The sequence below is a fragment of the Epinephelus lanceolatus genome, chromosome 7 (genome assembly GCF_041903045.1).
Source record: "Epinephelus lanceolatus isolate andai-2023 chromosome 7, ASM4190304v1, whole genome shotgun sequence".
Taxonomy (NCBI): domain Eukaryota; kingdom Metazoa; phylum Chordata; class Actinopteri; order Perciformes; family Serranidae; genus Epinephelus; species Epinephelus lanceolatus.
Genome location: NC_135740.1, coordinates 36,966,349 through 37,082,014, shown reverse-complemented (window position 1 = coordinate 37,082,014; position 115,666 = coordinate 36,966,349). Strand labels below are relative to the sequence as shown.

Here is a 115,666-nt window from a genome sequence, read left to right as displayed (position 1 = left end):
CGAGATGCCAGGGAACTGATGTTAGAAGCCGAGGATGCCTAAAATGCCCTCAGAAAGTGTTTCACCATCTGCTGATTTTTCCTATCGGCATCTTGGTACCCACAGTGTGAAGGAAGCTATAGTGGCAAAGGCGTGGGGATGCAGCAGGGGGAAGGGGGGTCAGCATCTTGTTGGAAGCACAGACAGGAACACGACTAGCCATTGGAGGTATTGTGAGTCTTTGTAAGCTAAGGATTCCCCTAGAAAAAAAAACCCCTCCCCCCATTGCCCCACAGCAAATCTCCCACCCCTATTAACAAAGCCACGGTAACCTAGTGTGTGGCCGTGCTATTCAAGCCAAGGGTGTGGCACCTTGTGTATATGTGTGTGTCGGCATGCGCACAGACGTGTGAAAAGTCATGTGCAGGTCAGATTCTAATATCCATATGTATTTATTCAGTAACCACTAATGAACTGCTTTTATTCATTTACATATTTTCAATTTAGTTGCAATGCATTAGTCACCAGCAAGCGGCTGGTCCCTGTTGTTGTTCATTTTCAAAATCCCAAGAGACTAAATCTAATTAAGTGCAAATTAGTATTTTTTTTATGTGCCACATGCAAACAATACCACTTAAACAAATATTAAAACATTATTCATTAGATTGGAGCTCAATTCAGCCTGACAGACCTCATTTTATCGCTGCTATTTACAGTTTGTGTAAAATAAGTATTTAGATCAGAAGTGTTCAATCAAAACTGAAACAGTACCAAAACAACACACGGGGCTTGTAATTAAGTTTCTATTTCGTAATTAATAACTGGCACGGGAAAAATAAACAACTGAATCTGTAAGCCAAACACATTTCAGCAATCTGAATTTATTAGGTTCCGAAGCAGAAGAATGGTGAAGCTTATATGCCTCTGTACAGTAAAAGCAAAGTGACCACAATGCCCTTAAAATGCTAGAAAACAGCATCACTGTCCCTCTGTTAGTATTACACTCACACTAGAATGGGCAATGGCAACAGAAAGGTATGTTTGAGTAAAAAACAACACAATGCAAAGGCACAATGTTTTTGGTGTCAAAAGCAAGAAAGAAAATGTCCTACATGCTCCCCACTATTTACTATTTACAGTGCTTTCAACACTCACGAGAGTTTATTTTGTGATCTAGTTGGTTGTTTTTCAAAATCCTATAGTATAATGATCCACTAAAAAACAATTAAAATGCACAAAAACATATTTAGCTAATATTAATGTTTTACTTTACGCAAAGTCTGCATTCATACCAAGACACAAGGTTACATGTGTGTAGATGGGAAAGTACCAGAAGTAAACGAGTTGCCAATACTGCAATGGGCGCACGTTTGAATGCAAGCTGTCCTACAAAGTGCGTAATTTTCTACTTTTACCTGAGCTTTCTGTGTAATATTACTTCTGACAACATTGGGAAAAACCTGTGCAGTTCTCAGTTTCTCCAACAGTAGTGGCAAACCTCAAATTTGGGAAAAACAAAAAATACAACAAGTATCGTCAGCTAAGTTAGCAGTACTTAGCTAATGTAGCTAGTATTAGTAGGGTAATCTTACTGTCTAGGGGCTGCAGTGTTCCTTATGAATAAAAACTATGTTATCTAACTATGGTGTTATAAAATATAATGTTAGTTGCTCTAACTAGGGCAGAGACCACAAAGTAAACATCCTTCGGTCAACATCACAAACAGAACACATAAAATTGTCCGTTGTTTCCGTTTAATGAGCATTACAGTAACTCTCAGCTGCCGTCATGATTGCTCATTTCATGTAAAACACAAACAGAACACGAGGATGTTCCCGTAAAAGCCTTCAATTTTAATCAATTCTAAATACTCATCTGTTTATCATCTACACTAACCATTTAAGTTACTATGACCAACCACAGACACATTTAGCTGAAAGCCACCAGTTAACACGATCGTTAAACCGAATTACTGGCAGCTCTATGTTTCGTAGGAGTGGGTTTTTTTTTTTTAAACCATGGAAAGCTAAATTGTTATTTGGCAGAGAGTCATTAATGTCTACATGTTGCACCAAAGTTTGCCACTAATCATCTGGGGTAATTTAGAGAATCAGGTACATTTAATGCTGTAACTGTCAGCAGGCAGTACCAGACACTGCTGCTTGCCACCGCTGTGACGGCAGAACACATAAAGCAGTAGCAGGGTTTGTATACATGGAGACTGATATTGATTGATATAAAACACCTACCAAACAGTTAATCTATACCAGGAAAGCTGACCTCAGTAATTAAAGACTAAGCATACTCAAAGGTCACACTCACAGTGAGTATTTGTCATGTTCTTAGCCGATATCAACACCAAACACTACGACAGAATGAGACAGAGAACTCAATCAAAGCTTAGTTAGTCTTGCAGCAACTGGAAACATTTACTCTGATTCCCCCAAAACTGTGTGGGCAGGTGTCCTGAATTCTGTCTGATAAAATTATCTGTTAAAGAGTTTTGTGCCCAGAGCCTGTTTTGCTATAAGTTCAATAAATATACAACTTAGGGGTCTAGTGTGGAGGATTTAGGGGGATATATTGCCAGAAATGGAATATAATATTGATAACTATGTTTCATAAGTGATCACTTAATCACTTGAAAATAAGAACTGTTGTGTTTTCGTTGCCTTTGAATAAGCCGTTTATATTTACATAGGGAGCTATGTTTGACCACCATGTTTCTACAGTCGCCCAGAACAGACAAACCAAACACTGGCTCTAGATAGGGTCATTCATGTTTTCATGTCAGCCACAGTAGTTAGCAGCCCCCTTAACAAGTGTGTCAGAAAAACACAGGTATTTTTTTTTTTTTACCTGAAACTGCTGAAACATGATCACACAGAAAGCATTTTAGCAGCTGGAGGCGGCTTTTTGTAATTGTTTTTAATGAGAATGAAGCTTTTTGCTCGCTGTTTTTGCGCTGCTACACACCTCGTGTTTCTGTGCTCTAGATGTCTGCCATTTTTGCTGGAGCTCTGAACTTGGAAAGGAAAAGCACCCCACGTCTTTTCTGCTTTTTTCCCATTGTCCAATTGGATGATTTTAGAGGTGGGCCTTCTGTGGTGGTCACAACAACAAGTTTACAGTTGGTAAGCAATGTAGGGGGAAGCTGATGGTACTACCCGTGATCCCCCCTCTTTTTGGGGTCTCATGTACCCACACAGATCTCCATATCCTTGTGTCTAACAAACTATTTACTGACAGCCTCTCAACCTCGGAACTAGGTTGGAACTAGGAACTAGACACTATTTACTTTGAAATAAATAAAAGAAAAAAAAGTAACAGTAGATTGATTACATGGGAAGGTTAGGGTAAGGATGTGATGAGGTGGTTGCCTGGCAACAATAAAAGGCGCAGCAAGCATTTTTTACCAGTGCCATTTAATTTTTTGAAAAAGACAATGCAGTGCACCTTGCGTTTTGAAACCTGCGAAACCCTTTCTGTGTGATCAGTGCCTTCATCAGTGTTTTTACTCGTCTGAATTACCAGGTTCATGTGTTTTGGAGAGGAAGAAACCTATGTGGATAATTCAGTTTTCATTAGTGTATAATTACCTGAAACTAATCATAGTGTTTTTGCTATCTTTCAATGAGCTGTTTATATCTGCATACAGAGTAGGTCCAGTCTGCCAGGTTGTTCTACAGCAGCCCAGAATGGACAAACTAAACACTGGCTCTAGATCGGTCTTTCCTGTTTTCACGTTGGCCACTGTAGTTCTCCTGCACACTTGGTACAGGGGATGAAGTTTCAGATGGTTGTAATCTGCAACTCTTACCAGTACATGCCACTAAATCTTACACACTAGAACTTGAAGTATTTTTTTTACTTTGGGTTGACCAAAGCAAACAGCGCACGAAAGGTGCACATTAGAGGGTGACACGGGAGTGGATTTTCAGTCCCGTCCCATCCCACTCCCACAAAAATAATCCCATCCCGTCCCAATCCCATGAAAAAGGAAAAAAAAAAATGCCGTCCCGTCCCAATCCCACAAGAATGACTCCCGTCCCATCCCACTCCCGTGTTGTGTTTCAGTTACAGTAAAAATAAAAAAATAAAAAAATAAAAATATATATATATATATATATATATATATATATATATATATATATATATATATATACATATATATATATATATATATATAGTACATGGATCACACACACATTATTTTAACATTCACTCCACCTTGAAGCTGTTCAGAATGACAAACACATTTGATTTCTGATGTGGTCAGACAACACGTCATAAGAACCAGTTCTGAGAGAGAAAAATGTAGTTAAAGTATTGCAGTAGAAGCAGTGTTTGGTTCCTCTGACTGATATTATTATATATGGCATCATTAGATTATTAATACTGAAGCATCAGTGTTAGAGCAGCATGTTACTGTTGTAGCAGGTGTGCAGTTAAGTTGGTCGTATTCGCTCTTTTTGTTGAGATGGTTTTAGAACAAACCCGGCACACCGGCTCGTCCAAATTACTGGGCTATGGCATTTGGTTTAGGAATAAGTTCCAGGGGCCATGGCATTTGGTTTAGGAACAAGTTCCATGTCTTTCTCTTACACTCAACTCTCTGTTTTCTTCTCCGCCTCGTCTCCCCCTCACGAAGATCGCACTGTGTGTGTAGCCCATAGCCCCGCCTCCCCCACAGAGACAAAGACACTCGATGACAAGAGCTTTCCCTCCATTCATTATGCTAATGAACCAACTCACCTGGCTGCCAGAACGCTCTTGTTGTCCAGTCTCTTTGGTGGAGAGAGACAAAGAAAACAAACACGCATGAATATGGCAATTAATCCCTTTTAATTTACCGTGCAATTAACCGACTTATCGCATATCGTGACAGGCCTAATTATGATTCCCAGTCCTGCCCGCTGCCGTTGACTTTTTTTCCCATCCCGCCCCAATCACGTGAAGAATAGTGAAACTGATTCCCATCCCGTGGGAATCCCACGGGAATCACGTGACCCGTGGGACTCCCAAAAAAATGTCAGCCTCTAGTGCACATATGACTGTGACTCCAATTTTTGTTATGTTTTTGACATGTTGCAGCATGGCACAGGATGGAAAAGCAGCAGATAGTCTCCTAATGAGTCCAGTCGGCTTGATCTGGAACAAAGTGGTGGACCCAGCAAACTGACCATCGATCAGACATTGCCATCTCCCCAGCCATGCAGCTAGCATGGCTAATAAAAAGCCAAAGTACTAAATGAAAATAACAAAGGTTAGGTACTTAGTGACCACAGGAGGCTAGACCAGTTGGTTGGACAATATGCAACATAAGGCTAATTGAATTATTAATTAAAGATGCTGCATTAAGCAATGACATTAATAAAGCATTACATTTTAACGTCAATAAATCATTACGTTAATTTTGAAACATTAGCATAATTACTATGAACAAAGGCTAGAATCAAGATGATGGTGAAGTTCCTCTAAAAGGCCTACGAATTAAGCTGTTAAAGTTCCTTTAATCAGGATGAACATACTGTTGGCCAAGACTGAGAAAAAGATAAATTTCAGTACCAGCAGTAAGGCTACAGATTGCCACCATCCATTACCGTATTTGACAATTAGGGTCTGATAGGTCAAACCATTACTCTAAAAGCAATTCCCATCCATTCAAACGGGTCTTTCCATGCACCAATCCCCTGCCTGTAATATTTACAATCCTTTAAAGTCAATGTGTTTACTTATATCGTTCTCAGAACTCTTTACTGGCCTCCTTCTTGACTGCTCTCCAGTTCTTTGCTGCAGCAGAAGCTCAATTTCCCCACAGGGATCATTAAAGTTTCATCTAATCCACCTGTCTGATCATCCATCCATACACCCATCTGTCCGTACACTTCAAGTCAAGTCAGATTCTATTTATGCAGCACATTTCATCCCATAGCAGCTCAATGATCTCTCAGCTATTCTTCTGTGCCTCCCATCCCTCCATCCACCCATCAATTTGTCAATATATCTGTTACGTTGTTTGTTGGTCTTTGGCCTTGGGCTTTATCTGTGTAACGTATTAGCCACCTTGTATGAGCTCACCCTGTCCACTTTGTTGATACAGCAATAAAGTATTGAGTCTTGAATCTTTACTAGTTATGTTTCCATTGCATTAAATTATGATTTAGGCATTTTAGATACTACTGACATTTTGCTTTAGTTGTAATGCTGCCTTGTGGTTTTCTTCTCAAGACATTTGCACAACCTTCCTAGATACACAGCATTATATTAGTGATGAAATTTACTAACATGGAAGTTTTCTTGTGCAGTGTAAAAACATTTTCAAGCATTAAACTGAAGAATGAATGCATATTAACACCCAAAATTTAGTTTTGGAGAATTAGAAAAGCAACAAATCATTGTCTGTCCAAAGACTTTCATAAAACCATGAGCTGCAAAAACTCAACCCAGAGCAGACCACATAATCCCAGAGTTTAAATCTCAAAATCACCAAAAGTGGGCAAAATCTTGCTTATGCAGTGTCTGCCTACACAAACATCAATGACACCTCCTTGGTGATCGTATAATTGAATCTGTATGACTAATAAGATTAGGAGAATCCCATTTTGAAATCAGATGTCCCCCTCCCTCCCTTATTTAAGGAGAGGTTGAGTTAATGCAGTAGAGTCACAGCCGCAAGGGGGGCGATGGGCTTTACCATTCTGTCCGAGAGTGAGGGGTGTTTAGGGTTGGCCCGGAATTAATGGTGACCCACATTTATGAGTACTCTTGTCTAAACATGGGACAGTCAGACGGTCTAGAATCACTGCTCAGTCTCTATTCCTATGGTGCGTTCTGTTTTAATTCTGCTTTTTTCACACACCTGCCTCTTCAGCTGCATACCCCCCATTACATATGCGCTTTCCTGCCTTCCATTGAGACCACCCTCTGCTCCATCCACACCCCCTCTACTCCTCTCCTCCTCCTCCTCCTCCTCCTCCTCCTCCTCCTCCACCAGGGACCAAGGAGGTTTTCAGCACTTGCCACGGCAGCTCGCGATGGACAGCACCACAAAGACTCAGTGATCCCTCACATCGCCCAGACGCTTGACAGAAACCACAGCTGACAGGCAATCTCAGCAGTCAGTAGGGGCATCTAGAGAAAGTGGAAGAGTGAGACAGAGAGAGAGAAAGAAAGAAAAGAAAGCGCAACTGCTTGGTGGACTACCCCTTAAAAATAACTAAGGTTTTGAATCTGCCCAAACAGGTATTTTCTTTTACATATCTCTTGTTGCTCTAAAAAGAGAATCTGCACAATGGAAGAAGACATGGATGAGGGACAGACCCAGAAAGGTAAGAAAGTGTTTCTTTGCATGTTTGGGGGAGATTTCCTTAAGTAAACCTGACATGGGTGTTTTGTCAGCGTGCCAGCGGTGCCTCTGCAGAGACAATTGCACAAATGTTAGCCTTTCCCTTCATGAATAGGAGAGCAGCTGTTTGCGGTAATTCCTTTGTCCATTGAGTGTCAGCACTCCACTGAAGAGTGCACGTCTATATGTGCTGTTTGGGTAGTCAGAGGGGTGTGAACCGCCTCGGCGAGGGATGGACCCTCTTTGTTTGCTTGATAAGGCTTTCATGCCTGTCGTGATGGCTGAGAGGGGAAACACGGAGAGTGAAGAAACAAACCCAAGCTTCTACATTCATTAATCCGTCAGCTTTGAGGTTGTCTTTTGTGTCCAAATACCCAGACGTTGTATGTTGCAGCAGTGTTTTGCGACATTCAGTGTGGATTTGATGCAGGAGCAGGGGTTTTCTTTCCTTCGTTTAAGAGGGGCAGTGTTTGCTTTGTGCAAAGTGGAATTGCTATTTATACTTCACACACACCCCCTCCACCACCACCACCTTTTCTCTGCATGAATGATTCAGTGTATAGTTGGAAGCCACAAAGGCAAGACAGAGAGGGGATATTTTTGTTTACAAGTGGACTGCAACATTTTGAATAAAGATGTTGCTTCTAAAGCTACCTTAAAGTGAAACATGGGCAGACAGGATGCTGTTGTCATGCACTGTGGAACACACCTTTGTCTCTGCCTCCCTTGTCTCACCCCCTCTCAGATTTACTTCATGTGACAGGCATGGCTTCATATGTTTGTGTTTCTCTTCCCCCTCCCGCCTCTCCTCCCCGCAACCTAGTGCTCCTCACAGGCACACACATGAGCTGAAACAGTTGCCATGGTAGTGGCCAAGTGTAGTCATTATCTATTCTCTCTTCACCCACTCCTGCTGATGACATTTCAGTAACACAGGAATAGTTCACTGTGTCTGAGAGTGTGGGAGGAAGAGACACAGAAAGAGGTACAGAGGAAGAGTGACAGAAATTGAGTGGAAGAAGATCAAGTCAAGGGAAGAGAGACTGTGAAAGTGCAAGAAAGAGAAAGTGAGAGGTTTTGAAGACTATAACAAGCATCTACAACAGAGAGAGAATAATGCCTGACTACATGTAATGCACATCCAGTAGCTATGGAGAGACTCTGTTTGGCTCCCTGTTGATTAAAGGGCTTGGCAAGACTGCTGCAAGATCATTAATGAGGGCGCTGTTTCCATGACAATTTGTAATGTTTGGCATATGCACCACCAACCTTACAGATTTTGATCTGATACTTGTTGGTCGCCATTACTAGGTGTGTACTCGGGCATTGCTGTTCAGAAAGCAAAATCTGTCAGCCTTGGCCACTAACACAAATGCTCACCCAACTGAAAGATGCAGCCATGCAAGCTGTGCATGCATTTCTCTATGCCATGTCCATTCATTTGGGCCAGGTTTGTAAAGAGTTAGTGCACACTCATATACTGCAAGTCCTGTTAGCCTACATTTGGCTCCGAATATTCAATATATTCTAAAATGTTCAAATGGAGGGCTATAGATTTATTTTTGTTTTTAAGTGCAGTCAGAGTTGATCAGCATGAGCCATTTCACAGATGCAGAAGAAAAACGTCAAATTTTGTATTTATTTATTTTGGACAGGTGACGTAATTGTTTTTCGGTCACTTGATAAACTTTCATGGTTAGAGTGGGTTTGAGTTTAAACTCAAGCAGCAGGGAAAAGAGGTTCAGGCTAAAATGCTAGATACATTAAGAAAAAAAATCTGTACAGGATACAGGATAGGTCTCTGAATAGTGCTGCAAACATTCCCTCCATTCAAAGCATTTGTTGAAAAGTAAAAGACCAACCTGTTACCTCAAAAGCCAACATTTAATCTGGTCCAGCCACCTGACAAATGTATGCAGCCACATACAGCCCTATGGCCACCAGGTGACATGCCGCCATGAATCACTGCTCAGATGTCACTACAAACACAAGGAAAATTTTGATTTCTTTCTTTAAGCATTTGACTCGAAAGACTTGCTTCAACTTTTTTAGCATAACTTAGATGTGACCACAACAGACCAGAGGTGTGGACTCAAGTCACAGGAGTTGGACTCAAGTCACAAATTTAATCACTCAGACTCAACTTGACAAAATCAAAAAAGAACTGCGACTACACTCTGACTTTAACACCAATGACCCATGACTTCACTTGGACTTGAGTTTTTTTGACAACTTGATACTTTCCCCCAAAACCAAAGTTTTTAAAAAAAAAAAAAAAAAGAAAAAGAAAATGATAAGGGTATTCATTCCCAGCAAGTCGACTATTAATTCCTGAGATAAACTTATTTTGAACCAATCCAACAGCATCCAATCTACTTTCATGAGAGAACCATAAAGAACTAATATTAAGTTACTGAGCACCATTTGGAAAAAATGATACTAAAGATAATTTCGTTCACATACAAAAAACTAAGCAGTGGACACCAAAAAAACAAACTGCAGTATACAACACATGCCGGTCTAAATAAAAGACAAAGACGCAACAACTTCAAACTTCATTGGACATTTGAAGTTGAACAAAGAACGGTAAATCAGGCCTAATACTGACATAGTTATCGAGCTAATGCTGAGCTAAAAGGGAACCCTAATTTCTGTAAATTTAATCCTGGTATTACATTATGACTTGTTTTAGACTTGAAACTCAAAGTTTAGGACTTGGGATTTGACAAAGGACAAGCCTGTCTTGACTTGGGATTTGAGTGCAAAGACCTAAGACTTACTTGTGACTTGCAAAACAGTGACTTGGTCCCACCTATGTAACAGACTGCAGGTTAGCCACAACGATTTTAAGCACTTGTAGATTAACGTAGTGTAGATAGAGTTTGCTAACAAACATCTTGAGAGTGCAATTGCACCAATTCAAAGTTGTGTTTAAGCCCTCTAAAAGCTGAGGCCTTACTACAAGTACAGTAGATGACAAGGTGAGATACAGATTCCACTTTCTAACTAGTTATGCTTCATAGGTTAATCCACAGTTCCCTAAATAACAGTTATTTAACTCCACTTTACAGTCTAATGTGTAGGATTTGGTGGCATCTAGTGGTAAGATTTCAGACTGCAACCAACTGAAACTTATCCTGTGTGACAAGGAGGAGACCTACAGTGGGGCGAAAACGCAAATGGTCCTACTCTGTGGTAAAGGAACAGCTCTGTATGAACATATGAACAGCTAGTTCTGAGGTAATGAAAAGACAACAATTCTTAGTTACAGGTGCTTATTCACTTATGAAAAACAGAGTTATAGATATTATGCACCCCCCTAAATCCTACACACTGGACCTAAACAGGAGTACTAACACAAAAAAAAAGTACTTTGGTACAAGTAGTTGCCAAATCGATCTCACAAGATTTTACTGGCTTTGAAAGGTTGTGTATACTTTCCCTGTGGCTGAAAAATGAGTGCTATCAGGAGATTTAAAGACAGCTCCCCATTTATTACAAGGCTATAAAACAATCACAGAACAACATTACAGGAGATTTATTGGCTGCTAAAGCGTGGTAGAATTTAAGATAGATATGTTAGAACAAGGTAGCAGGGCTCACTGGTCACCTAACCATGTGGGACTTGACAACTGTCAGCTCCTTTTCTGGTTACAGAAGACAACAGATGATTGAAATGATTGCTCTGATGAAGCGTGATGAACAATAAAGCCGCCCTGTCAGGTTTTGTTCCTTGTCACTTTGATTCCATGCCTATCATTCTGTGAATATCTGTAACTGTTTGTGAGAGTCACTGCTCATTTTCAGCAGAGGTGTAAGCTGCAATCAGAATCTGAGGCTCTACATTCACACATTATAACACACAGGATAATAAATAGGTGAAGAAAGAAAGAATGAAACAAATAATATACTGTCATGGCATGAAAAAGTCAGACTGGCTTGTGTTGCTGTGATGCTGGCCCAGAGCAAGCTAGAGTCCATCAATTAGGAGGCTGGGCAGAAACACTGAACATTGAAGAAACAAACATTGCCCACAGCAAAAGGTCTCTAAAACACAAGCACTACAACAATATTTCTGTTCAGCCATGACAATTTTAAAAGCTTATGAATGTCACGCAAGATTGTTTACCCATGAGAGGACACTCTGCATTGACATTTATAGGGGCTTTTATTGCCAACCGTATACTGTGTTAACTATCTATTAAAAATTGATGTCACTCTTAAAAGACAATTGAACATTTTAATGATAAAAATCCAACTGAATAAACTGCAAATAGTTACTTCCACCATGGAAAAGGTGTAGGTGTCAATGAGTGCGCTCGCAGCACGCTAATGCCCTTCTGTCTTCCTCTTCTAAGGCTGCAAATCTCAGATTATGAGTCAGATGCACCAGGTGGGCCCTGCTCACTTTCAGCTGCTAGCCAAATGTAGCAGTGCACACCATGTGCCACAGGGGCCCATCAGCAATGGGGAGCAAACCAACGCCCTACAGTTGAAAATGTGAACACAGACCTGAAACGACTGAAGTTTTGCAGAGAAGTTGTGCAAATGAGCGTGGATAATTCTTTTTAAGAATTAACCAAAAAATATTCTGGGGACAGTTCACACTGGTGTTGTTAATTGTCGCTGGGTGGAAAAACTGAGAAAGCCACACCTGTTAGCATTTCCTGAGCCAAGAATCTACTCTGTGAGACACCACTTGTCCTTCTGTTTGATCAGGATACTAACTTGGCAAGATGGAACATGATGAGAATCTCATTGATATTTTTTGTACTGTCAATCTACATAAAACTCAGCAGAATTTGTCAGATAACATGACATGAAGACAGCAGATACAAAACACAACAATAAGGCTGAAGTTTTGCTGTATAATTTCATGGTTTGCTGAGTTACATGCACTTAAAATTAAAAGCTCCCATGATAAATATCAAGTTTGTACTGAAGTTAAGGCCTGGTGTATTCACAAGTAGGGTCAGACACTAAGAACTGGCCCCAAAATTTCAATTACAAAAGAATGATTAAGCAATACCTGCGTATCGTTTCCCAAACAACTACATAATACCGCTCTTCATGACTACATGACGCGGCACAAAGTGATATATTTTGGTTTGGTTTTGTTAGAGAGTTAAGAGTTGCAAACACATAAAGCCGTGCGCCAGGGACCGCGGGTTTTCTTTCTGCTCTGATCACCAACACCTGTTTGCTGTCAGTGCAGGCACATCTCTCTCTCCCTCAACCACACACTCGCAACACACACATGCACTGAGCTATACACTCATAACACCAGTTTTTATTCTCAACCCATTAAGATTTTTAAAGCACTGGCCCAATCGGGCAACTGGCTGATTGTACTTACTGACCCAACATGTTGGATTTATTTAAAACAGCAACCACATTTAACAGTGTTAAATTGGTGTCCAAGTTCCATAACCTGTATGAAGTGAAATGTGAATATAAATTGTGTCAGTTTTTATGAACAAGTTTTGATGGGTGATATTTGGTGAAATAATTATGTGACCTGTTTTGAACCCGCCCCTCAAAGAATCAGAATTGATAATCATTAAGAGCTAGAATTGATAAGCAAAGTCGTTAATATCCAAATGATACCCAACCCTATTCACAAGAGACTGCTTTACATAAATATGGATAGATCATGGATATATGAAGAGAACTGGATACAGCCAAAAAAGATTGACTTCCAAGGTATAAAATTACCTAGATCGTCTCTATCATTGGGCTCATAGTGCAGGTACACTACAGACTTGGCGGCTGAGAGGTTAACCTCTGATTTAACCCTCCACTGACTTGAGGGGGATAAAATTAGTTAACTGTGTGGCTTGTCTAGACTTTTGAAATGTTAGAAGATCCATTGGATCAAATCCTGATTGTAAAATGAGTCATTTCACGGTGATTGTGTCTGACTTACAGATGTCTCTTTTTAATGTAAGTCTATGGAGAAAAGGCTTTTTGGGAATGATGGCATCACATGATGGACCTGGAAGTTGTAGATACAGTTTGGCTACTATTGGCTTCAAAGTCTGGTACACTTCCATGGGACCTGAGTTTGGTCAGTATACATGACCACAATTATTTACTCATCACCATAGTGTGTTTACATGGCATACAATTGTTTGTTTGTTTTACGATATGATTTATTTGTAATACATTCATGACTATATTCCTTCATTGCTAAGCAGTTGCTCTCCTGTCATCCAGTGGGGTTATTCATCTCGCCTTACAGCTTCTATACCACTCTGACATAATAACTTCACCTCAGAGCACAGCATCAGCGCTCAGTGAGTTTGGGCTATGCTGCAGTACATAAAGTTTCTCCTCCTCTGTCTCTCCCTCCCTCTCTCGCTCATTGTTCTGTATCTTAACCTGCCCCGACCCAGAAGAAGTCATGGGAGTTCCATCAATTGTTCTGAAATTTGTTGAAGCTATTACTGGAGAACTTTTGAGGGTTTTCTCATTGTTCAGGCAGGAATGACTCACAAGTGTAGATTTTGAGATACAGGGTAGCAGGTGTTCAAAACATAATTTTGACACCACTCCTAATGTGCCTCACTTGGTTTTTGCAATGATAGTATCTTAAAATCATAATATGAGTGCAGCTACAACACAATAGTGAGTTTATATTGTGTTATTTTAATTCTACAATATATATAGTTATTTATACTGTATGTTAAGTGTGTTTCATGCTGGTTAAGCCAATAAAAGGTTTTCGTTATTGTTTGGGCTTATTTCAAAGATACAATGACATTTAAAATATAATTAAAGTTAGTACACCTCGATCAAGCTGAAATATTTAGGTAATTCAAGGTAGAGTGCATTTGGAGACAAATATAAAATTAAATGCAACTGTACAGATTGATGTCACATTCATTTACACACTGCAGACAGGCTTTTATTATGTTCTATTGTTTGAAGGCCGTGACTTAAATCCCTGCACCCCTTGGTGCCTGCTGCCTATAATGTTGATGATCAAGACATTTAAGCTGATTTCACCCATCTGCACGCCTAAAACGTACAAATTGAAAGTAAAAGAACAACCCTTGTCTCTTCCCCTGAGTTTCTGACATTTGCTCCTCAGTTTCTGGACTGAACTCGGCACATACAAAAGACCTGTCCCTGCTCGGCAGTCACGCAGTTATGTTCAGCCTCTTCTATCTCTCAGCGAAAAAGAAAGAGAGGAAATCAGTGGTTGGGCTTTTGGACCTGGCCTGTAACGTCCCTTTTTTGCCCAGAGGGGTTATCTGCGTAATGTGTCTCAGTCACTATTGTCCCACTGAATTTGTTGACATACAGTAAGTGGGTCATGGCTCTGAAGTACCCGGTCTATTCTCAGATTTTGCGCTGCGGTTGACATGGCAACCATACTGGTTGATTAAACATGCGCAGAGGAGATGGGGGCGTGCGGGAGCTGAAAAAAAAAACCTGCTCGCTTCAGGGGAAGGGGGGCTGCGCATTAAATATAGGAAAGCAACGAGACATGTATTCACCCATTACTCTCAGACTGACACAGACACACCATCCCCCCTCTGAGATCTCTCTCTCCAGGACCGGGCTCACTGCCACCCCACCCCCATACAAAACTCCTCTGGTAACAAGGAACTAATAACTGCTAGTTGAATGCGCAAAACTGGAGTCTGATTAGATGTCTTGCGGTGTGAGCGAAGTCGACATGCGCCAGACATAGAATTAGATTTTCTTTCCCGTCACCCCCTTTATGCATTTTCCTTCATTTCCTCCTCTAACACAGCATCTTATTAATTTTCTCTATGGCTTTAACTGCATAAAAAGTGAGGCCTGTATTCTTTAAAAAGAAAAGATCAATGCACCAACAAAGACACAAAATCATTACAGACCGGTATCATTTATAAAACAGAAGTTATTTAGAATCAACCTAATATTACTTTGGTGTGGAAACAGCACTTTTGCGATTTAATTGTCTAGCAATATTTCAGTCAAACTAGCAAAGTAAAAAAATGTCTAAAGGATAAGACAGCCATAAATATATAGTGGGATGACAAGGGGACAGTTTGCAGCTTTGTTTAATACCAGTGCATCTTACTGTAACCTTAAAAGAGAGCTTTCTCATATAAAAAAACTGCAGCTGACTTCAACATGAACTCGAATCTGCCAGTTTGAAAACCCAGAGTTTGACAGTTTATTCCAGTGCAAACATATTTTCTCTGCGATCCTGGCAGGGCAGGCGTTTACAGCCCATGGTGTAAACATTGCCTGTCAGTTTCACTTTCTCTCTCTGTCTCTCTCATCTCGATCGTTGATGAGGGGTTGATTGAGGCTTCAACAAATTACTGATAGGCCAAAAAGTTTGGCGTCAATTTAAGTTTAAAGTTTAGAGGGTTATTTTCTGAAACAGACACACACAGACACACATATCTTAGCTGAACTCGCTTGATCATGCTGCTGCTACTAAGAGTATGGAATAATAGGCATGCGTATTGTACATGTTTGAAAAGCAACTCAGGAGAAAAGACAGAATGAGTCTCCACCACTGAACATGAATAATGGCTGAAGAGAGTGCAATTAGGCACTATAGAATTAAGCCTACATGCAGAGAAATTATGCTGTCAGCTTGATGGAAGGGTCAGTGAGTAAAATGAAAATGGAATATTGGAATTATTTGAGGTAAATCTGAGAGATCTTTTGTGGGTCTTGAACATTTTATAGATACACTATGCAGAATTTACCTTCAAAAATAGTGTATAGACTGATATAGAAGTAATCACTCTCAATCATGATTTATGACCCACTAGAAGTATGTGGCAGTGTATTTTTCTGCAGAGACTCTGCCCTGCGTCTTTATTTTCTAAGAATGTTCATGGGTGTGTATTCCACTGATTTGAGGGTCAGGTGGGGCTTGATAAAAAAACAAACAGCAGCAAACAGGTGCCAGACAGTGTGCAGCAGGCATCATCACAGACACAGCCTCGAGAAAAACGCAAATACTGTGAGATGAAGTGCAAAACTCAAGTGAATCTGGGGTTGGCTTTTACTTTCACTTTCACTTTCGCTGAAGTGTGTTCACAACAATCCCGCAAAGTATACCTTTAATTATGCTTGTGTCAAAGACATGTAAACAGATCCTGTAACAGATAACAGATGAAAATGTAAGGTAAAAAAGAAACCCATAAACAAGTTACTCAGTATATTGACTGCTTCAATCACTATGCACAAGACCTGCTGTGAGTTGGTAATTAAAAAAAAAAAAAATATATAATACAAATCTAAGCATGTGGCAACTGATGGACTTTAGTGTAAAGAGGATAAAAAGTATTGCAAAACATATTGCAATAGTATAATTATCAATATGAATGAATGTCATCAAGTCATTAAAAAGGGCAGCATAGCCCTCATTAATTAACCCCAACTGTGTCCCGGATGTCAGAGTCACGTTTCTTTGCAGGACGTCATTTCGCTCTAAGTGTTATTTAAGGATATAACCTCATCCCTCATGGGAATGTTGACTGGGTCAGTAAGAGTGTCTGAGTGTTTGTGTGTGTGTGTCCCTTTTGCCTGTCGGATATGACACTGACAGATGGAGGAGAAGTAGGAGGTGGGAGGGGCCTTGGGAGGGGGTCATCCTTTCTCTTTGTATTAGGAAGATGCCTTCTGTTGATTGGACCTCAGTGTTTGGGGTCATGTAGGCTTCACTTTTTTTTTTTTTTTGGAAACGGGGGCTTTTTTGTGTGGAGGATAAAATATCTAAAACCCAGCCGTCTCCTGAAATCCCGTCTCTTTGTTCAGAATTCATGAGACTAATCCTCGTGTTGCCAGATTTCCAATTTTGGCAAGTGTTGTTTATTTGATTAACACTCAGAGGAAAGAATGTCCTTAGTTGTTCCATCTCTTTTTGAGACACAAAGGGAGCTAAAAGCAATTAAATCTGAGTGTAACTTCAAAATAATTGTCTATTTTTAAGAGTCATCAACCTTCACTTCTGTCAGGAGAGCCTCCAGACTATAATAATGTAAATATGCATTTTGCCTGTTCTGCTATGAAAGCAATACCTTGCCAAAATACTGTAATAGCTCCATATTGTCCTGTTTGACCAATACCAAGTCAACAGCACACATAAGATTCTTCATTCGCCATTTAAATAAGCTTAGCCAAAGTCAATTAGTCCAGACTTGACATGCTGTTGGTCCGCACTTCAAAAGACAAGCGCTACGACACCTGTGAGCACGATCAATTCAAATACTTGCGGCTTCTCATCAAGCAGGGGATCTTTTATTTTCATCGCAGGTAATGGGCTAAGCAGAAAGCATGAATAATGAATGTGAGAGGCTTGTGCTCTGCTGCACTGTGCCGCTTCTAAATTATGGATCAAGCAGCCAGTAGCTCTCAGAGTCAGTTCGCACCACCACTTGCCATTTTTCACCAGCTCTATGTGCAGTCAGTAAAGATCAATGAAGAGTTACAGAGAGGAAATGAGGGGATGTGCTGGTATGAGAGGAGGGTTTTTTTGCCTAATGCAGTGTAGCAGCCAGTCAAACACTGTGTCATAGAAACAGCCATAAAGCAATCATAGCGTGGTCCAGTCATAGCTTCAAACACTTTTTTGGAAAACATGCGAGAATGCAAAACTAAAAGCAGTCTTAACTGAATGTTACATTAACACCCACTCTAGTCTCCATATGTTTTCCTTTTAGATCATGAAGCAATATAAACTATTCACTTTTAATTTTAAACTGCATTTGCCATGGTCATTTTAATTTACCCTTTCCTAATACACCTGTCTTTACTGGATCCGAGGAGTTTCTGTCCACAAAATTAAAAGCAGTCAATCAATACAACATCACTCTTGTTACATCCACTCACTAATGCTCCCATCCTACTCTGCAACTCCATCTTCAACAGTTTCCATGGAAACAACACTTCCTTTCAGTCAAGTCGAAAGACGACTTATTTTGTTGTAGCTCGCAGTCTATTAGAATGCCAACCAGCCACCAGGTCTGTTAATTGTGTCTGTAATAAGCAGTAATGACACCGGACTATTGATGTGAGTGCCGCTGTTGTAAATCGGGGAAAAGTTAAATGTATTTAAAATTAAGAGCAGCGAGACGCCAGCTACGGTTTGTTTAATCCGTCTGCAGATATGTAAATAATGCAGAAGTAATAAACCTTGATTGAGGCCATGACATAAATCATTTATATTACTGCTCATCTCCCTTCGTGTAGAGCACAGGCCCCAAACAGCTACAGTACAGCGCCAAATTTAACCAGCATGTCTCAAAGGTGGGTGAAAGTAAACATGAGTGTTCTCTAAAAATGTCTGCTCACCATGCAAGGCTGTAGTAACTGCTTCTACTCCAGCTGATTTCTGTAAGACTTTTTTTAAATAGTGTAAATAGGTTCATTTTGTCTACTCAAATTAGATTCAGTGTAAAAAGGTTTCTTTTTTCAGACAATGAGTTTTTAAGGAGATGTAGTTTACCTTGATATATTTCGACTGTCACTGCAGTCTTCTTCAGAAGCGTCATCTGACGTGCGTCATGACGTGTCTTTATTAGCTGGTAGTATCCCGGAGGATACTACCAGCTAATAAAGAACACCGGGCGGCGGGGGGCGTAACCAGCCTGGCAATCCGATTTGCCAGGCTGGTCACACCTCCGGGATACTACCAGCTAATAAAGACACGTCATGACACACGTCAGATGACGCTTCTGAAGAAGACTGCAGTGACAGTCGAAACATGTCAAGGTAAACTACATCTCCTTAAAAACTCATTGTCTGAAAAAAGAAACCTTTCTACACTTTTTTTAAATCTTGAGCTTGAACTTTTATCTTACTTCAGCGAAAAAATAAAGAAATACAGAAAGTAATTGGATAGTATTACAGTAAATAGTGCTGTTTTAGAGAGTTTGAAGTTGGTGGTGGTTTTGCTCACATGTAACATACTTGTATGATATGACACATATGACATCAAAAATAACACTGCAAATCTACAGTGTTTAATCATCCTAATAGTGCACTTGTCTGTTTTGCTCAGTGTTTATATGACTAGACAGTTTGATCTTTTACACTCACTTAAACAGGCACACTGACCCAGAGCATGGAGGGTAAATGGGACTGCTCACTCTCATCTTGCATCAATAAATCCTGTCACTGTCTGCTCCCTGAAACGATAAGGTAACTCGAGATAAAGAGTCTGAGGGGAGGGGTGGTGACAGAATCACTTTCACTCCTAGACACACTGAAGAAATGGCTATTGGTACTGTAGCATGTATTTATGGCTACAGTCATTTAATGCAACATGTTTACTTTCTTATTTCCATGCATAAGTGGCCAAATATAGTTGATCTGATACCTTTTAATGCAGGCATACTTTTAACTGTAGCTTCAACGGACCAGAATGCAATGCATAAGAGTGCATTTTGAATAAAGACAATAATAGACACTCATCACCCACTGCTGCATGACACTTGCACACAATTTACATAAATCAACCTGTGATTAAAATCAACAAATTCACACTGTTTATGGGAGCTGTCCAAGGCAAGCTGAGGGCACTTTAGGACATCAAACTTAATGACAAAATAAATATGCCACGAATTATCTGAAACTAATAATCTTAACGGGGGAATCAGGGTCAAAAATAGCACCCACCACACACCAAATGCAGGTAAATTGTTGGCAGTAGAAGGTAAAATCCAAACAGCAACCTCCAGAACTGAAAATGAAGCCAATGCAGAAGTGCCAAAAGCTGCAGTTTCTTGAGTGTCCACTTGGGGCTGGCTCCAGAAGCAAGTCAAACCCCACAGACTCCCACTTTAAAATGCCCAACTTTACAGCAGAAATAAACATGTTTACAGCCTGGTACAAAAACGGATTTGGTCTCTTTAGCTAATATCGACATTTGTGACAACTGTATGGGGAGTGAATGTTTATATAACTCATCCATTTACATTTCATTGCGGGTTAAAGTTACACATATTTAAAGGGCGTCGCCACCTGAGTGTCAGGCTGTCTGCCAGGATTCACCACACTCTAAGTCAGATCCACCCCTCACTCCTCCACAGCTACGACCTCTCATCCAAACATGGTCACTTCTGGCTTCAAATGCCCAACTTGAGGCTTCGATAAGGGAGTCCACAAACCAATGAGTGACGCTATGCTAGCTACATCCATTATTTTATACAAACTATTGTGAAATCGCCAGCCAATCCACAACTTTGGCAGAGAGGAAAAACGCCCTACAGAAGGTTAGCGTAGCAGTGGACAAAGCTACATATTTGAAAGTCACTCACAACTGCTACTGGGTTTGACTGACAGTCGAAGTTCACCAAATTCTAACCAGTAACCATCAATAAAAGTCGCACTGTTCCTGTATCATCTTCATGAGTTTTCTCACATGTCAATCCTGTGTGAAGAAAGAGCTCAGTGCATAGCAAGTGCGTGGTCAAGCGAGATGATCAAGTGACAGTGGATGAGCTGATAGCTCCCCTGTGCTTCCGACCACAGATGACAATTTAAAAGCAGCAGCGTGTAATATATCTTGCCATGCTAAATATTCTCTGTATGACCTGAAATGTGCTGATAGTATATTTTTGCACATGGCCAGGCGCATGCATGTACAGAACCCTTCCATGCCTAGTGTAATTCAAACACTGGAATTTATCATGCATGTAATATTCAATATGTACATACTGCATGTCAAACACTGAATGACATCATTCTTCAAGTTAAACGATGTTTGAATGATTAAATGTTATGAGTGCAAATACTGAAAAATGAAATTCCAGAGTGGCACACGAAGAAAAAAATCCTTGCCTGCCATGTTAGCAGGTAGGGAATAAAGTTAATTTGGATTCCTATTTTCCGTTTTAACCACCAAAACTACACTATCAACTGGACTCTAACTGTAGATTCAAAGTTGTTTCACCACTCATCCAAGAGGCGGGACCAGTTTTACTGGCAGACAGGCAGCCCCAGCCATTTAAACCTACCGCAGGTTGACAGAGTCACATGAATTGAGGTGTGAATTGGTGTGAAAGTGCCTGGGAGTGGATGTCAGATGGCACTGTCAGTACCTGATAGTCTAAAAGGCACCAAAGGTGAGGCGTCTCCTGAATTTCATGTCCCTTGCCAGCTAATGTCCCTTCCCCCTGAGCTGGGAGAGAAGGTGTGATGGAGAAATACCAAGGCAGTGATGACACCGGATTGTTGTAAACAGCTAACAGGTGCTGTCACAGCAACCCTGCCCTGTTCCTCTAGATGAAAACCTACAGAAAACCCGCCTCACCAGACAAGTACCTCCTGTTTAACAATGCACTCTGTCATAAATTGGGCATGTTCCCATCTAAGTGAACATGCACAAACAGAGACTAGAAACAGGGAATCGAAGCACAAATAATCTAAATCGTGATTATTTCAGCTGAGGTCTTTATATGTATGTAGCTGACCTGGGTGGATTTTAATTGCAAAAAGCTGCAGATGCTATTGGGAAACACCACATATATTCTCAGCAAACCTTTCCTGGACAAAAGAGGTTCAAAATAAAGGAGAATAGACTTTCTACAGTCTAACACTGGATTACATCAGCATGGATGCAGAAAATCTAGGCAAGCCTGGGCGAGGGTCGGAGCTGCACCAAGCGTCTGAGTGCTCGGCACAGCCCAGCAGGCGGACCAGCTACTTGGTATTCCGCTCAGGTTTCGATCAGAGTCAGGAGCAGAGAGTTGGGGAGGAGGACAAGGAGGAAGAGGAGGAGGGATATTTGCTCAGGCTCCTGCTTCGTAACACAGGTGAAGACAGCGAGATAACCACAAAAGAGACACTGCTAAAAACATCCTTGATGAACGATCCTGGAATCTCTTCATCATCTCTACAACTGAGAATGAAAACTGACTGAGCTGTCATGGAGTCTCTTTTCTGAGGCGAGTGCGGCCGTGTGAATGCAGATGAATTGAATCACGGGCCACGATAGTGATGTAACTGATCAAGAGGAATTTTCCTTTTCCATGAACACAGAATTACATTTGTGCATTTCACACGTGTGTATTGATTTGGACTTCAGACAGTTATGCATATTTACAGAGCTGCTCTCCATTGTGGTACAGCTTTAAATGAAGAGTTACAAATCGATTCAGAGGGGGCTGGGCTCTGTGGATACTGTGTCAGTGTGGTTAATATACTGCAATGCACTGCAAGACCCTATGAAGTCTGGTTTTGTTCTGTGCTTCCACAGGAAATAAACTCCACTTCTGCTATTGTTACTCTGAGAAATGGCAGACTCAGTACCTAAAAACACACTAATACACAAGCACAGAGGGGAGAGCCTCATAAATCTAAGCAATTCATACAGACACACTCGCATGCACAAGTATTTACAGACTCAGCTTCTCTGTGAGCAATCTGTGCGACAGGAGATTGAAGTTGGAGCCGAGCAGCGATTACTCACCTTAAGGGCCCCAGGGGACAGGAAGCCGGGCAAAGAAGAATGGGGTTAAAGGTCAGGATCACTATGTAAAGCTCAGGCTGAGTTTTTAGTGCTGAATGAAATGTCAGCATCCTCTGTAGGGCTGGGTAACTGACAGAACGAATATGCTGCACAAAACAAGAATACGGGGAAAATGTGAGGCCAGATCGCTGCATAGATAAAGTGAAAGTGGCTGTTAAATATCGCCATTTTGTGGCTTTAAATGCTAGAGTCTGCAGTCCAGCTGTGTCACGTTATTGTATTTTGTTCATGCACGCATGCAGGGCTGCCCCCCAACTGTGGTTTGAATGTTTGAGGTTTCCAAAACTTAAAAAGCAGGACAGTGTGTTCGCCCATCTGCAAAGTTAAGCTGAATTATTCAAAATTTAACAAAAGAGTAAGAACCCTGTCTTACTTTGTGTCACAGTGCACCTTGCAGAAATTTCCACCCATCCTGGATTTTCTGTGACAAGTCCTTTTCTGTCTTTGTTGACTAATAGTTGATTACTTTTAATCTCTTTGTGTCTTTAGGATGCCTTGAATGCTGCATCAAATGCCTGGGTGGGATCCCATACCCATCTCTTATAGCCACCATCTTGCTGTACGCGGGCGTGGCTCTGTTCTGCGGCTGCGGACATGAGGCCCTGTCCGGCACCGTCACCATCCTCCAGAACTACTTTGAGGTGGTGCGGAGCCCTGTGGATGCACTGGACGTCTTCACCATGTGAGTGATTAAAGGGTTACTTAATGTTAAAGGAACATTACTGACCCTAAAGAATTGGCAATGTGCATAGCCACAAGGGAAAAATTAATATGTGCTCTTTTACGCATCCTGCATTTTTCACACTGCATTTAATTAATCAGATTTTTTGCTTTAGAACAATACAGCATCTATATTATCTACAGTACAGGCCAAAAGTTTGGACACACCTTCTCATTCAATGTGTTTTCTTTATTTTCATGACTATTTACATTGTAGATTCTCACTGAAGGCATCAAAACTATGAATGAACACATGTGGAGTTATGTACTTAACAAAAAAAGGTGAAATAACTGAAAACATGTTTTATATTCTAGTTTCTTCAAAATAGCCACCCTTTGCTCTGATTACTGCTTTGCACACTCTTGGCATTCTCTCCATGAGCTTCAAGAGGTAGTCACCTGAAATGGTTTTCCAACAGTCTTGAAGGAGTTCCCAGAGGTGTTTAGCACTTGTTGGCCCCTTTGCCTTCACTCTGCGGTCGAGCTCACCCCAAACCATCTCGATTGGGTTCAGGTCCGGTGACTGTGGAGGCCAGGTCATCTGCCGCAGCACTCCATCACTCTCCTTCTTGGTCAAATAGCCCTTACACAGCCTGGAGGTGTGTTTGGGGTCATTGTCCTGTTGAAAAATAAATGATCGTCCAACTAAACGCAAACCGGATGGGATGGCATGTCGCTGCAGGATGCTGTGGTAGCCATGCTGGTTCAGTGTGCCTTCAATTTTGAATAAATCCCCAACAGTGTCACCAGCAAAACACCCCCACACCATCACACCTCCTCCTCCATGCTTCACAGTGGGAACCAGGCATGTGGAATCCATCCGTTCACCTTTTCTGCGTCTCACAAAGACACGGCGGTTGGAACCAAAGATCTCAAATTTGGACTCATCAGACCAAAGCACAGATTTCCACTGGTCTAATGTCCATTCCTTGTGTTTCTTGGCCCAAACAAATCTCTTCTGCTTGTTGCCTCTCCTTAGCAGTGGTTTCCTAGCAGCTATTTGACCATGAAGGCCTGATTCGCACAGTCTCCTCTTAACAGTTGTTCTAGAGATGGGTCTGCCTCTAGAACTCTGTGTGGCATTCATCTGGTCTCTGATCTGAGCTGCTGTTAACTTGCGATTTCTGAGGCTGGTGACTCGGATGAACTTATCCTCAGAAGCAGAGGTGACTCTTGGTCTTCCTTTCCTGGGTCGGTCCTCATGTGTGCCAGTTTCGTTGTAGCGCTTGATGGTTTTTGCGACTCCACTTGGGGACACATTTAAAATTTTTGCAATTTTCCGGACTGACTGACCTTCATTTCTTAAAGGAATGATGGCCACTCGTTTTTCTTTAGTTAGCTGATTGGTTCTTGCCATAATATGAATTTTAACAGTTGTCCAATAGGGCTGTCGGCTGTGTATTAACCTGACTTCTGCACAACACAACTGATGGTCCCAACCCCATTGATAAAGCAAGAAATTCCACTAATTAACCCTGATAAGGCACACCTGTGAAGTGGAAACCATTTCAGGTGACTACCTCTTGAAGCTCATGGAGAGAATGCCAAGAGTGTGCAAAGCAGTAATCAGAGCAAAGGGTGGCTATTTTGAAGAAACTAGAATATAAAACATGTTTTCAGTTATTTCACCTTTTTTTGTTAAGTACATAACTCCACATGTGTTCATTCATAGTTTTGATGCCTTCAGTGAGAATCTACAATGTAAATAGTCATGAAAATAAAGAAAACGCATTGAATGAGAAGGTGTGTCCAAACTTTTGGCCTGTACTGTATGTCACTAAAGCAAAAGGAGAGAATAAATCTCACTGTCTTGTGTCAATTTCACCTAAAGACTTGTTATTTTAGAGAACAAAGTGTAACATTGTGTTGTCATGGATGTTTTCAGTGGTTCTCTATTCGTTCTCCAGGATTGACATTATCAAGTATGTGATCTACGGCATCGCTTCAGCCTTCTTCGTCTATGGCATCCTGCTGATGGTGGAGGGCTTCTTCACCAGTGGAGCCATTAAAGACCTGTATGGAGACTTCAAGATCACCACCTGTGGACGCTGCGTCAGCGCTTGGGTAGGACTCACATTCTAGTGCATATAAAAAGTCAAATTTAGCTTATATTTTAGTTGCTCCACTTCAAGGAATCACTTGGTAATCAAACAGTGTAAATATCAGGGAGTATCCTCGAAGGCTGAGTCAGCTTCTATGAGTCTTTTTTCAATCATATTGGCAATCACTGCTTATGCTATGCATCCAGCTCTTGGTGTTAACAAATAACTTTATCCCAACATGGTCAGATGTTTTCAACAGAAAGTACAGCAACATGCATCAGATTTTTTATACCCGCTACAGTCATCTTTAATGGGTTACGTCAAATGTTAATTCAATATCATGGATTATTACTTCAGCTAATTACAAGTCATTTTTGTAAGTTGAACATGTAGGAATTGAGAAAGCATGACAAATCAGTAGAAGTGTACAAAGACTCAATTATCTGTCTCTTTAGCTCTATTTGGACAGGATTAGTTTAACGTGGAGACGTGGAGTAAAGTAATTATTACCAGGGATTTTAGTCCCGTCCGAACGTGCCATGTCTGTAATCATTACAGATGTCAGTAAAAATTACAGCGACTTTTACCTTCTGTTAAACGGTCCGGAGAAAACACCTTGGGTAATATTAATCCTGTGCGAATGCGATCCTCTGTAAAAATGTATGTAAATATTTCGTCACGTCCTGTTTACAACCATTTTTCCGCGTTTACAACTAGTTTTCCGCGTTTTTTTTTCAATGATGGAGGCGCTTGAAGAAGCATTCAGTGTTGTCGGCAGTCGTGATAGTGGACATTCTTCTAATGATCGCATAGCCCTATGTGGGAGACCAATCAAAAAGGTTGAGAAGAAAGCACTTTTCAGAGCCACGAGACTTGTGGTTTTGTTAGGTAGGCCTAATATAAATCCATATTGCTAACCGTTGTGTACACACAATCCTGATCATGGTCAATATTTCATATTGGGCGAATCATTAATTATTATCCTTCAGCTGATGCTTACAGGAAGCAACGTAGCACGCACATGCCGACAGGGAGGTGACGCCAGGACGCAAACCGAGTTACCACTCCTGTCTCTGGTAGAATTACAGAGATTTCTTGTCCCGTGCGAATCGGACATTTATATTACAGACATCCTGTGGTAAAATGACATTAGTCCACATCCCTATGTAAAACTAATCCCGTCTGAATAGTACTTTTGTCTGTTCTATCAGCAAAATTATCTGTCTACATCTTCAGATAGAAGACAAGAAGTGGGCATGGTCTTTACCAAGTCCTGTTAAATTGGGCAAATGCTGTATTTTCTAACATAACTTTCATGGGTAATGCATTTATTGTGCCTTCAAAGCATCAAAATTAGTTAATACTGGCATATAATTATTTATAAAACATATGTCCACATCCTCATACTGTAGCCTACTTCTACTTGATGCTGCGTTTGCATTCATTTATATTCTGACTGAGTTATGGAGAAAAATGAACAGAGACTACAGATAAAAATTACAGGTTTTACGCTTCATTTTTAAGTATAGGCTGCAGGGCTTTGAAAGAAATCCAACTGCCACACCAAGGTTTTGTTTTCAGCCATTCCTGAGTTTCCCTGAGTGATAGCCGAGAACTATGAGGTGCGCCATGGGTCAACACAGGTGCGGCGTCCAGTAGGGTTCGAGAAAACTTACAGACAATATCACAAGTTTGGGCGGGCAGGTCATAAAGTGACAAAGCAGCGTTCCAAGTTATTGGTAATTTACAGGAACACTGCAGCATAGTGCACCTGCCACCTTTTTTTCCCCCCCCAAATGATAATGAGCAACTTCAGGTATAATTAATATCTGTTTCCACCACATTATCTGTGCTTTCTCAAATAATGTATTCAGTCACTTCCCTTAAAATCTGGCAGCGACACATACAGTAATGCCTCTGTGCACTAATAGATTTCTCAATTTCCATGCAGCTGTGTAGATTCTCTCAAGAAATAAATTCCTAATAGCGTAAGTGTCACATCTGAAGTGCTCTAAAATACATTAAAAACATTTATCAAAATTATTTTATCACAGCCTTCTGCCGTAACAATAAAAAATTAGGAACACTCTCACACGAAGCATATCAGAGGGCCTGCAGCAATCCTAACAAGATTATCTCTGGGATATAATTGTTTAGCAAATCTGAAGCTCCACAGGGAGGCAAAGGAAATGAGCTGTGTTGTGGTATTTGTGGTCACTGGGGTCATTAAGTTTGTATGTAATAACCTTGTGCCCATGGAAATCTCCAAACCAAAATAAGAGTGGTTGCTAGAAATGATTAAGCGGTGGCTTGGGAGCACCTTAAGGGTCGCGCAGTCACACTAGACAATTTGTATCCCTCAAGACCCAGATGTCCTTCCATAATGCCCTCTAACATAACCCAAAATCATTCTAGTAGTGTTTCAGGATGCAGAAAACATCACTGACATAATTTAACTTGAAAATAGAGAAAGTCAGTCTTACATAAATCACATTACAACTGCTAATGGACACAGTACCTAAATGTGATCTGTGTTCCTCTGTTGCAGTTCATCATGCTGACATACATCTTCATGCTGGCTTGGCTCGGAGTGACTGCTTTCACCTCCCTCCCCGTCTTTATTTATTTCAACATCTGGAATATTTGCCAAAATGCTACCATACTGGAGGGGGCCACACTCTGCCTGGACCCACGCCAGTATGGTAAGAATTAATATTCTGTGTCCTCGCTGCCAAACACTTCTCTCTTCTATGCTGTACTGTCTCAGTTGCTTCTGTTCTCTTGGCTTCATGGTAAGGTTGCTCTTTCCTGACTCATCAAGCAAACTATAAAGTTTATTGAACAAGCATAGTAGTATAAAAAAATTGTTTCTTTATATTCTGTGAGCATAAGGCTGCTATTAAAGTTATGGATATGTGATGGTGAGTAGAATTATACTTTGGAAAATAACAGAACACATTTACTACACAGGAATCTAAATATCTGGGATAACTGTCACACCTAATTTATTTTATTAAATATTTCTGCATATAAGGGAATTAATCATATTAAATAAGCCACTTCTGAGATAAAATACGTGACCCAGTTTGCAGGTGATGTTATCTTCTTTTCTTTTCTTTTTTTTTTTTTTTTTTTTTTTTTTAACATATACAATATATTAGACCCACTTCTACTCCTCAAATTACTGTCCTGAAAAACTTTAATGATCAGTAATAACGTTATGTTAAGCTGGGATAAAGGTCCATCATATAAGTAGCTTATATGACTGCCTCATTATTTTTAATTAGTGCCACATCTTTCACTCCATTAGCCACCAGCGGCCACGAATACCGCCTCTGTGTCAACAATCATTTCAGCTGCCACCATCATATTAGAGGCCTACGCTTTGCTCGTGTGTGACGTTGTGTGTATCAAGTCTTAAGTCTTAAATTGTACATATGAATACTTTTTTGCACTCTGTCGTTGTGTGTTTTTTGTCTACATTTTGTAGCACACAAGTTTCCAGAACATGCTTTATTCATTTTTTACTTGTATTACTTGTATTTCAGGTATTGTGCCAATTGCTGAGGCCAAAACAGTGTGTGCTGGATCAGAGAAATTCTACAAGATGTGTGAATCCAACGAGGTAAGGTGAAAGCAATATCCAAGTATCAAGCTATGTTACTAATTACTATGAATTACACATAATTTTGCTCATAAATTCACGATAAATATGTTTTAATCATATACAAATGAGATACATGATTATGAAAAGTTTGCCAGTTTGAATGCCAACAAAGGAACAGTTGGAAGTGTCACTGAAAAGATCTCAGGCCGCTCACTACGAGCCAAAATATAAACCAAACACATACATCACTTAAACCACAAAACTACTGCCTAGCTTCCCTTGAGCAGGGCACACTTCTCAGCTGCTATGGTTGAGCTGCTCAGATGCAGATAGTAACAAACATTAGATGACCAGAGGGCTGTAAATAAGGTTTCCCTGACAGCCTATAGTGTGAATGAACATACTGTGGTTACTCACAGTAACACATGCATTACTCATGTAAATAAAAGTCTGAGTAACACCATAGACTGTATGTAAAGATGGAGGACAAGACAGCTTCTCAAAAGTGAAGCCAAAACATCTTTATCGCCCCCTGATGGCTGGCTGCAGTATAAGTTAAATGAAAGTTTCCCAAAGATGGCTTTTGCCATTTTTGGTCGTTCTTATAATGCTGATGTTTAAGTGTTCATTTTGCTGATAAGTTTGGCTTTAATTTGTTACCTAATGCTATAAAAAAAAGTGGTGTGATGTCATGATTGATAACTGTGAATGTCAATCAGTGTGCTTGCAATCAATGGCGCTGCTCATGAATGGGTCTGACGGGTGTATACATGGGCGGGAACTCAATAACAGATCTCCACGCACTGTTAGCCACTGCACAGACTGTGGCATCAAATGATGTCACCAGCACAAGATGGCAGCACCCATATCCAGGATATTTTGGCTTCATTTTTGTACAGTGGGAGGAAGAGGAAATGTGTTTTCATCATATACAGTCACTTAGTAACACCATGTCAACAGAATCTACACTGACTGTAAAAACCAACAATATTGCTCAGACTCTAAAGCCACCTGACACCACAACACTCTACATCTGACTGAAACATTTCACAAATACAAAATGATAAAGTAGTTCATCATCATGTGGGTTTATGGATGTAAAAAAGTGCATTTTCAAGCAGGATGTTGATTGGCGGAGACGTCCACCACACCTTGAAGAGTAAAATGTGATGTGATATGTTTTTATTACAGCTGGATATGACGTTCCACCTGTTCATCTGTGCCCTCGCTGGAGCAGGAGCTGCTGTTATTGCCATGGTGAGACACAAATAAAACTTCTCTCTTAAGGGATGGAAAATAAATAAATAACTCTAAACATGACTTAAAATCTTTCAAATGGACCACAATACAGAAAAAAACATTTGTGTGTTTTTAAATGCAGATGCGTAAGATGGGACTTAGTCTGGAAGGTTTTTTTTTTTTTCTTTTTAATTAATGCAGCATCTTACATTCTTCATGAAGGGACAAATTTTGCTTTGGCGTCGGCAAATAATTTCTGCAATGGTAGGAGATCATCAGTTTTTAAGTTAAACATAATAGTGGGAGACACTGTGGAAACAGCTGTGCTTTGTTGGGGCTGGTTTCTAGCTATCCTGTGTTGAGTGTTTGCCTGTGAGAGGATGGCTATAGATGGGAGAGAAGGCATTTTGGCGCAGTGAAAAAGACAGGGTTTGTCTCCCTCCCTCTTTCGGAGGCGCCAGGCATGTCATGCTGTTGTCATGGAAACAGGGAGAAGAAAGGCTCTGAGATTGTTGCAAACATCACTCAGTAATTTGTGAGGAGCCATTTTCTGAGAAACACTGTTTGCTATTGCTAGTGTTTGCTATTCAGGGATGATGCTGCAAATTGTGGATGGGCTCTTTCCCCCCCTACACTCTGATGGCGGCGAAAAATCATCACAGCAGATACAACTGATGTATCCCCCATAATGAGCTGCCCTCAAAACAGCTTCAAAGCCAAAAACAATTAGTGCAATAAAAAAAAATCATCAAAATTAGTCACTTAATGAGTCTTTCTACATATCAGAAACAACGAGCAGAGCAGCTATGAAACTGTCATTCCTTGTGGAAAGACAAGCTCAGTCATTAAAGCACAATACATTCATTATAGTCTCAGCTGCCATGGTAACGCAGGTCCAAGAAAACATTTATCATTATGCTGCCACCTGCTGGATTAATGGAAATGTCATCCTTAATGTAAAGGGCCAGTCTCCCCAAATAAGCTTTACAAGTCTATTCATTGCATTAGGAGTCAGGAGTGTCAAACTGATTTGAGTTCATGAGCCACAAACAGCCCAAATTTATCTCAAGTGGGCCAGACCAGTATAAATTCTTCAGGGATTTTTGCATTTAATCAATAGGACAGTTGTTTTAGCACGAAAGGAGGAAAAAGAGGGGGGACAATGTGCAGCACAGGGCTGCAGGCCAGAATCGAACCCGCAGCTGCCGCAGCAATGACGAAGCCCCAATGTTCAATATCTTTAAATATGGCCACAGTAAGTATTCACTGTATGCTGGTCAGGGTGGAAAAGCCTCTGAAGCAGTATTTCACGTGAAGAAGTTACTCACTATTTAACTTGCTCCTAACACCTGACACCTGGCACCTTATAACCTTCACCAGTGCATCAACAGTAGGTGTGCAGAGTCTTCAGCAGGCCGACTTGTAGGGCTGCACGATAAGGAGAAAAAAATATCATATTGCAATTATTTTTGAGAGACGATTTTGATACAGGTCCCGATTTTAGTTGGAATGGTAGTTTTTGCAATGTGATTATCTGATGGGGTCTGTACCAAACTAGCACGCTCCTTACGTCTGGATAATTTTCCACATCTCACTTTCCACTTTTCCACGCTCCTTACATCTTTATAATTTTCCACATCTCACAGATCCACTACTTGATGGTGCTTTCTGCCAACTGGGCCTACGTGAAAGACGCCTGCCGGATGCAGAAGTACGAGGACATCAAGTCAAAGGAGGAGCAGGAACTTCACGACATCCACTCCACTCGCTCCAAGGAGCGTCTCAACGCCTACACATAAAGACCAGCGTGAGGCCTGGCCCTGCCACTCCGGCCTCTCTCCCTCTCTCTCTCTTCTGTCTTTCTATCTGTCTCTCTACCATCCCCTCCCGAGGGGGGGCGGATGGCGCCTAGGGCCCTCGCCACTGCTGATGTCACTGGTGCGTCATATGACAATGTGGTCTGGGGAGGGGGGACGTCACACAAACCTCCTCAGTCACAAACAGCATTTCAGATGAAAAAAAAAGCCCCTTTACCTCTCTCATGGATGGTGTTATGATTCTCATTATGGCAGTTATATTATTCTTGATACAAGTCGTTTAGTGCTGACAGTAGTTCTAGTGTAGTCGGTAGAATCAGAAGTAGCAGTAGTATTTCAGTTTTGTTTTTTTTTCTTTGAATAATTTGCGTATAGTTGTTTTATTTTTCTTATTTTTTTATTTGATGCGACGTGTCATTTTGCTCTCGTGCATAATTTATTTTTGCTGATTTCTGAGGGGGTCAACAGGGGCTTAAAAAGGGTTTTCAAGCACATTTCTCATGTCGTGTGTCTGGAGATTTCATGTTCAAAAACTATGTACTGTATGTGAACAGGTGGTTAGTTTTGAAAATATTTTAAATCTCACACAATGCAACCATGACGCATTAGAAGCCTTTGTCATACCAGTATTCCCAGGGATTAAAACCGCTTTCACATGAAAGTAATTCAATCTGTTTTTCTATTTGAAGTTATACGAAGCAAGACGACACACTAATAAATACCAAATCATTAGAGTTAATCAAATATTTGCTAGATGTGCCAAGCCTGTTAAACAGGAAACAATGACTTTGATGGATATCAAAGATGAGTCAATTAAAGATAAATCGTGGGTTATTTTATGATCATCTTGCCAATTACATGTATTTTAGGACTGTGAATGATTCCATTGTTTTTGAATCATGAGCCACAAAAAGCACATGCAAACATGCTTTCATAACCCCTTTTTTAATTTCTTAAAAGTGAAACTTTATAAATACTAAACTCCTGTTTTTTGCAGAACTCTGCACTGTATATACTGATATATCAAAGCATACCTATATGTTAAGCACTGACATTTAAGGACAGTTCATGTGAGAATAAGAAGAGGTCACCATGGGTCGATCCACTCTGCATCTTATCTGTCCTGACCGAAAAGAAACCCTGACAGTTGTTGGTGTAATGGCACTCCTTGGTGAATTATCAGATGTGAGAAAAGTGTGTGTCACAGTAATTTTGTTCATGACAGTAACTGTATTGCTTACACATCCTGATGCCATACCACATTAAAAGGTGGCCTGTCAGCTCATTGCCTGGCAAAATTTGTTTTTTGTCAGTGTTCCTAAAAGCTAGTTTCATGCACTTATTTGACCATTTCTGTGCTCTCTCTAGATGTAAGCGCATTGGTGTTCAACTCAAAGTTGGATAACTGTACTGTTAGTAAAGACTGTGAATTTAGATGTTTTTCGTGGCATGGACATGCATTAATATAGTCTTATTGACTCAAAAGTTACTTTATTTCACTTCTTTATTTTTACACTGTTGACTGTCTTGCTGGATCAACCCTCTGTTTATATGTGCAGTAACTAAACCTCCCACGCTTACCGCGTTATGCTACTGATATTAGAGACTGTAGTCTTTGAGTTGTGTCTATTTAGTTTGTGATGAGCTCTCAACCATGTCTTAAAACTAATACTTGTACCAACATTGCTTACTCTGTAATGATCTGAAAAGATGCTTTCAGCTTTCTCCTCGTACTAGTCTTTTGTACTTTCACTACGAATGCTTAGTAGCAGGCTTTAAATTGAATATGTTTTGTACATTCATGTGCCAACAGCTTGAAGTGGCTTATTTGACCTGTATGATCAAATTTGCTTGCATTAATAAAATTCACTTGTGTACTTGTTAATAAATACTTTGTGTGTCTTGTGTCCATTTTGTTCTGATGTTCAGATTAAAATCATTTTGTTGTCATGCTGGTAGTAATACAGGATCTGTAATAGCCACCACATGGGGTAATATAATCACTGTGTATGTTTACATGCACACTAATATTTCCATCATATTTCAATTATGACAATATTGCAAATTCAGTACAGGTCATGTAAACAGTGTAGGCATTATTACGAATGAAGCATTTTCTGATGAAGACGTGGGTTATGTTGATATTATTCAGGTTTTATTAGCATACTTTGGGTATGTATACAGCACGTACACAGGCATCTTGTCTGTTTATAGTGTGTTGTCATGGATACACTGTGCCTAAAACAACTCACCAACAGTTTGTAAGGCTGGGGTGGAGATGCATGCCCAAAAGAAAAGCTTTTTGGATATGCGCAAATATTGTAACACCGACATTTTCAAGAAGGTGGTTGAAGCCATTAAAGATGGAGGCTGCATTTGCACGATTGAACAAGTCCGCCACGGGTAGGAAACTTTGAAAAAATCCCAGCGCAAGCAACAGCCGTTTTACTTTTACATATTTCACCATTATAAATGACATGTCAGGGCACGTTAATCTGAGTATGCACAGCTGCATGTAAACCAAGACTTTAGTGGAATAATCATTTTTGGTTTTGTAGGAATGTTGTCTTTTTCTCAATCGGGGCAAAAACTGAAATGCATGTAAACGTAGTCACTGTTATTAACTGTCAGGTAAAGTCGTAAAAGATGGTCAGGCAGGATTAGTTTGTCGAGACATTTACTACCAGTTTAGGAGAGGAAGGAAACTGATGTCTATCACAAGGAAATACACAACCTCACACCACTAGATGTCTCCCTTTCCTCTCTGCCATTCAAAATAAAGAGTTGACAGCCAAAAATTAAAGCTTCATAGTATTACATCTGCATGAGTAAGATTATAAGGCACTCTCAAACTCTTCTATATAATTTATATCAATACAGAAAGTACATGGTTATTGACCTGATACAGTATATGTGAAGGATAATTTTCACTTTTAAGACATGAAGTTCCAAACTATTAATGAAATATGTTTTGTACTGCGGTGACAAAGTCGGTGAGGGTTAAAGGATCAATAGAGGAACATATAGAAGCAGAAAAAGTCTATGTTGACTATAGGGCTATACACAGTGTACTATACGTCCTTCCGTCAACACTGCACAATATCTAAAAAATGACGATGATGAATTTGGTTTTGGGGATGTAGATACTAAATTTCTACCAATATGTAGCAAAGACCACAGAAAATAAATGAAGATAAGAGACAAAATCAAAATGCGTTTGTAAAGTCACACAATTGGTTTCAGTTAAAATATAAATGATGGAAATGATGTCATTGGAGGATTGTTTATAACTAGAGAGGCTTGCTCTGCCTTTCAGTTTAAATGCATTTAAAGCTTTACGGTATTGTTCAGCTGTGAGAAACGTGCTATAATGTGAGTAAATTTTATCAACTTAACAAATGCTAGGTAAAAAATGCTAAAACACATACTGACACATTGAAATCAAACCTTTAAAAACAGGAGCAAAAGCTGTGCGTGCCCACGCTAAACCAACATGTGCACAGAAATTATGAAAGAGATACACATCTGTGGACCTGTCATCAGCAGGCGGGTTGACTTTGGCCCCCTATCCTAAGCCGCTGGTCCACCCAGTCAGGTAATAAATCACATCCAAGATTACAGCTTGCACCTTAGTGCCAGACAGAACTCACTTACACATCTTACATATGGCCTGCAGCTCAATAATACATTTAAAGAGGACCAATTATGCTTATTTTCAGGTTCATACTTGAACAAGTGTTATACTTAATAACACTTGTATTCACCTTCTGAGGGCTGCCTCTATCATATTTAAAACCCATTTTAAATAAAAACCCGCCCACTTACATGTGATGAAAGCAGGCTGGCAGACATCACGCCCCATGATTGGCTGCCAGCCTGCTGCTGTGGCACGTAACAGGTCGGGTGCTGGCTCAAAGAGGCATCTGTAGCTGGGCTTCTGTGAAACAGCACAGCTTGAGTTCATCAGTGGCTTTGAACACCACCCCTGCCAAAAAACACTGAGGAACTCTATCCCCTCTCATCCTTGTCCTTAGAGGCAGGCTGTTAATTTTAATACCCCTTGAACTCCTTTAGGTCTTATTTACATGTGTATGCCTCCTCTATGGTTTTCTGTTTTTACTAATAGTCACGTTGCTACAGGCTTTAAAGGGAAATTTCGCTGGGTTTCAACCAGCTCCGTCACAGCAGTGTGGCTCTCCAAGCTCAGATGCGGCTAGGAGCTAGCAACTTCGTGGCAACACGTGGGAATCCAAACACCGCTCATCAGCACACACTGCACATACTGCAATGACAGAGTTGGCTGAAAATCTGAAGTTTCCCTTAAACTTATATTGCTATTTTCCATTATGTCTGGCAGGCCGCTTTCAACATGTGGAAGTGGGCATGTTTTCATCCAAGTGGGTTAGAAAAATTATAGAAGGGAGAGGGCTCCATGTTAGCATCTCTCTCTTTAAGCCGTCTAAAAAGGGCCTGTCTGCTCTAATTGGTCAGCACTTCTGGGTCTTCTGGGTCTTCTGCATCTCTGCGCTGACATTGCAGGCATAGAGTGACTGCAATGGGGCATGGCTGCACTTTCTACTGTAAAAAAACAACCACCTACAAACGCTTCTAAACACAAGTGGATATGTGTTAGAAGGATCCAAAATCAGGGAGAAATATTAAAAAGTGGCAATCAAGAATATATGTTTCCCTGGCGTTAGCATGTAGCTTCATGTAGCGGTGTACTTGCAGTAGTGTGTCTGGAGCAGATGAACATACATAAGCATTCAATGCAATCTGACGTCATCTTGTTGCCAAAGTAGAAAAAATTAGTATTCAGAATAGTTTAAAGCCTGAGGTATTTGCTCACAGGGATTACTTTCACATACATTGACCCCATTATTTGAAACTTTGGCCAAGTTGAAAAAGAACACCTGAAATTTTAACATTACAAATAAATACATGATAGAAAATAAGGAAAAGCATAAAAGGTCCCTTTGAGGATTGTCTTGAAAGTCAATGCAAAAAATAAAACACCTAAAATCTTCAATCAAAGCTTTGTTGTATTATGAAGAAATGATGACTGGATTTAATTAAAACAGCTAGTCCAAGCTGTACATAGCGTGACATTAAATGTGTTCCAGTCCAGTGGGTCTTAAAATTATTTTGACAGGTGGGTGCATGTTAAATATAAAGGAGCTATGGTCAGGTTGGGAACTGAATGGATTAACAAAGGCGTGGCTTGATCACCTGACGGGAAACCTCTCCAGAATGAGCTGATTAGCGCCATGTCCAAAGGACTGGTCCTACCCTGTCGCCTAGCTTGCGTGACCCATGGAAACCCAAGAAATCCTCCACTAATCCACCCCTCCCCCTCCCCCACACAGTCAATCTGACAGGTGACCTGTACTGTAATTAGATCCTCCGCCCGTGTACCATTGTCTCCTATGGACTTTGAAGCTCTTTTCATTATTCTCCATTTGTTTTTGTGAGGAATAATTCTTCCGGCTCCCAATGAGTTCGGATGTCTTTTTTCCCGATCTCTTCTCAGTGTGAGCACTGTGGGTGCATTCGGTGAAACCATGCGTCGACTTCTCTACGTGCATGTATTCCTATGCTGCCTCGGTATGGCTCATCCCTTCTGTCCATCCCAGTGCACCTGTGTCTTCCATGGACGTACCGATGGAACAGGAACCAGGTAAATTGTACTTTAATTGTGCTCTCATTTACACACACTGGCTGTCGTGTGGTAATTTGGAAAATTAAAACGAAAGACAATTTTTTCATTTGTAGAAAAAAACAGAAGTTTGCCTGATTAGGTCACCTTCTCTATACCTTCACTTCCAAAGTAATACATTATAAATAAAATATTACTTTTGAACTAAGTTTGTTAAACATTTTTTAGACAGTTATTTAACAATGATGACCCAGTTGAACGAGCACAACCTTAAGTAAGACTGTACTCAGTCCGCCTGGCGCTTGATCCGTGTTAAATCGACGGAAAGTAAAGACGACATACTTAACAAGTTATATTTACATGATGAGTGAGGAGTACAAAGCTAAACGACCTTTTCCGTTTCCATTGGTGTGTATAAAACACTTTTTGGATGTGACCCCATTTGGATGAGCAACATTTAGCTAAAATTCAGAGCCATTGCAGTGTAGCTTTGAATGAAAGTCTATAGGCAGCATTAATACAGGTAAATATTTCAAAATGCACCAGGGTACTGAACTGTATTGACATAACGTACGTTCACAATCCATTTATCCCTGAGAAAGACCTAATGACCACCTGCATAATTAGTCCTATTACTCTGAACCTTATGCAGCAATACCCCCTCTCCTTGCGGTCAAATTTAGGGGACAAAGAAAGGAAATGTTAGTCCATTGTGTTGATGAGTCTGACATAAGGAGAGAAAATGCTTAATAGAAGCATATAAACAAATACTATTTCAAAGATGTTGGGCTGGTGTGGTTTCTATAATGGATTTTTCACTTGAAGTTTGGTCTGACGGCTGTAAAACAGTGAAAAGATGACTGGCAGTTGTGATATGACTGAAGATGACATCATACAGGTATAATGGCACGTGTCCTGGCACAGGACTATTGACACTATCATCATAGCTGCTAAAAGTAATAGCTAGTAATCATGCAATGCTAATTACACTCTTTTTTATTGAGAGCTATTAAATTAAATGATTCCCCTTTATATCAGTATTTATCTGCGACTATAATTGATTCTAGATATTCCACCCACTGCAGTCAAAGTCAGTCCACATGATTGCTCACCATGGATGATGATAGTGATTAGCTGACCTTGCCATCTGGGAAGTGCCCTTTAGATGGACTGCAGTCATGTCAGGAAAAAGCATCCCACATCACAACAGAGAGAGTCTTGATGGATGAATAAATGAATGGCTAGATAGTAGAATTTATTGAAATGCTCATCTGCTGTTTCATTGGAAAATAGGTTAAAGTGTTACAGTTACCCCTTGAAAATGAAGTTTTGTTATCTGGCCATACATAGAATATGTTCAAACCATTTAACTCCTGTGTTTTTCATTCTCAGATCTGTACTCTGCAATGATCCAGACATGTCGGACATCCCTGTTAACGTCCCTGTGGATACGGTCAAGCTTCGCATTGAGAAAACCATGGTACGGCGAATCCCAACGGAAGCTTTTTACTATCTGGTGGAGCTACGGTATCTGTGGATTACTTACAATTCCATAAGCTCAGTGGATACAGCAGGTTTCTACAACCTCAAAGTGCTCCATGAGCTGAGGCTGGATGGAAATATGATCTCCGTGTTCCCTTGGGAGTCTCTGAGAGAGATGCCAAGTCTGAAGACCCTGGATCTTCACAACAACAGAATCACTAATGTTCCCTCTGAGGCCATACCCTACTTCCTCAACATTACCTACCTGGATCTATCCAGCAACAAGTTGGCAACCCTGCCTTCTGATCTCATGGATCTCTGGCCCCCCTTCAATGGAGCACCCATCTTCACTAATGCCTCCCAGAAAGTTGTGTTAGGTAAGGTTAAAAAGGCTGTGTCCGGCTTAGTTATAGAGGATTTTAGGGCCAGGGCAGGATACTTTTGGGGTTGTTTGTAATTACCTCAGGAACTTTATTCCATCACCTTAGTCTAGCCAGACTTGTTCTGACTGACTCCGACCTGCCCTGGTAGTGACTGCCAGGACACAATCAAATTAACTTGTTCTAAGTAGGGGCAGAGTTGACGTTTATTGTACGCTATCAAGTTATTGTCCTAATTAAGTGCTCAATAGTTACCACACTAACTCTAGGCGATCCAAGCCAGGGTCAAGTTCAGAACAAATTAGAAACGATTAGAAACCTGTATAGCAAGTACACTGTGTTATAAGCCACCATGCAATGTAGTTAACTTATACAGTAGAACACAGATATATATTCTTCAAGCTAGTCAATGGAAAACATTACATTTTAAAACACCCCAAACTCCAATATCCAGTGTCATAGTTCTCTCTAGCTCACTTCAATCGCAGTGCCATGATTACACTTTTGCTAGTTGTCCTTTTAATGGCATTTTGATAACCAAGGTGGTCATAAACTGGAATGTATGATATCTACAGTATGACAAACAAAAGGCAAGACCGTTTTATGAAAAACATGCAATGCTCATCATGAAAAGGGCTTGCTCTTTAGTGCATAAGTACTGTTAAGAGTATAAGAAACAAGAATAATGATGCTTTAGATGAAAGTGCACAAAATACAGTATTTGCCAGCTTATCACCGCCGAATTTTGACTTTAAAATATTAACTTTCTGTGCATTCCTAAATACTGTTGTGATGATTTAAGGAGCAGATTTACTTCATTTTGGGCTGTAAAAGTAATCGTACAATGCTCAAAAATGAGCGACACATGTTTAAGTCTGAAGAAAAACCTGCTTGTAACTCCATGTTTGTACGCACATGATGGCTGCCTCACATATCCTGTTTCCGTTTGGAGTGTTTATTGTGCTCATCTACAGAATTTAATGCAAAACGCACATGAACAGTAGGGGCAGTATGAAAAACATTCTCGCCATCATCACAACATGCCTGATGAACAATATGGTAACCTCCTCAAGTGTTGCCATGTTTATTGTTTACATCACGCAGAGAAGTTCTTTACGGTCTGAGTTCTCTGATGTGTCAACTAACGGAATCCTCCAGTTATCACACGTAATAAATAGGCAAGTTTATGAACAAATCAGTTCTTGACACAGCCGGTTGTCTTCGCAACTGTGGGGTTTAAAAGCAACTATGTCTGCGGCTTAAAGGTTTAGTCCAAAATAAGTGTTACAGGGTTTCTATATTTCAGTTGAGTTAATTAGTATTCCTCTCCTGAGGGGATTGCAGGCATCTGATGTTGTAGTGTAGTACTCCCTACTTGTGTGTGTCCAAAGCTTGGGCAATTATAAGCAAATATGTTGGTATATCTGTACAATATAAGGGCTTCTGAACAAGCTGATAGATTAGGAGGTGCAACAACTGCCAGAAACAATTTGTTTGTTTTAAGGTATGAGAACAGGATTTGGGCATTTGTTACTGAAATATTTTTGTTCTAATGGCCACTTGACACTGTCCTCCATTGCTGACAAATAGCCAAGGGAGGGGCACGGAGGGGGAAAAATGCAGATGGGAATTCCAGAGAGGGCTGGAAAATTCAAAAATCAGAGCACATAATTAGAGAAGTCAATTTCTTCATGGCTAATCTTTGACACTTCCCTGCTTTGGAGACAATATAGAGTATACTGTGGCGTAAACAAAACATCTGTGGTCCTATTGGAATATGTTAATCATTTAAATGCATTTTTGGTGTTTCCTGTCATATTCTTATTAAACACCATCTTTTTGTTACATTATCTATGTCCTCTGACTTGCATGTAACTGAATGTGAGCAGGTAATTTTCTTATAGATTCCATCTTTCTAGAATACAAGCCTGGATGTTTGTTCACTGTATCTGTGTTGCATGGACAGTGGGAGGGATATTCTTAATAGGCTGTATGAGGGCAAGCTAGCTTATCCGTGCTGAAAGAGCCGCCTGTGTGCTCTGGTGTACCTAAAGGAGAAACGGGATTAGGCTGCAGGGGGGAAAAAAACAAAACAGTCCATGCACAAACAGACGACAGTGTCTTTTACGTATCCTAAAAACTTTAGCTGTTAGTATTATAAAAGAGGTATGCTCACATTTCTGATTTTGAAATAGTACTTTAATTATGATTATTTTAAAAATCTAGGATGTTAAAATATGGATTTAAATCTGAATTTCAAAGACAATTTAAGACATGGATTATAAAGTGCTGAAGTTGCCTGTGTTTTTTTGACATTTATGCTAACAAAAAGGCAAATAGAAAGAGTGCGTTTCCAGAAAACTGAAGTGAGGCCACAGCCAGCTTAGGTGCTCTGCCAGTGTTAAGACAAACTAATCTGGTTAAAGGGCTTTAATACGCACCTGCACATGTGCTTACCTATTGTGTGAAGCAGGTGTTTACAGCAATTTGAAAGGGAGTGTATATAGATTACAACCAGTTCATTGATACAGCCCTTGAATTAAATTTTCATTATGCCTGAAAAAATTGTGAAATTTCTGTGAAGAAAAAGAAGAAAAGGCTAAATTTACAGGTGGTTGATAAATATGGTCTCTTTGCGTCTACCACGCAACCTAATGGTACCCACTATTTGTACCTAATGGTGATTAACTCACCTCAGAATATATATCATTAGCCGTTAAAAAAACAACAACAACAAAAAATTACTTGGGTTTTTTTCGTGCCCTGCATATGTTTTTGCAATTTAGAACCTTTCTTTTTATTCTAGTTTGCTATGCTATCATAAAGTCATACATCCATGGGAAAAAAGCAACACTTGCAACACATCAAAGCTGCCTTAAATATTGTAATCCATACTTAAAGTTTTTTTTAATAGGTTCAGCACCTTAATATTTCTTACGGAGTTCTGATAAAAACTGACTAAAAGTCAAGTGCAAATTTGTTCACTGTTACATTGCCATCTGTGTCCTCTATTCTTTCCATTATGATCAACAAAAATGCTTTAAGGTAATATAGCACTTAAATGGATGGTGTTAGACACTTCAATGCTATAAAACAGCAATCAATGAAGTTAATGTCTTATTTTTTGTCCTCAGGCCTCCAAGATAACCCCTGGTTCTGTGACTGTAAAATCTCCAAGCTTATCGAGCTTTCCAAAATGACTGGCACACCAGTCGTTTTGATGGACCTGTTCATGACCTGCAGCGGACCAGAGAATCTGGCCGGTGTCCTTTTTCAGCGTGCTGAACTTGACAACTGTGTAAAACCGTCAGTCATGACTTCAGCAACGAAGATCACATCTCCTTTGGGCAGTAATGTTCTCCTGCGATGTGATGCCACAGGGTTTCCAACACCAACTCTGTCCTGGGCTAAGTCAGATGGCTCAGTAGTCAACAATACAGGTACAGTATGCAGGCTTTTTAAAGCTCAAGCATTTTAAAAAAGGAAAAACAGTGCTTACAACACTTAAAACACGGACAGACAAAGTGAAGAACTCTGATCATCCTGTTAACAATGCCATGTTCTGCTGAGAAATCTTTGGTCCTAGCATACACGTGGATGCCACTTGACACCCACCACCCATGTAAAAAACGTTGTAAATCACGCTTCCTAATGGCAGAAACCTCCCCAGCAGGACAATGTGGCCTGCCACACCACATAAACTGCTCAGGAATATTCCGAGGAACGTGCCAAAGAGCACGAGGCATCGCCCTGGCCATCAAATTCCCCAGATCCCAATCTAATTGAGCATCTGTGGGACATGCCAGTGCCCCACCTCATAACCCACAGGACTCACAGGATTTGCCGCCAACATTCCTGTGAGAGACACCACAGGATGTCCCCCAGAGGTCCTGTGTCCATGCTTCAACATGTCAGCGCCAAGTCTGATTCAAGGAGGCCCCACTTTGGATCAGGGATATCTCTGGGGTGCCAGTATATCCCATGCATGCTCTATCGGATTAGGATTTGAGGAATATGGAGGCTAGGTCGACACCTTGTGCTCTTTGTCATGTTCCTCAGGCTATTCCTGAGCTGTTTTTGTGGTGTGGCATGCTGCATTGTCCTGCTGGGGGGGCCATTGCCACTGGGGAATGCTGTTGCCATGAGGGGGTGCACTCAGTCTGCAAAGGTGTTTGGGTGGTTGGAATGTGTCAAGTGGCGTTCACATGAATGCCAGGACCAAAGGTTTTCCAGCAGAACAATGTTAATCACTTCACCCACCAGTGTTTTTAATGTATTGGCTGATCGGTGTTTACCTTTTAGTTGCCTTTTTACTGTGTTCATTGCCTGGGGTGTAGGGAGCATTAAAGGCTTGTGGTACTGGTGCCACAAAGTCATAATCCACTGGAACACATGCAAAGCAGTTCAAGACTTGATTAGACTTGATCCATCTTGACTTTTGTGTTTTCATTCCACTCTATAGTCCAGGAGTCACCTGGAGAGGGCATCAGATGGTCCATCATGAGCTTGCATGGAATATTGTTGAAAGACGCCGGGAACTACAGTTGTAAAGCGAAGAATGTTGCTGGCAACGCAGATGCCACCATTTCTGTCACGGTTGCTGGTGCCTTCAGTACCACCATCCCTCCACTGAGGCCCAGCATCAATACTGAACCAACCAGCCAAGATACAACATTTATTCCCCCGACGGACACTCCCAACTCACCCTCCGTCACGTCCACGGTTCTTCCAAGAACATCGACAACTGCTGTCCCTAAGAAGCCAAAAACTACCACCAGCAGCAGTTTACAAAAAGGCTCTTTCAAGCTAACAAAAACCCAGCAAGGAGGTAATGGGAGGAAGCTTGCAGCAGATGAAAAGAGCAAGAAAAGTGATGGATCAAAGTCCGTCAAAGACCTTAAGATTGTAGAGGAAACATCTGACACTGCAGTGTTGCTCTGGACAGCAGATGGATTACCAAATGATGCCCCACTAACAGTTGTATATTCACCCTATGATGAGGATGACATCAAAAGGACAGTGGAGACTAATGCTGGCAGTGGGAAAGTCCTTTTAGAGGGACTGTCATCTGGAATGAGGTACTCAGTTTGCCTCATAGCAAAAGGTAGTGCTGCTGGAAAAGATCCTTGCATTGACTTCTACACATTGGACAATGTAGAGGATGGTGGGCAGAACCAGCTTTTCATGATCATAAGTGGCATTGCCTGTGCTTTGGTTTTGTCCCTTATTGCACTGTTGCTCTACAAGATTCTTGCTTTGTTCTGCAAGGGACGCAGCTCAGCTTTAGATGAAGAGGAGCTTGAAAAAGACAGTTATGTCAAGTTTGAAACTATTTCAATGAAACAAAGGACCTTGAACTCTCATCCAACTGAGCTTTGGGCAAGGAGACCGACTCATGAATCAGAGCGAATGCTACTATGCTCCAGGTCTAGCATCGACTCCCAGATGACCTATAAGAGTGACAGTTCCCGGTCTGAATATCTGTGCTGACGCCAGGAGTCCATGGCGAATGTCCAAACGCCATGCTAATAATCCATCACATGAAATACTCTTTATATGCCTTTTATGACACTGATAAACTATTAACTGAAATCATTTATAAATCTTTATAAATATATTATCATTTGTTTCACACAGTGGGGCTGTAAAGAAATTATCAGCTGTATTTATATTCATTCTTTTTTTTCAATTAACTATTAATCTATAAAGATTTATAATGATTTAGAAAAGTGTAGTCAGCAGTCCCTGGAGGTTGTTTGGATGTTCAAAGAGCCTATGTCAAAGCCCAGTCAGATCAGTCAATGACTGTCTGATTACATTATCCATGTCCTTATTTATTATGGAGCCTTATATTTGATGAAGACGTTTGAATGGTTGTCACTACAGCATGGCACCTTTGATGGACTTACAAGGTATAAATAGCACCATACAAAGAGCCTGTCCGTTAGCTGTGTGTGGCATTTTATGTCACACCCAATGCCAAATTTGAAGTGTCAGATACGATTATCATGCGGTGGTGTCAACACAGACCCATTATTCACTTCCCATCACATGTACAACATTACTTTTACTTTATTAAGCATCGAGCTGATTGCTGCCTTAATGGACAAGAAAGTATGGTCTGTGTGTTTGATAGAATATATGTGTCTTGTCTGATAAACCTTGCCAGTTTCTATGTCTTTATGTGTACGTTTGTCTATAAATGAGGTTGTACCTTGTTTTTAATAAACTAAAAAATGTTGAATTCTATTTGCATTGTGCTATCAGTAAATATGTGCATGTAAAATAGGTCTCACATAAAATCAAGGGCAAAGGTTTCACACATGAAACGGGGTGTTAGGGGGTCCTCTGCCAGAAAATTCCGAGCATCAAACATATTCTTGCTCTCTGGTAGAATTTTATACATTGATTTCTATATTGAAGGAGACATGTCTTCCAGAGCGCCACTTACGACATTACTTTAACTCTCTTACTTACCAGCAATCTCCTAATGCCATCAATATGCATACATTTTCATAGAATAACACATTTCAATAAATAATTCTCAGATGTCAAAACCACCACCAAAAACACTAACCCTCTTTGGCATCATAGAATTTTTTTTAGATTTAAAATCTATGTTTTTCTGCATTTTTATTTGCAGAATTTTAGTTGCTCTACCATTCTCTCTTAACTTTCCGTCAGCAACAGATTTTGTGCACTTTCGACTTCACCAAGTGAAAGAAAATCCCAGAGTTACAATGCAAACTGTTCTCTGTGTACTGTATGCAGTAGAACCCTCATCATACTACCCTCATCGTATACAATCTTTGTGCATATGTCTGTGTGTAATGCTGGGCGACACGTAAACAAGGAGGGGGAAAACATGTATATTATCCATTATGAAACACAATACTTCATATAGAAGCAAATATAAACATACACAGACTTATCACATCTCAGTTATGAACCAGAGCAGACATGCTCATCCTGAAAATCAATGGGTCACAGTTGTCACGCTCTCTGAACATCTGAACAGGCGCTGCCTTAAATCCCGCTAAGATGATAGGTGGATCTGGAAAACTGTTCCCATGGATACCTCCATGCCACCAGCTGTATGAGTGTGCAGCACTAAGTAATCTCTTATACCAGCTGTGTTGTTATCATGGCAACATCCAGGCTGTTTTAACAAACACAATGAATGGATGGTGGACAAGAGTTAGGCTTTTAATGATGGATAAACTATGAATGAATAGAATGACAGGAAGAGCAGACAGAACAACAGATCAATAAACAGACAATACAATCCGTTTCATTAACTGTGAAACAGTTGCCACTGCGCTGTGGTTCATGAGAGCAAATCCAGACAGGGTGACTGGAAGTGAGATACTTCAATTCTCTAGAGGCTTTACAGTCATACCACAAATCTCCTGGCAAACATGACTTGGCATCATTATAGCAGTCAAGTGGAAAATTGGCCACATGTAAATAGTGTCAGAATATATCACAACAAGGCTAGAAAAAGACTGTTGTGGTTGTTGAGTCATTTTGTAACATAAGAGATAAATGAGTCTAATGTTGGAAGCAGATTTGCTCCAACGTGTTGGTGTGAAACAATAAGCTTATTCTTAAGACTTACAGCCAGAGGTCAAGCACAAAGCCACTGCAGCGTGATTAGTCAGTGCAGTCAATCTAAACCCTGCAATCCATTAACTTCTCACTCATTCAAATTACAGCAAACATTATGGAGCACCTAATGTTGTATTTGCAAAGTCTATTAACCTTGTTTTTGTTGATGCTAAACATGGCAAAATTATCCAAATCAACAGCAAAATATTGCAGACAGACAGTATATTATTTACTGAAATTAAAAAACAAATTAGAGTATGACAAACTTATAAAGCTACAGTAGGTAACTTTAAGTTTTCGTTATTAACTGTCACTATATTATGAAAGCAGAACATGAGACAAAAAAATCAGTGGGAAAAATCATGTTCTTCTACCTCCTCTTAGTGTTCATAACGGCATTTGCAAGAATCACAAAAACAACCATTCAATCATGTAAATGAACTGCAAACTTCAAACTTGGAAGCACTAATCAAACATGAATAAAGATTCTGTAACTGTATTACCTAGTTTTCAGAAACATATTCTTGTGTACTGTTAATGCTGCGTTTACATGGAATTAGTAGATGGCAAACTGGGTATCATTTTAGTGGAGTAAAGCAAGTCAGTAAAATTGGGTGAGGCCGGCAGAGAGTACCAACGATGGCAACAGTAGACGGCACTGCTGTCCAAAGTTAAAATATTTTAACTTATTTCCATTCTCTGAAATCTAACAGGGTGTCTCACGCATTCATTTATTTATGGCAGCCCCCCATGATTAGAACATTCCCGCCTATATTTTGATTTTCTATTTTGGAGCTGGACCATTAGGAGCACTGATGGAATAAGCATATCATTTGGTTTTCCTTTACTTCACACAGGTGCAGTTAAAGGTAACTTAACCCTTCATAGTGCTGGGTCTAAGAGTTTGCTTTCACAAACAAACAGCTGCTCCTCTCATCTATCAATCTGATCACATCAACTCTGATTGACTGATCAACTGTCCACAGTCCACCCCCTGGCTCAAAACACCCCAAATTGCTGCTAAGGGGAAAAAAAGGAGTTCTGCCTGTGCTGCATTCACAAAGGTGCAAAAACCTCAGAATTTAGATAAGAGACACAGACTGATACACAAGGACAAACAGGTGAAGATAAAAAGCGAGCAGCAAAATAACAACCCAGAACCCCCGTTCCTATCCTATGTCCTCCGTTTCTATAACATTTGAGTTGAGAAATAGGCAACGCAGTTACAGAATCTTGATTCATATTTGATCAGCACTGCCGAGTTTGACCGCAGTTCATAAGCAGTGACTGACATGATTGACAGCTGCTCTATCTGAAAATGGCCTGTAATTGGCCAGAGTCTGAAAACAGAGCCAAGCAGAGGTGCAGACGTCTAGTGTAGTTTCAGGCCAGGTTTATTATGGGATTTTTGCCCAATGACACCAAAATTACACTGCTTACCCAAGGTTCAAGCAGCTAATATGAACCAAACACATTTGTACATCAATAAAAGTATTAACATATATATTATTTAATATGTATTCCTACATATTTTAGGCAGCAGGAAAGATAGTATGAGTGATGACTTGTCAGGTATGCAATTTCAGCATGATGTTACTGAAATCAAGACTTTAACAGTCTAAAATGCTTTGTGTTGTAACTGCTTTAAAGTGACTCACCCAGCTGTAATCCTGGACTAAAACTATTTCTTCTACAAAAGCGATGACATGAGGTGGCATTTAATACGTCAGCAGCATCTACACTCTCGCTGTTTCCTGGATACGCGCTCTACCTGATGATTCAAACCCATGCGTGATCGTCATTCAGCGCACCAGTCACCTGAAGTGAAATTACAGACATTAGCATTTCCATTGTTATCTCACAGGGGTGAAATCATGGGAAAAGGTCAGTGCCCTTGAGACGGCTAACATTAATCTGGAGACAAGGCAACTTTCTCACCCGTGTAAATCTTCTATTGCTGCTCTACAAGGTTACTGTTGACGTTGTTGCTGACAATATCCTAGTCATGAAGGGTATGAATAGAGTTTTTGGTTCCTGGGGTCTGTTAGTTGTTCTCCTGGGTAAAATCAGGACAAACAATTTAGGGATAATCTGCTCCACTCCTCCTTCGTTCTCTATAAATTACTCATTCTACCGATTCCCCCGCGGGAGCCAGATGAACATCAACAGAAGACAGTCTGACACTGACTTGTCATTCACACACAGGACACAAAACAGTGCGTCTATTGTGTGTGTGGCATGTGTAAATTATACTCGTACTGTAAGTGTATGCCATTTATGGATGTCATAGCTTGAAAAAAAGTACCAATGGTCAATTGTATTCCCTAATGAACAAATAAATGAATATTTTAGGGTTGTGTTCAGTCTAATAGCCTTATATGCAACATCCGTCTCCCAGTGTCTCTCTCCCAGACACAAAAACTCTGTCTCAGACAGACGCATCCATCCACATTCAGAAAGGACATGGGTCAGGGGGTGGGGTGAGGCTAAGATGTTGTTATTATGTGGGACCTTTCTTCAGCCCTGCCTCATTTCTTGCATATTCTACATTCTGCTTGAGACACTGACTGCAGCCTAAAGAAGATCTTGCTCCAATGCTGGACTAGCATGTGCAAAATTTACCACAGGGGTGTCAGGAATTTCAATCTTTGCTTCCAAAACAGACGGGCAGCCTGGGGGCCAAAGTGGGGAGTGAGCAGAATCCCAAAAACCTTTCTTTTTTTTTTGGCCAAACACTGCCCTGGCAGTATTACCCCTTTTCTTCTGAGTACTCCATCCTTTCATTGGGGTTTTACATCTCTCTTTAGCACAACATCTTCTGGTATGTAAAGCTGTCTCTTGAAGTTGAAGCCTTGGACAAGGATGCCAACAGTTCATAAAGAAATACTGCTTAATTTGGGGGAATTCTTGTGTGCCAGTGCTAATAGTGGGAATGCCTGAGAAAAAGTGAACAAGTGCAACTCCCGTGGCAGGGACGGAGTGCAGGATTATGTTGGCTGCAACGATCACAGCAGCGTTGATCTATTTTATGGTGCAAAGCTCTGGAGCCTTGGCCCTCGGCACAGCATGTTGGGATGAACGCCTGTCACGAGCAGGGAGAAACAACAGCTGTGTGGGTGAGTCTGGTTGACACCTTTCCTACCTAGACTGACATTCCAAATTCATGGTATTGATGGATGTGATGTTTAAAGTACTGCAGATAACTGGATACTCACTGTACAAGAGGTATTTTTGTCCTTAATTCATGTGTCAGAGGTTTACACATATTTTTGTAGATTGTACTTAGCAAAGGAAGTAGTTTAGATGACAATCCTATCTTCTGGTTATAGTTGGTACTTTTGATGAACTGTTACGTAATATGACATTATCAAAGGACAAACAAAACTACTTTCATAGGGTACAAATAAATAATGGTAAAACATAGTGATGCTCAACATATGGCTAAATATTATGATGTATACAAATGCAGAGCACAGCATGTGTCCTGATGTACAGTCACAGAAATGTGTGTTTGTTCACAGCAGTGTTTAATTTTGATCAGTAATCTTTGTCAATTTAAGTGGATTAGTAAAACTTTCAGTTTATGGGAATCTAATTTATTTAACAATACACTTTTGCTTCAATGATGCAAAAATCTATTATTTTCTTAGTTACTAAACATCCCATTCTGCTGCAAACGTTCCCCACACCAACCAGGATGTGCACTAAAACAGACTTTATACTATAAACTATTATCACATCAACTGCATAGCTACTATTCTGCCTTGGGCTGGTGCTTAGTAATTAAAACAAAACAGCAATCAAGTGAAATAAAACAGAACAAGTTGCACACACAAGGAGTATTTCATCTAAAGTAACAGCAGAGGGACAGAAGGTAAAAGTCAGCCCCTCCACAGTTTGTGTGGCAAAGTGAACTTGGCTAAGCAGACAATACAATGCACTGTGGCAGAGGTACGGTGAACTGGCCTTAGCATGAGTGGGTGTATCTCAGACTGAGCACAAGTTTTTTGTGGGATGCCACAAGGACATCAGTTGAAGCTTACAGATGGTGATCACTAATGTCCAAAATCTTGTTGGAATGGCCACTGTCATGCCAGATTGGCAGAGTTTAGCTTTACTTCATCATGAACGGCAATAGTAAGATGATTTTCTACTACCAATGGAGAAATTCTTCTCGCTATTCTCTGTCCTCCACGACGAGGTCAAAGGTCATGTTCACCTCCAGAACATCTTCCTTTGAGTTAGTTTAGTTTCTTCTCCAATCTAGCAGGGTGAATACTTTAAGGCTCCAGACATGCAAACTTTATGTGAAAGGCAGTATCACAATTTACTAAAATATTAAAATTTAAATAAGAAAATGAATTCTGGCAGCCAGAAGCAGCATACAGTGTTGCTTCAACAGTATGATGGCTGTCCCTACACACCAAGAATGAGATGACAAAACATATTTTTGCTCCTAATGTATTTGTCCTACTAAAGCCTGTTTAGAGTCACTAGAGATACATAAATTAGTTGGCCATACCCCAAAGGTTGTGCAAGATCTTAGGCCTTGTTCAGACTGCCAGCCTGAATCTGTTTTTTGTTTGTTTGTTTGTTTTTGTCACATCCAAATTGTATGCAAATTAATTTTAGAAAGTATGAAGAGCAGAAGAAAAAAAAATATATATCACATTAATTGTGATTTTTGCAAATCAGATCCAAACCACATCTGGAGGTGGTTTAAAATGTGATTCCAACTGGATTTCTACAGATGACATCTCAGAGCTCTGGCTGCTCAATGCAGATTTCAAAGTGTCTTTTGTGTCACTCACAACATGACACACAAGCCCCTTTTACACTGCCAGATTTTCTGCGAATGTTGGTCCGTTTTGCCGGCAAGCTGCTAGCGTTTAGACACACAGAGCCAGATTGGCGAGTTGATCCAAGATGCCCAATTTTTCGCCACGTAGGGTAGACATATTGGCAGAACCTTTTTGGTTTAAACAGAACGAGGCGGCCTTCTGCAACGGGAGGGGCTGTTGATGACTTGTGGGAGGAGCTGTTGATGACGCCACACGTGCAACCCACTGGCAGTGGATAAACAGGAAACAGCTGATAGCAGGAATTAGCAAGCAGCTAGTAGCAAGAGGGAAACGCAAAACTGCCAGACACTGTAAAGATGAGCAACTAGGGAGACAAAGAATTGCACACCCTCCTTGTCCTCGCAAATGAAGAGGCCAATCAGATGACGGGGACGGTGAAGGACGGACCAGCCGCAGCTTCCCTCCCACGTCACTGTTTACGTCACGCGTTGAGCTACACCTTTTGTTACTTACTCACGCCCCCCATTGCCCCAAAAAGACACATTCTGTATAAACAAAAGTAGGTAGGCGGCATTTTGCTGCACTCACCGATTTTGCTTTTATACCGCCAATGCTGAAAGAAGATTGTTTGGGCTTTACTGCAGATTTGCACAATTCCTGTTTAAAAAGGGCTACTGAGGCAACATCAAATCAAAGTGACAAAAGTGCTAAGTGGAATCCAAACTACTACTACTAACAGAGTGCTATGGATGAGTCCTGCACCATGTCTTGATTATTTGAAGGGCATTATGATGGAGCCTCATTTCTCATGCTTCCACACTGGAAAGCCATGTCACCAGCGTAGCTACGTAGTAACTGACGCCTATGTCATTACCAAAGCAAACAATGCAGATATGTTGGTGACTCAAAGTCCAGTCTGATCATCTGCACATAACAGTGCAGACAGTCTGACTTAAAGATCTGATTTGATAAAACAATTTGGTTTGCCTTCAGTCTGTACAAAGCCTTAGAGGCCAAGTACTGTAAGCTGCGTTAAATGACATTACACTTCACATCCAGCTATAGAAACTGAACATTTTACTCCCAATGTTTTCGGGCCTGTGCAATATACCATTATAAAAAAAGATTATATCCAAATGTAATTTCATACAGTAATATCATCATAAAGCACGACTTTTTGTTGTTGTCTCAGTGGAGAAATCATATATAGACACAATAACCACATGGTGGGTCCATTGTTGGCTATCTCAATGAATGAAACACGTGGTAGTCACAATACTTCAACACAAACAAGCCTGTAAATCCAACACTACCATAGAGCAGTCCTGCTCAATAATTTATAACATTGTCTAGACAGCCAAATACAACAACATGTCAAAAGGTCAAAAAGGTATATATGCAAGGCTGGTAACAGTATGATGAAATCTCAAACAAATTATGTCTCATGGTACACACTGTAATATGACCCAATCAATGCTGTCGATATGCAAGGGTTTAAAGGGAAATTTCGGTTTATTTCAACCTGTCTCCTATCGTCCTAAATTTGTTTCAAGTGACTAGTTACATAAAAATAATAGTTAGCATGTTAGCCGTTAGCCTAGATACAGCCGGGGCGCATAGTAGCGTCAGACCTGTTAAAACTTAAGTGAACGGGCAACCTTCAAGTGCAAAGTTAGTCCACTAAACAAGCTTTTTTTCCACAAAGACCGCCTCATATTGTTAGGATAAATGTCAGAGAACATATATTTACGTTTACATGTAAACATGTTGTCTTACCTTACCGGTGTGGTGCCATGTTTATTTACCATTTAGCCCTGCTTTCCAAAGTGTGGCTGAAATATCTCGAGAACAAGCAGCGATCTCATACCGTGCCTGAAATCTCGCGAGAACAAGCAGCAACAGCTTGAAGGCAGAACCCGACAGTAGCCTGAAAAGTTCATTCATTTATTTTAAGAAAGATTTATAGAATAATGGCTGACTTTTTGCCAGACTTCGACTTTGTGGAGGAGGAATTTGATTTTGGAGAGTTTGATGGCCGCCCTTATTTATTTGAGCCAGAATACACTGACGAAGAGCTTTGTGAAACTGAAGAACGGAGGAGGAGAGAGAGAGAGAGAGGCGCTACAGGTAGAGGACGAGAGAGGAGGAATGGCTGCTGCAAGGCTGCATAGCTCTGGAGATTGGTGGTGTACCTGTGGATGCTGTGCCCCAATGCCCACAGAAGAGGAATGCCTCTGTTGCAAGGAATGGGACCAGTTGCAACCTTATTTTCAAGGTCTGGATGTGACCGAGGACGAGACACCTCCACCTGGAGTAGTATCCAGCTGGGCTTTATCTAGAGCTCGCAAGATATATTTCGGCCTTTAACAATTAATCCACAGCTCAAATACTCAAATAAGCAACACAAAGTGTCTGGTCAAGCAATACTTTTTTTTTAAATAATGTAAAATACTGAAAAGAAAAAAAAAATAGTTTGAAGGTACCTCTTTTCCCATAAGCATCCAATGCACTGAGCTTACTAGGTCAAGAATCATGCTGACCACCATGTGAACTTGTCAATTAATGATTCATCAGGATGCCTCCTAGCAACTCAGCACCAGCAGCCATCTTGAGGATCTCAGGCCAGACCTTTCATTATGTTGTTTGTCTGGTGTTTCTCATTGTTTTCCTCATTCCACAGAGTTAAGGCTGGTATCCATGGTTGCACATGACAGTGTAATTACCATGATAGACCAGAGCACCTTCTATCAATAGTCATCCAGACAGCAGACATAGATTTGGCTTCCTCTTATAAACCAGTCTGTCAAAGGTTCAATGGGCTCTGGTATAAACCAAATCTATGTATTATGAAATCTGTTTCCAACAGCAGACATGTTGAAGGACATCAACTCATTCTGTTTACAAAATAAGACATTTTTCCACTTTTTTGATACTAAGAGCGGTTTATCAAGAACTTAGTGTAGAAATGTTGTGTACTAAAGTAAAACCTGTGAGATAAAATAACCTTTAACTTAATTCACTGCTAACTGCTGTCAGAATCAGACAAGAGCAATATATTACTGAGGGAAAATGCTTTATCCAGAAGCAGCTGAGTCTGCCTTGAACTTGACCCCATTACAGCTATGAATAGGCTTTTTAATGAGATAATTTGACAAATTCAACGACAACTGCAGCTTAACACAACGAGGGAAGAAGCAGCTATTGTTAAATGCTGCCATGGTTACGTACCTGTCTCTAGGATTCATTTAGTTAAACTCAGAACAAGTGTCAGGGACAGAAGTTTTCACATGCGTACCCTGCACCTTCTTAAATGAATCAATATACTGGTGTAAAGCTGTCAGTACAGACAAAATCTCCTCTGAGTTTTACTAATATTTAGAGCTGCAAGGTTTAGCTGATTTATCTGTTTGTTTAATAATCTTGATAATCAGTTCATCATTTCAGTAATTTTCAAGCAAATATGTGAAATATTTGTCTGGTTTTAGCTTCTTTGTCTACAAATATGGGGCTTTGGAATGACCTGTGCTCTGTGTTTTATGGCCTTAAAAGAATGAAATTTATGAGATTCATCAAAGGTGTGTGATATCATTTTGCTTAGCTTCACAGCCCTTCCTGATTTTCGGCCATGGTAAAGCCATTCATCGGATGGACCTCAATGGGAAGAACCACAGGCGGCTTGTGGCTGGGGTGGGAAGCTCAATCCTGCTCGACTTTAATTTCGGAGAGGAGAGTGTTTACTGGGCTGACAGACACACCGGGGTCATCTACAAAGCATCAGTGAGAGGAGCACACAGACAGGTGATTACGTAACCACTGTTATGTTGTAAAAACCTTTCAGTTCCTCTTGAGGAATGTTTTTAAATTGTTAGTCATCTGACAAAATCTCAAGTTTTTCTTAAGCTTCAACAATTACACATTGGTCACAGGTTTGATTACGAAAATTTGAATCTGAATGTTTGTTCTCCAGAAACTGTACTCGTCTGACAAACATATCTCGGGCCTCGCAGTGGACTGGATTTGGAACCGTGTTTACTGGACAAGTGGAGAAAAGGGAAAAATCAAGACAATGGATATAAATGGGAAAAATGAAAGGACACTTTTAAGACACTTAAACCAACCAAGTTTGATAAACGTTGACCCCAATAACAGGTAATATTATTGCAATGTACTTTTATGTTTGTCATGATGGCATTTTTTTTTCATATAGACAGATCGAGAGAGAATGATTCCTATTGAGCTCCTCACACAGTTCAGATTGTGTGTTACTTAAACGTTTTATCTCCCTCCATCAAGCATGGCTGGCACTAAGGTGCAAAATGACAGACTGACTTTCACATACCACTAATCTCTGCGGTCAAAGACAGTTTCATTTTTACCAGCCCACATACTGCCTGTCATTTAATAACATTTAGATCGAGTAGACTGACAGGTGGATATGCAAAAGTGAATAATGGCAGCGAGGGATTTATATTAACATTTTGGAACATTTCTCATGATGATAATAAAAAGCCAAGAACATGTTTTCACTCACATTTTACCTGTTTTGTCATAAATGTCTGTGGGGTGTCTTACAATTTATTCAACATTACTATAATATTACTATGAGGTAAAGAGTTTATCTGGAGGCATTCATATTTGCATTCATATACGAAAACAAACAATGACACTGGTAAAACCATCCAACTGAAGTGGCATAGTTTTGTAAGTTAAAAATATTTTTAAAATTTAGGAATAATTCTTTGAAAGGCCATTCCTCAGTTTAACACCAATATTTTGCAGGTTTCTTTTTTGGCTGTCTGGTGGGATAACTCCGAGTATCCAGCGGTCTGATGTGACAGGACAGATGAAAACAACACTTATCAAAACAGCAGAACAACTGGAAGCGCTGTCGATTGACAGAGTAGACAAACGACTCTTCTGGGTTCAGTTTGGTCTGCAAGGAGAAAGTGCCATCGGCTCTTGTGATTACAACGGAAACGTCCTGCACATCATAGATCACCCCTTTCGGTGAGCATATTGTGGTATTCCAGTTACTTGTTTATCTGTTTGTCTTTGTTAGCAATTTTAGCAAACTGGAATAAAACACTTTGTTTTTGTCTCCTTCGGTCAGCTCTCATTCACTGGGGATATCACTTTTTCGGGAGCACTTGTACTACACTGATGCTGCATCTCGGGTTATCAAAGAAGTAAACAAGTACACTGGTGGAGAGCCAATAAATGTTAACAAAAAACAAATGGCAAAACCTGCGGTCACTATCAAAGTGGTACATCCCCTCAACCAGCCAATGGCAGACTCCCAGTCGACATTTCCAGGTTACAGCTAAACTTTGACCTTTGATAGATCTACTGTGTAGCATTTCCCTATTGTATTACTTGCATTTGCATTTTTTTTTTAAGATATGTTTAGTAACATATAACTGTTAACCCTTTCAAACAGGTTGTGACGAACAGAGTGGAAACTGTGTGAATGTGTGTTCCAACCTAGCCGAGCAAGGGACTTGCCGGTGCAGTGAAGGCTTTGCTCTCAGTAAGCAAGGCACTTATTGTGAAGGTTGGTATCTAGGCCATTAAATCAATACTTTGAAGAAGTTTTATTGCCTGAAAATATTTTTAGCTCTGTTAGTTTAGAACTTAAAAACTTGTGATACACAAAAGAGGGGCCACGCATACAAGATATAATATAAATAAACTATGGCAATGCATTTAAATAAGACGGTCTACTAAAATAACATAAAAGGGTTACATCACTATGTTTGTCTGTGTGTGCCTTAGACGTAAACGAATGTGCCCATTGGAACCACGGCTGCTCTCTTGGTTGTGAAAACATCCCAGGCTCCTATTTCTGCACCTGCCCTAAAGGATATGCCCTCCTACCGGACAGGAAGATGTGTGGAGGTACAGTGGGAATATGTGTGATGTTGATCATCTAACCAAATACACTTCTGGATGACATTGACACTACCAGTAAAACGAGGTCAATTCTTGATTGGTGAAAATTGGCATTTACGTAGTATTCAATGTAATACAAAGCCTTAGTTTTGCTCTTTATGTGAAGCTATTCAAAATGTAGTGACATTTGCACTTTGTTTTGGTCAGTATAATGAATGCAGCTCTGGTGTCAGATTGGACCCTCTTCTTTTTGTGGTGCCATGAAAGGTGGCATTTGTCCCCCAGACACTACTTTGACCCCACAGAGCCAATAAAAAGGCTGGGTCATGTGCTAGACATACTAGACTAGACATATGTGGGCTGCCAGTTGTGTGTTAACTTACTTGGGTCAAAACACTGACACTTTGTCACTAGAGGTCTAGTCGTGCTGACACTGAGGGGCTGTGGATGGTAGCAGGGATAAAAGTTATTTTTAATTATTTCTTTTTTTTTTTTTTAGGATTAGACCAATTTATTTGTTGGCCGCTGTCCGATTTTGAGTAAAAGGCAGCAGTTTTCGGGTGCTAAAACAGCGCTAAATGGGTTGCAGCAGTATATGGCTTCACAGTTTACCAGGGTATAAAAATAAATGGTCATCACCATGAACATTTGCTTATCCACTGAGACAAATTTTTTTTAATTATAATAAAGATTTTGTTTCACCAAAAAAAAAAAAACTTCTGTTGATATTTCCTTAAGGGTCACTATAACTGATAACAATTCTTATTGTGTAATTATGTTAACTGTGATACTGTGATATATTCTGAGATGGTTATAATACCATTAAAACCTCATACTGCTGCAACCCTACAGCTAATCTAAACATGCTGTTCTTGTGTTGTTTGGGGACATTTTGTTTGTTCTACTAATTCAGGTATTCCATATTGCTTTTCTATCTCTATTTGTGTGTTTGGTCATCCCTCTCTGCCATAATGCAGGTCTGTTGTCTGCCAGGGTAACAACAGATTCATATTTAGTGAACAAATACCTCAGACAATCTAATGCTTTGGCACAAACATATGCACTGCAGTCATTAAATAATGTATAGAAAGTTAATTTTTAGTTAAATGAACTTATAAAACCAATTTATTTTGTCAAGGATTTGGTGACATTATTTTTTGTTGTTTATTTTTTACAGTTTTTTGGCTATCTAGTTTAACCCTGAAAGCATAGTATCACAGTCATTAACTTGACAACATATTAAAATACATTACGGACACATTCGAATCTCTTCTCTTCTAGTCTCACAGCTATGAGGCCAAGAGAACAGGGAGGGTTCAGAGACACAATGAGATTAGATGACGAGGTGACATTTGCAATAGGGAACATATCTGGTCAGCAGCTTTGTCCGTCTAAGCTGTTTAGCAGACAAACTTTGCCAAGGTCCAGAAGAAAACAAACATGGAGCCAAGTGGCAGGCCAGACAATGGCCACTACAACAGAGATTACATGGAGGAGGATGCAGCCGTATTGCTTGCGTCTCTTATTTTTGATTCTATAAAAATATACAAAAATAAAAAATAAAAAAAAAACCTTCTTTCTGCTTATTTGCTTATAATGTATTCTCATATTAATGTTCAAAGTTCAGTATCTAGATGGTGTTAGACACAATTATTTTACTTAATCAAAAAATACTATATCAAGGTGTGAAAAGCAGGCTAGAGCAAAAATTTTATCCATTACCAGCAGACAGAAATTACCAGTCAGAGACACAGCAACAGATACTGTAACTATTTCACATCAGATTCATATCTGTATGGCCTGCCTCAGTATACCGAGCCCATATTCACAGGTACAGGACATACCACACTCCTGTGAGCTAACATCACATCATCCTCACTGTGTGCAGTCTTTGACTGCATTCTCTTCACACTTTCACCTGTTTCGATAGGGTCAGGGCTGACTTCATAAGGGGATTTTACTAAGAAGCTTGTTATCCATCTGACGGTTAGATTCTACAACCTGCTGAGCTCCAAAATAACCTGGAAAATTCCTGTAAAATGTAACATCCCTTTGATCTTGTCGATATGGCCCTAAGTGAACAGTTGTATAATATCAAGTTCTGTTTCAAGATACACATTTTCTTTCCACAATCAGAGATCGTACCCTGTGAAAGCAATATGACCAAGTGCGGCCACGGATGCCTGACAACAGAGGAGGGTGCTGTCTGTGTGTGTCCTGAAGGATCTTTACTGCAGGAGGATGGACAAGCCTGCACTGGTATGGACTATGTCACAGTTTATCCGCCACTTATTCTGAAGCTAAAATTGACAGAATATTAGGGAATTTTTTGCAATTCTTGGTTAAATAGCCAGTTTTCATTGATTTAGCACTTTCCCATATAGTCCAGGGTACAGTGACAGCTAGCTAACAGCTAGCTAACAGACAGTGGATCCTCTGCTCTGAGCACCCTTAGAGGACACAAAAATTGAATGTTGTTGGTTCTATATCCTGGAGTGAAGTTATTGCATAAGGCATACAGTAAATTATTTTTAAATAACATACACTACGAATAATTGAGATTTTGCAATGCAATGTCAGAAAAAAGACAATTCCTAAAATCCTACTTCCCATGTCAGCATTTAAGACTTTTTAAATATTAAATCAAGACATTTTAGTACCTATTTATTTATTTATTTATTTATCAGTATAATAACCTCAATGGTTTTTAAGACTTTAAGTATCTGCAGGAACCCTAGATAAACTGGGGAACATAACAGATAATGACACTCACCTAGTATTTCTAGTTAATGTTAAATATCTTGCTAATGAGGATTGGATCAAAGTGGTCAAACTGAGGTCAGATGGATCAACAGCCTGAGAGCCCAGCAGCACAGTAACCAGGTGGCTTTGCACTACTGCTCAGTAGATTGTGATCACTGAAGTGATGGAATCAACTTAGATTAAGATGTCATTCATGAAGGCTGAGGTTTTATGAGAGGTTTTAAATTGTCTGCCCAGAGAATTTGGGTTCTTAAAATAGGTATTCAAGACTGGCACTGTGGAGGGCTCCCTGGTATATAACTTGCTCATATGTAATCCATCTTTCCCCTACAACTAGTTCTTGTATTTAGCCTTACTACATAAGAATGAAAAACTAGGAATAGGAAAGAGAACTTGCCTATACTACATAAAATGTCATCCTCCTAGTAATAAGATATACACAAAGGGATTAAATCAATATGCTGTATGAGTCCTGTTAGAAAATGTGATCCCTATGTGAAGAACACAAGTCTATCTGTGGAAGTATGTGTAACACAGTTTGTCTCCGATGCAGGCTGTTTGTCTGCAGACAGAGGGGGTTGCAGCCAGCTCTGTACTTCTGTCACCCCTAGTAGGTGGCAGTGTGGTTGTCTGCCTGGCTACCAGCTCCACCAGGATGGCAAGCGCTGCGTTGCCTCTGGTGAGTCATACTATGGCAAAGCAGTCAGCTGAGGCGGATAAGCCCACACAGATAAACACTCTCTGCATAATCTTAGGGTGTATTTCAGTGTTTATCTCCCACAAACACATTCTGTAATTTAAATTAGATATAAATAACAGGATAAAATGCAAATTACAGGTTTAGTGGCTTCACATTTACTACATGACATCTGATTATAAAATCATGTCTTTTTATTCTTCAGGACCACCACCTTATCTACTAGTTGCCAATCTAGTGGATGTACGACAAATTAATCCTGACGGCACTGGGGATCAAACACTTGTGGAGGAGCCCAAAGGAACAATCATAGCTTTGGACTATGACCCCGTCCAGAAAAAAGTAAGATGAAAACTGCTTTCATCTTTTATTGCTTTTTTGTTTTAGATTTTTTTCAAAAGAAGCAATAGTAGTAGAGTATGTACGATAAGACCCTAAGGTGTCATGAGTCCTCTGGAGTAACAGAATTTAGGAGGACCAAACTGAGGTTTTGATGCAGACATCCAGGGACACCTAGTGGACAGACACTGTAATATGTCGACCTGTAGGGTTGAACAGTGTTTAATGAAATTCTTGAACATACTGAATGTTTTACTGCTCATCTGTTTTACGTACTGAAAGCATTTTGTCATGTGTTTTTATTTATGCATTTTGAAGGCATACTTTGCCAGTACAAGCCAGAAGACAATTGGGCGGGTTGATCTGAACAATGGGTCAAGAGATGTTCTTGTCTCTGATGGTTTGGGCTCTCCAGAAGGACTGGTGATTGACTGGGTCCACCGCAAGATGTACTGGACAGATAAAAGGTGTGTGGTGTTTGCATAGTGTAGATGTTGAGGATTATTCATGAGAAGATTGCTTCATTAGGTGCTGAAGAGTCTTACCTGACCATCTGTGTATTGAACATTTGCTTTTCAGTGTTTTTATGTGCTTGTTCCTAGCTTTGGATACTTAGTCATATCACTTTTATTAATCTTAAACAAACAAATAAACAAAGGCTGCAATTTTTGTGCACCATCAATTCACACCCTCTAAAAGGGCTTGTTTGCCAGTGACGGGCTCGGATATTATATATTATATATAAAAGTATATAAGTGTCTGAAAACATTATGGATACCTCTTTGTTTAACCAGAAACAGCCTCAAAATCGCTATCACCAAACCTACCACACTCCATTTAAATATATAGTAATTTAAGCATGTATAGAGACAGCATATTTATTCATCTTTGACTGAATTGAGGGTTTTTTTAACTAACCTTTTCTCAGCCAAAGCTGGTGATTGTTAGAACAGTGGAGAAATGATCCAAGGCGGTTTTGTAAGTTATATTTTGTTTCTGTCGACTTTGAAGGAAGTGTGTTTTATGATGATTAAAATGAGCATTTATTTAAATGGAGTCTGGTGGGCAAATTCTGGGCTATTTCTGGTAAAAACAAAAAGGTTCTTATTGTTTAACACAGAGTCAACCTCTGTAAGGATCCTTTCAATGATGTTTTCAGACATCTATAATAACAAAATAGCAAAAACAAGCAGTTTCAGTGGGCAGTGACAGTGTGCAGTTGGCCATTTAAGTTACATTGCAGCCTGTCTAGCTCAATACTGGACCAATTTCAAAAATTGTTGTTCCCATTAGTCACTTAGACACAAGAACAAGGGAAAACAGGGTTTAGGCTGAGAAATACTGAAGTTGCCCTTTAGGTGACGTTTTAACTGTCTTTTGTTAGAGTTGGTTTATTTAGTATATTCACTGTCTAAATCACAGTTAAGTTGCAAAATATCATCAGAATTGATATGGTTACTGTTTTCTGTTTTATACTTCTGTATACTTTTGTCCTCCAGCCAGTCAACTGTTGACTGCAGCACCTTAGTTGGACTGAACCGAGAAACCATTGTGAGCAAAGGGCTGGAAAAGCCAAGAGGAATCGCAGTCCATCCTTTGGCAAAGTGAGTGTGGCTGTGCACATGTGATAGCTTCAGAAATTATAACTACAAACTAACCGCCACTCACCTAGAGGGATTTAATCTGACATCAATAAACAGCATATGACGTGACAGCTGGAGGTTCTGGTGGATGAATAAGTCTTTGCCTAATTTAAGATGCTCTTTTTACTTTTTGAGGAAGTTGTTCTGGACTGATATTGGGGCCCAGCCTGTTGTGGAGAGTGCCTCTCTGGAAGGGAAAGACCGTGCTGTCATTGCAAGCACTAACCTTGTATCTCCGAGCGGCCTGACGATTGATTTCACAGAGGATCGTCTGTTCTGGTGCGATCAGAGGAGGGGCGTGGTAGAGACTGCTGCTCTGGATGGTTCAGGTCGACAGGTCCTGTTAGAGAACCAAGTAGGTGAGGCTTGTGTAACACATATACACACACATATACAAGTGCACTGTATTGACAAGTTGGATTATAATACTGTAATTTAAAACAAACTGAAGTTAAGATGTCCTACAACAGCCATAATGCTATCATTTAAATATGTTTTAATCCCTCTTTAACCAGTGATCTTGTAAGCAAAGTACCTCGTTAGGGAATATATACATAAGATAGATACAATAGTCCTCACCTTGAACTAATTCATAAACTCAGTGCTTCTTTCCCTCTACTCTGATTCCTCCAGGTCGACCTTTTGACCTCGCAGTATTTGAGGACACGTTGTGGATATCTGATTGGGAGCACCAGCAGCTGAGGAGCGTACACAAGCGGACTGGGAAAAAACTGCAACGTATCCATGGCAACATGGTCCAACCAGCATCCATTGTGGTGGTTCATCCCCTTGCTAAGCCAGGTAGAGAGAGACAACAGGGACTCGTTTTAGGCATTAATATGTTCAGAAATTACACACTAAGGTTTAAAAAAAAAGGAGTAAATGCAGCACAAGAAGGATTACAAAATGATCTCAAGTTGAAAGATTGTGTATTGAAAACACACTGGCTGAACAAAATATGCACATTTGTGGAAGGCCAATTTTGAAATAAAGCTGTAAAGCTTTTCAGATAAATGCACGGATAAGTCTAGGCCAGCAACAACGTAACAAGCCATCCCATTTTGCAACCTCATCTTTAGGGGCAGACGTGTGCCTGCACCTGAATGGTGGCTGTGCCCAGGTGTGTGAGAGCAAACTGGGATTCGCCCACTGCTCCTGTCTGTCACGCTACGTCCTATCAGCTGATGGAAAGAGCTGCTTGCCTGCCAATGCTACAAATGGAACAGCAGGTGATGTATCCTTTGCTACGTGAAATGGATAGTTCAGATCTTTTAAAGTGTATGAGGTGCTTATCCATAGTCAGTATATTACATATAGTAGATTTCAGTTAGCAAACCCCAGTAGTGGGCAGGAGTACCACCACAGAAGCTAAAGGAATGTACTGCTGTGGATGGGGGGCAATACCAAAACCTATTTTAGCCGTCTAAAACAAAGTCCCACTTGAAGAAAATTAATATCTGTTTATGTGTACGCTATATTGAGAATATCTTTTCCTTTGGTAAATCCCAAAGAACCTTTTTAAACGCCAAAGTCACACAATAACACAAACAAACTAACTGATAGAGGCAGTATTAGACCAGCAGCTCCTGTGTTCAGCAATGTTAAATTAGTGTTTTCTCTGGCTTTGAAAACAATGTCATAGCGGCTTCAGTTCTCCTTTGGAAATTGCTGTCTGACGGTAAAGTTAAGTGGTGAAAATAATCTGAATACAGCATACAATTAAACTGGTGGCATTTTTAGCTAGGACTTTTTATGTGGCTAAAATAGGTTTTGTTGCTGCCCCGTCCATAGCAGTACAATGTTTTGCTTTTGGTACTCCAGCCTGCCTCTCCAAAATTGGGTTCATGCCAACTGACATCTACTGTAGGTAATATACTGACTATTGATGAGTACCTCATACAACCCCACTTCTTTCAGGTACACAAGCTTCTGTATAAGCTATGAAGTAAAACTGACATATGAAGAATGCTTATGTTAACTATATGAATTCCTTGTGTAGAATCTGGAGAAAGTGAATCCACAGATTTAACGTCTCTCAAAAACAAAACCTTCAATGATGAGAGCACACCCCTGACGACACCTGGGCTGTCAGCTGATGAAGCAGATGCTAATCCAGACTCGGCTGCAGGCAGTGAGCCAACTCTCTTCACAGACAAGATGGTTTCAGGTAACACTGAACCCATAAAAGAAAATTATTCATAGTTCTTCCTCTTCAAGTTCTTCCTCTAACTTAATGTTATGATTCTGCATGTCCCCTTCTCCGTCAGACCAGAATGAGTGTTACTCACTTCGCTGTGATGTAAATGCACAGTGCCTGCTGACTGCTGGCAGCCCAACCTGTCTGTGTCTGGAGGGTTTTACAGGTGATGGACAGTTGTGTGTGGGTGAGTATTTCTTTTCCTGCACTATAGATGCGTCTTGGGATGAAGTAACATATCCTGAAGAAAGCTTATGGGATTACATTTGATACGGAGACACTTTTATCTCGCTTTGGCAGAGGTGACAGCACTGGGACTTAAGCAAAATTGAGTTTTAGATATAAAAACATTTCAGAGAGTCAGAGCTGCTCTGGAGGTAAAGATAATCATAATGTTATATATGAATATTACTGAAAGGACCCAAAGCCAAATGTCTACAAGTCTAAGATGTAACTCTTCCAATAATTTGTATTATTAATTCCTCTGCAGAGCAGTTTAAGTGTTAACCAGGTTTGTCTGTATGCAGCAGTCATGTGTCAACTAATCTGAGGGATAAAACAATACTATCATCAATGTATCAGAGAAGTGCAGGCCTCGTTATAAAAAAAGCCTTTCATCATATTTCTATGTTTGACCATAATGCTTAACAAAATTAATAAATGCTAATCTTTATGAGCTGGTAACATAAACCCTATGTATAAAATCATAAAACCTTGACACTCAGACTACTGTAAAATTGTCGGTCTCTTCTCCTTCAGTTTAAGATGTTATAGATGAGTGTAAACAGGGAAGACACAGTTGAGGCAAATACACAGAATGCAATAGGGCATGGTAAAGTGTCTCTGCAAGTGTCAGACTGAATACCATGGCAATATAAAGACATGTCAAAGTGTGTCTTTTTTTCAGTGCTGTGGTTATTATGATTGTTATACAAGAATGTTGGACATTGAAACCAGGATAGGTGTATTTGCTCGTGCAACTGATCATCAGATGTACGACTTAAAAGGGCTCTATGCAAAATTCAGAGTGTATCAGTCATAAGATAATAGGTTCTCAGCATAAAGGTATCCAAGCGGGCGGCTAGCAGCTAATAGTGCTAACTCCATAAATAGCACTAAACAACACCAACAGTGCTGACAGAGCTAATGGTGTTAATCACGGGGAACTGGAGTTAGCAGTAGGATACACGCGTGCACGAACATGCACAAGCAGCTGGACCGGTTTACCACAACAAACCATAGAGAAGCTCGAATTACAACATACACAAAGGTAGCGTTAGCTCATTCTCTGCTCAGGAAGCCTTTCCTCCACTGTGTCTTCATAGCTCAAAGTGGTTTGCTGCTGTATTTACAGTCAGCTCCATAATTATTTGGACAATGATACAGTTGTCGTCATTTTGGCTCTGTACACCACCACAATGGGTTTTAAATGAACCAATGAATACCTGCTTAAAGTGCAGACTCTCAGCTTTCATTTAAGGCTTTTTTCAAAAATGTAGTATGAACCGTGTAGGAATTACAACCATTTCTTCACACAGTCCCCCGACTTTAAGGGCTCATAAGTCAGTTTTAATACTTGGTTGCAAATCCTTTACAGTCAATGACTGCCTGAAGTGTTGGACACATAGGCATCATCAGATGCTGGGCTTCTTCCCTGGTGATGCTCTGCCAGCCCTTTACTGTAGCCGTCTGCACTTCCTGCTTGTGTTTTGGGTGTTTTGCCTTCAGTTTTGGCTTCAGCAAGAGAAACGCATGCTCAATTGGATTCAGGTCAGATGATATGACTTGGCCGTTGCAGAACATTCCACTTCTTTGCCTTAAAAATGTCTTTGGTTGCTTTTGCAATATGCTTCAGGTCAATGTCCATCTGCACTGTGAAGCATCATCCAATGAGTTTTGAAGCATTTGGTTGAATCTGAGCAGATAATGTAGCCCCAAACACTTCAGCTTTCATCCTGCTGCTCTTGTCAGCAGTCACATCATCAATAAATACAAGAGAACCAGTTCCACTGGCAGCCATACATGGCCATGACATAACAGTACCTCCACCATGCTTCACTGATGAGGTTGTGTGCTTTGGATCATGAGCAGTTCCTTCCCTTCTTCCTTCTCTTGTCTTCCCATCATTCTGGTAGTTGATCTTTGTTTTATCTGTCCATAGTATGCTGTTCCACAACTGTACAGGCTTTTTAGATGGTTTTTGACAAACTCTAATCTGGCCTTCCATTTTTAAGGCTAACCAATGGTTTGCATCTTGTGATAAACCCTCTGTATTTATTCTAGTGAAGTCTTGTCTTGCTTACAAGAGCAGCAGGATGAAAGCTGAAGTGTTTGGGGCACCATTATCTGCTCAGATTCAACCAAATGCTTCAAAACTCATTGGACAATGCTTCACAGTGCAGATGGACATTGACCTGAAGCATATTGCAAAAGCAACCAAAGACATTTTTAAGGCAAAGAAGTGGAATGTTGTGCAATTGCCAAGTCATATCATCTGACCTGAATCTAACTGAGCATGCGTTTCTCTTGCTGAAGCCAAAACTGAGGGCAAAACACCCAAAACACAAGCAGGAAGTGCAGACGGCTGCAGTAAAGGGCTGGCAGAGCATCACCAGGGAAGAAACCCAGCATCTGATGATGTCTGTGTTTCCAACACTTCAGGCAGTCATTGACTGTAAAGGATTTGCAACCAAGTATTAAAACTGACTGTTTAATTAATGATTATGTTAGTTTGTCCAAATACTTATGAGCCCTTAAAGTTGGGGGACTGTGTGAAGAAATGGTTGTAATTCCTACACGGTTCATACTACATTTTTGAAAAAAGCCTTAAATGAAAGCTGAGAGTCTGCACTTTAAGCAGGTATTCATTGTTTCATTTAAAACCCATTGTGGTGGTGTACAGAGCCAAAATGACGACAACTGTATCATTGTCCAAATAATTATGGACCTGACTGTATGTTCTGAATGTCACATACAGATCCCGTAAAGTGTTGAGAGATGAGGCTGAACATCAGTAAAGTGGAGCTTTATATCCACTATGACTCAATGTAACACATACAAGTATCTATCTGTACATGGATGTAATATAATCCCTTTTCATGAGTCAGCTCCTCTGAGGAGGCCTTTTATTCTACAGTGCACACTATGATTAATGAAACTATTTCCCTGATTCTTTTAAGCAATGAAGACCACTTCGACATGGGTGACGACCAGTAGCCCTGCTGATGTCACCACCCGGCACCACAACAGTAACTCAGCAGAGAGTTGCCCCTCTAGTCATGAATCCTACTGTCTGTACGAGGGTGTCTGCTTCTACTTTCCTGAAATGGAGTCCTATGCTTGCAAGTAAATAACTCACCTTGTGTTATCCCTCAGTATGATCCCTGATCTCCACTTTAACATCTTGTGTTCAGAGGAGAAATACGTAATATGGAGTGAGACATGGGAGCGGATTTTTACTCCTGTCTCATCCCAGTCATGTGATGAACAGTGTAATTGACTCCCATCCTGCAGTAATCTCACAGGAATCCCCCAAAAGTGTAAAACAAATGTCAGACTCTAGTATATAAATAATGCTTGCTTTACTACACTGACATAATTTGATGATCTGATTTGTAGTAAATGAGTTTATGTGCTGCCCTCCATTTTTTTAAGAGAGTTCACAATGAAAATATGCAGTGACTGTAATCAGTAGACTATTTCAGTGGTTTCTGGGAAGTAGCAGCACATTGCTGACACTGATACAAAGTGTAAGAATACCTCCTGCACCACACATTGCAGGCTTTTTGGTATCCTCTTATCTGCTCATGTCTCATGTTATTTACTACTGCTGGCAACCAGCAGGTGTCACTGTCGTTCCATGATTAAAGCTACTGCCTCATGACAAAGTGGCTACAGGACAAAGGATGATAAATCTGACCTTTTAAATTTATATACATTCAGGAAAGAAAAAAATCCACAAATGTAAGATTTAAAAAAGTAAAATAGAGCAGATACATTTTGTCATCTTGAAAGATAGATTTATGTCCAGCTCTAATGATGGCTGTGCAGGAGACATTTAAACCCATTTTATAATCTAAGTACATCACTCCAGATAATGTATTATTTAGGTTTTTGAAATTATTTTGAATTGTGATATGTTCAATGTGTCATATGCACGTGACCCACTCAGTTGAACTCTAAGTATGCTCTTACTTGCTCAATAAAAGATTCTTACCATGACCTGCATCATTATGTTGTTTGTCTTCTCCTCTGCTGCAGCTGTGTATCAGGCTACATGGGGGAGCGCTGTCAGTTCAATGACCTGGAGTGGTGGGAGCTTCAGCAGGCTGAGGAGGAGAAGAGGAGGAACGTGGTCATTGCGGCCTGCATGGTGGTCCTCGTTTCCCTGCTCTCCATCGCTGCCTGTGTCACCTACTGCTTCGGGTGAGAGGGGAGGAGGAGGAGAGGGGGTGAATGAGGGTGAGGGCAGACAAAACTGCAAAGTAAGAATTCTGGAGAGAGTAAATAAAAGAAGTCCTGAGGAAAAATGAGAGGGAAAAGGGGACATGAACAAGGTAAAACTTCGTAAAGAGAGAGGAGGAAGGATTTCAGGACTTGAGAAATAATGAAGGGAATAAGGGAGGAAACAGGATGCAGGGTTCAACCTTAATTTTTTTATTTGCTTGCCTCATCAGGCAAGTGGGCCAGAAATCTACATGCCCATATACAAATTGTTTTAAATATTAGCCGTTATCAAAAAACAACAAAAACTAAAGTTAGTTACTATGAAAAACAACCGTTTTATCCGCTATGCTCTCAAACTTGCGGTGAACTGCACATTACAGAGTTGAAGTTTCACTTTCACTAAACTCTTGTTTCCAGGAAAACTGAAATGTCTCCATGCACTTCAGTTCACAAACTGTCTTTACTGCCGCCATTTTCTCCTGAGTGCCAGACTGGTACTGTGCATGTGCAACTCTCAACAGAGATGGGAAGGAAGCCAGACAACTCACTGCTTAGCAACTTCTATGTTCAGCAGCAGAAAAAAAAACAATGTCTTCAATTCTTTCTTACCACTTGCTGATCGAGCAAGTGAATTGCTAGATTTACTAGCCCGACGTGGCATTTTACTCGCCTCAGGCAATCAAGCAATCCTTACTGTTACAGGTCCAGTGTGAAGAACTTAGAGGAATACAGTGGTAGAAATTGTACATAATATTATTAAGTACAATTTCTATAGTTTATAATCACCTGAAAATAAGAGTTGTGTTTTTTGTTACCATAGAATGAGCTAATCATATAAAAAAGGGAGTGGGTCCCCATCTATAGAGTTACACACTATGTATCTACAATAGCCCAGAACGGACAATCCAAACACTGGCTCTAGATAAGCCAATTTGCGGCTTTTGCGCTGGCCATCATCGTCAGCAGGCCATCCACAAAGAAAGTGTGGGAAAAACACTTATTTTTTCATGTAAAACTGCTTTATTCAGGGGATTAATCTTACACACTGCTCATTTAAAGTCCTGGAATTAGAAAGAAAGGGGACGAAAAGTGAGCAAAAAAGGTAAAAAGGGAAAGAAGACTGAAAGGGGAAGGTCAAAAATGAAAGAAGAAGATACCACCAAAAGTACAGTAAGGAAAATGGATGGAAAAAAGGAAGGGAAGAAGATGAGCCACAGGGTAAAAAAATCGTACAAGAATATTCAATTTACAATAAAAGATGCAGGGAAATGTATGAAATCCTCTCCCTGCTATTTTTTTTGCTAATTTTCTATAATAAACCTTTGGGAACATTTTAACCATTTGCTGAAAGCTACATTCCCTATGTGTTAAATTCCACAACTGGGTTATCCCCAACTATAATATAATGCAAAACTAACTTTTTTTAGATATAGTAGGACAGAAATCCCCCCAAAAGAATTCAATTTAAGAATAATATTAAAATGGTAAATGTGAGAGTCTTAAGCTAGCTTCATTGGCTTTTCCACCCCGATGGTTAAAAAAAGATAAAGATGATACAAATATCAGCGCTGTTGTGTTTAGTCATCTGGACACTGGAAGCATAGGGCAGCACAGACAGCCAGGGAGGAGCTGCTCCAGCAATGAATGAGCTGACAGCATTTAGAGGTGTCTATCAAACCCAGGATGGCGTGAGCCGTGTAATGTAGGTGTCTCAGCATGACAGCAGGGGGTCGAGGAGCAGATCACATGTGGAACGAATGGCAGCATGCAGCCCTGGTTAGCTGAATGAGGAGCATACGTAAACTACACACTGCAACCCCTCCCCCCTTTTATTTCCACCTGAGCTGTCCCTAAGTAGCTGATTTGTTTTACGGTTGTTTCGCTGGCTTATGGACAAGGCTGTTGGCATTCTCCACTCTTTTGACTCACAAAGCACGACCCCTCCCCTCCACCTACTACATCCTAACGTTCGCAGCCTTGGTTCCCCTGTGGAAGTGGCACGCTTTCAATTACATGCTTGGTTTAGCTTGTTCTACAGCAATTACACATAAAAATAGGTCATTTCTCAGCTACAAAATGGAGCCGGTGAGGTATGACCCCTGTGGAAACGCTACATGGCCGCCAAAAGCTCTGCCTCAAATTGCCTTCCGCACTTGACTGCAAGTGCACTTGCAGAGGAAACTAAACCACCAAACTCAAAACTATGCAACACAAAAGTATCATACACTACACAGTGATATGGGCTGAAAAACACAACTTGTTTCTTATTCTGTCTCTTTTTTGGCACCAACATGCAAACAAATCAACTATAACTACAGGTTATGAAGAGCACAGGTCAGTCTTATATTTCCTACCATGATGAATTTGAATGTATAAATTCTCAGAGATGGCACCACCTCCATGACTTGATAGCTATGCAAGTAACACGTGACTGTGAATATTTACATGTTAATTTATGTGTTGAGTGAGTTTGAGGACCGTTGGGATTTATACGTATACTTTTGTTTTTGCTCCCATTTTTCATGAGCTGAACTCAAAGATCTAAAACATTTTCTATACACACAAAAGACCATTTCCTCACAAATATTGTTCACAAACTGGTCTAAATCTGTGTTAGTGAGCACTTCTCCTTTGCTGAGAAAATCCATCCCACCTCACAGGTGTGCCATATCAAGATGCCATGCAAGAACTGGGATGTTTTCAGCTTCCAGGAATTGTGTACAGATCCTTGCAACATGGGGCCGTGCATTATCATGCTGCAACATGAGGTGATGGTCGTGGATGAATGGCACAACAATGGGCCTCAGGATCTCCTCACGGTATCTCTGTGCATTCAAAATGCCATCAATAAAATGCACCTGTGTTCGTTGTCCATAACATACGCCTGCCCATACCATAACCCCACCATCACCATGGGCCACTCGATCCACAACGTTGACATCAGCAAACCGCTCAGCCACACGACGCCACACACGCTTTCTACCATCTGCCCTGAACAGTGAAAACCAGGATTCATCCATGAAGAGAACACCTCTCCAACGTGCCAGACGCCATCGAATGTGAGCATTTGCCCACTCAAGTCGGTTACGACGACGAACTGCAGTCAGGTCGAGACCCCGATGAGGACGACGAGCATGCAGATGAGCTTCCCTGAGACGGTTTCTGACACTTTGTGCAGAAATTCTCTGGTTATGCAAACCGATTGTTGCAGCAGCTGTCCGGGTGGCTGGTCTCAGACGATCTTGGAGGTGAACATGCTGGATGTGGAGGTGCTGGGCTGGTGTGGGTACACGTGGTCTGCAGTTGTGAGGCCAGTTGGATGTACTGCCAAATTGTCTGAAACGCCTTTGGAGACGGCTTATGGTAGAGAAATGAACATTCAATTCATGGGCAACAGGTCTGGTGGACATTCCTGCAGTCAGCATGCCAATTGCACGCTCCCTCAAAACTTGCGATATCTGTGGCATTGTGCTGTGTGATAAAACTGAACATTTTAGAGTGGCCTTTTATTGTGGCCAGCCTAAGGCACACCTGTGCAATAATAATGCTGTCTAATCAGCATATTGATATGCCACACCTGTGAGGTGGGATGGATTATCTCGGCAAAGGAGAAGTGCTCACTAACACAGATTTAGACAGATTTGTGAACAATATTTGTGAGGAAATGGTCTTCAGTGTGTGTAGAAAATGTTTTAGATCTTTGAGTTCAGCTCATGAAAAATGGGAGTAAAAACAAAAGTGTTGCGTTTATATTTTTGTTCAGTGTAAATTAATTACGATACTGGATGTGTGGTTTGACTGTCTTCTATGCAGAACCAGAAGATTCTTCCGCAAACAGCCCTCAGTGGATAATGTGAGTGAGACCAGCGTGACAGATGAGAGCATGTCAGAGACCACTACTGCCAGCGTGCCTCGGGTGAGACCATAATCCCAGAGCTCTGTCATAAATACATCTTTAAGTCAAGGAAGTCATCCAATTATGCACCAGAGATTAATGCAAATTAATCAAAGTAGAGTCATAGTTTTGAATCCTCTTTGCTTAACATACCTGTTAACTGTACAAAGTTAAATCCAACTAAACTTACAACTTCTAGAGAGCAAGAAGCCAGCATTATGTAGCCTTAAAATCAACTTGGCTGTTTAAAGACACCATGACAATATAAAAAATTAATCTGTTAATGAATTATTATATGAATTTGCAGTTCTACATGGTGGCAGAAAATGGTGTGGAAGGAATGGTCGTCCCTCCCATGGGCTGTCCCAGGAGAGCTGTCTGTCCATCCTGCTCTTCAGAAACTGGTACGTGTTCATTCATCTTTACACTGTGTATTATAGAAATTAACTGGAAATAAAAAGTGTGGATAAAATGAAAATATAGGGGTTATTTGCTCAGGCTGCATTTCCATGTCACATGCAGATGTAAATAAACATTTTATCATATCATAAGTATACATAATCCATTTATTTACCAATTTAATCCATAAATTTGTCAAACAGATACAATGTGAAATGCACCAGGTAGTGACTTAGCTAGCAAGCAAGCTAAAAAACAGGGAAAGGTACCTTGAAATTTTGAGCCTACAATGCGGGCTGTGTGCAAACTCAAGGTTTAATGTGATGAACTCATTTGAAAAAGAAATGTTTCACAATAAAGAAATAGATTAAAAGTCCTCGATTAGCATGCTCAATCAAGGTATATATGTATGCTTTTTTATTATTTATTTTTACTTGCATTTATCCTAAAGTTTTTTGTGAATTAATTTTAAATTCTGATGTTTTTTGTCGTCAGGTGACACCCCTGCATCTGAAGACCAATGTCCAGAACACTGGAACACTGAAACACTGTCCCAACACAACAGAGGATACGAGTGCTCCATGATGTCAGCTGCTGCCATGGAGACCACCCAACCCACTGTCTGTCACTCGAGCCCATCTCTGTCACGCTCATATACTTGCACGACTTTCAAGCCACCACTGCTCTCCCAGCCCCTGAGCCCAGAGTCCCCTGCCTCCCCTGTGTCCTAGTTTACCACAGAGACCGACACAGCTGTACAGTTAACACGCACACATACTGTAACATCTGGCTGATGTACAAACTGCAAATTCAGAGTTTCGTTCCAAAAAGAAATACCTCACAAACGAAAGAAATGTCACGGAAGCTGTTTTCTATAACACGCACAACTTGTTAATGCCACACCAGTTTGTGAAAGCTACATTAAACACAGGTTTTTGGTGCCGTTACCCGGGATAAACAATTTGGTGCACGGAAAATGATTCACATTATAAGATTTAGAGACAGCAATTTCTTTGAGACAGGAAAAAAAAGCACGGGCTACTCAGCATGACAAAGGAAAGAGCACCATGTGCAGAAAGTGAAACTGCACCAAAAGTGATGCAAGGTTAAAGGAAACTGAAGTTAACACACAAGAATACTAAGTTAACTGAAGTGTAGTGCAAAAACCTGACAGCAAAGACCTAGAAAAAATTAAATAAGTAAAAATTAAATTCTTCCTTAAGACTGTAGCTGACAATGTCACGTAAAACACATATGAACAGCATGTGACAAAGTTGCAAAGTAGATCTAAAGCTTATTATCAAGTGTTGCAAAAGCTAATGTTGGCAAAAATATCGAAAACAAATCACACATGCAAACTGACTAACAAGCACGAACGAAGACAATAAAAATCTTGTGATAATCTTGTCATGAAAAACTGCTTCCACTGCTTGCTTTTGAACACAAATTAAAGAATCATTACCGCTTGTAAAGTTGTCATGGGCCATCTAACAAAAACAGCTTGGTTTCTGTTTATCTAAAATAAAAACTACAACCTCAATTCACCTTTTATTTTAAAGTCAAGTCAATTTGTTTAGATAGCTCTAAGTACAAGTTTTGCTTGTTTCAGTAACAACATGAATTTGCTTTGCTCAGGATGAGTTTGCCTGCAAGAATAGTTATACTCTGCAGGGCATTGTAAATATGAACATGTATTTCAGCTACCACTGAATAACTGACATTGGCCTCAATCCCTAAAAAGTTTTTAATCCTCAAATCAAATGTTCTGAGTGTGGTTTGTGCAGCCTTTTCACTAAAGCTAACAATTTTTCTTGCATGAGCACTGATGTGGCTGAATAAACTTTAAGCTCCCATTACAACAAATTTCCCCCAATTATCAATTACCTGGACACCATTCTCAAATTGCTCAGATTAAGCAGGTGCAGGAGAGCATGAGAATAGAATAGCTGCTTGCTTGTGTTATAAAGGGATGTATTTTGTTATGTTAAGAAATCACTTTTGTGTTTTCCCATTTGTACTTCATTTCATGGGATAGCTGTATGTGAGGGCTCTAAGGGTGCTGTATTAAAAACTCTACAAGGGGCTTTGTTGGTCGCAGTGTGACATCTGACTCAACTAATATTCAACACTACCTTTAAATTCAGTGTCAAGCTGAGTGGAAAAATATGTTGCTCATCTTGGCAACCAGCCCAAATCAACAAAATGTGATGTAAACCATATAAAACCTGCCTGATAGTATTTAACCGAGCACGACAGCTAGTACGTCAGAGCATTAACAGATCTCAGCTAACTCAACTAACCTGACAACTGTGATACAGTTAGCAAACTGTATATTTATTTTTATACAAAAAATCTGTTTACTTGTGCCGGAGCTCCATTTATATCTATGCTTTTAGAAATAAGTTGAAGGTACATTAAGCTAAATTGCAGACTGACTGATGATCTGAACTGGATAGCTAAGTTTGGAAAGGGAAGGTTATTGATTTCTATCTCATTTCTTGGCAGTATGTGTTTTAATATCTAAACAATCACAACAAGGATAAGAGGCTATTTATTTGGAAACGCAGCATTTTTATTCACACTGTATTCAACTGAGATTGTGTATTTCTGTCAGACCTGATGTACTATAACTGGAATTACAAAAATGCAAGATGAAGCTTGTTTTTATAACCATCAATAAAACTATATTGACAAAAAATGTGCTTTGTTCATATTTCCAACACATTTGGCATCAACCTGAGTTTATTGGACGCATCAAAACCAACACAATCACCAGGACAAATGTTGGCATTGTATGTTTCTGCAACACTGTGCTTATTGTGTTTAGGCACAAAAACCACTTAGTTATGGTCAGGAAAAGATAATGTTTAGGCTTTAAATACCTGGTTTTGGGGGTACAGTCCCCCTTAAAAAGCAGCAATGTCTCGGTAAAAACAGCCGCTTTTCATGGCCCTTTCTCCGGTGAAAAAACAGCGACGGGTCACCACAAAACACCGATGTGGTGGCTAAAAGGCCACTGTAAACACAGCAGTGACTGGCTAAATCACAAGAGGTCTTGTTGTTTGTTGGTCTTAAGTTGTCGGCTCTATGGGTGACATGCCTTCCACCATCGTCTCCATCTCCTGATGAAAAAGTCAGCTCATATATTTTATCAATTTAGAAATGTTGATATAAGACTTATGAAACATGCAAATGTAACACATTTGTGATTTGTAGAAACATACAGTGCCAACATTTTCTTACTGTACAGCGACTGGGTTGACAAAATTATCACCACTACTAAAAGTCTGCTGTTCTTTACTAAACTGTTTTAATTTTTCTAATGATAATATTTTCTCATAATTGAAAGATTATTTTGGCCATTCACAGCCAGTCTCTGTCTCGTTACACCCCATCTCACTCCTTCAAAGCTCTTGCCCTTGCTCCATTGATGATGCTTCTCTATCCTCCACCAAATCTAACGCTCTAGTGATGTTGGTGCCGATGCTGCAACCCTCCACCTCCACCACCACCACCCCATCTGTCTATTTCTATTTCTATCTCCGACTCTGTCTGCAACTCCGTCTCAAGGTTGACTGGGAATTGTTAATAGAAGGACCCACTGCCTCTTTGTTTCGAGGCAATGGCAGAAAACAAAGCACTTTAACTCAAAAACCATCAGGGGCCACATCGATATTGATTTTCCTGGCAAGACACACTTACCTATATATTGGCCTCCATTAGGGCTAACAGATAGGTTAGGGCACCGCTCTAAACAGCAGCAGTTCAGACTTCAAGTAAAGATGAAATTGGGCCCAGTGTCAATTTATCTTGTATTACTGCTCAATTGGGGCAACAGGGGGCAATAGAGTCACAGACACTGTAAGTAACAGGGGCCTCACAGGGCCTCAGTTTTATATCTTTGTTTGTAGATGCCATTGTTTTAAATATTACTATAAATATACGCTCAGATGCCAGTTTATTAGGTACACCTAGCGTAACCTAATGCAGTCTAATACAAGAGTCCTGCATTATTATAATCATCAAACAGGGAAGAGTTTCTCATTTAGCCTACCCTAACTGATATAAATGAGGTGCACAAAAATAACAGAAAAACCTCCATCCTCCAATATGATATAATTTTGCCGAGTTAACACCTCTCTAAAACAGTTTTTAAAACACTAAGCATTATAAGATGGCAAAGGTAGTTTTTATTGTAGGACTGTTGTATAAAACTGCATTAGTTTTAGATTTTTAGGTGTTCCCTTGCTTTACTCCTGTTCTCTTAAGTACTACCTGAACAATATCTGTTTCCTCTTTCTTTAGTGTGCTTAACTGTTGCATTCTGTTCTTCTTAATGACCGCCAGGCTCTACAGTGCCAGCATCTGCTCCACAGGCAAATGAAAATTACACTGTGTAAATGTGAAAAAAATTAGGCCTTTATCAATCTGCGTTCTTGTCTGTGCTTGTGAAACATCATCAGTCGCAGCCCAGGTACTATTCCAATTCAAAAATCTGTATCCAGCCAAGTCGAGTCATTCGGATGTGTTCTGGCTCTGCCTGCTTTACTAACATCGGGAGGTGACTTGTGTGGACTCTGGACAGTCAAGTATTCCAGATTGGATTTTGCAGCAACCAGCAGCAGCAATAGTGGAGGAGAAATCTCTGTAAGTTATCATTTTCTAAATACAACTGTAAATACAACTTTTTAGGTCATAATTTGGAGGTCAAAACTCAAATCTGCGGTCGATTTATCAAGATAGAACCTACTTGAAAGTTTGTTCCAAAGTTTCCAGGGGTGTGAAGTCCCGCTAGCAGGACAGCCAGCATGCCTTGGTCAGCACTCATCTTACCCCGCCATCAACAGCTTAATCTCTGCAAGTCCTTTTAAAATTTGCTGCTGGCTCTGATGTCTCTGTAGTGGTTAAACATGGGATAAAATTCATTTTAGGGTCAAACTGACAATGTGCATAAAAACAGATGGATGGAAACGCACCTACAGTGTACATGTAAGAGCATTTTGATGTTGTAGTTTGTCAGTGTGAAGCCAATTTTAGATAGCTTGTATACTACTAGGTAGATTAGTACTGTAGTATAGTACTGCATCATACCATTTAAAAATATAGCATGAGTTCTTTTTTGTAAGTAACTAAAGCTGTCAGATAACTGTAGAGGCATAATATTATCTAAATGTTTTAAAGACAGGACATCATTTTCCAATAGGTCCCTCTCATTGACCTCTATGCTGGTCGTGTCATCCTCACTGTCATCTGGGCCTAGGCCTTCCCTCTCCTCCACAATCACCTCCTGCCACACAAATGTTGTGGAGGATGCAGCAGGCACCAGTCACCTTTGGGGTAAACACAGGCCGGATCTCTAGGGCCCTCAAGTAGATGCACAGTCGGCGCATTTTCAAGATCCCAAAGGTGATGTCAGTAATGTGCCCTGCTCTCTCGTGGTGCCTGTTGTACCAGGCTAGTAACAATTTGATGTGTGTCTCCTGAGTGTGTGTGCGTGTGTGCATGTGTGTGTGTGTGTGTGTTTAATGAGACAGAGAGAGCGTTCTCACTTGCTACAGGCTGGCAGTATGGTGCAACAGGATGCTGCAGGCACAGGTATTCTCCATCTCCTAATGGATAGTAACCAGCTGGTGGACACAGGGCCTGTTGGTACATGGGTGATGTCCATAGGACAACAGCATCATGTACACAAACAGAAATGCACCCTTGGAATCACAGATGCCCTGCAGTAGTACTGAGGGGAAAAGTTCACTAAATGCAGTATTTCTTCTGCTGCCCTGCAGAAGGAAGAATTCTGATGTAGTAACCATGAATGGCACCAGCAGCAAAGTGGAATGCCTCATGGCCAGCAAAGCAAACAAAGCCAGCCCCCCAACTCCTCATCTCCTCCGGTTTCCTCAGGGAAACAAATAGCTCTGTGGAAGATGGTCATCATTTCCTCCACAAGGTTGTGGACAGTCCTGCAAACTGGGGCTAGTGGCATGGCAAAGATGTCTGCAGTTAAGCCTCCCTGTAGGAGGCTCCACAGGCGAGCCAGTAGACCGTGACCAGCACCTCAATTTCATGGCTCCATCCATGGGCATTTTGCCGGAGCAGTATCTGGACCAGCATGTTGATGCTGTGCCTGGATAGCTTGAAGGCTGGTGTCAAGTCAGCTCCAAAAGAGAACATGGCGAGGATAGACACATGGTCACTCAATTGTGCATACTTTTGTAAGAGACTCTGGTCCTGTTAAAAACAAAAAAACAAATCTCTTAAGACATTTTAACACTATTTATTAGTTGCTGTTACATTCACCCAGCGCCCACCAACAGTTGTCCCTGACCTAAAATGTCAGATAGCGACAGCTGACAGGAGCTGCCGCCACTGTTTGACATTCATTCTTTGAATAACTTGATGGTAGGCAAAAATAAAAACTTGGCTGTTGTGGGTTTGTGTGCTCTCTGCAGCCGCTGTCTGTTCTCAGCCAAAGATTGTTTACTCTGCAACACAACTTCCCATTTTTTTGTAGTCCCAGTAACTAAAACAAAGTATAAGGTCTTCTCTTTCCCCATCACTTCATGACAATGTCAGGAGGAGCATTCTCCCAGTTTAATTTTTAAAGGGTGGTTTGAGGGTTGGACGTGTTGATGGATTATTACATAGACAAAGTAAGAAAAGACAAAAATACTAAGTTAATGTAAAGAAATATAATCATGTATGTGTTAAACTGAGAAACGAATGGGTGAAAATTAGACAAGCAAATATTTGACAGCACAATAAAGACATCCAAGTACTACAGACTAGTTTCATTCCTTCTCTATTAGCTAATTTTGTATTTTTCTGCCAGATGGGGTGAGCTTTGCTTTATCGCTCACGCCTCCATCCCAGCCCGGAGGACAGCTGATGAGGGCTAAAGAGGGAATTAGCTACCCACTCAAAGGCTTTGCTCTGATCCTTCAGGTCAGTATTTGGTCCCTCCAGCTCTTGAGCGGGACAGAGTAACACTAGTTTGGGAGGATTTGGGCAGATTTAAAATCAAAAGGGGAGGGGGTCTAATGCATGTATTGGACACAGACACATGAGCCAGAATCTATGGGTGCACCACAGAGGGGGGAAAGTCACAAACCTGGGAGGTCCCTCAATAGTTTTGTCTCTTGAGGGGCAGCTGGGGGAAACATTATGAGTTTTAAAGCCTGAAATATGCTGTCCCTTAAGTGGTGGCCAATCCCAACTTCATGTATATCAATGAGCATTACCTTTACTGCAACATAAAAATTTAAAAAATGTCTGGAGCCGTTCCAAAATATCTAGTCCAACAGAAGATTTACATGTATATGTGCATTTGGGTCTCAACTTTTAACCTATATGTTATGTCACAAACACACATTATATGGAGTCAAACATTTTTCAAGTAACAGAATTATTACTTATCTTAAATTAATGTATAATTGAAGATGACTAAACAGACACCACAGAGTCAGATTTTGTTTTGTTAGAGCAGCAGACCTTATTCACCATCTAAACCAGCATTTCAGAAAAGGGCAATAAATAAAGTTGGTCTTTCAGTGTACATGCTCGCTCTCTTACAGCAAGGACACACAAAAACACAAATAGGATACAAATGCCAGAATTACAGCTGCACATCAGCAGAATAATTGCGACTGCATTTCACTAAGAGTGCTCACATTAAAAGAAAACTGGGAGAACATATATGTCATGCCCATTTTCCTCCAGCAGATGGCGATAGTGCACAAGGAAAACTACTTCTTAGAAAGTTAAGCTTGAGAAACTGATAAGGTATATTATCAGTGTTTGTAGCAGCAGCAATTTATTCCATTTTAAATATCAAAAATGATTGCTTAGTCAAAAACTCACAGGTAAAAAAATTTCCTTATGAGACAAAATCTTCATATGATCAACGAGACAGGTGCCTGCTTTGGCCTTTTATGTGCAAACAAATCACAGTGACAGGAGTGAACTTGTTGAATGTAGACTAATAAAACAGTGGTGTCAATCACTTCACACTTGATTTACTCAGTTAAGATGGGGAACACACAGTAAAGTAATGCACCTACTGGCTGTGCTGCACCTGTATGTCAGCTCAATAAACTAGACTACAGTCGTCCATATTGGTTGGGATTACCTGGGCTTTAGCACCTTTGTGGCATAGATCTGATCTTATTATGGCTGTCTACAGAAAAGTGAAAAACAAATTAGATGTACATCAAATTAAATTGCGACCACTGTGACAAAATCAACTTTGTGAAGTCAGCCTTTGAGTTTAAATATAACCTAGTAAAATGCCATCATTTACTATATGAATAAAAAAAACACCTCAAGAATGAAGCCTATATTGTCTTAAGATTACAATTATGAAAAAACAGCCTGCAGTGAATGAGCCAACTATGACGTAAAGCTGCTACAAACAACATCAGAAATATGTCCCCAATAATCAAGAGTTCACAACCTCTTTCAGGTACAATACCGATGTCATGTCACAAGCCTCCAGGGTAAATAGATCCATAAACTGAGAACAGTGTCTTCTAGTTCAAAACATGCGTCACCATGCGCCAAAAACAGATTAATATTCCTGTGTTGATAATGTTGCTATCACCACCCTAAACATAGACAAACGATGGCACCCAGAAAACAGGTTTAATTACATTCAAGCTTGGTCAACAATCAAAAATTCTCTAACTTTAGTTGAGACAGCATCTACTTGAAACCTACAGTTTAATTCTTATCAGCACAGGAATGATATAGAAATACATGTTGTGTTGTGGCCTCCAGCATGTGACACAACGAAAACATCTTTGAAACATGCTCAGCAGCAAATGCTTTAATTAAACTGGCAAATTCAGACGAAGGAGAACGGTTTTAAATAAACAGATCTGTGAATGCATATCAGTGCCAGGTTCTTTAACTGGGTGGACAGGCTTCAAACCACCTAACATCGCTAGGCTAACGACAACAATGCTGTTGTGTAAGACTGCTCATAAATCACACTATGACATTGCTTATGTTCCTGCAACACACTCACACACCTTCGACTTGAGACACCTTTGACACAAATAGACATTTTGATTAAGCAATACCACAGGAGAGAGAGTGATGTTGTACTGTATATCGTCACGGCTGTGATTCGGTCATAGGCACGAGGCCGCAGGCCAAGTGCCGAAGACAATTACAGATGTCCATCAAAATGTCCATCTTCTTGGTGTAACGCTAGGGTCAGTTTGTGTCAATGTACCGAGTGTGACAGCTGGTTAATTAACGGTTGTATTTATATTTATAACACCTGTGAGCGGAGTGATTTTACTGTTACACGTCCCAGTGATGTTGCACTCTTATCTCACTCACTTATCAAGGATAACACACATACATAACGTTACATATGCTAATAACACGACACAAAGTGTAAAATGCTAAGTTGCATTAGCAGTAATGAAGATTAACTATAGCCTATCTGTAATACTGAGCTTGTATTTTTTGAGTATTTTTGTGTACACCTGTTGGCACTTGGAAATCAGGTTAATCTTTCCCAACATGCAAGTTCGCTGTGCATAGGCTACATTGGCGCCACCGAGCTAATGTTAGCTAACGTCATTAGCATTAGCCACGTTTTTGGCCGTTACACACCATCACCTTTGCCAAAATAAGACTGAAATAATAAACATTATTACAATTCTAATCACTTCCAATCACCCATATAGATGTGAGTTAATACAGTTTGGTAGGGTTAAAACGTTTGTTGACGATGTAATTGGTTCTCAAGTTACAGGTGGGGCTAAGTTACCGTTAGCTAACGTTAGCTAGCTAAGCCGGAAAATACGATCGATTCAACCTCTTAAACAACCTCGCAGCTAGTTTGAAAACACTTACCGAAGTTTTGGAAGCCATTGTCAGGTTCCCCAACGAGTCTTTTATCCAGCGGAACAAAAAATCCTGTCAGGTGCTCCATAAATTAAGACTTTTAACTCACTTACCAGTTGTGAATCTTTTCCAACCGTTGAAAACGGTAGCCGGAAATGATGTATATTTGTAGTTCCACATGAGAAGAGACATCCGCCGCTGGCTGCTATGTTTTGTTTGGGTTTTTTTTGTCTTCCTTTTTCTTTTTTGTTTTTATTTTCACTTTATTTTATTCATGTATTTATTTTGAATCATATAGGCAGTCGTCTGCTAAACCAGGAAACACAATGGGCTTTGATAAAATAAGCATAGTTTACCTGGTAAACTACAAATAAATTGCATTGCTTAAGTACAAGTACAAGGTCTGACTTTTTCTTTATTTGAATATAAGTTTGCACTCTAAGGGGGGTCTCTACTGTAGCAAGAATGATTTAAGGTGTACGTCTGCATATCTCCAACAATTAATCATAGGAAAGAATTAAAAAACAATGTGTTAACTTCAACAAACATTAAAGCAGTAACTCAAAGTAAAGCATCCGTCCACTTAAAGGTTTTTGCACAGATGTAGTCTCAGATAAAGCTTACTTGCGCAATTGCACCTCTAGGGGGAGGTCTGCTACAGTGGATGTGAACACTTAACTGAAGCAACCAAAAAGTGAATCCTTGATGTGCTTAAGAGCTTATAGCAGGTATGCAGCTCAACGGGTTGTAATTACTGCTACATAAGATCAACTGAATCAGGTTTGACATGCATGCAAGTACACTATTCAACAGGTAAACTGGATACCTGAAAGTGATAATCACCCTCTAACCTTTCAAAATACTGCTGCTTCTAAATCTGCCATGTAGTCCCAAAAATGGCTTTTCAGGTTTAGCACCAAAAAATGCTAAGTATGTGCAATGCCAAGATGTAGCATGTGACACAAAAATACACACCACAGGCACATGTGACATTTTTGCACTCTTTGTTCATACATTAAGGTTTTCAGCAACAATTGTTTTTTGACATTGATACAGTGCAAATGCACAATAGCACAACAGACACCATTAAGGATACATACTATTTTTCAGAGTCAATACAGCAGATTTGACAATTTGCATGTTTGATGTTTTTTTTTTTCTTTTACTAAACATAAATATGTTTGTCCTCCATTTTAGCCTTCAGTGTCTAACAGACAAGTTTTCTTCACTGGTAGGGACCCTTCAACAGAGAGGCTTTTGGAAATCAATGGCAAGTCATTTTCCAAGTGTGGTCGGCAACTTCTTGCAAGGTCATGACAAGTGGTGAAGCAGGGCACTGTCAGCATCTGTCTCCCCATCATGCCCAGGAGCAGTGTGATCATCTGAGTCAGTCAGTTCAATCAGCTTCATTCATACTTTTTTTTCAACTGTGCGGCCATACTGGATGAATTTTAGCCATACTGTAAACCGGTGCTGATGTTAAACATGTCTACGTTGTCTTGATATGCATATTATATTAAGAAAGATAACCTAAGACCTGAGAAAATATCGCGTTTTGCAATGTAAGACACAGAAGATACAGTGCCGTTCACCCAATCAGTTCACATCAACCACCGACACTCTCCAGTGTTTCAAACTTTTTCTTTGACAAATCGAAACAAAACAACAAACACTGACAACAAACGGACAAAAACATACTCAGATGGCTCAGGGTAATGTTGACTCCATCCATCGTCATATGTACCAATTAATTTATTTTTTAATATCAAGTAAACATATGCTCGTGGCAGATGTATTGATTAAATACGATGTCTTTGTCCTTTTCTTATATTTTAGATTTTTAAAAACTATTTATGATGAATTTAAAAAAGGGCTTTTAAACTTCAGGTGTACAACTTCGTGATGGCTTCTGATCATGGCGGCGCTGCTTCCTCAGCATCCCTCAACGGAGACGTCACATCCATTGAGGCATTTTAGATCTGCACATTAGTAATGCTCAAGCACAAACACCAGCCATCCTCTTGACCCTCCCACCCCACCCCACCCCCACACCACCTCCACTCCCCAAGCCTCTGCCACCTCTGCATCACCCATCATTCATTCCAACAACCCTCACCCCTAACATATTCTCTCAAGTCACTGGTCCCTGCTCTCCATTTCCATCTCCCTTTTTCTTCATTATCTCCCTTCTTCCCATACATATGGCATTAGTTTAGTCGCCCTTCTTGGCGACAGCCGCTAATTTGGACTTGCCAATGTAGGCCTCGAAGAAGAACTGAACAAAGAGCACAAAGTAGCTGAGGTACATGAGGGAAGACCACACAATGTTCTGCATGTGGGATGGACACTCCTGGCCCTGCTGCATCCACGAGTACACCAGGTAGTTGACCACACAGCCCATCAGCATCTGGGTGATCTGGGTCAGGGTGATGAACATGGCGAACTTGCGTGACACCTTGAAGCCGGCTGCCCGCAAGGCGTAATAAGAGTACATGACGGCGTGCACCAGGTAGTTCATGGTCATGAACCATCCGCCGCCAGCCACCATGTCTTTGTAGGAGTACCAGGAGTAGAGCAGCACGGTGATGTGGTGGTACCAGTGGAGGAAGATCAGCTTCTGTTTCCTCAGGACGATGAAGAGAGTGTCACCTGCAGGTATGACAAAGGGTGTAAGTTGGGTTGTTCAAGACACTGGGGTAAGTTTGAGAAGAGCATGTATAGTTATAAACATATATTTGAAATTATTCAAAATTTTCAAGTAATGCCACTCCTTCCTTACTATTGTATATGTCCACTGTGTGCATTTATGCATGTGGCAAAACAGTGCACAGGAGCACGTTATGTGTGAGGTTACAGCTTGGTATATGGAGCTGGAACAATGACGCTAAGTTTTGGCATCTAAAAAAATTGGCAAAACATATTTGCTTTTTGGGAGTGAACTCATTGAAAACACTACTGTATGCTGGATGTGCAGTGCTGCCAGGCTCCGGAGTGTTCTGTGAATACAGAGGAGTCACATTCTCTCCTTAGTGGTACCTGATACCTTTAAAGTACCAACCGACTCCCCACCAGATCAGCACACTTTCTATAGCAGCTATCGCCAGAGCTGTTCTCCTTCTGGCAAATGATCAGGTCAGCATCTGCCCAGTTAGCCAGAGCTAGCACAGCGGCTAACATCCATCCAAGCCAACTGTCCCAACAAACTCGCAGCAACACTGAAATGGTGTTACTCTGTCCTTATCATCAACAGTTAGCCCTGTCACTGGGTGTGCTGCCGGACAGATTCTCACAACTGTCTCTATGACGAAGCTCACACTCCTGCAGCAGCAGCTACAACTTATACAGTCTGTGATGTGGTGAAATCGAGTGCGGTGCATTTTTACGGAGATGGCAGATCAGCATGCCGAGATACCACCAAAATGTTCAAAAGTGCAGCTGTACTACATGCCAATCCATACCAGGTATCAAATTAGCTACTCTATTGGTATCGGTATCACTTTAAGGGTACTGGTATTGGTACTAGTATCCTAATCTTATAAACAATATACAGTCCAACTCCTTCAAATGCAGATTATATGTAAATCATGCCCCCCTGCCCCTCCCCTCAATCTCCCTCCCTCCACACCAAATCGGTAACAAAGTTGAAACTAAAAAAAAAAAAAAAGTTGGAAAAAATTCACCATAAAAAAAACCTCACACTGTAAAAAATGACAAGAAAAAAACTGTCACTGTGAAACATCAGAATGCAATAAATAATCAAAATAAAATAATTTTTAATGCCTGTGTTTTATTTTTCAATGGAGCTTTATTTAGTGTCAGTGTTTCTTTCTTCATTGCCAAATTTAATTTTGATGCCAAAACTTGCTGTCACCGTTCTAGCTCTGTTTTGACGACAGCACAAATGGTTTGTAATTATATCTGCCTATTGTGCATGTGTTTAGTCTAACACTGGGTTACGCTACAACTGACAACAGAACAGTGGACAACTCAGTAACTGGAACTGCTGTTCACTAACATGCCTTTGCTGTGCTTTACATCTTTGTTTTCTAAATGCATATTATACCCAGCACAACGACCATATGACACATGCCATAAGACGGTCTTGACTTACCCAGTTCTGGTGCTTTACTAAGTACAAAGGCGTATGCCCAGAACTTGCTGACAGGCCCGTTGTAAAAGCTCTGGTCACAAACCGACTGTTTAAGCCCTTTTGTCATCAGGATGTACATCATGTAACTCCCAGTACGGATGGCACCAAATATACTACAAGGACAAGGACAAGAAAAAATGTGTGGTCAGCAGAAGCTTAAATGATGTATAAAAGTATGCATCTTTTTTTATCTGACTCAAACCATCTATTCTTTTCTTGACCCTGGACAGAATCCCATGTGGATCAAACCACATTCTTTGATGCCTTGGAACAACCCTTCACTCATTCTTTTTTAAATCAAGCCCCTGATAAATTTACTATGTACTTGATGTGTAAAGAGGAGCTATGGCATATCACCTACTTCCCTCTGTTGCTGATAATATCTGTTGTGACAGATGCACTCTGCACTATGGATAGAAAACGCACACTATACAAATAAGGTAACAATGAGAAGCCTCAGATTTTTATGATTTCAAAGTAATTACACAACGTGTTCATACCAACATAAATTAAAAAGAAATGCTTTGTGAAAAGTAAAGCCAGAGAAATGTTTATGAATGGCAAAACTTTTACTGATCACAGAAAGTCATCTACGTAGGCCAGTGATTAGAATGCCTAACCCTTATTTTGAAATATTAAGGTTACTCTTTGTAATTTAAAAACTGATATTTACTGCTGGCACTAATGATGTTAGCGCTTTATCACCTGAATAGAGCAAGCGTGAGCGACCATAGCACCAGCGGTTTCCGCAGCTCAAACTTCTCCCTCTGTTTCATGACATGGCGGCCCCCGAGGATAAAGGCAACGTAGAGCGCAGAGAAGAGAAATGACTTCTTCCTGTAAACACACAAGAAAACAAAAAGCAAAGATTAACATTAACTTTTGACTTTTCACAGCCTTCACCTACACAGCTTAAAGGGGAACTCTGGTATTTCTCCAAAGTTCTGAAATCTTGCGAGAGGTGGCTCGTTGCAGGAAGAAAACAGTGGAAATGTTAGTGAAAGCTGGAGAAAGGAGTGCCAGTTATAGTTTTTTGTGTCAAAGTACAGAAAGCGAATCTTACCCCTATCTTAAAATATTTTCAATGTCATAGCTGAATATTTAGCTAATTTTGAAAATGTGGAAAAGACACAGAACAGAAAGGAACAAGCAAAAGGTACTGTTAAGTGTTCCATTTCTCTGTAGCATCCTTTTTGTAATGTTGTTAAGAGACTCATAATAATAGTAATCTGAGCCTTTAAGTGGCAAAAACAAGCACTGTTAGTGAATATAAACTGACGGAGCCACCTGACCCTGCAGCCTGTTTCAACTCTACTGGCTACACCCCTCTCTCTCAATGTTGGACCAATTAAAAAAATTCCTGTCCCACAAGTCATACGATCACATCATGTACACTGGGCGGCTTATATTTAGCTAATTAACAGACCTCTTGCAACAAATGTGATGAGTCAACAAAATAAAAAAGCAGCAACGTAACAAAAACAGTGCAGACTAATATATGAAAGAGGACATGAAAAATCAGTCCCAGGGTGACGTGACGTGAACAACAAACAGCAATCAGTTAGGAATCCATCCTTTAACTATGAGCAGCTATTCAACATGAACACTGCATTCCTATGTAACTACACACTTTAAAATGATGACAGTTTAACAGCATGTTTTCAAAGGGAGACTTTTGCTTTGTCACAAGTTACTGAGAGAGCAGTGAGTGTCACTCATGACCTTTCAGACCCCTGGTTTTCAGGTTTGGAAATAAATTCATGCAACTTAAAATCTGCTTCTCTATCTGCTCCTCTTCCAGCAGCACCACTATCATTAATATAGAATACTGTGTATGGAATACAAAGAATAGCTGTACTGGCTTCACAAGCAATGCCCGAAGTAATGTTTTAATGATTCGAGTCCAGCTCCAACAGTTACTAAATGCTTAGCTTTCAGTTTACAGTTACTGCTTCTATTCAGTTCCAACTCCCACCGTCCTGTGATGCCTGTTTGCCTTAATTGTCTTGTCAGAGATCACTGCTGTGCCACATGACGTGGAGGACTCGTGCTGAAGCACCACCTGGCCCAGCCGAATCTAAAGAAAAGCATTTCCCAGCGCTCAGCACAATCACAAAGCGCAGGTGGTCTGATTTGACAGACTGGATGCTGAGTAGGACCAACAGAAGATGGGGGCACGCTGCCTGAAACTGAAGCAGCTTTGCCCAAAACACTGTTTGGTCTAGTGGACACGGAGCAGAGTCATAGTGTGGAGCAGCATTAGCCAGATAAGTTAGGTAAAATAAACTTATGATGGTAAGGTTGCAGGTGCCAGTGAGTGAGCCATTAGGAGGATTCTCAGTGGCCAGCCATAGAGATGTGTGTAAAAAAAGAAGCATGTGCAGTAACACCCTTGAAAAAATAAAGATATTAAAACATCAGGTTTGCTCTCAGAGGACAGTGATAGCAAGAATGAAGCAATCTGGGAGCTCTGGGACCAATAGCTGTGGGGATGATGAGTTGCGTAAAACCCCAGGAGTCAGATTCTTTCTGTGCTGCTTTTTGGAGGTTATACAAAGAGAAAAACATGATTACAGCTTTAATCATCACATTAAAATGTATTACTCAGTAGGAAAAATATTCTATTTTAAGCTTTAAGTGTGTATTATAGTATCATACAAAAGGCAAGTTAAACCTCTGGATAGGACATCTATTCAAGGTCAACTGTCTTTGTAATACACAGTATTGTAGCACACTGGTATACTGGTCACACGGTCTGTACACAGCTCATAATACAAACGCAAACATTTCTCACAGAAGCGTAACGTATGCAACCTGTAAACAGCAATCCATCCTGTTCTGTTCTGCAGCCTCAGCAGAGCACGGCAACGACATCACCCAGTTTTGCTGATCAGGTGTGTAGCTCGGCAAGAAAGAAGAAGTGTGCGCTTTGCTTAGCCACTTAAAAAACTTAAGGAACGTGGCTGTGTGAAATGCAGGGAGAGAACAATATATTACAGGAAAACCTTTTATTAATGTTCTGTTTTTAAGTCTGTGTCACAGAAACTTTTATTCAACCTAATGGTCATTTCTGAGGTTGTAGTTTGTAATGTTAATGTTGTTGGGGCAGCCATATAAGAGAGTCAGTCATGTAGTTGAATATCAATTAATAATAATAATAATAATAATAATAATAATAATGCATTTTATTTATAACGCACTTTATATTTGAAAACAAATTTCAAAGTGCTAGCAGTTATGTGTCAACCTATAACAACTGCTTGCATCCCTGATTCTCACTTGTCTTTCTAATACATTTCAAATATGCGCAGTTGTATGTATTAAAGAGGACCTATTATGCTCATTTTCAGGCTTTAAGGTTTCTACTTTAACATATTTACTAGGGATGCACCAAAATGAAAATTTGTGGCCGAAGCCGAAGCCGAAGCCGAATAATATTAAATGCTTGGCCGAATACCGAGTACCGAATACCGAATATTGTTGTTTAGTTTTTCATTAGTTTTTGCAGATGAACCCCCTCCAGATTAGTGTTGTCACGGTACCAAAATTGGATCCCACTGTATGATACCAGTGAAAATATCATGGTTCTGAGTAGTATCACGATACCACAGCGAAAATGAGGCAGATGTGCCTTTTGTCATTTATAAAAAGATAAATCACTTTTCTATAATACATCAATGATATTTCAATGGAATAAATTACTTATTGACTTATTCATACTTCAAAAACAGCATCAATCAGTGATTAAGATAGGGGGGATCAAAATAAAATAAATAAATAAAATAAGAATCAAACAGCCACCCTCCTCCCCTGACAAGTCCCTTCATAAGTAAAGAACAGTCCCCAAAGTGCGGTGATGTTTGTGGGCCGTGAACGGGCGTTTCTCCTCTGACACATCACGTACGGTCTGTGTTCGGCTGGCTCGGCTGTTCAGGTACTTTTGGGCAGTCATGACGCCAAGAAGAGGATATTATTGGAGCCGACTTCCCGTCGCCGGTAAGCCGATGGCTGCTGTATTTGACAGGAATACATTAACGTTACTGTCTGTGTCTGTGACCCCCGTTCAACCCACAACCGATGGGATTCGCCTTTCGTTTCTGCTGGTGTTTGAAATCTGTAGGCTGCTCGCACAGCGTGCTGAATGATTTAAGCCTATTTTGCTCGCTCAAAACTATTTTTAGTCGCAAATGCAAGTGCCGTGACGGGCGGATCGCCACACTGCCTACATTTTACTCAGCCCGTCACGGCACACTGTTTGATTGCGTTATCAAAACACGCCACTATTATTTGGCCTTGCTTTTAACTTATTCCACCGAATACGGAATGTGTGTTTTTTTGCAATATTCAGCCAAATATATTAGGTTACCGAATATTCGGTGCATCCCTAGTATTTACATGCTTTAATGGTCAAAAACACTCTGTGTGGAACACCTGAATTAACCCTCCGTCTGAGACACTCCGTCCAGTGCCCGTCTCTTAATAGCCTCCTCCCAAAAAAGCCCTGTCTGCTCTGATTGGTCAGCGTTTCCAGGTCTGCTGAGAATAGTGGCACTTTCTACCTTGAAAAATCAGGAATAAAAGCCTCTAAAGCAAATCTTCACTTGTTCTAGCAGGAATATGATCGGAAATCAGAGAGAAATTTACAACATCGGCAACCAAGATTACAGGTTTCCCTGGCGTTAACATGTAGCTACACGTAGCAGTGTACTGGTAGCCAGGGAATGACTGGAGATAACAGAGAATTGTGGCATTTTCTCGGTGAGAAATCACCAGTAGAAGTTCTAAAGCCAAATTCATCACACTCGCACATATTCCAGCAAGAATATGATCCCAAATTGGGGAGAAATTACAACATAAGCGACCACGGTTACTTGATTCCCTGACGTTAGCATGTAGCTACATGCAGCAGTGTACTTGCAGTCAGGGAATGGCTGTAAGGGAGAACACTTTCTTCCACTGAAACACACCAATAAAAACTTCTAAACACAACCGCGCATATTCCAGCAGGAATATGATCCAAAATCAGGGAGAAATTCATGTTTCCCTGACATTAGCATGTAGCTACATGTAGCAGTGTACTTGCAGTCAGGGAATGACAAACAATAACACAGTAACTAGGCTGACCAAACGTCCTCTTTTGCCCAGACATATCCCCTTTTCACGTCCTGTCCGGGGCATTTATAAATCGATGATAATGTCCGTATTTCCTTGTTTTTGTGTGTGTGTGTGTGTGTGTGTGTGTGTGTGTTAGAGTGCGGCACAGTCCGCATATTTCTGTCCGAACCCGACAGTCATTCTGTGTTGTTATGTCCGAAACCGAACCGAGCCCAACATTATTTAATTACTAAAGCACTGAGTTTGTGTCACACAGTTGTTATGGTTACAGGCTATTTAACAGGCCGGGCGTGCGCAGTGGGTGCTCCGCTGCGGAGAGGGAGACCTCTGTGTTTGAGACGGGAGCGGGAGGTCCGAGGCTTCCAGCGAGGGGAGAGGTAGAAACAAACAGCCAATGTGTGTGTGTTGTGTTCAGGTGTTGTCACGTAAATAACAGTCCCCAAGCAATAAACAGGACAGACAATAGGATTTTATTTATTTTTACACTACATTTTCATTGAAAGCTGACCGAATCCGACCCGAGCCCAAATATAATTTATACATTTTTGACCGAACCCAGCCCGACCCGTCGGGTAGGCTTACCATCGGGACCCGTCAGGCTCGGATTGGGTAGCCCAGTCCAATGTGTGTATGTGTCCCCTATCTATAGGGGGCCTATCTGAATTTCTGTCTTTGAGAGATATTATTTTTATTTTTATTGTATATTATTTTTATTATATAACTGAATTTTCTATCCATACATATAAACTTTAAATATATTAAAATTATAAGGCATCTTTGAGTAAACTGCGAGTATCATTTAAGTAGGCTATCTCGTGGCCGGGCCGAGTGTCCTCTTTTTTCACAAGTAAAAGCTTCTAAACACATTGGGACATGTTTCAGTAGGAATATAGTCTGAAATCTAGGAAGAAATTTACAATATCAGCAACCAAGTTTACAAGTTTGCCTGAAGTTAGCATGTAGCTCCATGTAGCAGTGAAGGCTACATAATGTTAAGACTTGCAGTAGCATGCCTGGGCAGATGACCATTCCTAGAAATCAGATATCATCTGACATCATGTTGTAGCCAAAGTAAAAAAAACTTGGAGACAGAGTAGTCAGAATGGTAGGAAACCTGAATTGTTGCTCACAGGGATTATTTCTACATACGTTTACATCACTATTTGAACTTTGGCCATGTTTAATATGAAAGCCCATCTCTGTAATATTTCATATATGACAGACAATAAGGAAAAGCATAATAGGTCCCCTCTAAGGAATTACATCACTATAGCAGAGAGTATCGACTCCCAGTTCTTCTCCTTTGCTCACTGAAAAGAAAATGATGCTCAGAATATGAAGCTGAAACTATTGCTATCACAACAGTAACTAAGTCGATGAAGACAGGAACAAAAGTACAATAACATTGTCAGCCGTTTAACATAATGGACTTCATTGTGCATCAGTATGCCAAGAATGAAAGATGCCACTTTTCTGTCCTTGCGGGATGCCTACGAACTGATTTAGGCCACCTCCACAGAACAAAGGACAAAGCAGTCCAGTCAAAGTCGAAAGGAGCAGCTTTCACAGAATGACAACAGGGTTGCACTGCAGAATGACATCACTGTTTCTCAACTACACACGAAGGAGGGGAGAACAGAGCAACACAGAACACACAGTGGCCTACATACTGTAGCGAGGCTGGTTGGATTGGAGAGGAGCAACAATCTCAGCATTCCCCTTAAGAGTACTGCCGCCAAAGCTGAAAGGTCAAAGGTCAGAGTGATGTCAATAAATCAATCAATCTGTATTGCTTAAACTATCATTATGTAGTGTGCAGTACATTTTCTATATCCTGAACGCATATGGCATTCATTTTTTACACTTTTCTTAGTGTAGCAAGTGCAGTCCATGTATAATTAAAATCACCTCAATGTTTTTCGATAAAAATGTTTATCATCAATGGATCATTCAAAGCAAGGCTCTGTTTCTTTTCAAATAAGAAATAACACATTGATGTGAAAACTTAAATTCATAAGCAACAACACACATACTTGCTCAAGTCAACATTCAGTATTTTTGCAGCTACAGCCCTGCTTGTTCTGGAATGACCAGTAGCTTATGGAGGCTAATGTTAGCTAATGTTCGTAAACTTTAGACGAATGCTGCTTCCTAGTCTGATTGGGCGGAAGTTCGCTGCATAGATCAGCCTCTCATTGGGCGGAACGAGCCACCAGCTGAAGTCCCGCCCTACCACCTCCGGTTGTGTAGCAGTTTTCAACCGTTTTCAACACGTCCTTTACTAACTTTTGCTGTGTTTGATCTTGTGGGGATGTAGCCATTTTTCTGCCATGGTTCGCATCCTGTAGGCGATATTTTTGTGGGCGTGTTACACCAAAACCTGTTTCCCCCTGGCAATATTTTTGCAAGCACACCGTTGCTGTGGCACTGCCCAGAACGATTGTGATTGGTTGAAAGAAATACAAGCAGCCAGGGCGTTTTTTTCTCCAATCTTAAAGTGAGAGTTGGCCCAGCCAGACCTTTCTTTTCTTGAGAAAGGTCTGGTGAGTGAGACTAGCTGCTTCCTAACATGTAGGGCTGCCCCCTGATAGTCGACTAAACGTTAGTCGACCAGAAAGGTTCATTGGTTGCTTAGTCGCAGAAAAAAACAAAACATGAAACTCTATCAGGACCTGCACCATGTCAAAATAAATTAAAACCTATCTGACTGGACCATGTGGGAATTTAATTTGAAAGGACAGACACAGGAAGTGGTCACACTCAGCAGTCAGACAGGAATTGCGTTAATTTACAGGGCTGGTACCTGCTTTTATTACACAGGCTAGTTAATAACATGTTAGACAGGAAATCCAAAGTGTGGGATCATTTTGAGAAGGTGAAGGACGAACCCAAGGTGATATGTAAACTCTGCAGGCAAACATTTGGATGCACCGAATGTGCATATTATGGCAGTACAGGAGGAGGTACACATTAATAATCCTCCAGGAATGTAACATGCTCATGTTTAACCCAAACAATGTGTCATGTGACTGAAGTTGGTTCAGATCCAGGTGGGGACACGTTCTCACCACAAATAAACCACACCAGAGTTCGTTTGTAATCTCAGTTCGGTTGTTTTGGTGCACACCTGAGTGCAATTGCTGTGTTCACACCTGCCCAAACGGACCGCACTTAGGGGGCAAACGAACTTGAGTTCTAACCAAACCGAAGAGAGCAGGTGTGAGGGCACCATAAGATTATACGTAATTTGCATTAGGCTTCATCAATTATAAAATAAACCAACTTCTTGAACTTTACTTGAAAATACTTTATTTACAATGCAGACCCTGAACGTCACCTGTTCATGAAAAGTATTATCTAAATTGTCTTTGTTTCATCAATGTAATTCTCCATGTAAGCCTGTTTCAGCCCAATGATTGTTGCAGTCTAGGATGTTTTTTATGATCCAGCCCAAGTTCAAAGGTATGGTGAATTGTTCCTGTCGTGTTCTGTGTTTTATCATCATCCTGTACAAGTACACTGAGCCAAAGGTTAAGATGTGCACAGCCTACTGCGTTATGTTTAGAAGATGGATTACACTGTCAGAAAAAAATAATAACGGGTAAAGAAACCCAAGGACACGGTCAAAGCTGACAAGTTGGTCGAGGGTGGTGGGGGAGCAGGCGCTGCTGTTGTCTTTGCAAAGGCTCTGAAGGGCCAGCTGCAGCCCAGCTATGTCTGCAGTCACGGGAATCTATTTGAGACATCAGTGTGAATTCACATCATCCCTTCACGCTCCCCAGTGCCTCTACAGCTCCTCTCCTGACCTTCAGTATTCAGATTCATGTGAGAAGTGAGACTTTCAACTGAATTTTCTCCTACGAGAAACAAGCTGCACTTTACAAAAGAAAGAACATAAAGTGATAAATTTTGTTAAGGATCCGAATGACCAGAAGAAATATTATTACTGCTCTGACACTCTGGCTAATGACGCAAAGGTCAAAAGAGGATTTTTTTTAAAACTTACTCTCAATGTTTTCTAAGAATGGCTAAGTCTGCTAGTAATTCTGGCTGTAGTCAGGATTTACAGTGTATATTTAGAATGACTTTGAGCTGAGACATAAGGTGGAAGAAGCCTCTAAAATCTTGTACCAATGACAAAATCTCAAAACTAATAATTGAAAATAACAACAAAGCTTGATACAAACAAAAACACAGCGCAACCACCACTTCTGAACCCGACTTCTGTCTACACTGGACAATATATTAGAGGGGTGTGGAGAGAGGCTGGACTCTGCTGTTTGTCAAAGTGGGCCGAGGCAGCACAAATGAAAAACTACAACGTCAGAGTTCTTTTGGGGAGGATCAGCACGGAGCAGTGACAGAATCAGCAGAGATTTCTTGCTTGCTGCAAGGTTGGAAACCAGCTGCCTCGTTCCTGCTGAGATTTACTCCAAATAACAGCAACAACAATGGCTTCATTTCAGAAAAGTATAGTCCTGGATCCACTGCATGAGTTCTGCATGTTCAAAGTGTTGACATGAATCCCTTTGGGCATCGAAAGCTCAATATACTGTTTTACATTTTGAAATTTTACATTACTGTGGCTATTGTGGATACAGGATCAAAACATAATTTAAATCATATACTGTTTGTACAGGCATGATCCGAATCACATATTCCTTATTTTAATAAACAATGTAATTATTAAATTATCAAATACTTGGCGGTTAATCATTATTCTCTTGACCACTAAGAATATTTTTGACCGGTAAAGCTATGCATGTCAGTCTATGGGTTAATGTTCCTACTCGTCAGTTTACTGCACTGCGCACCACTCTGGTCTAGTGGGATCTAGCTATCACTGCTGCTCATTCTGCAATCACCACTGTTAGCATCACTCAGCGCTAACGGTGCAGCTCATCTTGTGGTGAGAAACAGCTTAACCAACAATGCTTAAAAGGTTTTGCAGCTCAAAAGGCAGTCACCTACTCATCAGGGCCACCAGCGGAGAGACCAGAGGGGGCCACCATGTTTCTGCAACCAGTAGTAATCCCAGAATGAGCAGCGCCACCGCCTAGCTCCCACCCAAACTTGGTGGTGCACAGAGCTGAGCAGCCAACCTTAGGTAACCAGTGGAGACTGGGTGATGGACAATGGGCACCATGTTGCCACATGTTACAGGGCTAGCTGGCTGTATCTCAGCAAAGCCAAAAGAAAATAAAGTAAAGGTAAAATTTCACGACCTCTAAATAGCTATGGCTTTGAAATGGGCAGCTGTGGCTCAGAGATATAGCAGGTCGTCCACTAATGTCGAAGTATCCTTGGGCAAGATACTGAGCCCCAAATTGCTCCTGATGGCTGTTCCATCGGTGTTTGAGTGTGTGTGGTTACGGGTAGCAGGTGGCACTATGTATGGTAGTCTCGGCCACCAGTGTGCGACTGTTTGTGTGAATGAGTGAATGTGACATGGAGTGCAAAAGCGCTTTGTGTGTTCAGAAGACTAGAAAAGTGCTATAGAAGTGCAGGTCCATTAACCACAAGCCGCTTAAAAGCTTCTGAGTGTATGGACCGCCAGACTAAAAAGAAAGGCCTCTTGTATTTTATGTTATTTTGCATTTTTTCCTAAAAATGAACTGGCTAGTTACCAGTTAATGGGTGTCTGGGCATCAAATGCAAAATTAACCAAAACTGACATCCCTAAATAAAACCACACTCTAAAAAGACCATGATCAATACATGAACCAGAACAATATGCAACAATATGCAAGTAAAGTTAAAGTATAGAGGAGCTGGCATCTCTTTCGTCCATGTGTGATTGTATCACAGGGTGAGTCGCTGGGCGTTGGCCCAGTTTGTGCTGTTACCAAATCTTGCTGAGAATGTGAGATATATATATATATTTAAAAAAACGGAAAGGAAAAAAGTTGTTCATATCTGACAGAGTAAAGAACACGTAAAGCCTGGTGCAACTCTAGATCAACAAAAATGGTCCAAACCAAATAATGTTAATACGAGGGTTCCACTCAACATGTTTGACAGGCTGCAAAGGTTTGTTATTCTAAATTTAAGATATCCAAAAAGCTGTCACAGAGAAAAGGCATCAGATCCCATTCAGTGTGCAGTATGTCCCCGTGGTTTCAGGTGGTCTGTGTGCCTGCATGTAGCCTCTGTAGTACAGTTGGTAATATAATAAGGATGTTGGTGGTGTAGCCCCTCCCCTCCCCTCCCCCACTCGCAGTGTTGTATAAAGCTGCTGGATAACCTGCTGTGAAACTTGGATCTGTATTAGCTGGTCCAGGAGATTTCACCCGTTACGTAATCCTGAGTTTGCAGTCTGAGGATGAGTCTGCAGCCTGTGCCTGTGAGCTGGTGTCTAACAGTCTCACCAATGTGTGTGTTTACACTGTCACGTATGCATATGCAACTGTATGCATAACAACAGTGTGTATGTGTGCACATACACACAAAGCCATGCCATTCAGTCCATGGGGTGTAACTCTATTTCCTGGCGCTGTTGTCTGTATCTAAAGCAGTGGAAAGGCGAGCAGAGCTACTGTGCCAAAGTGTAGGATGAGCAGCAAACCACTAAATAAGACCAAGAGGTGCTGTAAGTAAGACAGAGCTATTACAGAATAATCTGTCAACCAGAAGGCACCCATTTATAATCCAGTTAGTAACACGCCCACCAGTCCCAGCTACTGCATGCAGTTTCCAATGGAACATTAAAATAACCAGGCCTGCAAGGTGCTATCACGCACTGGTTTAGGTTATTCTGCATCTGATGGCCCATATCAGGGGTCAATTTATCTGTTCAGGTAACAGAAGAGTTCTTTAGTTTAGTAATTATTTCAGCCTGTTAAGTGCTTAAGAACATCTTGAGTCATGCTTATTTTAAGCAGCAAAGACAAATAGCTTGTGGGAAGCTTGTATGGTATATTACTCAGCAGTATAAACTGAATGTACACATCCATGCACCTTCACTGCATCTCTATACTGTTCACGCATTTCATTTAAAATACTTCTTAGGTGCGACCAGCAGCTCTGTCACTGGTCCAAGAAAAATTCTCCACACTCTGGCAGCCACAGTGTTTGCCCTGTGGGGCTGAAAGTTGGCATGAGGTCAACTGTGTCTGTGTTCATGCCAATTAGCGAAAAGGTAATTTTGCTTAACTCATCTGTGCACTGTTGTGTCTGTATGTGTATATATCTCTGTTCTAAAGTGCTTTATAAATGAAATAATCTTGAAACTTGAAAATGAAATAAAAAGGTGAATAAAGGCCCAGAAACACCAAAGCAAAATCAAAGAACTAGCGGCTGTAAAGGCTGACTCTTGCGTCATTTCACTTTGCCTGTGTGGTCACATAGGTGCACACACACCACAAAGACGACAGCCAACAACCAACTAGCATGTACATTCTGCATCTGCTTGAGAGGAAATAACTCTCCACACCAGCAGGCAGCAATTGTCTTTATCTCCAAAAGGGAACCCAGAAGACCGACAGAACCGATTCAAAACGCTAGTTAGCCAGTCGGCAGATTAACAACACAACCCATTGTTGAAAGAGCAAATGATACCGTGCACTAGCAAACAATAACACAAACAATTGCAAACTGTTTTCATGATAAAGAGTTCAATGTATAAAACATATCTTACCATAGAACACTTTTGTTTCTCTCACCCTTGTGACTTTATTTCTTCTCTGCTTTCCTCACTTTTGTTTCTCTTCTAGTGCAATGAGGTGAGCTGCCAATCAGAGCGATACCTCTCTCTGCCGGCTCTGCCACCAATTCAACATGCTGTATCGGCTGACAAGTCAACAAGGGCTAACAAGGGCCAACCAATGTCAACAGTGTGGAACACATCGCAAAAACTAGGACAACAGATGCTCACAACAGCCCGATGGCCAACGGTCAGTCTGGTGTAGAGGGTCTTAACTACCAAATAGATCTACAGAATGGCACAAGATTTTGTGGAAAAATTGGTCACGAGCCAGAGGACAGCTGGTTAACTATTCATGTCAACTGGCGAGGGGGGAGGGACAGTGGGCGTGGCCAATAATAAAAAGGCGTATAACTTCAAAACAGAATCACAACTTTCAATTTTGCACTGGTTTAACTAAATCTTACAAAGGCAGTCACAAATATTAGGCTTCTTGTAATAAAATACGTTGATAGAAGCCACTACAATCTGGGAATACACTTAAAGGCTCTCGACCAAGCTGTGTCTCTCTGTCTGTCCAACCAACAAAGGCACACAGAAGAGTTTGCAACCACTATTACTACTGTGGACCAATGTTTCCAATGAGAAGGTGCCAAATCTGCTTCTATCTTGTGCTCTTCTAGCCCCAAATAACAGCACACATCAACAGTCAAGCACAAAGGTGAGCCAAAACACAATACTGGAACTGCAAAGGCCAGTAATGCAATTATGTTCTGCATGCAAGCTGTGCTGTTCCACTAATTAAAAGTTGACGGAGAGAACGTGCCAAGAAAAGATGCAATGCACTGCTAAGGCAGGGACGATGAAGACCACTATACAATGTAAATAATGCAGGTTTAAGCTATGTTGAAAATCATGTAAAAACATAAATGCACAGTAACTCAATGCATTCAAGATAACCAAAATAAAAAAAAGACTGCGCAATAAACTGCTCTTTCATTTGTCTGCATCAAAGCTTTTTTCCTTGACAGCCTGATGAAAGCTGAAAGTGAAACCAGACATAACGACACTCCAGGCAGACGTTAATTCCTGAGGAGCCAGCCCACATCTTCATCTCTGCCCTCACCAGTCGTGAGAAGGAGAGCAGCCTCGCAAACAGTAAGCCTGGGGTGGACTCTGGGTTAACATGGTCAGAAATGATCAGCATCATCCTGTGCTGCGCTCATTAAAATAGCAGCAGCATGCACAAGCATGACCTTGTACATTTTACTGTAAGACTGTCAAGAGGAAGCTGGAAAATTTTATTCATTTACATCTTATTTTTTTTATATAGCAAAACAATAAATGGTATTGTTCACTTTATTTAATGTAGTTTTAGCTTGATGTCACATTTGATTTATCGAAGAATAAAAAATCTCTATGGTATTTTCAAAATACCATAGAGATTTTTTATTCTTCGATAAATATCTATCTCACCATACCAAATACTATTTTGTACGATATATCCAAAATCTATGATGATATCTAGTCTCATACCGTGATATTGATGTAACATTGATATAGAGCTAGTAAGCTATGCATTCAATTCAGGGCACAGAAAATGATATAAAACACAAACAGAAGGCAGCTAACTGTGGCTAGAAAATATAGCTAACCTAATTCTTGCTACTCTAGTCTGAAATCTGAAAAATCCTTTCTTCAATAAACATTTTAAAATGGTTACGAACTATAACCATCACTCACACATCTCCTGCAATGTGGCTTTGAATTATACATTAACGTTTCAGTTAACTTTGCTTTCAATAGCCTGACATTCATTAACCAGTAACTAAGCAATTAATTTTTAAGGAAAAAAAAAAAAAAAAAAAGAGGTTTGGTACTCCATTGATTCTGAGATTTTGCACCACATTTTAAGGGTGCTTTCAGACCTAGAGTTGTCTTGCTTTGGTCTGAATTAGGGACTAATTTCGGACAAAGTTGTATAATTGCCTAGAGTTGGTTCGTGTTCTCACAGCAGCATTTACAAGCGGACCAGATCAAATGCCTTGTACGAGAAAGCTGCTCTTGATTGGTCAGAATTTCCATGTGGGAAAAATCCAGGAAGTAAAGCAAACGCTGAAGAAGAGTACACTTGCAAGATAAATGTGACACTTTCTAATGTCACAATGGAGGGATGTTACTAGCAGTAATTATCGAATGAGCAGCACCACTGGCTAGCTTCCACCAGACTCAGCTGGTTTGCAGCGCAGTAGCCTAAACTGAAGAGTAGCAAAAGTAACTAACACACCAACATGCAAACTGAACAATAATATTCTCTACGGTTACCTGTCGACATCCCTGTTATGGATCCTTTGTCAGTAGCCTGCCTGGAACACTGGCACATATAAATGTATTATTCTGTATGATAAATGTATTATTTCTGTTGAATGCAATCAACCATGGAAAGTTAATCACTAAATTCATTGGATTAAAAAAAAACTCTAATTACGAATGATATTCAACCATATCTTTAACAAAAGAAGAAAGGAAACCTGCTATTTAATTACCACTGAAGTGATACCCACATGCCAAATTTAAGCCGGGTGTATCTGTTGGTCTCATCCATCCAACAGCAGGGCTCAAGATCTCTGGGACAATAGGCTTCACTGCCCTTGGATAGAATAAGTAACATGAGACTTGGAAGGAAGAGACTTATCTCCTCAGCTCATCACGTACTTTAGGAACCTGACCTTCACGACTCATCAGTGAGCTCTGATACTTCTCCCTCTTAGAGCAGATGAATCATATAAGCAGTGGGAATAATCATTAACAGAGTACACAAAACAAACCACAACAAAGACCTCATTGTGCATATTCACTGCAGCATTCTCAAGCTCTGCATCGCTTGTTATCAGTCTGGGGCAAAACCACCAGAGATCCATCAAAAGCCCCGAGGCCCATAGGGATGCTATCTTCCCTCAGAGGCTTTCAAAACAGAGAACACAGATTCCAAGCAACCTGCATGCATGGTAATGAAGAACGATGACGTCTGTGGGAGCACTGAGTGAGTCAGCAGGTTAGAGATGTGTGTAACAGAAGGTTACAGATCTCTTCTCAACGGTAAAGCCAGACTGCAAAAACAATCTTAATACATAACTGGGCATTTTAGGACTGCACTTACCCATCACACAGACTCACATCAAATACATTGCTATAGGGGGGAAAAACACAAATTCCAAATGCGCCTACACAATGCAAATGCTCACTGTGACTGCCGTACATAATCCCCAATAGTATATTACACAACAGATATTTGATCACTTCCATTTGATTCTTTCCAATGACGTTTTTTCATCACGTCAAACGGTGAGCAATCAGTCTGTGAGACAATACGCTTTGAATTCCAAACAGCTATGCAGTGAAGCAGCTGCGCCATCTCGTCAAACTTCTAGAAATTACATACATACATCACTAGTATAATTTTAGTAATGACACGTACACCAGCATTTACATGTTAGATGTTTCAATTAACACAGTTTATTGAAAAAGAGATGTGAGAGCACATATGTAAAGCATAGAAACTCGGACATTAACAACCTTGGAAATTCAAATCATGCTATTAAAGCACAATGCCTAGAACAGTTACACAAGTAAATGCAGAGAATACAGTGGACTTGGACAGAAAAATGTGCACAAGCTAAATGCAACCAGTTGGTTTTAGATACATTTTCTGTAATCTGGATGCTGCCCCTTTCCCACTGGAGAAAAATCCCACTAACACCCAACAAAATCTGGCTTTTGTCTTTCGTGGGAAAGGTAACAGTCGGCATTCATTCTCGGGACAAATGACTCTGCTGTAGTCACAGGTATTTATCTGCATGAGGCAGCTCTGATCGGCAGCAATGGAAAAACGACACGGGGATGGAAACTCTAGTACCTCTTTTCCGGCACAACCGTTGGTAACTTCGGCTACTCTTTGTCATCCCGGCCACAAATTCCATCCATCTCCGCCCAAGCAGCACTTGAATATCATTCCAAATTAGTCACCACCAAGGTTGAAAGGGAGATTAAGAGATACAAAATTGTGAATTGTAAATTTCCCCAGTGTGGGATTTATAAAATCCCATCTTATGAAAGAGGTAACCACTGTAACATTTTAACTGGCATCCACAATGCTTTCTGCTGTCTACTTACCCTATTTTTCGTGACATTCTTGCAACTGAATGTGACACACCAGAAAAAAAATTAAATAAAGTCTAACTAATGCCTATGTTTAGCAAGTTTAAATTTAAAAAATCTGCATATATGTGCTAATTTTGGTGGGAGTAGGGTTTAACACACTAAACTTTGTAAGTCAGAGAAAATCAAAAATGGAGAAAAAGAATATTAAAATAGGATATGTGTTGAACAGAGGTGTGTAAATATCCCTCTGCTGATATGCCAGGTTCATTCCAAAATGTACTCCGTTTCAATTTGCACTTTCTCATGTCCCAGCAGGTTCTGTGTGAGACTGCTGACACTCCTGATATAACACAACACTGGCAACAGCAATATCTGATGTACAGAAAAGATTTTTTTCCACTTTTCTAATCTTGTATGCAAAAACTACTGGTCTGTGCTATCAAATTTTCCACATTTTCTCTGAGTTGGCTGCCCAAAACCTCCACAGCAACACCAAGTCTGACAAGCTGTCACCTCTATGTCATTTGTGCTACAGACAATAAAAAGTAATGCACTGTGCATGTCTTTAAACTGTATAGCTAACATACTGTCCTGCTCCTACCTGACCGCACATGCTCATGGTACTGTTATAATGTCTGTTATAGGAAGGAAAGAGGATGATGCTCATGTTGTTGCTCAACAACAGCATTAAGATCCATGTCCACTCCTTCCTCTTCCTTTTCCTTCTCTTCTGACAAGTGGCTGCTTAATCATTCTTGCTTCACAATGCTGAGCTGTTCGCGGCCAGTCTCACAGGAACACATCAGATCGGTGTACCAGTCTCCATTCATCCCTGCAGAACAATGACATGTACACACAGTATGTACAAGGTACAGTGTGCAAAGATGTCTCACCACGTCTGCTTTGAAACACATGTATTACTTAAGCTAAGGCCTTAATCTGTACAGAAAATCTCTTTCAACAACACATACAGTACAGGCCAAAAGTTTGGACACACCTTCTCATTCAATGCGTTTTCTTTATTTTCATGACTATTTACATTATAGATTCTCACTGAAGGCATCAAAACTATGAATGAACACATGTGGAGTTATGTACTTAACAAAAAAAGGTGAAATAACTGAAAACATGTTTTATATTCTAGTTTCTTCAAAATAGCCACCCTTTGCTCTGATTACTGCTTTGCACACTCTTGGCATTCTCTCCATGAGCTTCAAGAGGTAGTCACCTGAAATGGTTTTCCAACAGTCTTGAAGGAGTTCCCAGAGGTGTTTAGCACTTGTTGGCCCCTTTGCCTTCACTCTGCGGTCCAGCTCACCCCAAACCATCTCGATTGGGTTCAGGTCCGGTGACTGTGGAGGCCAGGTCATCTGCCGCAGCACTCCATCACTCTCCTTCTTGGTCAAATAGCCCTTACACAGCCTGGAGGTGTGTTTGGGGTCATTGTCCTGTTGAAAAATAAATGATCGTCCAACTAAACGCAAACCGGATGGGATGGCATGTCGCTGCAGGATGCTGTGGTAGCCATGCTGGTTCAGTGTGCCTTCAATTTTGAATAAATCCCCAACAGTGTCACCAGCAAAACACCCCCACACCATCACACCTCCTCCTCCATGCTTCACAGTGGGAACCAGGCATGTGGAATCCATCCGTTCACCTTTTCTGCGTCTCACAAAGACACGGCGGTTGGAACCAAAGATCTCAGATTTGGACTCATCAGACCAAAGCACAGATTTCCACTGGTCTAATGTCCATTCCTTGTGTTTCTTGGCCCAAACAAATCTCTTCTGCTTGTTGCCTCTCCTTAGCAGTGGTTTCCTAGCAGCTATTTGACCATGAAGGCCTGATTCGCGCAGTCTCCTCTTAACAGTTGTTCTAGAGATGGGTCTGCTGCTAGAACTCTGTGTGGCATTCATCTGGTCTCTGATCTGAGCTGCTGTTAACTTGCGATCTCTGAGGCTGGTGACTCGGATGAACTTATCCTCAGAAGCAGAGGTGACTCTTGGTCTTCCTTTCCTGGGTCGGTCCTCATGTGTGCCAGTTTCGTTGTAGCGCTTGATGGTTTTTGCGACTCCACTTGGGGACACATTTAAAGTTTTTGCAATTTTCCGGACTGACTGACCTTCATTTCTTAAAGTAATGATGGCCACTCGTTTTTCTTTAGTTAGCTGATTGGTTCTTGCCATAATATGAATTTTAACAGTTGTCCAATAGGGCTGTCGGCTGTGTATTAACTTGACTTCTGCGCAACACAACTGATGGTCCCAACCCCATTGATAAAGCAAGAAATTCCACTAATTAACCCTGATAAGGCACACCTGTGAAGTGGAAACCATTTCAGGTGACTACCTCTTGAAGCTCATGGAGAGAATGCCAAGAGTGTGCAAAGCAGTAATCAGAGCAAAGGGTGGCTATTTTGAAGAAACTAGAATATAAAACATGTTTTCAGTTATTTCACCTTTTTTTGTTAAGTACATAACTCCACATGTGTTCATTCATAGTTTTGATGCCTTCAGTGAGAATCTACAATGTAAATAGTCATGAAAATAAAGAAAACGCATTGAATGAGAAGGTGTGTCCAAACTTTTGGCCTGTACTGTACATCTTACTTTGCATGTATGACTCATAAAAGTGATGAAAAGTGAAAGTGCCTCAGGCTACAACTAAGAACAGTAAATGAACTGGATTCATTGAGGGAGAGAAAGATTTATTTTCCCCTCTGACATTGATAATATAAGATGAAATAAATGTAACGCTATCAGCTGGAGCATAGTAAGAGTAGTAGTAGCCTGCAGTTTATTTCAGCTAGCTACACTACTGGCTTTGATACTAATGCTAACATGGATAATCTGCGCAAATCAGGCACTGCATGGCTCATGTTATTACCAGCACTAAATAATGTATCATTTAATCATCAACACTGTGATAAACACATAAATAGCAAACACACTGCAAAGAATTTATTGCACTGTGAGGCAATTAAAGACCAGACTGTCACGTTAAAGGGTATGCTTGGTATTTTTGTCTTCTAGCCGAAGACAGATTTCCACCCACAGTGGACAATAAAGATCTATTATATTCTGTTTTCCAACCTGGACCCATTTCCCCATATTTTTTGGGTGACTAACGGGAGCAACGTTTTTGAAATTGGTCCAGTGTTGAAATAAAGTGCTGCTACTGGCAGCAGCATAACAGTGTGCAATGTAACCACCCAGGGCATGTAGTGCCATCAATTTACATCCAACAGAAGTGTTTGTTTTTGCCGATGACTGGCTGTTATTATTACACATCCCTACAGAGATAGAGTATTTTGTTGAAGAGTAAGATCCTTTTTGTTTTACTAAAAACTGCCCCAAAATCACCTTTCCCAATTCCACCAGACTCCATTTAAATAAACAGTCATTTTAGCATGTATAGAGCCAGAATAGTTTCACTTATAACTCGGTAAATTAAGGGTTTATTTCAACCAAATCAGAGTTGGTGAGTGTTGAAACAGTGGAAAGATGAACCAAGATGTTTTTTGTGAGTTCTGTTTTGTTTCTGTCAATTTAAATGAAATGTGCTTAACGATAATAAAATTACTGTTTATCTAAATGAAGTCTAGTGGGTTTGTGAATAGTAATTTCAGGGCTGTTACTGGTTAAACAAAAAGGATCTTGCTTTTTAACAAAAATGTCAGTCTCTGTAAGGTCCTTTGCATAATGTTGTCACACACTTAAAATATTAATCGGAATATGTTAGTGGCAAAAACAAGAACTTTCAGTGGACGTGCTTTCTTTGACGGTGCAAGCATGTCCCGAGTGGTTACACTGCAGCCTGTTTCGCTGCTGCTGTCTGCACCACTCTCTCTCACTACTGGACCACTTTCAGGACCTGTTGTTCCCATTCATCAGTTAGACACAAAAACATGGAAAAATCGGGTCCTGGTAGAAAAATACCAAACTTATCCTTTAAGCTAAAACATCTGGAAAGAAAGAAGAAATGAGTCATCACTCAAACATCACTAATCCTGAATACAAACAGTCTTGTGCATCTGATTGTTCTCTAATTGAATCACTCTTTTAAGTGCACAAGTAGTGCATTCCCACTTTTAAACACTTTAATGACAAATGTGAAACAACTACAGTGGCAATCTTAAAAAACTGAATCTTCTGGCAACATCTAAATTTAAATATAAAATAAATTTGTCTTACCTTTGAAGTCTGAACAGTGTCTTGATTGTCATTTATCAACACAGATCCTCCACCTCTGAAGGTCAGCTCTGCCTCCATGATGACAAATTGGTTTTTATTCATTAAGTCATTCATTCATTTTCCATTACTGCTTTTCCTGTTAGGGGTCACAGGGGGGCTGGAGCCGAGAGGCAGGGTACACCCTGGACAGGTCGCCAGACTATCACAGGGCTGACACATAGAGACAGACAACCATTCACACTCGCATTCACACTTGTGGGCAATTTAGAGTCACCAGTTAACCTGCATGTCTTTGGACTGTGGGAGGAAGCCGGAGCACCCGGGGAAAATCCATGCTGACAGGAGGAGAACATGCAAACTCCGCACAGAGGGGCTCCCCCACCCTGGGTTCAAACCAGGAACACTCTTGTTGTGAGGTGACAATGCTAACCACTGCTGCCGAATGGGCTTTTATGTTAATGGTATATCCTGCCACCATCTGCACATCTGCTTTGAATGTTTCTAGATCAGATTTCAGGGGGTGTGTTCAACTGCTCACTTACAACACTGAATGGGAGCAACTAGTTCAGACTTCAGAGTATTCTTGCCTCATCCCAGTCAGTGATATCACAGCAGGCATTTTTCAGCAGACCAAACACATGCTGTGATATCACTGTAGTTTGAACCTCCTGAAGTTCAGCCTACATCAGTGCACATGTATGGTGTTTACAATGGGATGGGCGGGAGCTATAACTCATAGTGTATTAGGTGGGACTGCCAGTAAACGGCATGAGTAAATTCATTCACAAAATATATTGCCTTTTACTACAAAAGGCTGTTTACAGCAGCCTGAATTTGCAGAAAATATAGGTGTATTTTGCTTTTACTTTTCTCATTTGAATATAACAAAAACTGAATCACAAAGAGAAAATAGAGTGTGTGAGTCTCTTTAAGTCACTGCATGATAAAAAAAAGAAAGAAATGCAGCTGGATACAAGTTTCCTACAACAACCGTCACACAACTGTTTCATTCTTTCCTACTTTGCATGACGCTTGCCTTCAAACTAGATTATTCTTGTTGGTTTGTTTTCTTTCTCCATCTCCCCCTTAAGTCATAAAAACATGCCATGCTTAGTCAGTTCCTCCCTCGACATTTTGAACGTAATAAACAACCCATCAAGTCCCATTTTCTGTGGTGGTCGTTGCCTCTATCAGCCATGTGCACTGGCCCAGTCTGACATCCACCACTACAGGAGCAGCAGAAAGAAGTCAGCACAGATCAGCTGCAACGTGATTGGCTAATGCTCTGTCAGCCGACATCAGAAGATTACCATCATTGGTCGGTTGTCAGTACCAGGGTATGGACAGCTCCTACACACTGCTCCCCATGCTGCCTCTCTCTCTCACACACACACACACACACACACACACACACACACACACACACACAGATTTCCTTTGAATGAATGGGAACGAAACTGAGTCTGGCTCCAAGAGCTGCGCTCACTCCAAATTTGTGTTAAAAATAATAAGCTAAATGTGACTCTTTTCTAAAAGCAGTCCAAAGAGATGAGGAAGCCAGCCCGCTGTTTACAAACCCACTGCCACTGCATGCTTAATGAAGCTTATGCTAACTTAACGCATGACTCATTTTGTTTTGTTTGGGACCATTTCTTTGCCCAACCTGGCACGGACCTGGACAGTAATGACCCTCCAGTGAGTATGCAAAAGATGGTTGGCCAGACCAGCACATGACCTACATATGAAATGCACCAATGCACTCAGCAGCCAGGAAGCAATATTGACTTCACCCCAGCAGCCACAGCAGAATATCAGTTAAGGATAATGTTGCAGTTTGTGTTAAGTCTGGCAGACACTGCCCTGAGCAAACATCACTCTGCAAATCAGAATTAAGTCACACTCCTCTGTTGTTTTAAGAACGCAGTCTGAGGTTGTTTAGTATTTAGTTATTGGTAATTAATAATCAGCATTCTAGATCACTTATTTTCCCAAAGACCTCTCTCATTTTTACAGCTGATCTATTAATCTGAGTCATTTCACAGAAATTCAACAACCGCTTTGATGATTTCAGCTTTTTTTTTTTCAGCAAAAATACCAATCACTCTGATTCCAGTGTCTCTGATTTTCTACTTTTCTCTGTTTTATATCATTATAAATCAAAACTCTTAGCGTTTCAGACTGCTGATCTATTAATCAAGGAGTCATTTTACAGGAAATCAACAACTGTTTTGATGATTTCAGTCTTTTTTTAAGCAATCGCTCTTATTCCAGTATCTCAAATGCGTGGATTTGTTTTACTTTTCTCTGCTTTATATCATTATATATAGAAAATCTTGCAGTTTCTGACTGCTGATCTATTAATCGAGGAATCATTTGACAGGAAATAAACGACTATTTTGATGATTTCAGCCTTTATTTTAAGCAACAACACCAATCACTCTGATTCCAGTGTTTCTAATGGCTTGATTTTCTACTTTTCTCTGTTTTATATCATTATAAAAAGAAAATCTTTGAGTTTTGGACTGCTGATCTATTAATCAAGAAGTCATTTGACAGGAAATAAACATCTGTTTTGATGATTTCAGCCTTTACTTTTAGCGAAAACATCAATCACTCTGATTCCAGTGTCTCTAATGGCTTGATTTTCTCATTTTCTCTGCTTTATATCATTACAGATATATATATTAGAGTTTTGGACTGCTGATCTATTAATTGATTAGTCATCTGACAGGAAATCAACAACTATTTTGATGATTTCAGTCTGTTTTTTAAGTAAAAACACCCATCACTGTGATTCCAGTGTCTTTTATGTGTGGATTTTCTATATTTCTGTTTTATATCATCATTAATAATAAATATCAGAGTTTTGGACAGCTGGTTGCACAAAACAGAAACAATAGTGATGGCTAAATTTGTCTTTTTTCCTGATATTTATAGTCTAGCAGATGAATTGATAAGGAAAATAATCATTTGTTGCAACCTTTTCATACAGAATAAAACATATTAAGTGCTCTGCATAGAGTTTACCTTACAATAACGTGCAGAAAGTTGCCTTTTCATGCCCCTGTGCAACACTGTGATGTTACTATGATGTCAGCGGTCTTCACAAATGTCTGCACACCAGTTTCACTTTGGCTGTTATCACTAATATCACCTCTAAAGGGGGCAACCATGGGTTATGTACTTCCCCAGTCTATGGCCAGGCTTGGTTAAATGTGCTATCAGGCCAGTAACAGTCTAAATGGATGAGGCAGCTGGAGCCATGGATGACCTTTAACGTTACAATACTATCGCGGTAACTGATGCCAGGGGGGAATGAATCACGGGAAATCAAGGACAAATCCTGCCCGTTAAAGATGCACGATGCAGCAGCAGGATGCCGTGTAGTGTCCAATGAGCCCGGACAGGCTTGAATTGTGGCAGAGCATCCAGAGCCTCCTCACGCGGCTGAAGGCCTGCGTGAATTTGTTCATTTCATGGGGCGCGAGCAGCAATTTGCGGATGATGACAGAGAGCTTGATATAATAGGATACGGCGAGGTTTAATCCCGGTGTGCAAGGCTGATGCATGTGCACGGTCACAGCCTCCAATTCACACTCAGCACGTACACACCGCGTGTAATTTTGCAGCGGAACATAAAAATGTAATGTGGGATTAACAGTGGCGCTGACGTTACATGGCAGAGCAGCCTTACCAGTTCTCCTGCATCCATCGGATGGCTTCGTCCTCGTTGAACTGTCTCTCGAACTCGTACTCTTGCAGAGCTAGCACCGACATGCTCACTGTGCTGTGTTGCTGTTCACGCCGCTGAAACAAGACGATACTCGGCTGCTGAGGTGTTTCTCTTCAGTTAGTCTGTTTCCTTGCAGCCCTCGACTCGCATCGCTCGCGCCGCTGTCTGGACCTCGCGGTTGTGCGAGAGCAGCTCGGCAGTCTCGGCACCTTCCTCCTCTACCGGTTGACCGAGCCTACGCCCTCTTCCTCAGGAAGGTGCACTCCAGGTCCTAACGCCGGCCTGTTCGCTCTCTCCTCCTGTGTCATTGTAGTGCCTTTGACATTCAGTTTAATTAAATTCACCTCGCTTCAATACAATGTTTAATAATGAACATACAATTTAAGAATGAGTAGAAACACAAAAAAGCAGAATGAAGCTATCTTTGAATAATGTGACTAAGATTATCATCCATTTCAGTTTAGACTAATATTATCATTCAATTCAATGCCATGGGCGGATTATGAGACAGTGGGGCCCAGGGCACAGATATGCAAAGGGCCCCACCACCTCTCCTACACTGGAGCAAGACCAAAGCAGGATTAAACCCCACATTCCACCAGATGCGTGTTGATTGCATCTGCGCTCCGGAACGGCAGCGGAGCCGATATGTTTCAATTCTAGTCAATGTGTGTGCTTCCACCGGCTGCGGCTGTGCTGCGTTCCAGCTCCGTCACAGCTGCAGTGCTCCGGAGCCCTCCACAACAGATATGCAGGACTTCTTTTTTTGTCGGACGCCGGAGCACAACGCAGCAATTCAGCATGGAGCAGATCGTGCGGGGCAGGAAGTTGTGCACAGAAACAAAATAAAATATCTGATTAATTTTCAAAATAAAATACACAGTGTACACAGCGGATCATCGTGAAGTCAACAGGTCAGAGGTTTTCAGACGTCATTTCACCCCGTTGACACCATGGACGAGGAGATCATGGAGGTGCACTGAGATGTCTTCCTACTACTCCTCTGGTTTTGTGGTTCTGTTTTTAGAAACTACATCTTGTTATATCGCGCGACTATGCGTGAATTCGCGAGATCTTGTGGGTCCTCATGGGTCCTCGAGACTCCCGCTGTCCGGTGGAGCTGCACCTCTCCGCACAGCAAACGCAGCTGGTGGATGATGATGGACGGCGGAGCACGCAGCTGATAACCAGCACAGCCGCTCCGCAACGGACAAGCATCCAGTGGAATTCCGGCGTCATACTTGTGCGGTGGTGTGTCTGTGTCACTCTGCAGTTACACTTCCAAAACACTGGTAGACGGCGGGGTTTCACTGAAGTGCTGTGAAGTTTAATTGATTCAAACACACATTAAACACACATTATACATGGCTTAATATCAACAATTTCAAACCCAAGTACACAAATCAGCTCCACTATAACTCGCAGCATTCATAGACAAGCACTTGTCTTTATCTGGACACATTTTCCCCACAAATACAACATGCTAATGTTATTAGCACAAGCTTATAGCATTTTACATTGTATAAATTAGCCTAGCAGCTAGCAGACATTTCCTCTACTCATATGAAGCCAGGGAAAACAACAACATTTAACATAGGTAACGTTACAAAACTTGGCTCCATTTAAATTCACAACAAAACAACTATTTTATACTAAACACATTTTCCAAACAAATACAATATGCTAACATTATTAGCACAAGCCTATGACATTTTACATCGTATAAACTAGCCTAGCAACTAGCAGAGATTTCCTCTCCTTTAATCAAGGCAGGATAAATCACACACAAGACTTAAATTGTTTGTTTCTTATCTGTGAAATTAAAGTAAATAAAAGCTTAATTTCCACTGAGGGAAATGGTTTCAGCTTAAAAATATCCAGGTCTCTCAATACATCCATGAGCAGGTTTTGCATCTCTTTGCAGTCATGTTGTGTCTCCTTATGGCTGTTTTGTGACTTTGTGACTTTTTGTCATCCTTTCCCGGGGGGGGGGTTCGAACCCCAGAGGTGGGGGAGCCCCTCTGTGCAGAGTTTGCATGGTGTCCCTGTGTCAGCGTGGGTTTACTATATCTTCCTCCTACAGTCCAAAGACATGCAGGTTAATTGGTGACTCTAAATTGGCCATAGGTGTGAATGGTTGTCTGTCTCTATGTGTCAGCCCTGTGATAGTCTGGCGACCTGTCCAAAGTGTACCACGCCTCTTGTCCAGTGTCAGCTGGGATAGGCTCCAGCCCCCATGCAACCCCCAACAGGATAAGTGGTTACAGAAAATGAATGAAAGAATAAATATAGAATAGATCTGACAACAGAATACTTTGAGAGTGCAGTAATTGCACTACTGATTTTAAAGTCTCTGTTGTGTTTTATACAAGACGCTAT

At 40.6% G+C, this 115,666-nt stretch overlaps 4 protein-coding genes across 4 annotated transcripts; 3 read left to right on the top strand and 1 right to left on the bottom strand.

Moving 5' to 3' along the window:
• Window positions 1-6,749: 6,749 nt before the first annotated feature.
• Window positions 6,750-34,133, top strand: gpm6aa (glycoprotein M6Aa). The gene is made up of 7 exons (XM_033632510.2): window positions 6,750-7,310; window positions 23,307-23,499; window positions 25,445-25,601; window positions 28,128-28,281; window positions 29,128-29,204; window positions 30,378-30,443; window positions 32,072-34,133. Exons 1-7 carry the CDS (start codon window positions 7,274-7,276, stop codon window positions 32,222-32,224), a joined length of 837 nt encoding a protein of 278 aa, XP_033488401.2. The 5' UTR covers window positions 6,750-7,273; the 3' UTR covers window positions 32,225-34,133.
• A 3,521-nt stretch (window positions 34,134-37,654) lies between these two features.
• lrit3a (info leucine-rich repeat, immunoglobulin-like and transmembrane domains 3a) lies at window positions 37,655-45,941 on the top strand. Its single transcript, XM_078169498.1, has 4 exons — window positions 37,655-37,919; window positions 39,291-39,757; window positions 42,895-43,200; window positions 44,223-45,941. Exons 1-4 carry the CDS (start codon window positions 37,804-37,806, stop codon window positions 45,248-45,250), a joined length of 1,917 nt encoding a protein of 638 aa, XP_078025624.1. The 5' UTR covers window positions 37,655-37,803; the 3' UTR covers window positions 45,251-45,941.
• Window positions 45,942-49,959: 4,018 nt separating this feature from the next.
• Window positions 49,960-77,131, top strand: egf (epidermal growth factor). Its single transcript, XM_033632507.2, has 22 exons — window positions 49,960-50,484; window positions 55,769-55,968; window positions 56,138-56,319; window positions 56,950-57,177; window positions 57,281-57,483; window positions 57,608-57,721; window positions 57,943-58,065; window positions 60,196-60,318; window positions 61,376-61,501; window positions 61,725-61,861; window positions 62,177-62,325; window positions 63,358-63,462; window positions 63,637-63,860; window positions 64,135-64,302; window positions 64,581-64,730; window positions 65,501-65,668; window positions 65,769-65,885; window positions 68,878-69,043; window positions 69,959-70,123; window positions 73,958-74,060; window positions 74,347-74,443; window positions 74,934-77,131. The coding sequence occupies exons 1-22, from the start codon at window positions 50,358-50,360 to the stop codon at window positions 75,167-75,169; spliced, it is 3,411 nt and encodes a 1,136-aa protein (XP_033488398.2). The 5' UTR covers window positions 49,960-50,357; the 3' UTR covers window positions 75,170-77,131.
• Window positions 77,132-84,691: 7,560 nt separating this feature from the next.
• On the bottom strand, window positions 84,692-113,517 carry elovl6 (ELOVL fatty acid elongase 6). Its single transcript, XM_033633922.2, has 4 exons — window positions 113,249-113,517; window positions 89,149-89,280; window positions 88,405-88,556; window positions 84,692-86,942 (listed from the first exon to the last, which is right to left on the bottom strand). Exons 1-4 carry the CDS (start codon window positions 113,329-113,331, stop codon window positions 86,506-86,508), a joined length of 804 nt encoding a protein of 267 aa, XP_033489813.1. The 5' UTR covers window positions 113,332-113,517; the 3' UTR covers window positions 84,692-86,505.
• Between the last annotated feature and the right edge of the window lie 2,149 nt (window positions 113,518-115,666).

Excerpts from the sequence above, each read along its gene's own strand:
- gpm6aa (XM_033632510.2), top strand. The coding sequence starts at position 7,274 with ATGGAAGAAGACATGGATGAGGGACAGACCCAGAAAG. Across the intron at positions 23,500-25,444 it reads GCACTGGACGTCTTCACCAT|GATTGACATTATCAAGTATG; the intron begins GTGAGTGATTAA and ends TTCGTTCTCCAG. Across the intron at positions 30,444-32,071 it reads GAGCTGCTGTTATTGCCATG|ATCCACTACTTGATGGTGCT; the intron begins GTGAGACACAAA and ends CACATCTCACAG.
- lrit3a (XM_078169498.1), top strand. The coding sequence starts at position 37,804 with ATGCGTCGACTTCTCTACGTGCATGTATTCCTATGCTGCCTCGGTATG. Across the intron at positions 39,758-42,894 it reads CTCCCAGAAAGTTGTGTTAG|GCCTCCAAGATAACCCCTGG; the intron begins GTAAGGTTAAAA and ends TTTTGTCCTCAG. Across the intron at positions 43,201-44,222 it reads CTCAGTAGTCAACAATACAG|TCCAGGAGTCACCTGGAGAG; the intron begins GTACAGTATGCA and ends TCCACTCTATAG.
- egf (XM_033632507.2), top strand. The coding sequence starts at position 50,358 with ATGTTGGCTGCAACGATCACAGCAGCGTTGATCTATTTTATGGTGCAA. Across the intron at positions 56,320-56,949 it reads AACGTTGACCCCAATAACAG|GTTTCTTTTTTGGCTGTCTG; the intron begins GTAATATTATTG and ends AATATTTTGCAG. Across the intron at positions 63,463-63,636 it reads GCAGTCCATCCTTTGGCAAA|GAAGTTGTTCTGGACTGATA; the intron begins GTGAGTGTGGCT and ends TTACTTTTTGAG.
- elovl6 (XM_033633922.2), bottom strand. The coding sequence starts at position 113,331 with ATGTCGGTGCTAGCTCTGCAAGAGTACGAGTTCGAGAGACAGTTCAAC. Across the intron at positions 89,281-113,248 it reads CGATGGATGCAGGAGAACTG|GAAGAAGTCATTTCTCTTCT; the intron begins GTAAGGCTGCTC and ends GTGTGTTTACAG. Across the intron at positions 88,557-89,148 it reads CTCACGCTTGCTCTATTCAG|TATATTTGGTGCCATCCGTA; the intron begins GTGATAAAGCGC and ends TTGTCCTTGTAG.